At 43.4% G+C, this 103,649-nt stretch overlaps 8 protein-coding genes and 1 non-coding gene across 16 annotated transcripts; 3 read left to right on the top strand and 6 right to left on the bottom strand.

The window, feature by feature from the left end:
- Positions 1-12,056: 12,056 nt before the first annotated feature.
- qtrt2 (queuine tRNA-ribosyltransferase accessory subunit 2) lies at positions 12,057-23,811 on the bottom strand. Of its 3 annotated transcripts, none has more exons than XM_028970623.1 (9): positions 23,762-23,811; positions 23,172-23,414; positions 22,099-22,154; positions 21,173-21,294; positions 20,581-20,790; positions 20,082-20,281; positions 16,193-16,344; positions 13,873-13,981; positions 12,057-13,746 (listed from the first exon to the last, which is right to left on the bottom strand). In XM_028970623.1, the coding sequence occupies exons 2-9, from the start codon at positions 23,369-23,371 to the stop codon at positions 13,509-13,511; spliced, it is 1,287 nt and encodes a 428-aa protein (XP_028826456.1). In that variant the 5' UTR covers positions 23,372-23,414; positions 23,762-23,811; the 3' UTR covers positions 12,057-13,508. The 3 variants fall into 3 exon arrangements, with proteins under 3 accessions (XP_028826456.1, XP_028826458.1, XP_028826457.1); XM_028970625.1 differs by having other exon boundaries at positions 21,218-21,294; XM_028970624.1 differs by having other exon boundaries at positions 23,711-23,779.
- A 1,242-nt stretch (positions 23,812-25,053) lies between these two features.
- On the top strand, positions 25,054-35,075 carry ccdc191 (coiled-coil domain containing 191). Its single transcript, XM_028970155.1, has 16 exons — positions 25,054-25,281; positions 26,100-26,138; positions 26,298-26,433; positions 26,878-27,033; positions 27,388-27,790; positions 28,010-28,151; positions 28,233-28,423; positions 29,992-30,220; positions 31,011-31,429; positions 31,547-31,635; positions 32,417-32,499; positions 33,111-33,212; positions 33,338-33,481; positions 34,011-34,163; positions 34,468-34,622; positions 34,709-35,075. The coding sequence occupies exons 1-16, from the start codon at positions 25,207-25,209 to the stop codon at positions 34,884-34,886; spliced, it is 2,694 nt and encodes an 897-aa protein (XP_028825988.1). The 5' UTR covers positions 25,054-25,206; the 3' UTR covers positions 34,887-35,075.
- A 361-nt stretch (positions 35,076-35,436) lies between these two features.
- zdhhc23b (zDHHC palmitoyltransferase 23b) lies at positions 35,437-41,158 on the bottom strand. The gene is made up of 5 exons (XM_028970154.1): positions 40,980-41,158; positions 39,670-39,836; positions 37,504-38,211; positions 37,115-37,282; positions 35,437-36,604 (listed from the first exon to the last, which is right to left on the bottom strand). Exons 2-5 carry the CDS (start codon positions 39,804-39,806, stop codon positions 36,340-36,342), a joined length of 1,278 nt encoding a protein of 425 aa, XP_028825987.1. The 5' UTR covers positions 39,807-39,836; positions 40,980-41,158; the 3' UTR covers positions 35,437-36,339.
- Positions 41,159-42,578: 1,420 nt separating this feature from the next.
- Positions 42,579-52,445, bottom strand: gramd1c (GRAM domain containing 1c). 3 transcript variants are annotated; one of them, XM_028968611.1, is made up of 18 exons: positions 52,324-52,445; positions 51,871-52,005; positions 51,260-51,371; positions 50,897-50,997; positions 50,684-50,779; positions 50,458-50,538; positions 48,731-48,849; positions 48,009-48,165; positions 47,752-47,923; positions 47,474-47,617; positions 46,715-46,833; positions 46,132-46,274; positions 45,927-46,030; positions 44,006-44,170; positions 43,662-43,728; positions 43,403-43,522; positions 43,185-43,290; positions 42,579-43,106 (listed from the first exon to the last, which is right to left on the bottom strand). In XM_028968611.1, the coding sequence occupies exons 2-18, from the start codon at positions 51,955-51,957 to the stop codon at positions 43,044-43,046; spliced, it is 1,956 nt and encodes a 651-aa protein (XP_028824444.1). In that variant the 5' UTR covers positions 51,958-52,005; positions 52,324-52,445; the 3' UTR covers positions 42,579-43,043. The 3 variants fall into 3 exon arrangements, with proteins under 3 accessions (XP_028824444.1, XP_028824449.1, XP_028824450.1); XM_028968616.1 differs by having other exon boundaries at positions 47,764-47,923; XM_028968617.1 differs by lacking the exons at positions 51,260-51,371; positions 51,871-52,005; positions 52,324-52,445 and having other exon boundaries at positions 50,684-50,775; positions 50,897-50,915.
- An 883-nt stretch (positions 52,446-53,328) lies between these two features.
- Positions 53,329-59,810, bottom strand: atp6v1ab (ATPase H+ transporting V1 subunit Ab). 2 transcript variants are annotated; one of them, XM_028965521.1, is made up of 15 exons: positions 59,669-59,810; positions 57,072-57,168; positions 56,832-56,960; positions 56,422-56,636; positions 56,195-56,332; positions 55,955-56,106; positions 55,713-55,875; positions 55,515-55,623; positions 55,271-55,393; positions 55,058-55,172; positions 54,914-54,977; positions 54,580-54,783; positions 54,343-54,437; positions 54,085-54,256; positions 53,329-54,004 (listed from the first exon to the last, which is right to left on the bottom strand). In XM_028965521.1, the coding sequence occupies exons 2-15, from the start codon at positions 57,151-57,153 to the stop codon at positions 53,912-53,914; spliced, it is 1,854 nt and encodes a 617-aa protein (XP_028821354.1). In that variant the 5' UTR covers positions 57,154-57,168; positions 59,669-59,810; the 3' UTR covers positions 53,329-53,911. The 2 variants fall into 2 exon arrangements, with proteins under 2 accessions (XP_028821354.1, XP_028821355.1); XM_028965522.1 differs by having other exon boundaries at positions 57,072-57,181; positions 59,669-59,804.
- Positions 59,811-60,691: 881 nt separating this feature from the next.
- trnaa-ugc (transfer RNA alanine (anticodon UGC)) lies at positions 60,692-60,763 on the bottom strand. The gene has a single exon. It is a non-coding gene; the product is annotated as a tRNA-Ala (tRNA).
- Positions 60,764-61,198: 435 nt separating this feature from the next.
- On the top strand, positions 61,199-65,547 carry naa50 (N-alpha-acetyltransferase 50, NatE catalytic subunit). 2 transcript variants are annotated; one of them, XM_028969597.1, is made up of 5 exons: positions 61,199-61,385; positions 62,947-63,080; positions 63,309-63,428; positions 63,853-63,919; positions 64,058-65,547. In XM_028969597.1, the coding sequence occupies exons 1-5, from the start codon at positions 61,378-61,380 to the stop codon at positions 64,233-64,235; spliced, it is 507 nt and encodes a 168-aa protein (XP_028825430.1). In that variant the 5' UTR covers positions 61,199-61,377; the 3' UTR covers positions 64,236-65,547. The 2 variants fall into 2 exon arrangements, with proteins under 2 accessions (XP_028825430.1, XP_028825429.1); XM_028969596.1 differs by having other exon boundaries at positions 61,201-61,385; positions 62,944-63,080.
- Positions 65,548-65,756: 209 nt separating this feature from the next.
- Positions 65,757-75,089, top strand: usf3 (upstream transcription factor family member 3). Its single transcript, XM_028970247.1, has 7 exons — positions 65,757-65,848; positions 66,477-66,568; positions 66,665-66,729; positions 67,008-67,039; positions 67,127-67,209; positions 67,561-67,657; positions 67,740-75,089. The coding sequence occupies exons 3-7, from the start codon at positions 66,683-66,685 to the stop codon at positions 74,606-74,608; spliced, it is 7,128 nt and encodes a 2,375-aa protein (XP_028826080.1). The 5' UTR covers positions 65,757-65,848; positions 66,477-66,568; positions 66,665-66,682; the 3' UTR covers positions 74,609-75,089.
- Positions 75,090-76,111: 1,022 nt separating this feature from the next.
- Positions 76,112-96,912, bottom strand: boc (BOC cell adhesion associated, oncogene regulated). Of its 2 annotated transcripts, none has more exons than XM_028967082.1 (19): positions 96,494-96,912; positions 87,878-88,006; positions 87,499-87,780; positions 83,983-84,129; positions 82,818-82,961; positions 82,437-82,730; positions 81,350-81,622; positions 80,690-80,958; positions 80,423-80,588; positions 80,292-80,339; positions 79,838-80,059; positions 79,038-79,219; positions 78,851-78,950; positions 78,638-78,760; positions 78,335-78,514; positions 77,926-78,128; positions 77,742-77,824; positions 77,485-77,633; positions 76,112-77,343 (listed from the first exon to the last, which is right to left on the bottom strand). In XM_028967082.1, the coding sequence occupies exons 2-19, from the start codon at positions 87,987-87,989 to the stop codon at positions 77,198-77,200; spliced, it is 3,123 nt and encodes a 1,040-aa protein (XP_028822915.1). In that variant the 5' UTR covers positions 87,990-88,006; positions 96,494-96,912; the 3' UTR covers positions 76,112-77,197. The 2 variants fall into 2 exon arrangements, with proteins under 2 accessions (XP_028822915.1, XP_028822916.1); XM_028967083.1 differs by having other exon boundaries at positions 79,838-80,047; positions 96,494-96,908.
- Between the last annotated feature and the right edge of the window lie 6,737 nt (positions 96,913-103,649).

The raw sequence follows: 103,649 nt of genomic DNA, 5'->3' as shown, positions 1-103,649 counted from the left end.
CACTAAGAAGGAAAGGAAATGAGCGGGTTGGATGTAAATAGTTGAATGTTGCATGTTGAGATGTGTGTTACATGGGGGTTAAACACAGTTTAGTGTAGGTGGGCGGTTAGGCACCGTCTGCATTGCGTGGTGCCAGATAGTAAGAGCAGCTGCGTTCTCACTAGTCAGTAAGTAAAAGATTTGGTGTACTGTTGACTTCGGCTACCAGCTTGTACAAATAAAAAGCTCTTGTTCCAGCCAGAATTACTTCAAATGTGCGCATGCACACAGCTCTTTTACTTTCTCAAGAATATGTAATTTATACATTTATTAACATCATGGTCAAAGTTGTCCCACATCCCAAACGTTGCTTTTGTTGCCAATGCATTCTTTCTCACTAGTCAAAACGCATCGCCAGACCACTCATTTACTGGGCAAGTCAGTGTAAAAACCACCACCTGGAACGCCATGCATTACAGGACGAATTCAATTGAGACCTGTCATAATAATGACTTTATTTCGTAGTAGTTTGGCCACCCCTGGTATAGATGTACCTAAAGGAAATCCTTATAACCCATGAAGACTATCTCTCTGGAGGTGAGCAAATGTGTGTGTGAGAGAGAGAGAGAGAGAGAGAGAGAGAGAGAGATATAAAATCACGTCATATGAACCAGTCTGAATGTGGAAAGACAGATTGTCTGGCTGCCTGGCTATCTTGCCAAAATGGGTCTGTTGACATGGATCTCTGCTGTGGTCCTTGCTGGTACATTTCCAGTTCAGCACATGCAGTAAACAATTCAAATATGAGAACAAAGCTATTTGTTTTTTTACAATGTAAGTTTTTGCTTGCTTTATACTTCTTTTTACTACCTCATGCATTTGGAAAAGAGAAAAGGTAGTGTTATGCACTGTCTGGTCAATAAAATGTAAAAATAAATAAACAATAAATCCCGCGTTGGATTCTATGATGTAATAATCAATGACGGCATAGTCACGCACCAGAAAATCAGGACTGGAAAGCGCACAACATGTGGTAATTGCTGTGCACCTGGATTCCTCCCCCCGCGGTGGCTACAGATCAGGCGGCCTCCATCCACAGGTGTGTGAGAGAGTCAAGAGGTGAGTAAGAGGCCTGTCACAGCAGGTCACATGTCAAAATGACGGGCATAATTATAGCTTGTGGATGAAGTGCAATTGGAATATTTAGAAGGTATGTCATTCTCAGTGTCGGCTAATGTCGAGCGCTTTGAGAGCGCAGTCCGAAGGACAGGCGTTATTGAAAGACGTTAAGGAGAGGTTTGCACTTTGGTGGCTCTAAATAAATGCACATTAGTGGGCTTTAATAATTAGTAATAGATGGTTCCAGCTGTTGGATCTGAGTCCCATTTCTGCGGTCAGTTAGAAGTGTTAGTGAAATGAGAGACCTGGCTCGTGTGCATCTAAAAGCTTGGTGACGCTCATCATGTTGCATAGTTTCTTGTGAAACACACTTATAAATATGCAAATTTGTGCAGGGGAGTGCATGGCAGCTCGCCTCAGAACAATAGGGCTATGTGGCGGAGTGTGTTTTGTAGAAGCGGGCATTCGGTGCGTTTTAGAACAGCCGACTCTCAGCACCCACAGAGCCACTCCACAGGCCTGTGAAGGCGCGGCAGAAAAGCTCATTAATCAGCTCTCTGCACACGTCCATTTGGAGGGCCTGGCCTCTAGAATGAGAATCAGCACAAGGTAGGCCCTGCTCTGCCCGAGTTTGTGGATATTCGGCAGAAACTAATGAGCAGCCACCAAGGTAAAGAAAGGGAGAGTTATTGGGTGAATGAAAGAGAGGTTAAAAAAAAACAACAGAGGAGATTTAAGGCATTATCACTATAGTCTCAGTCTCAATATTATCTGTGAAAGCAGAGAAAATCTGTTTCTCTTGCACTGTCAAGGCGGGGGACTTAGTTTTCAGAATAAATTCAGTGCTGAGTTATTTCCCCATCAGCATCTCATTACAAATCCTTAATCATATTTAATTAATTGCAATAAAGTGCACTCTACAGAAATGCTTGCTAGCAGAATTCGTAATTACGTTTAAATAAAGTTTTCTTTTGTTAATAATCTGCCTGAAATTGGCCAAGCTTATTCAATATTGAATATCACCCATTTAAAACAAGAATCATTATCTGTTCAATTCCTCCGGGATGAATGTGATAAGCAAAGAATTTAAAAAGAGTACAAAAGTCACTTTTCAACTATATGAAATTATATTTCATTGGTTGAGCCACATTCGCAGCTATGGAAAATATACTGATAACACACTTACTGGAGGTCTGTCAGACAGACAAACACTGGGCACAAAAGACAGAAGGAAGTCCACGACCTTGTCAAATGACAAGAAAACAGAATCGCTGATTCTACATAAATGGACCAGAAGATGTATTTATGTATTACTTCAGCTGTTAGGTCATGGAAATTTCAATGAAATGTTTTTGCTTATTCATTCTCCACTATAAGTCAAGGTAGTTGTTGTTTTTGCATAGTTGGTCTTAAATCAGAGTTCTTTACCTTGACTTTCTTCAACTTTGAAAAATTCCATCAACAGTAATCCATGAATTTATTCTAATCCACAATATCCCACCCCTCCTGTGAAGCTGAACGTAAATATATGTCTCACCTTGAGACTCCAACATAAATGTTCTCCTCATTCCATCTACATGTCTGCATAATATTCAGGTAATTTCATTCATGATATATGCATGTAATTGAAAAAGAATGTAAGTACTGCAGTACACATTCATCTATGAATGAATGTGTGCTTTCTTATATTAAGGGTGTGGCTCATCAAAACCCTTTGTGTGTGTGATGAATTCCTTAGGGATACAGACCAAGCGTAATTATAGAACAAATTTAAATTAATTGTACCTCAAGCCTCTACAACACCTTATTAATTACAAAAATGTGTCCATTTGTCACCTAAATGCAAAAGCTTGTTGCCAGCACCAGAGGAACAGGATATAGGTTTTGATTGATCTGAGGCTGTCAGCATCCAATCCCAAATGCTGTGAACAGAGCACTAAACAAACAAGAGGAGAGATTTGGTAATAAATCAGAATTGTTGTTCACTCAATCATAAAGAGACAACTGCACTGACTAAATGCTGACAAAAATGTCCTCGATTCAAAGCAATTGGGCACATTTGCTGAAAATATCTAAAAAAGCACGATTTGCAGGCTGCCTGCCTGACAGCGTACTGTATTTCTATGCTAATGGTCTGAATCTATTAAGCTACATTTTATGTTCAGCATCCTGCATAGCCATTTGTTGGATGTTTTTGGCATCATAATAAACAGGATACAATTCTCATGAAACTATATGGAAATTGCTGATACTTCTTGATCATTGCTAGACTTTCACACCACCATGAGACGGTGACTGCCCCCTCTCCGTATTAACCAGGTTTCAAGACACATGGTGCAGAAATTTCCCCCAACTGAGGATTATTGATTCTCACTTTAAGCAGGTCTGACACTGAAAAATCACAACAGGCAAAGTCTCTGCAGATGTCAGCATGTGCCTTCCAGCTTCAGAAGTAGTAACTGTAGACATTGTAGTCCGAGGTTAGGATGAAGTCCAGCCTTGGGTATCATTTTTCATTTATGATACATGCAAGGTAGTCCTGGACTGGACTTAGAAAGTGTGAATAAATGAAAGGCACATTCTCCTCCATCCCTGTTGAGATCTCGCAGTGTTTCCCACTCTGCCCTTCATCCTCATCTTTGTCCTCTCCCAACCCCAGCTGGAGAATTCCAGCCATGTCATTAATTAAGGCGCTAGATTTCCAGGCTCATGAGGCGCGCCATAAAAATGATGGAAACAAATAAAACGATTACATTCGAGGGGACGTTCTGCATGCTCATCCTGATTGGCCCTCTAAATCTAAAAAGACCTCACACATATACACATACACACGCGTTTTGTACACACATTGATTCACAGCATCCCTTTTCACTGAAAAAGCTTTTCCAGCAGTTACTCCATCTTATGTGGGCACATCTCCCCCTTTTTCACCGTGGACAGGAAAAGGGTAATGGCTTTTGTGGATGAATGGCTCCTTCGGCTGCAGATGTAATGTGGATCCAAAGCGCTAGGAAATTTGCATGAATCTCTATGTAATCTTGGACTGTCATCTGAACACTGCCAGAATCCGCCGCCGCATGTGTATTAACAGGAGCAGGGCTTGGGATGGAGAGGAAAATTCAATAGCGGTGAAAGATGTTAAAAGACTTACAGGGCGCTGCTGCTTTGGTTTAACTGCATTCGGTCTGAAATATCTTTGACAGGCAGAAAAACATTTGTTGGACTTAAAGATTAGAAGATTAGAATTAAAGATTCTTGTTCCCTGTGATTGATTACAAATTGAGACAGCACTTGTTTACTTGCAGTCAAGTAGAACACAATAGACTGCCTTGTCACACTCCCAGAATGCATTATATCTGACCATAGTTCCAAGAATAATAAAGAAACAACATAGATCTGCCCTTCACACACACACACACACATAGACAGGGCTTGTGTGATCTGGTCTGAGCTTATTGGTTGGTTTAATGGTTGAAGTGGTCATGAGTCAGTGGGCTGCAGCGTGGCCTTAACTGAGGTTGCAGTGAAACCCTTCCAACCCGTCCCTTTCATTCTGCTTCGGCCCATGCATTAGTCACACTAGATTGGTGTAATTATTGGACAATCATTCCTGTGTAGCACCAGTCCTCCAGCCAGCAGAGGGCACTCTACCCAGGCAGTAGCCATGCTCCACCAATGTGTGCAAAAAGTAGGTTTTTTCAGCTTTTCACAGCTTTCCAACCAAGCTGTGAAATTGAAATGCATAAAATATTCTGAGAATATTCTAAAGTCAGACCAGTCCTGGCTTTGCTCCAGGCTAAAAGCTTTCTGCTTTTGATCCCTTCAAAAATCCCTGTATTGATGAGTACTTAGCCTTCCCTGACACCTCCATAAAAGATCAAATGAGCCCGAGGAACCATTCCTTACTCACCAGATGCAGCTGAGAGCTAAGTAATGGAAAGTACGGCAGGAACCTGAGCAAATATGGATTGATAGTTAATCTGATACTAATATAGTACTGTTTCACATACACTGAGTTCCCCCATCTAAAAAATATTGATTCTAGCTTCAGGCAAGAAAAATCTTTCTAGGTCTTTTTTTCCTCAGGTAAGGCTAGATCTGAGTGTAAAACCGATGAATATTAGACTCAGTGCAGTAAAAGCAACACGAAGAGCAGAAAAAATATTAACCTTCTCCTTTATGTGTTTCTGTTGTGGCTTTTCCTACCCTTTCATCCTCCTCTTACTTATTAGTTGTACACAGTAGGCCACATGTGAAAGTGATTGTTGTTTTTGTCATTGTGATACAATGCACAGTACATGGAACACACAACTAAATGTGTCCACTGCATTTAACACATCACCATTTTGTGAGCCATGAAATGTACCCAGGGAGCAGCGTGTGGGGACAGTTAAATGATCATTGGCACCCTGGCGTCTCAGGATTTGAACCTGCAACTATTCAGATACAAGATCCTGACTTACCTGATAAGGCGCCACTGCCCTATGTGTCTTTGTAACATTTCGGCTGGCCATTAAGTAATCTGGAACTCCACTCTTGCCACTACCATTGTGTCACCAAGCAACACATGAAGTCCATTTCTGTCCACAAAGGTTTTATATGTGAGCTGGTTTCTGAAACCACCAGGTCACCTGTTCAGACTCAGGTATGATGACTCTTCAACACAGTTCACAGTTAATGCATTGGTAATCTATCTAATTACAGAGTTTTACTGCAATGAGGCCGTGAATGTTCACTTAACTGTATTACTTACAGCTTTTTTGTTGTCCAACCTTCACTTTCATCCATTGTCTCAGGATGTATGACATCTAAGGGTTTGTTTAAACATGTACCGTCTGCCATCCTTTTATTCTTATTGTTCAGAATTTTTATCTTATTTCACGGTCATATGAGATTCCCACAACATAAAAATTTCACTTTGTGACAATATTTAACATTAATACGAGTTCCCCTAGCCTGTCTATGGCCCTCATTGGCTAGAAATGGCGATAAAGAGTGTAAAGAGTGCTTTGGTCAATCTTCTTTGCCATTGAGAGAGCAGCAGCTCAGACGTTTTTTGTAAATATAGTATAATTTTATGTTTAAAATGTAATCTCATATATGTATTTTTTAAAATAAAATTAACCCACTGGTTCTTCAGAGGCTCGTGTGACCAAACAAAAAAAAATAATTGTGCTCATTTTTACATCCAATCACTGAGCAACTGCAATGCCTCACATGTTTGCAAGCCTTGACAGTCGGTGGAATTACTTTTTTTAGGGGAGGGGTCAGAAATGCTCTTGGCAGAAAAAGCCTGAGAAAGGGGAGGTAACCTGCCCCTTTATGATGACATCAGGGGCTAAATTGTAGATCAGACCGTCTGAGCTGTCTCTGTCTGAATGGTGAAACAGAATGACTAAAGCACTCTTTATACATATAACAATTTCTAGCCACTGCAGGACCATAGACAAGCTAGGGGAACTCGTATTGATGTTAAATAATCTCAAAAAATTTTCATGTCAGGGAACCTTTAAAAGGAACACTACCCTGTCCCAAGATGGCGGCTCTATTGGCTCCTTCAACGGGACATATAGTGTTTATATTGGTGAATTGTATTGATGACGTCATTTCCGCGAATGCCCCGCAACTCTCTCTCCTCTCCTATAATTTACCAAAAATACCAAAATGACACGTCCTGGGGAAATGTCATTGTCGGACTGGCTAATTCTGCACCAAGGCTGAATTTCGGAATAAGAACGATCTAAAAGCAAAAATAATTTAATGTCATGGGACCTTATTCCTGAATGGAATCCTATTCCTGAATAACAGGAACTGTAGGAAAGAGGCCCAGACTTGGGGGTGACACTGAGAAAGTTTGGTCTTTCCACCCTTTGTACACCTGAGAAAAAAATTGCGTCATCTGAATAGACCTTAAAACTTCTTCACTGTCCGTTTCCATCTTTGTGTAGGGATTTGTCTCTGGCCAAATATGGACCAATTTCACATCTGTGTCATAGGTCACCCCACACAGGAAGGAAAAAACAGCTGCCTTAATTTTAAGCATAAAATATTTCAAAATTAATTGCAGTGTTTAATAGCCCTGTTGAGTTCGATTTCAATTCATTCAAGTTCGTTATTTTTCCTTTCTCCAACTCCTTTCCATCACAAACAATATCATGTGGAGCAGAAGAACCTTCTGTCTGCCAGTGCCACGGGGTGGCGTATAATTTCAGACTGCAGCCCCCTCACCCGCAATGCGAGAAGACACATCTAAGAGTTCATCTAAAGATTTATTTATACATTATCACTAACTTAACAGACTGCATGCAGAAAATGATTCAGACCTCATCAAGCTCAATGTGAAAGCTCATCAGGCCGCCAGCTACCCCTTCCTCCGCTGCTGCCAGCCAAGCTTAAATATGTTACACGAGGATGGACACATTTGTGTCTGTGATTGCATTGACAAAATGCATGCACAAATCCCATTAGCATCACATTTTTCTTTTAGCATTGTGCCTGTCTCTATTAAAAATGTTGTCCATTTGCCACTCTTGGCTCCATATTTCAATGACCATGAGTGGCAAAATGGATTTAAAATAATCACAGACATGGATTTAAATGAATTGATATGTTGACTCCAATAACAATGATTCTGCGATACATGATATGCGCATTAAAAAAAGAAAATATCTCTCAACAGATTTGTACTGATTCAAAGGCATTAAATCTTCTTCCTTAGCCTTCTCCTGTCGCCACACCACATCAAACAGTTTGGTTGTCTACACAATTCACCAGACGCATCCCTCACCATTTACCCTGGTTGGGACCGTCACCTAGAAATACATTATCACAAGCATCCGCAGCGGCTGGGCTAAATTCGAAGGCATTAATTTAAAAAAAAAAAAAATTTCGGCCTGCCTGTCAGACATATCGGCATGGATGTCTGAGCGACACCTCCAACTCAACCTATCCAAAACCGAGATTCTGATCTTTCCGGGCAACAATTCTCCTCAGCAAAACCTTTCAATTCAAATTGGATCGCTATTGTTAACACCCACGGCATCTGCAAAAAGCCTTGGAGTTTGGATAGATAACAAACTGAGTTTGAACCATCATGTTGCTGCGATCTCCAGATCCTGCAGGTTCACTCTCTACAACATTCGCAAGATTCGGCCTTTTCTCTCACAACAGGCTACGCAGCTCCTCGTCCAGGCAATGGTCATCTCCAAACTCGACTACTGTAACTCTCTCCTGGCTGGAGCCTCTGCAGTCACCATAAAACCACTCCAGATGATCCAAAATATGGCAGCCCGTCTCATTTTCAATCAGCCAAAATACACCCATGTTACACCTCTTCTTACCTCCCTCCACTGGCTCCCCTGTAGCTGCTCACATTGAGTTCAAATCCTTGATGCTGCCTACAGGGCTGTAAATGGAACTGCACCCTCCTACATCAACACACTACTACCTAGCTACACTCCTGCACGCTCTCTCAGATCGGCAAACGAAAGGAGACTAAAAATTCCTTCTTCCGATTCCAATCATGTCTGTTCTCCGTTGTTGTCCCTGGCTGGTGGAACAACCTGCCCTCCTCCACACGACTAGCCGAGACTATCACCACTTTTAAGAAGAAGGTGAAAACCCTCTTATTCCAAAAATATTACAGACAAATCTAACACATACACACGCACATGCGTACACATTGAACAAACAAATACAAAATGTATAAATACATTATAATTTTTCTTAGTCTAGCACCCAACAATCTCCGAGCATGCTCTTCACTGACAAGTCTAAGCCTTATCAGGGCTCTTAGTTTGTAAACTCGATATTCTATAGAAATCGAACGAGAATTGCTGGTGTCTTCCTATTGTAAGTCGCTTTGGATTAAAGCGTCTGCTAAATAATATAAAGTAAAGTAAAAGCAGTAATCCCTGCATCTTTTTTTAAACAATAGAGAAGAAATGTACTGTGTACATGGTTAAAATCTCCTTCCTTTCTTTTCTGGCTATAACACATTGATTCTGGATACCAGCATAATGATAATGTATCACCAAAGGAAGACTCACAGTATGTTGCAGTATTGATTTTCACCCCTAGCTGTAATTACTGCACAAAAGTTGCACTTATTGCTTTTGGTTTGCACCTTTTACAACAGGGGTCTCAAACTCAAATTAGCTGGGGGCCACAGCTAATTACTCACTTAAAAAGCAACAAGAAGTCCATCCTAAAAGTAATCACCATTTATACAGAAATGATACATGACACATTTATGTTACGTTGTGTACTTTGGCCATCATACCACAATTTCATGACCTTTACCAGGGCAGTACACGTTCAATTCTCATAACGCACAAATTTCATATTCTATTCTGAAACCACAGCAGATTTGTTCGAATATTATTCTGAGTTTGGGTATATTGTATCTGGTTGATCCCTAAATGTGGGACAGTTTGGCAATTCCACAGGATTATTTGCAGGTAAAATTAATCTAAACTTGGGTTCCACTTTATTTGAAAGATACAAATCCGCACTGTTAACCCAGTCAAGTGTGAAACGAGAAGCAGGATTATTTTCCAAATAATGTGGACAGTCAAACTTCCCACAAATATTTCTCAGCAGCCGTTGTGAAGCGCATCAGTTGCAATGTTAAGGTTTGCAGTCTCCTCCAACACGTCATACAGAAGGTTTTTAATCACCATATAATGGGTAGACACGAATTCAACTGGAAAACAGATAAGAGAATTGCCCAAGAAGAGAAGGTCAATGTGCACATTTGACCTATTCAGCAGCCCCCCACCCCTCTTGGTACAGCAGACATGGCTGACCTTTAATCCAACTTCCTGTGACCTCAACAGCTCCAGAAAACCTGAGCTTGAGGCGAGGGTCATGAAGAATGCCAGCCTCTCTCCCCCCACCAACCACAAGCCCCACTTCACATTCCCAAGCCAAGGACCTGTGAAGTGGATGCTCTGATTACTTCAGTCTTGACTCAGCGCCTTAAACGAGTTGCAACCTTTCTTAAACACTTAGATCGAGTGTTTAAACATGCATAATAAATGCTTCCCTGTGAAAAAAAAAAAAGCTCGATTAAATATTTACTGAAAAAGATTGGCTTTGACATCACAGGCCAAAAACAAAGGCAGGAGGAGTAATTCCCCGCAGGGCCATGTCACATAATGATATAGGGCTGCTAAATGAGTTCTGAAATGTCAGTCTGGTAATTATAATCTCCCATGTTCACCTTCATACATCATCCTGAAAATAATCTATTCTGAGAAGTAAAGAAACATGCTCAAATTTGGGCCAAGTGTATTCAATAGTTCAGGCATTACCAGGGGAACTGTTCCCAGGTCAGCCACATACGTTCTATCCATTGCTCGCAGCGGCGCATCAGTGGGGCACTTTCATTATTGAAACTGACAAAGTAATATATTTATTTTCCTCCCATTACAGAGTGGGATTTCACAGTGCATACATTCTCATTTGATACCCACAACACTGTGTCAGAATCTTTTGACGCTTGAGAATCAAGTGGAACCGCTGGGAAATCTGATCAGGGCCATCAGTGTCTGTTTCCGTCATCTCCTACTTGAAATGAGACTCACACTCAGGAGGCTCACTGTGACCTAACGATCTGAGTTGTTTCTAAGTCAAATTTACAATTAGAAAAAATGTCTGCTCTGTTGAAAAGGCCAGGATCAAAGTGATGACACAAGCAACCAAATTGTGGGGGCTATGATGTGAGGATTTCATTTGTGGCTTGCAGAGAGAACCTTGTGGGACTTGGCTTTAATCCATTCCTCCAAAACCAAAATTAATTAACAATTAAAAACAAAAGGTTCTTTCCCTTCATATATACAACAGACAAAATGATTATATGACTTGTGCTTGTGAAGTAATGTCACATTAACATTCAAAAGGGGACATACAGTAGGAACAGTGGGTAATTATTAGGCCCAGTCATTTAACTCATGGGTACCCCAGAGTTAAATTGTAGGGAACATTATTATTAATCTATGCAAAGCAAACATATGCAGTAAACATGTTAAATTCGATTATGATTTTAAGGTAGGAGGTGATACTGAGTTGTCAACAGGATCTCAACTCCATGTGACAAATGGTCTCTTCTCATTTGAAAGTTTTTGGATACACACAATAAATTGTCATTTTTATAAAAAAAAAAAAAAAAAGACTTAAAGTAAAAGTAAGCAATGACTTGTTTGCAATAGGTGAAATAATAATTTGTTTAAAATGACAGTGATTAATGGGCAAATGTGCCACTATGGTAGCACGGCAATAATTATTTTCTACCAGGCAGCTTAGTAAGTCCAGTATTTACAATTCTTAATGCTGGTGATGACGTGTTGTGGGATGAGGGGCGAAGGCTTGCGGTGGGAATCTGTTCGGCGCAGCAGAGAGCAGGAAAACTTTTAATGATCTCCTCCACACTTTCCCTCTCACTAATTGGCTCAAACAAAGAGTGACAATGACCCGCTGGGCGGGCTTTTAAATCGAAATTCCACACGCTGTTACTCACTGGCCTTTCTCTTCAGCCTCGGCACAACTGTGCACATACACAACTGCCCGTGACAGCTTACTAGCCCCTATATCTCAATCATTGCAGTGCCTATTATCTGTCCATTCATACTCAAAAACTGGCAACACAATCCTCCAGTTCGCTGCCCCAGACCCTTAGAGAAACACCAATTTATGGTAGTGTGTGCAGCGGAGTGTTATGGTGATCATTGCTTGATATCTCAGTCGCTGAGACCTTATTAAATCTTCATCTGCAGGAGGTGTGACAGTGAACCTGGCAGCTCTGTTGCCGATGTCATCACTAAACTGTTTGCAAAAGGGGCAAGTATATTAAAAGAAAAGCATAGTGATTTGATATGAACCTAAGATTTTTTTTATATATTTATTAACAGAATTTATTGTTAGTACAAAAAAAAAATACAAAAATACACTTTGTGGAGTTGTTTTAGTTCCATAGTCGCATTAAATAGAATATGATAGAATTTTGCACCATCATTCAAGACAGTTCAAATTTGGGATTTTCAGTCATTCCAGCACAAAATAAAGGTTGATGGCCAGCACACTGAGTCTGAATTAGCAATTAAGTATCTACTGACACTGCATTTTGACACTGAGTGGTGTCGCCAAAGGTCACGTGCAGGGACAGTATTTGTTATTTTTTCACCCTCATATCTAGAAAAGATGCATCTTCAGGTATGTTCAGTACAGTATCTATTTTATGTCACTGTGAGTATGAAACCAATCCCTGTAATGGAAAATGATAATGTTTCATATGCTTGCAGGATTTTATAACGGCAAATTCTTTTTCAGTGCTTTTTCTATGCACGTACAAAGGTGTATTTTGATTTAATTTTTGCAGGAATCAGTTTGTGCTTTTGGAAGGTCAGCTTAATCTTCTGCTTTGGTAAAAAAAATGGAAAAACCTGATTATCAGGGTTTCGTCCCAGCACTGCGAGCTGGCAACAGAAAGAGTGTAGGGGTGAGATATAAATACATGTGTGTACCTTAGTCAGACAGAGTCTTCCTGCTGCATAGCAGAGGCTCTCAATAAACTTTTTCCCTTTCCTCTGCACCATTTGGCTGGGACTTTCCTTCTGTTAAATTTTTTTTTTTATTTCCACGACATCTCCAAAACTGAGAGCATGTTTACCATATGTGAAAATGAGGTGTCAACATTTTGGAAGAAATTACATTTTAAAAAGCACATGAAATGAATTTATATTACACTGTGAAGCATTTACTTAAAGGCTAAGAGCAAGGATTATTTCCATGTGGTATTAACAGTGTTTGACTTGTAAATACCAGAGCTAACCTTTCAGACCATAATCGTTGGCAAACTCAAAGGAATTCAGCTAATTAAGTGGATAATACTAAAAAGTGGAGTGCCTTCCTTACCACTGCAAATGAGGAACATTAATTATACTGCTTGGAGGCAAGAGCAACCTTCCAGCATTGTGATCCGAGACTTAATATTCTGATCAGCAACTTTGTACATGTTGAACTGGAGCCAGAAGCTCTGTATCTACTCTCAAGTTGAGGGAATAAACCCATACAGCAATACTCTGAGCAACGTTTGGTGATGCTAACCAGTAACATAACCAGTAAGCTGAAACATTATATGCAGGAAAAAACAGTAGTTGTATTAAATTTGTACACATCTTTTTAAAAATGCAGTGACATACAGTTATAAAGATACTATGAACCTATAATGGAGAATCCCACATGTCATTGAATCTGTCATTGAATACATGGGTGACATACTGTAACATGTTGTAGGCCCTTCTCCAGCCTCATATTCTAATGAATATTAGCAGTCAGGTTGGTAGTGGCAAAGGCATTTTTTTTTTTTTTTTACACATGGTCCAATAAATTCACATTTTGCTGTTCCTTGGTCACTCGTTTATTTGGACCTGAAGTATCTTTCTTTTAAAGTCGACTAGTCGGTCCTGGGATAGAGCTTGTCGCAGTGTGCTGAAGAAGACCAAATAGTGTGCCAAATTGTGTAACATTAGCAATACGCCTGCCAGGAGCTCATTGGTAACCAGCAGGTGATGGACGTACGCCCTCTGGTGGTTTCGACAGCAGTAGCAATCACAGCCAGCTACCAGTGGACGGAAGTCGTCCCGATACCTGCAGAAGATTATCTTCATATTTATAAGTCTGAAACGCGGTTTCATTTAATCCATTTTAAGGGATGAATGATGGCTAGTTAGAAGAACAGTCTCCTCAGAGGGACCTTCCTTCCCACTCTTTTACCTTGCATCTCTTAGATCCATCTCAAAGCGAGTCATCTTGCCCACAATTTCAGGGCTGTCAGCTCCATTCTCCCGTTCTCTCATGGGTCGGTCCTCATTGGATTCAAGCACTGATGAGCAAATTAGATTAAATATTACATTTCACAGTAAACATACAGCCCTTGAGTTCATGACAATTGCATTCTTTGACACCTAATAAGATAGAACATTACATCTTTGGTCCTTCTTTGTGTTCCTTGATCTTTCTGCTAATCATATGGATCACTGGATTCCAGCCCAGGCCTGGAGGGGGGAAGTCCCTCAGCATTTAAATTTTTCCCCACCTGTTTTGGCTGCTAACATTTCAACCATGTAATCAAAACCAGGTACACTGGTCTCCTCTGAACCGGTACAGATATAAAAAGTGGACCAGCTACAGGACCCTGGAGGACTTTGTTGCATAAATTTCGCACATGAAAAAATATGACTTGCATGTGCACATTTGTGGGCTTCACTAGATTCCACAGCAAATGGTCTGAAATCGGGAATTACTTCACATATGTTCACAAGCATAGAAAATTTGAGCATAGTAGTTTCTTTATTCCAATAAAAATAAGTGAATAAAACCGACTGCATCAGACTGTGGGAGGTTACAGAAGCATTCGCATAGCTGGAAGCACTTCTCAATAGACCTTCATTTGTTTCACTACCAATTTATGAAGACATACCATGAAAGCATTTTATGTGTGGCTAATCCATGTGCTCAGGGGGTCCTTTATTAGGAAAAACAGATATTTTGCGTGCAGGGTATTCTTCAGATAAAAAAATTCTCCTATCCTATGCAACCCAAAAATTAGGTGATGATATTCAAATATACAGAACAGAATAGAACAGCACTAAGCTGAGAAGATAAAATAAAACTTGCTCTAGCAAGATATGTTATTTTTCATCAGTTATTTTTGGAAAGAATTTCTGTTTTTTGTGGCTTGAAGACATTTATCCAAAATTCACACATACATCTCACTTTTTTTCTCTGAGGAAAATGTGAGGGCAGATGATCTGATGTCTCTACAAGAACTTTTCCAACTTCTATGACAAAAAAGAAAGTTTATGACAAATGAGGTCCCTCAACCAGTCTCAGTAAACCAAAGGCACAGAAAGGGCAGCGTCTGAGAGCACAAATGGAAGCCAGGGAACAAAAAGAAAGAGGATGGGTGGCATGGGAGAATGAGACAGACAGGAGGGGGTAAGTGGATTAAAAAGTGGTCCGGAGTTGGCGAGGGTGGCAGATTGGGGTGAAGCTCTCGTCCTCTCTCTGCGGGGCACATTAATTGGCTGAGAGTGGGAATTTTGTCTGTTTCAAAATTTCACAAGGTACTTCGTAAATATCAGAGCATGCCAGCTCCTTCCAACCCCATTAAACACCTCCTGCAGAATCAATTTGTTCCTGATTGATATCAGGGATCCCTATACATCACGATCGCAATCAATGACTTTTGTCTGTCAGACCCCTTCAAAAGATGTGTTGTCTCATCATCAGACACTGAATTTTCCACATATTCCTTTGGAGTGTTAGAATGCAATGATGGAGATAAATTTCTTTCACTGCACAGCAGACTCGATTTCACACACTGATTTGTCGGTTTGTATTTCTAAGAACCCAATTATTGCTTTTAACCCAAGGTTAAACATGCACAAAGCCACAAGACTCTCTCCTTCCACGTATCCTTCCCAGACACACACTACCCTCTGTTGTTTAAGAAGCCCAGCAAACTGCATCAGCAGATATGAACCTGAGTGCCTCCTAAATGCATTGTGGCAAATGTGTGTCCCTGGAGTAGCATTAGCAATGCAAACGTGTATGGATGCAGAAAAAGAAACAAAATAAGCAAAATAATGATAATAAAAAAAAACTTAAGACACACAATTTGGAATAAATTAGCACTAAATTAGCAATTTTCATAATTAAACAGCTTTGTCTGATCAGTTTTATCTGCCTCACAACTTATATGCATCAAACCACACTGAAAGTCACAGGGGTCGCATCCATCAAAAAGCTACTCCTGAACTGATGTTTCAATGGCGAGCATTAATCTTGATATCTGCAACTCCAGGGTGTTTTCAGTACATTCTTATTTACGCAAAACCTTTTTTTTTTTATGTTGAGTGCATCCACATAATTAATTGTTTAAATTCACGATGCCTGTTTTACATAATTGGCATATATAAAATAATAATATGCATCTATATCTATAAAATAATTGCACACTTGAGCAACTAGGAGGTTTACGTTAATTAATAAGTTTTAATATGTTGACACACATTTACTTTGGCTGATATACCTGCACTCTCAGGGTCAGACTCCAGGCTGAAGTCGAAGCAAAGGGCACAGCCACGCTCAGTTACTTGGTAGGGGAAGAAGCTCTCAAACAGGTCCACCCCTGCCTCCACACAAGCCACAACCTCATCAGGGCACCCAACCCCCTGCAAAACCCTGGGGGTAAAAAAAAAATAATAATAATAAAGACACAACACATCAAAACATTCATGTTGGAACATTTATAAAATTAATACAAAACGGGTTTTAAATCAAAGCATTACAAGGACGGAAAATTGAAAACGTGTTGTTCAGTCAGTATTTGCCCATAGCACAGAAGATTAACAGAGATCTGGGAACATGGAGACACTCGCTTGAGTGGAGGAAAAAAAAAAAAAGCCGATTTGAGAAATACAGCTGCGGCCGTGGCTCGAGTCCCAGATGTGCCTCTCAATATGGCATTTTGTAATGGACCAGGACTTGTTGTCTAATTGTGAACAGAATCATCTTGTTCATAAAATTATTTTATTTAGACAAGCTGGGGAAATTCATTTGTCAGTTCAGCTCCATAATTTCCTACAGAATTGTACCAAATGGTGCACACTCACTACTCACTCCCTATATATAAGTGATTAAGCCTAATACTGTATTGAAATGAAAAATATGTTAGAATGTTCAAATGCAAATGGTTTGAGAATATTTCTAAAACCTTCATCAATATTTTACAACCAAGCCTAGTGTCTGTGCCTCACCGCCCATTACACTGAGACAAGCAAAAATAGGATTCGTGTCAGGGTGGCAAGGAGGAGACAAAAATGGAAGTTTTCAGCCGGAGGCAGCAGTTATTTTTGAGCGAGAACAAATTACACACAAGATAGAGCGACACGTCTAATGTTAAGGTTGCAGATAAAAACTCATTTCCAACAATAAAAATGCATGTTGTCTGCAGTGCATTCTCACCAGTGCCAGAAATCCAAAACGTTATCTTGTGATCAACACACTGAAATACAGCATGTCATATGTGAGGCGTCCGTTATGTAAACTGCAAGCAAACATATTTCACTCGTTCAACCTCCTCTTGCCATACGCGGAATTTGTGTGCGAGAACCTGAAATGGATGGCCTGACAAAACCTCTCAGAACATTTTGCATTAGAGCAGACACGAAGTTAGTCAAGTTAGATGAGTGACGAATGCCTGCCACTTGTGTTACTGGGGTTTTAAACCATCGAATTTAAATGATAAATCAAAGTGGATCCAAAATCCACTGTAAGCCACTGGCGTTTTTCTTCTGTTGGTTCACTGTTGTAGTGAACATGAAAGTCGCTAGAGCCAAAGATTAATTAAATGTACAGCCTGTAAACAACCAACTTCTGGACGTAGGTTGTAGAAGAAGAGTAAAAATCCTGCCCCTCACAGTTGGTTACATGTTGAGTAATTGTAGAATAGAATTAAAGTGTGTACTAGAAGGGGAATAAAGAGGAATTTGTTCAACCAGCATGAAGCACGACAATTAAGCACGATACTGTTAACAAGGTAATTACATCACAATAAGGACACCCAACTGGGATGAGATTGGGCTCAGCGCCACTCTGAAAGGTCTGTGGCACATACCTACATTGATTGCTATGTTTAGATCTATCCTCTTGTCCCACACCGGGCCACAGAGCCACCTCTGTGACGACTTGTTCACTAATGAGTTTTTTTGTCCTTCCACATAGCAGCCGACACAAGACTCAAAAATAAAGAGCTTGAAAAATGGGACGAGGATCACGAGTGCCGAGCTCCAACTGCTTGATGCTCTGATGTCACTTCCCAGGGGAACCAGAGTCCTGCTTGGCCGTACTATACAATTTAAAACGTAGAGGATGCCTCCCATAGTGGGCGAACATCTACATCCGTGTTAGCTGTAGAATCGGATCACAGACCACGTCCCATCCCTACTCATTAAGCCGCAATGGAAGGACGTCCCAAAGCTCTTGTTTTCCAAGCTGAACTGACACAGGAGTTCATGCATGACAGTTAGAACACAAATCTACTCCTGCACAACCCAGACAGATGGACAACACGGCAAGGGACTTCATAATAACAACCTAACAATCTGCTTATTTGACTTGCTGCAATTAAGGAGAAAAATATAAAACACCAAGAATTATGCTGATGCACTATGTAAAACAACCTCACAAAAAAGGACCAGGCTCCCAGCCTGGTTGCTGCCTGTGTGGAATTGGCAGTCTCTTTATTCAAGGGAAAATTACACACCCTGGCTGGCTGGTTGAATGAATTTGGGAAAAATAAACTTATATACCAGGAACTGCATTTCATGTTTGAATAAAGACTGAAGGGTAATGGGGATTCAGTAAAGATTAAACATCAAAAATCTATCCTTTTTTTTATTATTTAAAATATTGCATATCCCCCAGAGCCAGGTCTTGCTTGTCTTCCAGGAGAGCAGTCGCACAGTAAATAGCAAAAGATGATCTAAATCCATTTGCTGACAAAGTATAATGGAAAGTCTCTGAGCCATTGCCCTCAGGACATGGATTTCGGATCCTGCTTCAGCAAAGCAATGACTGTAATATTCTGCTATTCTGCACTCTAGTATTTTGCTTTCTCAGTGAAATCAAGCATTATTTACCAAAGCATATTCATATAATTATGCTACAGAATCAACCCCATTACCCTAATTCCCCAGCAGAAGATTATTTCAGCTTCAGTATTTCAAAACCGCTGAGATCTGGTTTTATTTATATTTTTCCTAGTACTAGAAATCAGAAGATATAAAGCAGTAAGGGATGATAAGAAAGGTAAATAATGGTAGAAAAAAGAAAGTTAAAATGAAATACCGAATGATTAATAACCCAACAATATATGTTTTTTTAATTACACCAACAAGAATGTCAATCTCTGCATTCATTAAATTACTAACATGACAATCACTTTCAATTTCATAATTTAGGGTGGGACAGCCCAGAGTTGCACATTTTGACTCACTGACATCTAAAGGTCAAATTTTCTTAGGCAATTAAGTAATTATTTGCATGACTGTTTTGTCTTCTATTCTCTACCCTGCACAAAACAGCTGGGTAATGAACACTGAATTTAAAATCACAATATCATCTAAACGTCAGGAAAATAAACCATAAAAAGGCCATGGTCTGGTGGGGAATAGGCTCTCTTGCGATAACAATACTATAACTAATAAAAGCAAAAAAATGGAGATAAGATGGAACACCATCAATGGCTCAACCTCATTAGCTCTTATTTCTGCTTTACATTTGCCAGTTAATTAAAGAACATGTATACCCACCTTACGCTGAGTGACTCTTACACACGCCACTTCGCTCTCAGTCAACTGGCTGCTTACTCTTATGCCGTGTCCAGAAGTGTCACATTCTGCTCCAATTTGTGCCAAACCAATTTGGTCCAAGGGGGGTGATTCAGTAATGAACAAATCCCACTAGGTCAAGAAGGGAAGCAGTACTCCTAACGAGTCCGGACCCAGCCCAGGGGATTCCAGGTCCAAGAGGTTCTTGGAAAAATATGCTCCCCTTTCCTCCCATTTTACTAGCACTGCCAACCCTGTCAAATGAGTGGAAATACTGTAATCATGGTATAATGGACTGTGGGGAGAGGGAGCACTGTAAACCAGTACTCCCAGTGTAGTTCATGAGAGAGGATTGAGTTGCCATGGCTCCTGGGAGGGGGGGTTAAAAGAAAAAAAGAAAGGGGGTTGCCATGGTTCCTTCAAGTCCTACATAGTGTGCGGCTAATCAGTTGAGAGAGTGGTGGGGAGACCAGAAGGAGGCTCAAGTGCAGCTTCTCGGTCTCCTACAGAGAGGTGGAAACGCATGTGTGAGCCCCGCTGAACGAGGGCGTAATTAGTGTTGACACGAGGAATATAGCAGGGATTTACCGCGGTTTGTCCGGCGGCAGCTCAGCCACTACAGCAGCAATCAGCTGACTCCGCATCCCCTGCTCCATGGCGCCGGACTGGAAGCCGTCTAGAACGAAGCCGCCCACAGGACGCTTGGCTGTCTCCCGTGCTGACCTCAGCCTCTCTTCCTGTATGTCGCCACCTTCCACCACGCCAAAAATCTCCGCCTGCTTTAAAGCCTGCATCAGGGAGAGTGAGTATTCAAGAGATCACGGCAGGATACGGGCACACAAGCCTGAGAAAAGCACAGCCAGTCAGCACCTTCAATATATTTAGCACACAGGAAAGCAACATTCTATGGAATTAACTAATTAATTCAAGCTAATAAGCTCAAGGTCATTAGCTAACGCATGCAGAAAATTAGAAAAACATAGGTTTGTTTCTCTTCCAGCATATTATTTTGGCGAATGTCATGTGCCTGAATACATTAGTGTGAACACTAATTTTAGAAAGACAACAAACAGAGCTTGTTCAGTGCCTGTGATTTCTGGTGCAGCAGCAGACACTCATCCAGGTGGTTCAGGGTGCGGTCCACTGCTTTTCGGACCCGCTTGCGGGAGGTGTTCTGCTGCCAAGTCTCTCCGTCCGACATGCTTTGGTACCAGTCTGGCTGAATGGCCGCCTGGAGCGCCATATACCGGTCAACTGTCAGCTCGATTCGGCCTCCACTTCCCCACACAGACACTGTCTGCAAGAACAGAACCGCATGTTGCATCAGAGAGGAAAAAAAGATATTTTGCAGCATGTTCAAAGCTGAAACGTATTTCTAACAAGGACTGTGGAGCCACCTGGAGCAACTGCTGAAAACCAGTGTGTTGTTTAACCCCAGTCCTCACCTGGAGATACTTAACATATCTGGATTGAGTTTTTAATCCTGCCTATCTTGCACTCTGCCCAGATGGTGAGGCTCATGTATCAAGCACCTTTGGGTCCAATTAGTACCAAAGCTGAACAGATACATAGATTAACCAACTTTTGGACCTTTGCCACTGAACCAAAAAGAAAAAAAAAAAACATCCAAAGCATCATTACTCAGTGGAAAAATACAACGATGAAGACAAGTAACACACAATCCACCATTCCGGACTGATGACATGATGAGTTTGACCTCTGACCTTGTTGGTGACATGACCTGTGGGATAAGAGGCAGCAGGATCATGGAGTGAGGAGAACAGCACTGTATCATGCAGCCCTGTTAGGGTGAGGAACACAATCAGTTTAGAAGCATATACACTCAGTAAAACAGAAATTAACATTTTGCACCCTAGAATTATTTATTTTTTACAAAATACTTATCAACACTAAATGCACAAAGTAAAATGCCAACACCACCATCCATTGAGGGGACAAACGGAATACTTTCTGCAAACTCCATTAACCAATCAGGTCACAACTAGCCGCCTCCAGCAATTCTCGACTATGTTTCCACAAAAAAAAAAACAGATTGTTGTGAGTGTAATTATATTTCTAATTTTCAGCTTGCTCGCTGAAGGCTGCTAATGGCTCAGTGCATCTCTCTGCAGTGTTCTCTCACCGCGAGAGCTTTTTCTGCTTGCATGTGCACATACAGTGCGTGAATTAAAAAGCACATGGCACTTATCAGCATCATACATGCTCTTCCAGCAGCTCTCAGGCTGATTCTTCTTTTCAATAAATGATGAATATTCATGATTTGTTTAACTTTTAGGATTTCAGATCCTGGCGCTTTGAACATTTGCAACAAATCAATGTATGAGTGGATATAATTAGTTCCAATTTGGTCCTAGAGTTTAATCTAATGATCAATGTCGACAGAAAGTGTATTTCATGTTGACTTTTGTTGAAAAAAACTAAACTTTTCAGTGTGATGTGGTCAGCAGGATGTTCAAATCATAATGTATAATTAAAAAATTAATCGGTGTGACTATTTCATTAGTTATACAATACTGACTGTTCCTTCGGATGAATATTAATGAGGAAGGAAGAGAACTGTGGCAGACTTCTGTGTATCGCCTACCTGCAAATCTCCTTGCTCCCTCCTTAAACTCCTCAAGCACCTCCTGGTGCTCGGCTCTGCCAAGCAGATAAAAAAAAAATTACACTCACTGAGCAATTATGAAAGCTGTATATGAGGTTTATTGAAATCCCTCTAAACGCTCAGGGACACAATGGTAGTAATGATAGTAGTGTAGTAATGGCGAGTGTGTTACCCACTAGGCTACTACCCCACTATAGTCAGAAATCAATATAATTTCTTCACCGCAGCACTGGGCCTGGAGTCCGTAGCACAGGACCAAAACTGACTGTACCGTCAATGCTGCCATATAATGGCATTTGACTCTCAGACAATAAAAGTCCTAATAACTGGTATTCACATAAGAAAATGATGCTGTATGAGAATCTCTCTTTTTACATTGTACACAATATTACTAGCCTGTCATTGCTGCCCACTGCTCACCAAGGATGATGGATAAATGCAGAGGACACATTTTGTTGTGCTTTGCTGTGTTTCACACTCCCTTCACTTTTGAATGTTATATAAAAATGTACACTAATCAGCACACAACATTATTACCACAGAGAGTTGATGAGCAGAAAGTGGCTTAGCCTGTTGCCAGTGCAGTGTATAGTGTATATTAGGTGAACAAATAGAAGAATGTATCTGGCTTTGACAAGGACCAAATTAAGGTGGATAAACCATTATGGATGCTTTTGACCATGTTTTGCTGGGAAACCCTGGGTCCTTCGTTCATGTGGATGGTCCTTTTAAATATACCATGAACCTAAAAAAAATGTTGCAGAGAATTTATAACCCTTCACGTCAATGGTTTTCACTGATGGCAGTGCCTACTCCTCCCTTTTACATTTACAGCATTTATCAGACGCCGTTATCCAGAGTGCCTTACAATCAGTAGTTACAGGGACAGTCCCCCCCTAGAGCAAGTGTCTTGCTCAGGGACACAATGGTAGTAAGTGGGATTTGAACCTGGGTCTTGGCTACTACCACCCCCTTTTGACCGACTCGTTCAAGATTGGCAAGAAAAGTTGTGGCTGAAAGCGTTGCGCGTGAAAGAGGGGATCGGCGCTCACAGCGTGGCCGTGGTCAGCTGCGTGACAGCCGGCAGGCCGCCCAGGGTGCGGAGCGTGTCCTGTGTCAGGTGAGGGACGGAGGCGCAGCGCGTGTACAGGACGCATGCGGGAAATTCCAGCGAGTGCGTCCCGGTTTTCCCAAGTCCAGTCAACACTCCCAGCCGACATCCCTGCACGATTCGGGACAGCTCCAGTTTCATGGCATATGCGGCACCCCTGTTATACAGCTACTTTACACTCGTCCTGTAAAAAAACAAGGTTGTGAGCTGCAGCTATGTCTCGATTGCTAAAGACGTTGAAATTAAATTCAAACAGACACGCCACTTTGCTAATATTAGCCACAGTTCCAACATTTTCGTTCATTTATTTAAAAATCATTTGACGGTCTTCTCACAACCAGTACGATGCTGAAGCCATGCGGCTGACTAGCTCTTACTCCCAGCAGACACAAGTCAAAGTTAAAAAGCTAAAGCGCATGTCGCATTAACCTCCGAGGAGTACAGAAATGTCTTCAGCAAATGCAGAACAGTTACACGTACCGCTAAATATACTCGGCTCTGGCAACAAACTCTTAAACGCTGTTTGCTTACCGACTGAGATGTGAAAACTACACGTCGCACAGTGTTGACGTGTATTCAACCGTCGCGTTTAGTGACGTCATTGCGGAAATGGGAGGAGCTAGAAACAGTCCCTTTGCAGGTTAAAGTAGAACTTCTTGTCACTGTAGGTATTCTACATATAAAAAAATCTAATCACATAATGTTTAGTCCAGTGCAATAATGCATTTTCAGGTTAATATGACAGCAATATAGAAGCATAGCATTTATTGCACTATATACACAACAGCGAGCTTAAGCTTAAGGTCCTCTCGCAGCAGGGCATCATTCATAATGAAAGTGAATAAATAAATGCTGACATTTCCCCCCACAGTATCTGCACGACTATACACAATGACATGGATAAAATAATATTTTATGGATGCAATTAAATAATTAAAACCTACATTAAACATGCCAATACATCTGCATTTAAACAACACATTAGAGGAATATTGTAAAAGGAAATTAATAATTTAGCAACAAAGTGTTTTAATAATTTAGGCTACATAGCAAAAAAATGCAGTCATAAAAAAAGTTTCATGCTGAAAAGGGCAAACATCTTATTCACAGTCCTAAAATATTTTGCTTAGAATAGCTAGCCAACATTCCTACAAATTTGAGTACACTTACATAAACCTGACATAAACAGCATTCCTTATCATTTCCACTGTCGGAGATATAAGATGAGTTTGTCATAGTCACAAGAAAGTGCATTCATTCTTTGAGAGTTTAACTGACACCTCAATCGGTAAGGAATGGAAATGTGCTTGTGCGTTAATTGTAATGGTACTCTGAAGTGTGCACAATCAGACATTAGAGACTCAGCTCTTATCTCTGATTCCATTTGTTGCCAAAGTAATCGGCAATCAAGCTCAACAGGCCAATGAAATATAGTGCAAACCACAAAATGTTTGCAGTAAAATGTCACGTTTGTGTGAGAGGAGGCAGCCATGTCTGTCTCAAGAGTACCTCAATAGCACCTTAATGGTTGGTGGATTCGAACCTGCGACTTTGTAGTCACATGTTTGCTTTTTTTAGCATCTAGGCCAACTGATTAAAGGGAAATATTTTTTATAAGAATAAGTTAATCACACACAAAAAAACAGAATTAATGGAGGGAATTTTTTTTGGCCACGCACATCAATGATTGCTCTACTGGTGTCTATAGTAACCGCGTAGTCAACTGTGGGATTTGTAGTTTTTCATAAAGAACAATGAGCAAAGAGGAAGCACACTGAAACTACAATTCCCAGAAACGCTTTTGCTTTTGCCTTCTTCCTCTGATCGTGTTTCAGCGTTGTTCAGAACTGTTCAGTATGTTTACAAAATATCGCTGATATACTTACGGTATAGAACAAATATAGCTTTACGTTGATATGCAGTTGAACTTTATTTAGTGATTTCTAATATAGTTTACATAAAACCGAACTTCTCCAATGATGACACACTCTCGACCTGACATTTTTCGTTGGAAGAGATTCACGCAAAACAAAACGCCGTCATCTGCAAAGGTAATTTCTAAGCGTGTGGTCAGTTTTATTTGAGACTTTTCCACAGTGATAGAATTAGTTGTATAGAGTTGTTTATGGTAAATAAAAGGTAAATAAAAGCCTACATGGTTGCGGTGCAGTTTTCCTGGTGAAATGAAAATGTTGATTTCATGAATTTATAAGAAATACCGAATCAATGATTGGACTCTGTGGAGTGACGTGACTGGAAGGGTCTGGCAATACTTCAATAATTAATTCAAAATAGACATGAGGGGGATGGATATATTTTCTATAATTTCATATTTTCTCCATAATTTACAGAAACCATAAGCATACAATTCAGTATCTACAGTGCATTAAGTGACCTGAGTGAAACGTCCTTACAAGTATTTCCCATATATTCATATATATTTCCCAATGTGCATATTCATAACTTAAGTGTTTAGAGTTCTGTACATGCATCCTGGATGAAAATGCATTTTTTTCCTTACAACATACCTTTCTAACAGAATATGCAGGTAAATTAATTACCTGAAAATTTGGTGATGTAATTTAATCTTGCTTGGCAAAAGTTCTTGGGAAAAGGATTTTATCTATGCCCCAAGATCCCTTTTTTAGTGGCAGCCTGGCAAAAGCCTCTTGGAGATGGGGGAAAATACCAAAATAACAGAATCCAGCAAAACAACCACATCAGAATAAAACATACTTATTGTATAAACATACTTATTTATTCTTTTGTGTAATAATTGATCAGAAATATGCACAAGACAACAGCCAAGCAAAAGAGGTCAGCAGAATGTCACTCTGAAAACTTTTCTTTGCTTATAATTTTAATTCAGGTGCAGTTAAATAATAATGATATAGAACACTGGATGAAGGTATGTGATTCTTTTTCTCTTTGTATGGTATAGAATATTTTTTACATATAATACCTCTGTTTTTGTTTTTATTCCTTTTGAGCATGGTTATTTTGAACAGGTTGTTATATCATCTTGCTGTTTGTGTGATGTAAATGGTATTCTTTTGTGCATGGCTAGAGAGTGGAGAAAGCCTCTGAGTTTGCAGTAGCCAAAGTTTTCTCCCAGAAGAAATCCCACAATGGGATTCGCAGCCAGGCTGTGGCACTGCAGAGCACCGAGCAATTACTGGACCATGATGAGGCATACGGCGAGGGTGGGTCCAGACAAAATACATTTCCACACTGTCACTCAGACAGCGCATGTCCCTGAACCGAGAGGCCAGCCTGCAAAGTGCAGTATGGAAAAGTCCACTGTATACATACATACATACAGACAACTCCTAATAACTTTTTAAAACATCTAATAACTTTTAAAACTATTATTGACAGGTCTTCGGTTATAGTCAGCCTTATACCTTAGCAGTGCATCCTATTAAATTCCGGTCTCTAATAAATGCTGGTAATGATTACTGCTGAGAACTTATACGGCCCTTTAGTAAATATGTGCCTCTACCATTTTACGTTACAATGTATAATTGAGACACTTATTACCTTTCCATTGATACACAATCAAAGAAACACGTGAAACATTTTTGTTCTTTGACCTTATTTATTCAAGGAGAACTCATTGTCATTAATGATGCAATTTTGCTTTGTAGCCCATTCTCTTTTGAATGACTGGATGAATAAAAAGCTGCGTCTGGATCTGGAGATGGATGAAGAGGAAGACAGCCTGATTGGCTTTGTCAGAGCAGACAATGTGGAATCAGGCATGATGGATAAGGCAGACGCTGTTCACTTCGACAAGTTTGATGGTGCGAGACCCGTCTGAGTGTTCACATCTCACATCTCCTTCTTTCTGATGTCATACTGCAAATTAGTTTTTTTTTAACATTTTCAACAACTTTATTTCTAAAGATTTTTTAACATTATCCAAATAACAATAAAACATCTCCCACCCCAATCCTGGCCTACATACACAGACACACCTAAATACACATATATATACACATGCACACAAATATAATGATGTATTATATGGTCATTCAAATATGGATAGAAAAATTCCAGTTGATTCAGATAGTTCTGCTGGTTTTGACCCATTACTTGAATGTAGGCAGTTTAAAAAAATTGAACTTTTTTTTTTCCTTTATGTCTTCTTGTCTCAGATATGTGCACCCACCTGGAGCAGGAAGAGGAGAGTTCTATGGTTCACAGCTTCCTGCAGGATCTGATGGAAAGCGATGTGATCAGCTCCAGCACCGCACAGGAGCTCAGACTGGATTCTGATAGGGAGCAAGGGAAACGGAGGGACCCGGCCCTCAGCATGGAGGTGCGTCACAGGCAGGTAAAGGAGAATCGGCTGAAGAGGGAGGCCCAGCTTGAGAAGCAGCGCCGGGCCAGGTTGGTGAAGAGGGAGGCATACGAGGAGGCACGGCGTTGGGAGGAGGAGCAGCAGAGGATGAGGAGGCAGGAGGCGCGGAGGCAGGAGGAGCTGCTGCAGCAGGAGGTGGTTCGCATCCGCCGGGAAATGGAGGACAAGAGAAGTTTGGAGCAAACAGCCCAGATAATGTAAGGTTTCCATGGTAACGGCAGGCCTGAAATTTCGAATAAATCCCAATAATTCATGGTGACGTGCCTTGTAGTCATAACAAACATTTTGGGTTGAAGTCAAACAAAAGTCAACAAGCGGTCATGAGCTAGAAATGTAGGTCAACAAAGGTTTTTGTTACTTTGCCATAGCAGGGTGCTGGCTGTGTGATAATTTAACATGTTTGCTCATTGTTTTAGCGAGAAAGAGACACAAGAGAGAAAGAAAGAAGTGCAAAAGGTCAGGACACCTACGGCTGTCGAACACCAGTGGCAAAAAGACTCAAAACATCAGCTCAAACTTCAGGTGGTGGAGGCCAGGGTCTATATGTTGAACCTACAGGCAAGAGAACCTCTGTTTTTGTGTGCACATATGCTTGCCATTAGTGTGGATTATTAAAAAGTGCTTGTTTCTCTGTTTTAGTGCATACAAAAGCACTTCTCTGCCTGGTATTCGGTTCTGTTGGAGCGGAGGCTACGAATGGGCAAGGCGGCCGCCCTCTGTGATTGGAGGAGACAGCTGAGGGCGTGGCGATCATGGAGGGCCCTGGTCTGGGCACAGAGAGAAAAGAAAGAGGCTGAGAGAACTGAGCAGGAATTAAGACGGGAGAACAGGCAAGTCCACCTTTACCCAATTCCATACTCCTACCAATAATCTTTGTCAAGGACAACTATAAGTCACTTTATCCACTGAAAATCTCAAGCTATTCTCTCCCAGGGGAAAGGATTATGTCTGGATTGATCTGGAGAGTCCCGTTTTTATAACCTATTTAGAGAAAGGTCTACTATATCCTCTATATTAATTATGTATGTGAAGTCAGCTGTCTGCCTCTACTCACATAAAATTCCTGAGCATTGCTTAGGGAAACATAGGGTGTGAATCTACTGTCTGTGGTTATATATTCAAATCACGTTCACCGCGTTCAAAGTTTCAGATCAATATGATTACAATGACTTCTGCTAGAAGATACATGCACATATGAAATGCAGTGATTTTGCCTTAGAATGTCATTGAGGTGTTCATAAGTAAAAGGGCTTAATCCCTCAAAATTTCCCTCAAGGGCTTAATCCCTCAAATTTTCCCTCAAAGGGAAAATAAAGGTAACATGACCCTAAATACGAAAATTTCTCAGATAAGGTTGAATCATGAAACTGTGTGGATAATGCATAATCAAACAGTACACACATCCAAGGACAGGATGATGCAAACACAAAGAGACACAAACACACAAGATCATCAACAAGATCATCATTAGGCATCATTTAGACCATCTCAATCAACATAGAGGACCCTTAGCAGACCCCAGTGACTGAGTCCTGCAATGGCCAAGTCATAAGTATGACAAATTCACTTATTCATTTCGGATTAATTCTAATCAGGGTGTGGCAACAGCACACTGTAGATGCATCAAATGTGGGCAGCCATGAAAGGCGTCCAGTGAGCAGTGTGTGGGGACTTTTGCTCAAGGGAACCTAAGTGGCATGTTGACGGTTTGGGACACAAACCTGCAACCCTTCAGTTAAGAGTTACTTGCTAGGCCCCCACTGCCAGCACTAGAACTATTTAATAAATTTAATAAATAGTGTCCACTATTTTCATTTACAAGAGAGAATCTACATTGAGAGTCTACATGTATTACCCACTACAGTTACCCACTAGGCTACTACCACCCACCTCTGCTTTTAACCAGAAAACCCTTGGTGAGCAGTGGGCAGCCATGACAGGTGCCCAGGGAGCAGTGTGTGGGGACAGTGCTTTGCTCAGTGGCGGCTCGGGATTCAAACCTTCTGATTAAGGGGTCGCTTCCTTAACCACTAGGCCACCACTGCCCATCTCCTGCTGCAATGGGGATCTGCCTCTTTCATCAATGGTCAGATTGATTCAGAAGTTGTGCTGGTTTGAGGCAAATTGAAAGAATGTATATGTTGAATTTGCAATTTCTTTACCAAATAAAGATAAATAAGGTTAAACACTTACAGTAAACAAGGTATACAAACTGGAAATAAATCTCCCAGGTACCCAATGGTGCATATAACTAAACAAAAAATAATTATAATTAAGAATTAAAGTTTCCGGAGACCTCAAGATAACAACAACGTTAACAACAATCACCTCTGACATACATGATATAGTGTCTGTGTCTAATGCTGGCTGTATACATGAATGGTTATTTTTCTCTCAGGTTAAGCCAAGTAGCCACAGAGAGCGACCGCAAAAGGCTGCTCAGGCGATGCTTTAGTGATTGGCGGCTGTGGCGTCGAATGGAGTATGAACGTCGCACAATCCTTGCTCAGCAGGAGCAAACAAAACTCAAGATGGCTGCCCTGATTATTGCTGCAGCCTCTGGAAATTTAGGGGCCATGCCGCCTGCAGACCCACCTAAAAGTGAACCTGGGACTCCATGTAAACAGGTAAGAAAAGCATCACTGTTCATTTTTAATAGTTGTACAGTTACAGAATGTAGTCCATCTCCTGCTGCACAGGGGATCTGGTCAGATTGATTCAGTGATTCTGAAGTTTTTGGTGTTGTGCTGGTTTGAGGCAAATTGCTAGAATACCATGGTTTTCTAACTGAAAGGGATGAGATGTGCTGGCGAAGCAACAGCTTTAACTGGCTATAATTTCAAAAATGAGGTTTAAAGAGCAGGCATCTCTAATAAAGAGACAGCGATAATCTCTGGGCAAGGCTAGGACTAAATACTTCACAACTTAGAGTCACAGCAGGAGGGAATGATCACCACACATGAATGAAACATGAGGCAGTATTCAGTGAAATGACTCTGCTAGGTATTAACATTGCAATTGAAATTACCTGCTAGGGTGCATTAATGTCCTGAATAAACATACGCCGACACCGGCACCACCCTCCTTAGATCAGTCATATTTTTGGTCAGTTCACAGACAAGTCAAGGAGACTTTCTTCATGAAATATTGAGAGCCCAGAAGCTTCGTCCCTTCTGACAGACAGTTTTAGAGGAGGGGGAAATGAAGTGATGAGGGGCAGCCGAAGTAGACAGATATCGAATTTTAAATGCAAGAGATAAGATGGGAAGAGATGGAAGGGACAACTGGGAGAGAGGAATCACATTTTCATTTCAGGCAGGTCGTTCGGTGCCACGTGATATTTGTCTGATGATGACGGTGGTGGTGGTGGATGTGGGGTTTACACACACTCACACCTACGCACATTTTATCCCCCAGGTGGTCTCTGAAACAGCAACACGCTGCAGATCCTCACCCTATGCTGGGTCCACACTGAGCAGAAGCAGTAGCCAAGTCATCCAAGCCTGGCAAGTGACCCGCAAGCACGCTGCGTTGACCGCCAGCGAGCTGCGCCGGGCAAAGGCTGGGTCCCAGGCTGAGGACCACGGCTCGCCCCTCCCCTGCAGTGCGAACGCGCGGGGCGGCAGGTTCGAGCACCGCCACGCGGCTCAGCAGCAGACCATTATCCACCAGCAGAAGCTCCTGCGGGAGCAGCAGGAACAGATTGCACAGCTGCGAGAGGAGCAGAGGCTTCTGGCACTGAGGCAGCAGGCAGTGAGAGGCTCACAGCTGGGCCACACTCAGCACTCACGGCCTGGGCTTTCGGCTCCACATGGGAGGTCACCAGAGAAAGACAGGTATCCACTGGCTGATCTACAATAGTGTGTGTGTGGGTGGAGGTAAATGGTCCTCTCTTTAACCAGCTGATAAATTCTCTTGCTTGGTTTTTTCATGTGTGTGTCTGCTTTTATTAGTGAGGGTAAGTGTGTTCCAATGACATCAAGGCCTCAGGGTACCATGGGAGAAACTAGGAAGAACCGCTCAGCATCAAGGAACCTGCAGAGTAAATCTACAGCCACACACCCTGCTGTACAAATGTTATAGATGAACACACACAGAGCTCATCACAGAGCTGCAGACTGACACTCCGGCTGTTGCGAGCATGGAAAAAATAAATTCCCTGGCCTTGGCTTTCAGGCCATGCTACACAAAATAAAACACAGATAGGTTGTTTTTTTCCTCAGTTTGGGTGAATGTAGCTCCTGCGTGGGAGGAATTCAAATAGGATCACAATGTATTGTTATGAGAAGCTTGGCATTCGCACACATGCACGCACACATGCACGCACACACATACACACACACAAGCATGCTTAAAAAGCATTACTTTTATAACCTACACAGGACCCACTGGAGCAATACCCTGAATGGGAACCGGGCATTAACACAGAAAATCCAGATCACTTTTGCTCACACTGTCTTATTCACTATGCACTGAAAAACAAAACAAATATTAAACTATTAAACACAAAAGGTCTAATCATTTAACATTACATGGATTAATTAAAAGCAGTGTAGCAATCCTAAATGATCCATTCAGCATTATGTATGCTGTGCGCACTCGATAAACATTTGAAGTGGCGTTGTAATTTATAAGCGTGAGCTTCATAATCGTCATGATATTTAGTGAGGATGCTAATGGATTTCTTTGATGAGCTGGAATTAACATGCAGTAGCGGTTACCTTGTCATGTAGTGTGTCATTAATATTGCATCAAAACTCCTAAAACATCCAGTTTGTTCACATTAACACCCAAAAAACATGTGACCCCCCTCTGTGTTTCAGCTATGGAGGAGCGTGCTGCACAGCGTGCAGAACGGCGGAGGGAGGTGGAGGAGAGGAAAAGGCTGAAGGAGGAAGAGAGGCTGGTAAGGCGTGGGATGTGTGGGAGTCTTTGGGAGTTTATATGAATGCATGTGGTGTATATATAGTGATACATACAGAGCATCATAAAGTGTAGCAATGTAGAAATAAAAAATGTAAACAGTTTGTAATTTGGTGCTAATTTCTCTTGACAATGAGGATGAACTACATAGTGATTTAAAAAATAAAAAATACAAACTGCTCTTAAAAAGACAGGTTTTTGTGATGTTAAAAAAAAAAGCTCAAAATAAATTATTTAAAATCCCAACTTCAGTGTGACCTACAACCACAATTCAGCTGAAAGGCAAATGAATATAGACCATACAATAAGCTGATTGCGTAAGTGAAAATGAACACTTACACTAATGATGCATTTTTATTAGAGGATTCAGTCTTCCTGGGTACACACCTGCCATCAATTAAAGAGATTAGCCCCAAATAAAGTTCTAGTACATGGGGCGTTGACCACTGTTGTTAATACCTGCAACACAATACTGCCTTGAGCATAATAACATGTACCAGCTATTGGACCTTCAACAGGAAGCATTGTTGTTTTTTTTTGTGGAATTGTCATGAAGTGAAAAGTAAATTTGGCATTTTGTACATCCCTATGCAGGCCCAGAAGAGAGCAGAAGTAGAAGCGAGGCTGAGAGAGGAGGAGGAGAATAGATGCATCGCAGCAGAGAGGAGGAAAGAGGAGCGAAGGAGGCAGAGGGAGGTGTGTGAAGTTTGTGGATCATGTGAAAATCACCTCCAACAGGATTTGTTTTTCAGCACCTTTGATGCCGTTCACCAGTAAAAGTCATGGTTCTGCATGAGTGTCTGCGTGCAATGTGTTCACAGAGGGAGCTGGAAAAGCAGATGAGGTTGGAGAAAGAAAAGAAGCTCCTTCACCATGCTGGACAACACTACCACAGGACCCTGTTACTACGCCGAGGCTTGGCACCATGGAAAAGTTTTGTTGCACAGAGCCAGGCCAATATGCAGGTGAGAAGGCCCACATTTCAGCATCTGCTCCTCGCTCCTGATATAGCGATTGTGATACACAGCACAACACAGCACACGGTGCAAACAATGAAATGTATCCTCTGCATTTACCATCACCCTTAGTGAGCAGTGTGGCAGTTTGGGATTTGAGCCCGCAACCCTTTGGTTACGAGTCTGCTTCCTTACCCACTACGCCACTCCTGCCCTTAAATATAGCGCCTGTCCCTCACTAATTCGTCAGGGCATTAGTAAAGCTAGGTCATGTGACACACATCATGCACTCATTCTGGAAGGCCAGATGCTGTCTGTCACACAGAAATGGCTCACATCGATGTTGTTTATGGTATACTGTTGCTTTAGCACCTGCTTGACCACCTGTTACCAAAGGGATTTGGCAGGGAGGCAATATCTGATAATCGCAAGAAAGTGAGTGAGGCAAGGCGAGCAGGGGAGGGCTGAGCGTGGATGACATGAGGCGCACTTGTGTCATGTGTTATCAAGCCCCACACCTGCTGTCTACTCCACCCAGCTGGCCATGGATCACCACCAACAGTCGGCCCTGAAACAATGCTTCCTGTCCTGGCAAAGCAGCGCCCGTGAGTCGGCAGCTGAGAAGGAAGCCAGGGCCGACATGCTTTACGAGAGGATCTTACTGCGCAGGGGTTTATACGGCTGGCTACGGGTGAGTTCTGTCTGTCACGATTATTTCACTATCATTGTTCAAGAAGTGCTTTTATGTTTGTATTTGATAAATTTTTGACCTTATTTTTATTTTATAAGCATACATAGGCATTCACTAATACTTTGTGACAACCATTTTCATAATGAATAGTTAACGGCCTTTTGATAAGAGTAACTACTGGAAGGAGTAAGTTTAGGATGCACAGACATATAAAAATTCTGTTTCATAATATAATTTAACGGAGATATATATAAATGTCATTTAAATTTGGAAGCTTCAAGACTGCAATGTGTCTTTCACTCAGATGAAGGATTATCGCTCCATCCTAGAGGAGCAAGCAGAGGAGTTCAACCGCATGCGGACACTGCGAAAGGTCTTTTTGGCATTCCTGCATCAAGTGACCATAGAGCGAATGATTGGGTGGGACCTTGAGCAGAAAGCAGAACAACACAATATGAGGTGAAGCACTGCAGTTCTCCCCCTCTTTCATTCCTGCTTCACTGCCGAGCTCACAGACTCATCTCCGTCACTCTTGTGTGGAACAGAAGGGTGTCGCGGAGCTGCTTTCAGGCCTGGAGGCATTTGCCAGCTCTGCTTAAGGAAGAGAGAGTGAGGGAGGCCCGGCGGGAGAAACTCCGACGCAAAGTGGCTGAGATCCTGCCTGACTTCTGCTCCTCTCCCAGGGAGGCTTTCTGGGGGACCACTACAGCAGACTGTCTCTGAAGCTGACATATGCACTTTGACATGAAACACATACAAAGTGACTAAGTGCTACCTGCAGATCCCGGTAAAATTATACTCTTTGGATACTTTATTTTTTCCATCACAATAAAATATATTATGCTAATCGGATTAGAACAAAACAGACTTAGTAATCACACTATATTAAATATACCTTGATTAGGAAAGACACTTTGTTCTGTCTGGAGTCATTTTGATTGCTTGTGTGCTTTCATGTGGGATTCTAATTAACTGAAACACCTTGCATACGCAGATGATCTTAATGTTTCTAATGATGCATTTTTTCTTGAAGACACATTCCCTTTAATAAATGTATGACAGCCTCGTCAAAAGGAACATAAAAGGAAATACAAGCTAAACCACTTTTTGCAATGCACTCAGTGCGGTGGGATCAGAAGAAGCAACAGGAAAAGGTTGTATATATTTTTATAGCTCAAATGTCCCCTGCATTTTTGCCCCCTTCAAAAGGTCCTACCTTTTCTAGCTAGTTTTTTTTAAATAACATTTTAACAATTGAAAACACAACACAGAATTTCCATACAGAAATAACTTATTTTAATATTTCTAACAGAACTATTAAAACACACAGGTTCTTGTTTATTAATTTGAACCACAAAACAGAAATTTACACAATGTTACTACCTTCGACAACTGCAAAGTAGGCTATGGTGCATGGTCTATTGCTCGGTTCAACAGGGACAAGATCTCTTCCCCAAAGATATTCCAGTAGAATTGTCAGTGGAATTGCGACAGAAAGCAGGTCATGCAGCGTTGGAGTTTCCCCTTCAGAATGCAGTTTGTTGAACTTCAGTGGAAAAATAAGGCACAGGGGTTTAACTTTTTGACAGCTCTCAAACCCAAAAAGTGTAAATGTAGTTATGGTGACACAGTGCCAACACAACCTCAGTTTCAGTGGTCCATCAGCACTGGTTAGTTGTGGTAATGGGTTTAATACGAACATTAGACGGCATAATATGAACAGCTGTTTCCTGTGCTTTATACACCATGGATCACAAAGAATTTTGTTAAAAGCTGGATTTCTCATTGGTGTCCAAACCAGTGCTACTTTCCTCATCTGTTGCTTGGTGGTTTAAATCTCAGCCCAACAGAATTACTTAGTAAAACATGCCTGTAGCTCTGTACATTAGCTGATCAATTGAATCTGCCGTGTGAGAGCAGAGTAAACACTAAATCCATTGCCCTGATTTAACACTGCATTTCCCAGTTGGGTGCCCACAAGCAAAGGTTAGGAGATTCAGAAATGAGGGGAAACTGGATCAATAGTGCCACCTCCTGGACAGAAAACACAACACATACATCCTCCAGACAACAAGCAGGTGCAAAAGTACTCAATTTTGGTCTTGTATTAGCAGTTATTTAACATGTACAGGTTCTTTGCCTTCTCGAAGTCAGCATGGGTGGTGAGCTGATGGGGTCAAACCAGGTCTGTGAGGGTAGGCTCACTGTCGCTACCCATGGTAAGAAACTCCAACCAGTTGCTACAGAAACCTCTTGAGTACAGCCCAGTGTCAATGATGAGCCCCCACAGAAGACTGCGTCCCGTTTTCTCCCGTACGGCTAGTCTGGCCTCACGCTCAGTCACGTTATAGCTGATGTTGATGAGTTGGAGGACCAGCAGGTGAAGCATGCCACCTGTAACAATGCTGCTGTACCAGGCACAGGTGAAGGACAGTGCCGAGCTGAACAGAACACAGGCATAGTTACATGATCTGATCATATGCAGCCACACACTCAAATTCAGATACTATAACTATAAAAAATAAATCTTCTTAGCATTAAAAGTCAGGCTAATGAAGACCTTGAGCGGATGGGCTGTTAACCACCCTCTGTTCCCCCTCATGTATAAACATTCAAGTCACAAATACATGCAGACAAGGGTATTGAGCTCATTAGGTGGAATCTATCTGGGACAGTACATAACAGGTCCTAAAGGAACAATTTACTACACCTCCGAGGGGCTCAATTTAACATTGGATTGCAAAACATTCACCTGTGTAGATTTATTACTGCACAGTGTCCTACATAAGCCGATGAGTAATGTAATGCAGTTAATAGTCTATCTTATCTCTAATAAGAATAACTTGTTCTTCCCAGGGTCACGGGTATTAAAAGGATTACAAGTGTTATTATTAAAAGGACGTGACAGTGATCAGTCCTCTGATATTTTGTGGAGGAGTGTGTGTGTGTACCTGTACTGATCGTAGACCCCAGGGCAGTAGAGCAGGGCGGTGAGGAGGTTCTCATGGGGACACACACTCCGCAGAACCAAGCTGATCCCGTATAAAGAGGTTAACAGGAAGAGGAGGAGCGTCATCAGGAAGCTGCAGTGGTTTGCCTGGCCCACACAGCTGTTAATCCTGCCACAGCAGTGACCGACACAACACACAGACAACACACTGCACTGAGCACCGGAAGATGTTTGCTTACTGTCTAAAATAAAGACGAAATTATAGAAACATTCACTTCAATATGAACAATGCTGCAAAAGCTGTTATGTTGTGTAGCGCTTAGAAAAGAGAAAAGAATGAACAAGAGAGGCCATGCTGGTTAAGCACTTGTGTTTAATGCCCCAACCCACCAGACACAGTGATGGTCCAGACGCTGGATGCAGGTATTGCAGATACGGCAGTGTCCTGCCCTGGGGGGCCGGACCATCCTGCAAATGTGGCACCAGTTCTTTCTTACAATGTCATTTTGCTCTTTGTCAGCCTCCACCACCACTTTGCTAGCTTTCTGCTGCAGTGGGCTCCCCCTGCTGGCAATCACCACCTGGTGCCTAGATCCATCGAGTTGGGCAGAGTCTCTGTCAGGCAAAGGGGTGTGGTACGTGATAGTGCTGTGGGTGTCGGCTGAACAGGGCCTCGCGAAGCCGGGCCCTCTCTTGGTAAGAGTGAGGGAGACGAGGGTGAGGACCACGCCGAATGTCACGACACCCATCTGCAGGATGCTGACATTGCCTTGAGGCACAACCTCAGTAATGAAGAGGTAGTACATGTATGCCAGGGAGAAGAGTGCAAGGCTGAGGAAGAAGAGGGTCCGGCCCTTCTTGCGATGTGTGAAATAATAATACCACAGCACCATGCCGGGTAGCAACGTCAGGACTACGATTCCCAGAAGGAGGTGCAGGGCAGCAATGTGGAGCAGAACAGGAAGCAGAATGAGAGGTGGGAGCAGCGACAAGTCAATGCGCTTTGCACCCGTCAACCAGGGCACTCTCAGTCGATCAGTCACCGTGGCAACCACCTGAGACAGAGAGTCTGGCTTTTGGGGTTCCCTCTTCATCCACCTGCAGTTTAGAGGATTACAGCAATGAGGCACTTCATATGCACTCTATAAATCATCTACTATTTGCACTCATTCATTTTTTGGAGTGTTTAAAAAGTGTGACGTCAGCCCTCTGCTTTTAACCCATCATCCTTGAGCAGTGGGCAGCCATGACAGTGGACGGTACCTTGCTCAGTGGCACCTTGGCGGTTCGGAATTTGATCCCGCAACCTTTTGATTAGAGGTCTGCTTCCTTATCTGCCTGAATAAGTATTCAGGTCCTTTCTGACACACACGACCAGTCAAACATTTGGACACACCGATGATGCTCATTAACATGGTGAATGATAAGAAAGTGTTCAGCATAAACCTTCAGAACTGTTGGAAACAGTCACGTTGTCTAACTTAAGGTGGTGGGGAGAAGACAAGTGTGTGAAATGCTGCCATCACAGCAAAAACTTTGGAGACTCAAATGTTCAACTTTTTGCCTTGTTTGATTTTTTTATTTTTTTTTATAACAAGTTTTGTTCTATAATGTAGAAAATACAAGACCCATAAATGAGTAGGTGCGTCTAAAGATTTGACTGGTGGTGTGATTTTTTTCTTGTCTTTCCGTGTTTAGCATTAGAGTAACTTGTAATTTCCTATAATTATTTCTAGTTATTTTCTGATGATAATTGAATCAAATGTGATTCGTTGTTTATTGAAAAATATAAAGGACATGCGGCAATTTACACATACAGAAGACAGTCAGCGAGAAAGAAAATTATTCTGTGGCCTCTTCTCTCCAGATACTCATTGTTAATGCAATCTTAAGGCATACGTACGTACAGCCGTGGTCCGTATCCAAATGTTAACATCGCAACTGTGTACGGATACGCATACATAGCTCACAGCAAGTATATTCAAACCCCTGCTTTCAAGACACAATTATAAGGTGCAGAGTTTAGACAGACCGCACAATTTGTTGGTAGCCCACTATTCCCTCAATCAACAATCAGTTTCTGGACAGAGGACCATGGCTGACCAGATATCAACACACCACCAGCAATGAGCTCTTGTGGTGATTTGACAGAAGTAAAGGCGTGGTCCACCATCCAAAAATATCCAGCAGCGGCTCTAATGAAGGGCTTCAAGACGCCCAATGCCAAGTACGTACGCTCCAGGGTGGTCGTAGCCTAGTGGGTAACACACTCGCCTATGACCCAGGTTCAAATCCCACTTACTACCATTGTGTCCCTGAGCAAGACACTTAACTCTGTGTGTCTCCAGGGGGGGACTGTCCCTGTAACTACTGATTGTAAGTCGCTCTGGATAAGGGCGTCTGATAAATGCCGTAAATGTAAATGTCCACACATTTAGATCTGCCAAACATTTAGCCACTTAATTATTCAGAAAAATGTCATTCTAAACATGTATCACAGCTACACAGATAAATAAAGTCCTTTCAACAGCAGCAGAAGTGTCACAGTGACCTCACCTGTCGCAGGCTTCGTCCAGGTCCTCACAGTCGCAGCAGCATGCTGCAATATGGCTCCGTCCCCCACGCCGGTCCAAATACTCACAGCAGCATAAGGGCTCATCTGGGTCCGGCTCCTTACTGCTCTTCTTCTTCATGATGAGCCCTGTGCGCTGAGCTGTCAAAGCCTGAAAACATGGTAAACACACTTATAACACAAAAACCACCAACACAGCCAACAAAAAGTCCACGCTGGTTGGAGAGCAAAAATTATGGCTGGTATGGAGATCCCCGGGCCAGCAGCAGGGCTAGTTCTCCAACCAATGTCCTCTTGTCGCAGGGTGAAAGGTCGCTACATTTATACATTTACATTTAAGGCATTTGGCAGACGCCCTTATCCAGAGCGACTTACAACGTGCCATCATGAAGTGATCAATTCTGGTTCACTAGGACCCCCAACAATTAATACAATCTTTTAATTCACACTGTTATAGTTTCTATACATAAGTCAGACAATAAGAAGTTAATCTAAATATTCTCTAAAGAGGAAGGTCTTGAGTTGCTGTTTGAAAATACTCAGTGACTGAGCTGTTCTGACCTCGAGGGGAAGTTCATTCCACCACCGAGGGGCCAAGACGGAGAAGAGTCTAGATCTTCCTTCCTTTTACCTTCAGAGATGGAGGGACCAGGCGAGCAGTACTGGAGGCTCGGAGTATATGAGGTGCAGTGTGAGGTGTAATAAGGGCTGTGAGGTAGGATGGGGCTACACCATGTTTGGCTTTGTAGGCCAGCATCAGTATTTTGAACCTGATGCGTGCAGCTACTGGGAGCCAGTGGAGGGAGCGTAGCAGAGGGGTGGTGTGTTCTGGCTGGTGACACCCACTGTTGCAAGAACGACGATGATGAGGAGGAGGAGGAGGAAGGCAGAAACACGGGCTGCAAGCGCATCGCTTATTCACGTGTCATTTAAGCCCGGATCGTATTCGTGCAACAGAGACCGCCTGCGGGTTTCGCTCAGTATCGAGTGACACCTGCGACACCAGTCTGCGGTCACACTGCCTCCTAACATCGACGAAAATAATGGTGTTAATATTTTAATCACAATATTACACTACGGTGTCAAGGAACGACGATCCGGAATCGATTTATAATTGCGATTCGGGCGTCATTTAAAAATAATAATGGTTTGATTAGCGTTCCCAATCTCACAACAAAAAAAAGCTTGGCCACACCTTGGGTCTGTTCGTTCCTTCTGTTCTGCGGATTCAGCGTGTAGACAAATGGCTAAAGTTGAAAGCGAAGCAGCACAACATAAAACGCGAATTTCCTACCTGGCCGCCACGGCGCTGCAGTCTTCCCCGCTCAGGTACGGGACCGGCATGTCGGCGAGACGGAAGACAGGTTGTTAGGCGGACAGTTGATTCCGCAAAAATAGTAGTGATTGGGGGGGAAAAGAAAGTTTCAGCGCCGGGCGCGTCGTCGCCTTCGTCTCGGCGCCGAGCCCCGCCTGGCGCCACGCCCACTTGCGTCCTGACGTCAGCGTCCGCCGACCCTTCACTCTCCCCGCCCATGCGGGCTTGTCGCTCATTCAAGTCTTCTGGCGACCGGAATATTGCTAGATACAGTACAGGCCAAAAGTTTAGATACACCTTCTCATTCAATGTGTTTTCTCTATTTTCATGACCATTTACGTTGGTAGATTCTCACTGAAGGCATCAAAACTATGAATGAACACATGTGGAGTCACCGGACCTGAACCCAATCGAGATGGTTTGGGGTGAGCTGGACCGCAGAGTGAAGGCAAAGGGGCCAACAAGTGCTAAACACCTCTGGGAACTCCTTCAAGACTGTTGGAAAACCATTTCAGGTGACGACCTCTTGAAGCTCATCGAGAGAATGCCAAGAGTGTGCAAAGCAGTAATCAGAGCAAGAAACTAGAATATAAAACATGTTTTCAGTTATTTCACCTTTTTTTGTTAAGTACATAACTCCACATGTGTTCATTCATAGTTTTCTACCAACGTAAATGGTCATGAAAATAAAGAAAACACATTGAATGAGAAGGTGTGTCCAAACTTTAGGCCTGTACTATGTATTGGTCTCTTTTTGAATAAAAGAAGTTCAAGACCCTCATATCCAATTAAGGATTTTGCATGATTCCTGATCCTTGCCAGATTACTAGATGTTTCTAGATGAACATTTACAACTTCTCCCATAAGGTATTTAAGATTTCCCACCCAGCGGTTGGCCCAGAACATTATAAATAACATTTTAAAGAAAGAAAAGTATTTATTTGGGGCAAAACAATATAACAATACAGTGTAATAAATATTAAATAAAACATCATTTTGTATTTGCCAGAACAGCAAAGGTGAAAAATAAACCACCACCACCACACTTCTCGCATACCATCACTGAAAATGTAGTCCACGTAAACATCTGAACTAACTGTTCTAGGAACAGCAGTGCTACATGACCATAAAACATTAAATCTTTCTGATTTGCTCCAGATTCAGCAGAGGGCCATTAACTGTGCAAGTCCACCAGAACAATTCCTTAATTTAAGAACAAGTCCACTGAGTTTCAGAAAACATCAGTCTGATTGGTGGAACTATATGGATTTAAAAAAAAAAAAACAAAAAAAAAAAACACCACACACTATATACAGAAAGGTATATATATACAAGGTCATATTACTTGTATTGCATAAAGTCAATAAATTGTTCTTTTAAATTTAATGGAATTACATTTAAATGTAGTGGAACAAAAACGACAATACATATTATATTAAATTTATTCCTCTGGGTTCCAGTAAATAACCCCACATGTAAACTTTTCTTAATGATAAAACAAACTAGGTAACTGCAATGGAATATTGTGTGAAAGCAGAAACAAAATCAGAATTACAAAAAAATGACTGGCATGCATTGTTATTTGCTGCCTGAAATTAAAGTTCATTTATTTGATTTTGACTCATTAACATTTTACTTTTGCAATGCACTGAACTGGCCAATTAAAGAGAGGAATATAGACTGTGAAATACAGGAAGTATTGCATACGGTCACAAGCATGAGAAATTGTAGGCACAAGTTACAGGATAGCAAGTGAAATTGTGTAAATTCTGCAAATAATGGATGACTGGCTGACCTCTAGGCAGCTTCAAATCGTTGTAGGTGAACCAGCTCTTTCTTACATGACCTGTAGGTCTACAGCATACAGAATCAGTCTTTAAAAACATGACACCAACACAGAGACTCAAGAAAATGCCATTCCCTTTGGATTGATGTCTCTGTAGCAACATGCCTGAGTGGGTGGGGCTTAAAAGAACCCTTGTGAAGGGTCATTCCACGGTGCAACTCCACTTCCACTGGACCAAAGGTCATAGTGCACAAAGGTCAAAGCTGAGTCCTGTTGTGGGCTTGAAAGCTCTTTTGCAGCATCACTAGTGAATTACGCAACTGCAGTTGGAGAGATTACCAGTCAAAAACATTTCAGACGTATGCCAGACACAACATCAGAAGGAAATTCTGTTTCACCTGCTCCAGTAAGTTGATTGAGTCTTGCAGGACTGCTTTCAGCAAACGGGTCTCATCGTGACTTCGGTGTGGGGGGCTCAGCCTGGGGCCAAGGTCAGGTGGTAAACTACAGAGAACCAACAAAGAGAAAAAGCATTTGTATGTTACAAAAGACAATATTTTGTATAGCAGAGAGAGAAAAACCCTGTGATTTCTACTATATATAAGAAAGCCAGTACCTGGACTCTGTTCTCTCCCTCAGGCGATGCTTTGTGCTTAAATACATGCGATGTGCCACATCTTCCATAGCCCACAGTTTAAAGAATAATCCCAAATTCAGTAAAGTCAGGATCAGAAGACTAAGACAAAGGGAAGAGCATATAAACATAGATGCTGTGGTCAGACCACATGTGACCTAGACCCTGTTGTGGCAGACTACCATTTACATATTCAAAACGCATTTAAAATGATTGTGTGTAAATTTTTCACTATCCTCACATGAAACTCATTCCAACGACAATGGTGCCTATGTTCCACCTCTGAGTTGCCTTTGTGTCCATGGTACCTAAAAAGAATGAGTCCAGAGTGAGACAAATAAATATGAACAATCAAAGAGAAAACCTCTTACAAATATTTTCATATAGTTTTTAGAAAAGCAGAGAGATTTCTACCATATTAAAGAAAACGTTGTCGACTGAGCTGCAAAAAAAGCATTACATGCTAGACAAAAGTTTTAAAAACATTTTCTCTTTCACACCAAGTTATTGGCAATTTTTAGGCACCCATTGGAATCCATATTGATTTCACCAATATATCTCTTTAATGATAGAATGCATATTTACCCATGGTGTTATCCCTGAGCTGCTCAGATTCATACTGCTTCCCTGGATTCATGTGGTCCTGCAAGGTGCGACTGAATGCCCTCCTCCTCCTTCGCAATCCACCCACTTTGCCTGCATCCCCAGCACCCTGGGTCAATGCCGCCTCCTCCTCCAGAAGCTCTGATTCTGTTTATATACATTTATTAAACAAAAAAAAATTGAGATTTTCTCTATTAATTAAAGGAAAAAGAGCATATTTGGTCATTGTGAAACTCTGCAGCACAGCACAAGGAGCACACAAAAAAAATGGAAGGGGAGCAGTGTGTTGGCAGTGGCACCTCAGTGGTTTGAGATTCGAACCAGCAACATTTCGAGTACTGGTCCTTTTCCTTAGCCTCTAGGCCACCACTACACGCAATTAAATTTGGCAAATAAGTATAAACCTGAGGACAATTTTTTCATATAGCTTTAAGATCCAGGAAAAGGACATTTTTCACCGGTGGTCAGTTGGCAGAGCTAGGTTTACATGAGGTTTTGGCAAATTTATTACATTTTTAAAACTGAGAAAGTCTAGGTAAGTATTCCCAGCCTTTGCCATGAAGCTCAAAATTCAGGTGCTTCCTGTTTATCCTTGAGATGTTTCTGCAGCTTAATTGGAGTCCAGCTGTGGGAAAAAAACAGTTGATTGGAAAGGCACACGCCTGTCTATATAAAGTCCCACAGTTGACCGTGACAGAGCACAAACCAAGCATGAAGTCAAAGGACATGGCTGTAGACCTCCAAAACAGGATTATCTTGTGGCACAAAGCTGAGGAAGGTTATAGAATTTTTTTGGTTGCTTTGAATGTCTCAATGAGTAGAGTGGCCTCAATCATCCGTGGAAGAAGTTCAAAACCACCAGGATTCTTCCTAGAGCTGGTCGGCCACCTAAACTAAGCAATCAGGGGAGAATGGCCTTAATTAAGCAGGGGACCAAGAACCCGATGGTCACTCTTTCAGAGCTCCAGAGGTTCTCTGTGGACAGGGGAGACCAGATGGAAGCCACTCCTTAGTTAAAGGCACCTAAAGAACTTTCAGAGAAGTACAATTCTCTGGTCTTTGGTGTGAATGCCAGGAGTCACATTTGGAGGAAACCAGGCACCGCTCATCACCAGTCCTAGAGTGCAGCATGGTGGTAGCAGCATCATGCTGTGGGGATGTTTTTCAGCTGCAGAAACTAGGAGACTTGTCAGGATTGAGGTATAGAAGACTGCAGGAATGTACAGGGACATCCTGGATGAAAACCTGCTCCAAAATGCGCATGAACTGGGGCAACAGTTCATCTTTCAGCAGGACAATAACCCTAAGCACACAGCAAAGGAGTGGCTTCAGGACCAGACTGTGAATGTTCTTGAGTGATCCAGCCAGAGCCCAGACTTGAGTCTGATTGAACGTCTCAAAATGTCAAGGAAACATTTTTTTATGTTGTCATTATGGGGTGTTGTGTGTAGAATTCTGAGGGAAAAAATATTTAAATCCATTTTGGAGAATGTGTATCTTTTGATGCACTTCACAAATGAAGTGGAGTGATTGCCATTGTGAAAGCACAGCGCACGGTTCACACGATAAAATGTGTCCTCTGCATTTAACCAATCACCTTCCTGAGCAGTGGGCAGGCATGACCGGCACACAGTGAGCAGTGTGTGGGCACAGTGCCTTGCTCAGTGGCAACTTGGTTGCTTGATTCGAACCAGCAACCTTCAGATTATGGGTCCTTTTCCTTTCCACTGCCCCAAATCAACCCAGAGGGTAATGACACAGCACACTAACAAAAATGAGTGTGCAGTGTTTTGCAGAGAGAAGCACTTCATCTTATTGCCCCTCATACTGTACATGATGGAACATGATGCCAGAAAAAGAGCAAGGAAATGGAGAGAAAAAAAACGTAATGGCGTCTACTCACCCAAGTGTCTAAAATAGTCTTCAAGACCACTCCAAGAGTTTTTGGTGATGAAGGACTTCACCAAACCCCATGGCTGCTTCTTATATTTTACATCAGTGTACACCCTGGCAAACCAAAGAACATTTGGAGAAACAACATTTTTTAAAAATTCACAGAACACTACAAGCAAAAAAAAAAAAAAAAACCTCAGTTTTATCATGCTTACCTGAGGCGACATTTTCTCTTTGAGCTGCGAATTATGCAGTAGCGGTTTTTGGTGTAGAAGTAGTCATGGTATGGGACATCATGAGTGTAAACCTCTGCATCTACCATGTAGTACCGTCCCTCCCTGGACTCCTTATACAGAGTCTGAAAAACAGTTATGAGAACAAGTACTAATTAACAGTAAATCGACACATTTATAAACTATACAAAATGTTTATTTATTTAAACTTGAACTGAAGAAGAATTAAACTGCATTTTGTCACACAATCTGAAACGTCTGGTAGTGCATGCAGCCCTGAGATGACTAAAAGAGGTCATGTTTAGATAGACGGATGATGAAGTGGACTTAAAGAAGACCAAAGCAATGAAAACACGACAGGATAGAGGACCTGACATATGACATTGTGGCTAAAACAGTCCAGAAGTAGATAGTACGGTGTTTGAGACCTGAAAATCATCCCTATGGTTCCTCCCATTTTATTAATTGGGCACTAGGAGTCAGAAAGTAAAAAAAATAACTAAATAAATAAATAAATAATAAATTAAAAAAAAAAAAAAAAAAAAAAAACACACCCAGACCTCACCTGGTACTCTGTGGCAGTGGAGAATTTGCCCACAAGTGGATTGGTGATGGTTATTGTGTAATTCAGACTCCTCGTCATGGAACCAGATGTTTCTCTCTGCCAGGGAGTAGAGCTTAACCCTGAGGGCCACAAACATATGTTAGACAAACAGAATCTGCAATATGTTGCGCACACACACACAACTAACAAGGTCAGCAGCAATTAGTAGTGACACAATGCTAATAAAGATTTAATGCAGAATGAAGAAAGCAAGGCCTTCTTTCCTCCAATCCCAACGGCGGATGCACAAAACATTGGAACATAATGTCTGGAACAGCTGGGTCCTTAGATTAGATTAAAACAGATAAACACTGACTAAGCCCTTCAGGTCTATGAGATACATGGAGAACGTTATGCTACTAGTTGTCTCCACATCTATCTGATTAAAATGTTCTCAGTAAACAAAGTGCAATGACATTCAAAACATAGATGGCATGATCTGCATTTTATAGTCCGGTGTTTGTTCCACATAACTCAATGTCCCGGTTTTGGAACAGCTCAACTGCTTCATGCAAAGAACAGTGGGTTCACTCTAAAATGAAGTCAGGACTGAATGTAGAACATAAGTTGCAATTGACCCCCAATGTCAGTTACTCGAGCAAATTCAAATCCAGCACATTCATGCCAGTACAATATCCTTTTCCATGACTTATTCCCATTTTTATTCCAGAGAAATAGGGGAGGGGTTAAAAATCAATACAGAAAATCTGGTTAAACAACCTTTGATTTTCCTGACATCCATGAATCTCCGGTGAAAGTGGGAGTCGGTGAAGAGCAGCTCAAACATCTTCTCAGCACCGATGTGGAAAACTCTGTTCACGAACAGCCTGCCCTGAACCTGGGACAAACATTCCCGGTCCTCTACTATAAAAGAGAACATAAAAACAAATCACTATCTCTGTACAGACCCTTCCAGCTATCATACCAGAACACCCCCCCCCCCCCACACACACACACACACACACCCACCCACACACACACACAAACAATTTACTGACTGGCTGCCACACCCTCTTCTGTTGTGTCCGAGTGACTCTGATCTGATAAGTGGCCTTCGTTGGCATTGAGGTCCAGTGAGAGGGGAGATGGTTTGAATGACTTCTCAGACCCAAAGCGGTCCAGAGACGGTACAGGGCTGTGCTGACGGGACGACATACTGCGTGTGTCCTCCTGTAGCACACAGAAACCACTCATTACCCCCACAGACAGTAACTAAACGTCCCTGATGTCCATCACAACACGCAGAGGGTCATACCGCATTAGAAGACCGAGGGCTTGGCAGACCAAGAGACATGGGCGCGTCGTCCCCCTGAGGGGTGCTGGTCTCGTAGGGCAGCTGCTCCCCCTGTTGGAGGCGTAACGTGCTGGGCTTCTCTGGTCTCCCGCTCTGGTCCTCAGCTTTCATGGTTATGCTGTCAGAGAGAACATGTTCACTAATATTCCCAAAACAAACACAGTAGGGTTCTTAATTAACTGGAGGTCAATTTAAGGTCATTAGGAGCTTGAAGTTAAATGATCTCAGTATTGCATTACACAAATGTAATAAAAGTTCTTTATTTTATAGCAAAGGAAAAGGCACTAAACTGATGCAACAATTTTTTTAAATCATTGTTTAATCATGTGTTTCGCAGTTGTATTCCTCTCAGTCAGCACTAAACCATAACAGCACTGTAACACTCAAACCATGAACCAAAAATGACACTGCAACACACATTATTGAATATATATATATATATATATATATATATATATATATATATATATATATATATAAATATATATAATATTATTTCCTAAAACCACTCAAACCATTATGACATGCTTGTATTCTAAAACATATACGCCTGAATGACAAATGCATTTTTTGTCATGGATTAACCATAAATTGATCATTGATGAGGGATACCGGCCATGGCTAGTGAGAGAGTGAGCAGATAGTAATAACCAAATCCTTTAAACTCAAAACCAGATCAGTACCTTTGTGGGGTTAATGTAGTTGCTTCCGTTTGTAAGCTTTCCATATCTTCATGGCTCAATCCCAAGTCATTCCCATAGTGCTGTTTGACCATCTGCCACAGGTCTTGCTTTGTCAATGGCTGAAAGGGCAGAAGGCGACCAAAAAGTTCATTGCTGGACTTGTAGAGGCACATGGGTCTAGACAGAAGTTCTGCTTCCTGGTAGTCTAATGAAAGCTTTACTTTGCGTTACTTTACTTTACTTTATTTAGCAGGCGCTTTTATCCAAAGCGACTTAGAAGAGGAAGACACCAGCAATTCTCGTTCGATTTCTATAGAATATTGAGTTTACAAACTAAGAGCCCTGATAAGGCTCAAACTTGTCAGTGAAGAGCATGCTCAGAGATTGTTAGGTGCTAGACGAAGAAAAATTATTTATCAGAAAGCTCACATGGGATAAAAAAAAAATTTAATAAAAAATGCGCCTGTAAGCAAACACTCATCAAATATGATTGCTCCATTACCGCGTAAAAATTATACACATTATATATTTTAACAGAAAGGAATTTCTGTACCACAACAATGATGTCATAAACGTAAGCAGATGAATGAATACGGTATTGATATTGGAGGAGGACACGAGGGAAATAAAATCCGCCGGGAAGGTTCCGCACGTCAGACACCCGAGAGGCGACACCGCGTTAACGCAAACGCTGACTTTACAAAAAAAAAAAAAAAAAAATACAACTAAACTCAAAAACGAGGCTGGAGCTTTGAAGAAGACAGCCGCCGACGCTGCCACAGCGCGCGTTAGGAGACGGCCAGCTAACTTACGTCGTGCTGGCTGGTCCGCTGCCCGCCGGTTCGCACCTGTCGCCCCGCCGCCGCCGCCGCCGCGATGCCGGCCCTCTGTCAGCGAGGAGCGGCGCGAATCAGGAAGTTCTGACGGGCAGACTGCTGCCGCGCCGCCCATTACACACACACACACACACACACACACACACACACACACACACACACACACACACACACACACACACACACACACACAGTCCCGTCACCCGGGAACACGCCGCTTTAAGGAGAATTTATGGGGCCTGGTCGCGGTGCTTGGCTCGTTCTTTTGTTATTTGTGTGTGTGTGTGTGTGTGTGTGTGTGTGTGTGTATTGGGAAATAAACCACACCTCGCGAGGTCAACGAACTCTCGCTTCGCAATGCCGGCGTGCGGGGACCAACTGGGACTTGGACTTTCTAGGGATCGTGGCGGCGTGGCGACATTTTTTACCGCTACTGTGAAGGTGAAAAAAAAAACAAAAAAGCCTAAGAAACCCAGAAACAAATTCCTGCATACCAAATAAGTATGAAGGTGCGAGGTTGGCACGAAAAGGTGTGTGAACCGGCAAGCCAAGACAAACGGAGAAGTTTAACCCAGGAAGTTACGTTAATATATCAAGCGTAAAATGTATAAAACATCGGAAGAGGGTATTAGGGTGGGTACAAGCCTGTGTGCACCGTGTGCTGTGCTGCTGTGTATCACATGTGACAATCACTTTCACTTAGTGGGTAACACACTCGCCTATGAACCAGGAGACCCAGGTTCAAACCCCACTTACTACCATTGTGTCCCTGAGCAAGACACTTAACCCTGAGTGTCTCCAGGGGGGGACTGTCCCTGTAACTACAGATTGTAAGTCGCTCTGGATAAGGGCGTCTGATAAATGTAAATGGAAGAGGGTTCATCGTATTACCTTGTCCAGCAAATAATTTTGCCACATCCGAAAGACGCCCTGGAACGCTTTCTCCCTTGCGGAGAAGGACGTCAAGAACAACTGTTGAGAAAACCACACGTGCAAGAATGCAATATGAAGAAGTACACAATCAAATAAAAAAAACCTGTGCGCTGAAATGCCAACAATATCCATCGGGTGTAAACTGTAGGCTACATTTGTTGTGTAGCTTGTGGTGCTGCCGTACCTTTTCTGTCCGTGTTGAAATCTGGATCGCGTTAGGAATCAGTCTGGCCGTCTTCTCCCTTGTCACAGCTGTGATCTGGCTCAGGTTCAACACTATCTGGAATATCGGGCGATTTAGCACATCTTAGAAGGAGTGACCGGTACCAGCAGCTAAAACTCTTACCTTTGCACACAGGAGGGCCTGACTGGTTGCACTACCGAAGCACCAACTCACCTTCATTCCCCATAAGACATGGCTGTAAAAAGACAGCCAGTTTTCTGACAGGTACAGGCGTCCCTGCAGCAGGATGTCTCTCTGGAGGGCGCATGGGTAGTCTGTAAACCAGAATCAGCCAGATTCAGATAGTGGACGGGCAGATTTTCTAGGGCGGCAGTGGTACCTAGTGGGTAACACGCTCGCCTGTGAACCAGAAGGTTCAAATCCCACTTACTACCATTGTGTCCCTGAGGAAGGCACTTAACCCTGAGTTGCTCCAGGGGGACTGTCCCTGTAACTACTGATTGTAAATCGCCCTGGACTAGGGCGTCTGATAAATGCTGTAAATGTAAATTGCTGCTGGTCTTGCCATCGCCTCACCCATTATCAGCCTCTCGGTCTCCGGCAGCTCCTTGAACAGCTTTCTGAATTCTTCGTTCCTGTGCTTATAACTGGTGGGTGCGTACTGCGGCACGAACAACCAGTCCAAACCCTGCTTGAGACAAGAGCATTATGTCCACCCACTTAAACCTTAATAAAAAGGTGACACCGGGCCACCTCAGTGCACGCCCACTAGGGGGCAGTGAAACCCACTAAACAGCAGTGGCGATCGAAGCCACACAAATGCATTTCATCGGTGACATTTCCTGTATCTGAGACGGCAACGCCACAAATGGCACATGCATCGACCCATGTATCGTACGCAAGTGCAATAACGGGTTAAAAAGGCTCACAGGTGCGACGTGCCAGATTTGAGACAAAGGACAGGGGGAGTTGTAACTTGTGCTGTGGGCTGTCCGGCAAAAGGACACAATTTCACCATATTCAGCTTAGGTGATGGTTAAATAGTGGAGGAGAGCGGCTTTGTCCACAGCGCGTCTCCTGACTACCCTGTTTATTGTCGCGTATCTACGGGCAATAAGAGTTGCAGCACCGCTTGGGGGGCTCATTAGCAGCGGACGGGGATCTCGGGGTCTCCTCGGGATACTCACTTCGTGCTCCTCCGCGGAGGCGTCCCCTACGAGGACGGTTTCTTCCGCGACCTCGCTCCCCGCTGACTGCTTTGGCAACTGGGCCATGGCCGAACCTTGCCGGTGGCCTCGGCCAGAGATCGCGCCCTCGGTGCCCTGCGCAAGAGAAGATCAGGCCGGACTTTTACAAACTCGCCCGAGAGCCGCCGGCAGTGCGCGCTCGTCCGGCCCCGAGACGCCGGTACGTGGGGCAGAAACGCGGAGAGGAAATAAAGGAGCGCGCCTGCCGGAGGGGGCTAAACTGGCCGATCCTGCCCGGTGACCCGAGAAACGGGTTCCTTTAGGCGTGTTAATATTAACCCGTCTGTCCGTCACGTGAGCGTATTGTGGACACCGACGAAAAGCGACCGTGAACTTTGGCACGAGTGATTGCGCGAGATAACGCCGGCGAGATGCTATCGCCCACCCCCATACCTGAGCGTCGCTGCCAGGCGTGGTCGGGAAGCGGGCGCCGCGGATCCCCTGCAGCAGAGCCCGGCGCCGGCGGACTGCGACCGGCTCACCTGGCGACAGGTGTACCTGACTCGACCGGCTCACTGGGGATTCTCACTGTGGATTTGCATACTTTACTGATGATGATGATGACTTGACTGGGCTGCTGTACAAACTTTTGCTCGCCTGTCACACGCACAGCAGCCAATGTGCCATTAATCCAGATATGGGTGCAGCTCTGGAAAAGGTTTGATGCTTCCTTCCCTTCGCTGGAAGGAAGATGGGAATATACAGTACAGGCCAAAAGTTTGGACACACCTTCTCATTCAATGTGTTTTCTTTATTTTCATGTCCAATTACATTGGTAGATTCTCACTGAAGGCATCAAAACTATGAATGAACACATGTGGAGTTACGTAGTTAACAAAAAAAGGTGAAATAACTGAAAACATGTTTCTTCAAAACAGCCACACTTTTTACTGCTTTGCACACTCTTGGCATTCTCTCAATGAGCTTCAAGAGGTCGTCACCTGAAATGGTTTTCCAACAGTCTTGAAGGAGTTCCCAGAGGTGTTTAGCACTTGTTGGCCTCTTTGCCTTCACTCTGCCTTCAGTCCAGCTCACCCCAAACCATCTGGATTGGGCCAGGTCTCAACTTTTTGTTAAGTACATAACTCCCTGTGTTCATTCATAGGTTTGATGCCTTCAGTGTGAATCTACCAACGTAAATGGTCATGAAAATAAAGAAAACACATTGAGTGAGAAGGTGTGTCAAAACTGTACTGTACATCACAAGATGAAGTCAGAGGGCTTTAGGTGCCACGATTCTTAAATGTATTAAGTTAATGTCCTGACTGACAGGATGCTTGGCTGGAAAACAGGAGGCACAGCATTCCTTGAGGCAATTGTGGTGAAACCAGTTTAACAAAAACTACATACAACGTTACCCATTAACAAACAAAGGAAAGTTTAAAATAAAGACACCAGCTTGTTTCATCCACGATTTATTTTTTGGGGGATGGAAATATCTGGTCACATGAGCACTGAGGAGGGAACATTGTCCACTCGCACAGCAAATACACCCGACAGCACAATTACAACCAACCATAAAATAACCAAACAAATAACAACACAAACACCGCAGGCCTGCATGATCAGTCTGCAATAAATAGTCACTCTGACTAAGTAGCCATGATCTGTACAGAGGGAGAATCAAAAATAATTACATCCACTGAATTGTGAAGGCTACCAGTAATGTGGAGATGAAATGTAGAAAACAAACATGGGACAGGCAGTGCAGAGGTCAAGGGGGAGCAGACTTCAAACCAACACACACACACACACACACACACACACACTCACGCACACATATGTTCACGTATTGGCCCATGCAGCGGGAAAAGAGCGATTCAAGGGGTCAGTTTAGACGCAATTGAAAACACTGAACGGTGGAATGTGATGCTGCAGCAGACGGGATACTGCAGAGAGAGAGAGAGAGAGCGAGCGAGCGAGCGAGCTGGAAAAATATTGCACTGCCATAGGTCAGAGGTAAAAGGTGCCATGAAATGACTCAGTCCTCCAGAGTACGGAAGGCATTCTGCATGTCCTCGTGCAGCTGGGCATAGTCGGCCTTGATCTTAGCCTCGCCCTCCTTAACAGGGTCCTGGAGGAGACAAAGACCATTAAACAACACAGAGACTCGGGTGGACACGGAGACTGAGGGTCAGACAGACGATACTCTACCTTGAACTTCATGGAGCTGATTCTGTAGAGGATTTCTCCCATATGTTCACGGATAATAGCCCAGGTAATCTTGTTATCGCTCTGGGCAGTGGTCTCCACAGCATGCCGTGCCATATCATAGAAAGCAATCATGTTGGACAGAATTCCCACCGTCTTATAAAACGGGCAAAACCTGAAAGAAGAACAGCGGCGTGCGTTTTGTATTAGTTTAAATTAAAGTTTGGGGACGTGAGGCTGTTGCAGTGCGGTTTGAAATACCGGTCATAAGGGGTGTATCCGTTTTGTTGTAGGAAGTCATCCTTGATCAGCTTGGCCACCTCCAGGGTGATTTTATCAGTTTCAGCCAATGATGCCTTTCAAAATATATAAAAAAAAATCATCAAGATGCATCGGAAGGTCACAATTATGTAAGAATTACATAAGAACTGAATTCCTACAGTGAGCCACATGTTCTAAAAACCAACGTTTATCTGTTACAATCATTCCACATCATACCTTGCCAACAAGCTGCACAATCTCAGCAAGATCCTCTTCCTCCTGCAGGATCTCTTTGGATTTTGTGCGGAGCGGCACAAACTCAGGGAAGTGCTTGTCATAGTATTCGTCCAGTGCACGTGTGTATTTACTGTAGCTGATCAGCCAGTTGACTGACGGGAAGTGCTTCCTCTGAGCCAGTTTCTTGTCTAAACCCCAAAATACCTGTTAAATGAAAATTGACAGATGAATGGCAGACAAGACGATGCATCAGGTCCAGTATTTGGTGGTAAGCGAGCAGACATCATTCCCCGGCATTAATGCCATTTGACCAGGTGTTTGTGTTAAAGGTCACCTGGACAATACCCAGCGTGGCAGAAGTCACAGGGTCTGAGAAATCACCACCAGGGGGCGACACACTGCAAAACAGAAAACAAACGAGTCACTTCAGCAAAAAGAGCGTACGGGGCGCCCTCTAGGGTAAGAAGGATATACTCACGCTCCCACAATGCTGACGCTGCCCTCTCTTTCTGGGTTGCCCAGGCACTTGACTCGGCCAGCACGCTCGTAGAAGGAAGCAAGACGGGCACCCAGGTAAGCGGGATAACCACTGTCTGTGTTCGGACAAATCCAGCAAGATTTCATTACGCTCTGTGACACAAGAGGCCTCAGTAGGCCGACGCAGTGCATTCCTATTCAGAGGGAGACTCACCAGCAGGCATTTCAGCCAAACGCCCAGAGATCTCCCTAAGAGCCTCAGCCCAACGGGAAGTGGAGTCTGCCATCATACTGACGTTGTAGCCCATATCCCTGAAGTACTCGGAGAGGGTGATTCCTTTGACAAACAAGTGGTGTAAGATTAGCCGCAAAAAAGGAAATATGAGTGTTTATATCTGTCCATAATATGTAATAAAATCATTTACTTGCAGAAGAATATAAATGGTTTAAAATGGTACCTGTGTAAATGGAGGCCTCTCTAGCCGCCACAGGCATGTTTGAGGTGTTGGCAACGAGAGCTGTTCTCTTCATAATGCTTTCCACCTTTCCATCAACTTCCATGGTCAGCTGTTGGATACATTCAACGCAAATCATCCTTTTTAACAAACTAGTTCAACCGGTCACACTTAACTCAGTGATGGCCTTGTGTCACTCACCTCTGGGAAATCTCGCAGTACTTCTGACATCTCATTACCACGCTCTCCACAACCTACGTATATGATGACATCACTGTTGGAGTATTTGGACAAGGACTGGGAGATGACAGTTTTACCACAGCCAAAGGCTCCTGGAATAGCTGTGGTTCCTCCCTGGACACACCTGGACATGAATGGAAACACAAGACAATATCAAAAGTTCTGTTAGCATCACCTATATTCAAAGGAAACTTGCAACTTACGGAAAGAGCGCATCCAGCACCCTCTGTCCAGTCAGGAGTGGATGATTAGCAGGCAACTTCTCAGTAACAGGCCGGACCTGACGCACTGGCCACACCTGGACCATGGTGAACTTCTCTTTCACCCCCTCAAACTCCAGCTCCAGCACCACATCCTGCACACATTCAGTGTAGTTATGCCTTGTCTGCCAAGCTGCCTTGTGGTCAAACCAAAAGATTACTAGTATGCAATAATTAGCTCACCGAAACGTCATAATTTCCAGGTGGAGCCACATAGGTGACAGTGCCTCGGTTGCGGGGTGGGAGCATTATCTTGTGCCTAATGAGCGAATTTTCTAAAACCATTCCATAGATATCTCCCCCTGTGATGTGACTGCCAACCTGGGGAAAAGAAGAAAACAATGACATAAAACAAACTACTTCCACAATCTAAAAATGACCAACATTCTAGACATGAAACATTTAAATACCCTTATGCTTTTAGAGGGGGAAAATTCCCATTTGATGTCTCGGTTCAGGGCACCAATATTGACCCCTCTCGGGATGTAGATGCTCTTGGTGAGGTCATTGATGTCCTTCAGGGGTCGCTGAATACCATCAAAAATGGATCCCATGATTCCGGGCCCTAGCTCTACGGAGAGGGGCTTACCCGTGCGGAGGACAGGGTCACCTACAGACACACCGGCTGCAAAGAATTCAGGAAACTAAACGACAAGCACAATTCTGCCAACTGCTTGCACGATACTGGAATGGCTCTAATGAAAACTTTTTATATATATTGAAGGAATACAGGGTCCATTGAAGCTTAAATAGGACTGTTGTAACTGCACAATGCCACAATTTAAATGTGGTGAACTATTCTATGAAAGCAGAAGGATACATGTCTCCTCATACACCTGGATGGTGGCCATGTCACCCTCCAGTCGGATGATCTCCCCTACCAACTCGCTGTGACCGACACGTACCAGCTCGTACATGGCTGCTCCTGCCATGCTGGAGGCAGTTACCACTGTAAGGAAACAAGTAAAATGGGCCTCAGCACAAGAATCAAAAACACGCAGAGGCACATCAACTGCAAATATATTGAAAAGTATCAGTTTTAAAAGTCTCTCTCACTGACCAGGCCCGGACACTCCATGAACATAACCAAACTGTCCCTCGCGGTCCTCATCTCGAATTTTAGGCAGCTTGGAGAGGTCCATCCTGAGAGAGTTTGTCTGAAAAACAGACCTCATGAATAATGAATGCTGTGATGAGTATTGTTTTGTTGTAACACAATATTAATATTAATAATATTAATATTGATATTGGAGCCACAAGGCTCCAAAACAAAACATCTTCTGTTAATTACTTAGTCCTATTTAGGCCTACATAACTGAAAAATATTTTATGAATAACCAGACAAAGGTAACATGCTGGCATGGCGGTTAGCAATTGTGCACTCACACCTCCAAGGTCATGAGTTCGATTACGAGCTCTGCCATAGAGTGTGTTGAGGTTGCATGTTCTCCAAACATGGGGCAGTCGTGGCCTAGCAGTTAAGGAAGTGGCCCCGTAATCAGGAGGTTGCCAGTTCCAATCCTGTGCAGTCAAAGTGCCACTGAGCAAAGCACCGTCCCCACACACTGCTCCCTGAGTGCATGTCATGGCTGCCCACTGCTCACTAAGGGTGATTGTTAAAAGCAGAGGACACATTTCATTGTGTCACCGTGTGCTGTGCTTCACAATCACCACTTCACTTTCACTTTTTCTTTCTGTGTTGCCATATGTTTCCTCTGGATTTTCTGGTCTCCACCTGTCACCCAAAGGTGAGTAATGACAATCTTATTTTGATTTGATGCAATAATATCGACATTAATACTTTAATCAATAACCCAGTTGTTAGGAATGTAACATTATTCAAATAAAACATTTAAACCATGATTTGAAAACAAAAACTTTCAAATTAAAATATAAAAACAAGTGAAAAGGAGTAGTGAGTGGATGCTTTAAGACCTATTGTTCAAGTAGTTTATTAGGATAGTGCTCTTCCACAGATGCATACAAATTGTATCTTATTCAGACAGCATACAGCTTTTTGCAAGCATTATTTATGCCCATCATCATTCGTACACATCACACATCTATGTCCTCTTGACCTTCTCTCACACAATACCTGCAGATACCTAATGCTACCCTAAAGATGAGATGAAACAGCTCCCCTATTTGCCTGGCCTGGAATTGCAACACCTATTACCACAATATAAAAGCCCTTATTTTAAATAACTGCATTATAAAAAAATGGTTATTTGTGTTGTCTCTTGTAGTTTCAGAAAAAGGGGTCCCACATCAAGTTCTTGTACAACCTTTGGCTCATCCTCATCAACAAGGTAATCACATGGTTCTGCAGTCTAAGAAGAATGAAACATTCCTCTCACAGCATGTACAAACATGGCTTGAACAAGAGTCATATGATTAAGTCACATGACTATAAAAGGGGGATTTTAAGGAAGTGCAACTAAATCTGCCCTGCGGAGTAACACTGGAAACTCTTATGTGGACAGTGCTTCTACATTAGTACATTTCAAAAAGTCATGATGGATGGATATAGTGTTCTTCGTGTGCAGGAAAGCATGTTAAGAGTAACATTTAAAAAAAAAAAGATTAAAAATCTAGCCTAGCCTAAATAGTAAGGTGTGAATCATGATAGGCTGACTAAACTTCCACTTTTTATCTCATCCAACTTGTCACGTGGTCTTTGTCACCTGACACCTGAACTGTGTTATCCTGCTGCTGTTCAAGATTTCCCTGCATGTTTTTGGGGCCTTTGTGTTCATCACTGAATAAGCCTCATCGTGTTTAAGCAAGATGAGCCCTCCTCATACAAAGGGCTGCACATATCCTTGTCGACCTGCTTTGTATGCCAAGTAAATGCGTTCAGACGACTGAAAGTGGAAATACCGCATTGGTGCGCGAATCTCACCAGTTCGTGACAGGTGTTTAACTGCATGCCGTCCACAGTGCACAGTGGCGTGCAAAAAGCCAGGTCCAGGATCGTGACTGTGCGATCATGAATGTTCTAATAATAATAATAATAAATTCTACCCCTCGTGCCCATTTAGTTCAATTCTGAATGGCGATTCGATGCCTACAACCCACGTCGGGCGTCACGTGATTGTCGCATAAACATCTGTTTTTTCCTTCGTGCCTTCGCCTTCGTATCCAAAAGTCACGCTAAAAAATGGCAGCGCATGATACACATCTTCATTTGCGCCGTTTTCGATGATACATCACCCCGACCTAGGATGTCGTTTTGAAACAGAATCAATCCTTATATCTGAAATTAATATGCATGTCTTAGGGTAATACGACACATTAAGACTATTTTCCGGTTCGGATCTTCAAAATAACCAAACAGGAATGGTTAGCAGCATCACTACGGCTGCTATTCCTAGAGTATAGTGCTGCAGATTCATCGAACAGGACGTTGGATTACATCAAACACGTAACAAAACATGTACACAAATAGGTATTGCTGGTATTACTGGATAGCCGAGGTCATCTGTCAGCGTTGGCAATGAATGGAAGAAGCCGAAACTGAGCGAGGCTGTCGATTTTACCAAGAACTCTCGTTCCCCCGTCATCGCCAAATCAATCGAAAAAAAAAACACATCACAAACGCAAGCCAATCGCCGCAAACACGCAATTCCAGCACAAATCATTCCAGTTTCGCAGTACCTTTTCAGTGTGATAAATCCAGTGCCCTGTTCCTCTCTCTCGGGAAAATGAACAGCTTGCAGAGGAAACCCTGTCAGCTGACCTGCTGCGTGAGCGTCATAGGATGAAAACTGTCGCCATTTTGGCTCTGGGAGGCGCAGTGATCACGTGACACCGAAGGACGCGAGTTTCATGCACTTAACGCACGTCACGTCACAAAAGATTTGTTGGCTGGTCGTCCTCAACCAATTGTACCGTCACAGAAGAATTGTTATATTTACAAATGAAGGGGTCTTCCTTGTAACATTAATATTAATCACGTTTAATATTAATGTTTCCGTGTGAATGTGTTGCTAAACACAATGCCCACAAATATGACACATACCACGTAACAATGAGGCATAACGGGATCATTTTTGCCCATATCCAGTGTTAAATTTGACATCAGCGATTCATTGTGCGGGTCCGATTCATTTAGGACTATATTACCTAATGTCAGGTCGCTACTAGAATTTGGTAAATGATTCTGGTCCACATTTGTGTCTGGAGTGTCTGGGCTGTGCGGATCGATCCTAAATATCGATAATATCAGTATTGAATCGATACTAGCACAACCAAAGTCAAAGTCAACTTTATTGTAATCCCATCCTATACAAGTGCACAGAGAGAAGAGATTACAAAGCTTCGGGGACTCACAGTGTGCAAAAAGACAAAAAAGACCAAACCAGGCGGACAAGTATCAGTAACATGACAATATATCAGTTTATAGATGTATTTAGTACACAGTGTATATGGTATATGATATACTATGATAATAATGAAAAGTGAAGTGATTGTCATTGTGAAACACAGCACATGATGCACGCACATCGAAATTTAACCCAGCAGCCTTGGTGAGCAGTGGGCAGCCATGAAAGGCGCCCGGGGAGCAGTGTGTGGGGACGGTGCTTTGCTCAGTGTCGATTATGGGTCCGTTTCCTCACCCGCTAGGCCTACCACTGCCCAAAAATAGTAAGAGCCTACTACACTAAAGAGTAGTGACCATGGAGATGCCGGGGATTGAACCCGGGACCTCATACATGCATAGCATGCACTCTACCACTGAGCTACATCCCCATTTAATGAGAGTGCAGGTATGACATGGTATGATAATAATAATAATAACAACCACAACAGCACACTATGCTGGTTTTGATATTTTCGCTTTTCTATTTCTGTACCACGTTCCAACTAAAAGTAAACGTGCCGGTAGAAATACTGCTCCTTACACGTCAACGTGACGCGGTGACGTCAACAAAAGGGGCGGCCCCAGTCGGTTACCGCCCCCCAGCAGCCTGCCCCCGGAAAATCTCATGGCGCCGCAGGACAAGCACTTTTTAGTTCGACTTTCCAATCACGTTCAGTGTTTGGTTAAAGCATCAATATCGGCGCAGTATCGCCGGTACCAACCTGAATTTTACTTGCTATCGGTCCAAAAAGCAAATCGGCGGTATCGCACACCCCTGTCGCGCATTGTGCGCCTCTCCTGCACGGAGTCTCGCGAGATGCGGCAACACCGCCCGTGGGGTCAGAGTTGACAGCCAGCCCTTTCGGTTGTGGAGGGAGTGCGTACATGTGGAGGACACCTCTGGTGGCGAGATCACACCAACCCTCTCTAAAATTTCCCTCTCACACTTTGAAACACACCCTACCGCCATCGTATCTGCAGCGGCGGATAACTTCTCTTCGCTATGAAGGGGTGAGTAGTGACACCCAAGCCGTTCTGTTAACGGGGAGGAAAGTTTTCCCCCCTTTCTGCATTTTTTTTCCTCAGAAAAGGGGAGGGAGGTGCACGAAATGCTAAAGCTGCTAAAGTTGGCAGCTAAAGAATCCGCCAGCGACAGTGTCCTAGCCAGCTAACACCGCTGCCTACTTTACTTGTTTTCCCGTTTCCGCGGATTAATCCTAATGTTGAGGGTCGAAACGGACGCGATACGGCGAGGCAACGTTATGTAAACGTTACGCTGAAAGTCCCCGTAAGTTCGTTGCTAACGTGGTGTGTCGCTAGCTAGTCGGCGTCGAGTGGCGAATCCTGAGTGGAGATTTGGTGGCGTGGGACCGAGTGGCTGTCGCCGACCCGACCCGTGCGCGTCGAGAGGCTTGACAAGTTCAGAAACCCTCGCCCGCCGCTCGCCGGAGCCCCAACAACCGGCGGCCCGTCGGTTGTCTGGCTAGGTTAGCTGACTTGGCCACTTTTCGGAGTTTTCGAGTTCAGACTACGCTGCTAGCTAGCGTTAACGTTAGCAAGTTCAGCATCCTCGCAGGCTAGCGGTGCAGCACCTATGTCGAAACGACTTTAATGTAGAGTTTAATTTAGACCTTCATGCATTATGTCACGTTATAATTTTCAAAATCGCATCATGTTCAGCCTTGAAAAAAATACAGAAATAAAAAAATGTTTTGGGAAAAGTATGGATGTTTCGTCGTCAAAGGATTATTGCAGATAATAAGGCGTTATTATCGGATCGCTTAAACCAGATCACATTATCCGTCTAATAGTTTGTGAGAATCGGTTTGCTTGCATCACCGTCCTTTCAATTCAGCAGATTATGGACACCGTTTTAGCGCTTCACAAATTCAGCGGAGCAACGTTTAATAAAACCCACTAGAAATTAATTAACATGAGTTAACGTTTCAAACTAATTGCTGAATTTCAAAGGCCAAGAATTTAAGGGGCTGCATTGGTTTGCTCCTGGGTCACTAGGTTCTTTTATGATAGTAGTTACCGCTAAAAATGGCACTGTATTAATATATTTATGGTACATATTAAATCACGTCTATTCTGGGTGAGGAGGAAAAATAAAGCACCATTGGTTGGCTTTCAGGTTATATTCCTTACACACTGGGGTGTCCTCTTATACAGATATACAGTGTTAATGGGAAGATGGGGATTTAATGTAAGGAAAATTTCTAACCTTGCTAAGTTTTCTGTCACCATATCTGCTTGTCTGAGACACGTGACACGCAGCTGTGCTGTTGGACTGGCGGTTTAGTTTGTAGACACCCTATAAATACCTGCTGAGGTCCAGATCATGCACATGCAAGCGTATGATTGTGTGAAGAATTAATTTGAACAAGTTCTCTTTCACTTCAACAATTGTCACTTGTATTTTGTTGATTTATTATTGAATTATAATTCCAGCAGGGTGCATCGGAGTCTAGTCGGTTTGATCATACGTACCATAAAAACCTGAATTTAATATTGATACTCTTGTGAAAATTGTGCATGCTGGTTGACCGTTTTGATTTTGTTCCAGTAGCCGGATCGAATTGGGGGATGTTACGCCCCACAACATTAAACAGTTGAAGCGCCTGAACCAGGTGATTTTTCCAGTCAGCTACAATGACAAATTCTACAAGGATGTCCTGGAGGTGGGAGAGCTCGCCAAGTTAGGTGAGTATCTAATATAAAGTACTCAACTAATTCATAGTAATTATCTAATTCATGGTCTAGTTCATAGTTAGTTGTACCATATCCTGGAGGTACTAAAACCTAACCTAACCTGACTTCTAGGTTGATTTTGTATAAAGTAAATACAAAACCTTTACATAACTTGAGTATGATAGTTATTAGTGTTGTGAAGAAAAAAAATTCAGACTTTTTGTTTTGTTTTGTCCACAGCATACTTCAATGACATTGCAGTTGGTGCAGTCTGCTGTAGAGTAGACCACTCCCAGAACCAGAAGAGACTGTACATCATGACACTGGGCTGTCTAGCACCATACCGCAGACTGGGAATAGGTATCATTTAATTGTCGTTTGGCTCATTTATAGTAAAATATGTGAAAAAAGGGTTCTGTGTCTTGTACGTTACAGGTTTTTAAATAGAATATAATTTTTTATGATTAATGGTGATCCATAAACCGAGATTGCCAGGAACATAGGAGCCTCATGTTCAGGACCCTGTGCCTGCATTGGTTACTGATGTTAATTTGAAATGTCATTAATTATGATTCTTTCAGTATATGGTATTAGTAACATTTAAACCAGGTGATTTCTAAGTCCCAGGATTGTTTCCACTTGTTACCATCATGTCCCTGATCTAAACTCCTTTGCCGAACTTGCTCCATATAGACTGTTCCTGTAACTACTGATTGTAAGTCACTTTGGATAAGTGTCAGCTAAATAATTGTAATGTAATGTAATTGTGTATTTTCTCTTAAAGGAACAAAGATGCTGAACCATGTGTTGAACATCTGCGAGAAAGATGGCACTTTTGACAACATTTACCTGTATGTGTCTGGTACATGTTTCATTACCTGTACACATAGTATACGTTTAGGCATCTTTAATAGTTTATTTTCTTATTTTTGGCAGACGCATGGAGTTTGTTTATTATTCCACTAAAATGTTTTTATTTTTCCTGACAGTCATGTGCAGATCAGTAATGAGTCAGCAATCGACTTCTACCAGAAGTTTGGCTTTGAGATCATTGAGACGAAAAAGAACTACTATAAGAGGATAGAGCCAGCAGATGCCCATGTCCTTCAAAAGAGCCTGCGCAGCCCATGTGCGCCCCCCGCAGGAGAGCTGCAGAAATCTGACTAGAGGCAGAGCCAGCACAGAGAGCATGGTCTTGCCCCACCTCCCTCATACGGAACTGTGATAAATGGCCCAGGGTTGAGACATTCACCACATCTTCAAAGGACATTGAACAACATTTTTTAAAAAAAATGATAGCTGCATTTTTATTTTGCAGGGAAAGTCTGTGTAATTTATTCCAATCCCTACTCAATTCAGTTGAATGATAAATGCTAAAACAAAAACAAAAAAACAGAATTGCTCCATGAAGCTGCCGACTTGTGATAGTACAGACACAGCGAAGGTTTCTTTGTTTGCAAAGTATCTTTTATTGTTTGAAATCTTGTAACAATGGTAAGGGGACTTAGTTTGCTGTTTAGACAAAACAAGAGCTAAAGAGGGAAAAACTGTTAAAGGTGTAAATCCTGTTGAGAGATGTCTCCACACAGCAACCTTGGAGTGATTCTTTGAGTCATGGTGATGCGTGGAATACCCAAAACTCCATCACCTCACCACCTGATCCTACGGACTATTGGGAATGGAATCTTGCTGGTGGTCGAGACTTTCTTTTTCTGGCTGTATGCAGTGTGTGAGCTTTGCATGTAATGCAATGTCTCCTTTTGATGTCTGCCTCTCGGGTGAGCTGTGAAGTCAGTCCAAGGAGAGCCAAAGGGGGACAGCGCCTTTTGGATAGAACGGTTTCATGGTGGGGGAGATTGGGGATGGAGACGCCACTCTCTTTTTGAATGTTTTTGGTTCTCTACCCATTATTTAATTTTCCCAAATTTTTTTACATTGATGCTGAATGGTTCAGGGTTTTTTCTGGGGTTTGCAGCTATAGACCTGAATGCTTCCTGGGTGTAGGCAGACAAAAATAAGTTAAAGACAAAAATGTGTGCCTAAGCCGAGTATTAATACAAGCCGCTTTTTGTAATAGCTTGCGGTAAGATTGCTGTAGCTGATTGACAGGAACAGTCTGAAGTTGGCTGTTTTGAGTCTTCTGCGTGAGAATGAATGGATTTGAATTTCTAAAGTTCTGTTTTTCAGTACACTGGTAACTTTCCTTGCGGTGTACTGGTAAGGTTTGATTGATGTTCACTGATGACCATGTCCATTTGGTTGATTTCAGTAATTTCTTTGTGATGGGACATGTGCACCCCAAACCCCAGGAGAAGCCGTGATCCCATGCATGCCAAGAGAGGCCTGTCCTTTCCAGTCTAGTAAAAGCATGTTTTTTTTTTTTTGTTTTGTTTTGTTTTTTTTTCTTTCAAGAATTTTATCTTTTCTGGAGCTCTATATTGTAAGACTTTTAAACCTCTAAATAAAAAGACTATTTGCATTTTCTTCTGTTATTATTTCTGTATTGTTTGAATATTATGTCTTATTGCTATTCCCTGCATGCGCATTTATAAGTATAGAAGAGACTGTAATTACCAAATGTTAAAAAAAAAAAAAGCAAAGAAACGGCTGTCACTGAGTTGTAATCGACTCTGATTTGCTCTGGCCCTCGTTTTCCATAATAATGATTGGAGGAGGTTCCTTCGTCCCGCCCATTTCGTCCTACGGACTAGGTTGAGAGCTGATTGTCAAGAAACTAAAGTTTTGGAAGGCACGAGAACCCCGAAATGGAGACCTTGCAGGTAAATCTAAGCATGTAAAAGTTTGCGGAGAGTATGCACATCTAGCCACAACAATATAATGACTTTACACCTCTTTATAATGCATTTTCTTCTGGTTTGTTTTGCTAACGCTAGCCTAGTGGCTAGCTGAAAAGGGTAGAAAGCCAAATGGACTGCTACATTGCTACATATCGTCTGAAGTAGAGGTCGATTTACAAATAGCGCTTTCGTCCTGAATTTAATTTTTTACCCCTCAGGGTCTGTTATAGTGTACATTTCATTATGCGGCATTATTCCGTTCCTCCTCGATATAAGTCTGTTGTTATTAGCTAGCTGGCTATGTTAGCTCCTCAAGCTTTGACAATTGTTCTGCTATTAAAACCCAGCTATCTAGCATTTGGACATCTAACATATGCTGCCGTATAAATGCTGCTGTTATCGAGGCTAACAAAATTACAGACAGTTCATGTGCGTCCATGCAAAATCTATTCATGCCGCACAACCGTGTTATTCAAAGGCAGCTATGTAACAGGGTGCTGACTGCCTCACAGCAAGCACATTGATTTGAAGGTTACCACATCTACCCTGCTATTTTTTGTTGTTTCATTGTAATATTGCTTCATTTATTTATTTTTTCTCCAACCATAAGTCTGTTACAGTAATGGATTGGCCAGAGGAGGGTCCAGAAGTGTGATTACCTGGAAGGTTTATTCAGGCAAATCAGGTGGAACTCAGTCATAGGTCAGTGCATTATATTAACTCCTGCAGCTAAATGAAATATGTTGTTTTAAATTGATGCTACATGGACCTGAACGTTGACCAGTGTGACCTTTTCAGGCTGCGGTTTGTGCCACAATGCCAGAGATAACACAAAATCAGACACCCGTGCGCAAACTTCCACGGTATGGAATCATGAACAAGAAATGTTACAATTCAATTATTGCAAATGTTCTGTTCACATTTAATGCCAGTGTACTCAAGTACTTCAATATATTTTTATAATAGAGTTGTAAAGTGACTAGTCACTGTAGTTTTTTTGTTTGGATGATGTATTGTATAATCTCACTCACCCCTCTTTTTTCTTTTCTTCCTATTACTACTGTAAATATTACTGTTTGTCTGTTCATTACATTTTTCAAACTACTTAATGATTTTATAAGTAATTATTTTTTCCCTGTAGTCGGAAGAAAAACAAGGAGACTCACAACGCAGGTGAAAAGGGTTTTTAAATAGCATTATTTTAATTCAAGTGAGACACCAAATACATTTAGCTCATTTTGTCATCCTTTTGGTTTGCAGTTGAAAGACACCGGAAAGAGAAAATCAATTCTGGAATTAACCGCATTGGTGACCTCCTTCCTTGCTCCCAAGCCCTTAAGCAGGTATAGATTTCATGATGTTTATTTACTTACAAGTAGAGCAGGGGTTTGTAACTTTGCAACCTTCAGATTATAGGTCTGTTCCTTACTTGCTAGGCCACCACTGCCCCAAAATACTGGTGTTTACACTATGCAAATATATATTTTAACAATTCAATTTATGTAATTTAGTTACTGAAAGAAGTCTTCTGAACCTGGATCTGTGCATGTATTTTGTAAAAGATAGCTTAATAAAATAAAATAATTGGAAATAGTTTTTTAAATGCAATGTTGATGTGATGTACTAATTAATCATGTAGTGATGCCTAATTCAGGCCATGAAGATACATATGCTTTTGTATTTCACACATTTAGAGCAAGAACATGATCTTGGGTGAAGCATATCGTTATATAACTGCGCTAAAACTACAGAATGATGAAATGCTGCTCAATGGTGGTGACAAAGTTCAAGGTAAGAGACATTTTACTTTTTTTTTTTTTTTACTTCATTTTGCTTCAGAGATTATTTCTATGGTATTTTAACATCATTGCAGCTGAAGAAATTAGACACCTCCGGAAACAAATGGAAGATCTGCGGAAGGAATGTGCTCATTATATTGAATTGCTAAAGGCCAATGGCATCAACTTCCTTGATGACCCAACTGTCCACTGGAAAGGCAAACAGCGTTGTGCAAAGGTGGCTAAAGTGACGCCCACACACTTGCTTTCCAAAGGAATTATTGTGTACTCGAATGGAAATACAGGCTGCTCAGGTAAACAGCCCAGCCAACCAAATCTTCCACAACAGGAGAAAACGGCAACAGCCATTATCGTTGAACAGCCCTGCAACATAAGGCCTGTTATTCCTAATGGAGCACAAATGAATAATGTCACGGTTTCTTCTGCTGCACCACAAATTCCTGTAGCAACTCTTATACCTGCTGTACCCAAGATTGGCCTGACAGTAGTTGACCAGCAGACTGCTTTGGCACCAATTGCTCCTAAACCTCCTTCTGTTAATTACATCACGCTTCAAGGTCTAGAACCCCAAACTGCTGTCACCACTTGCATTCATCAGCAGACCCAACTGACCGCCACTGCACCAATGGTCGCATGTAATGCCAGCGCTTCCCTGCATACCCAAGAGGAGTCTGCAACAGGTCTTACTTCCACACCCCAATGTGTGGAAAATAGATCACTTGTTCTTGATTCTGCTCCAGTATTCTGTCAGAGTGGTGAAGTTAGATCCATAAGCACCTTACCTGCCACTTCAGCCCTTCTTAAGGCCAGTGCTGGAAATACTCAGACAACGTGGACAACTTTGCATCTTACTGGGAACACTGTGCAACCTGTCTGTCAAACCCTACCCAACAGTGTCAGTGGCCCATGTCCACAGCCATTATCATCGGTATGTTCAGTTCAGCCTGTTCCTGTTCAGTTGCAGACGAAAATCATTCCACAGTCGCAAGTGCCTGTACCGGTCAATGTTCCACTTTACTCTTCAATGCAGAGACCAACACAACTTCAGCCGAGTATTTTACCGCCTCTTGAGTCAACAGTATTGCCTCAGTCCAATTTGTTGTCTCACCCTGCCATTGTGTCCCAAGCTAACCCTGTAGTCTTGACCCAGGCGTCTAATATTACACAGTCTGCAGTGGTACCCCAGCAACCCATTGCTGTGTTATCACAACCAACAATGCAACCTCAGACAGCTGTAGTACCACTCATGCATCCCACGACAGCTAGACTTCAGCAACCCACTCCTCAGCCAGCATTTTTATCTCAACCTCAGACAGCTATATTGCCTCAGTCTGGTGTACTTTCCCAGTCAGTTATTCCACCTCAGCCCCAACCAGCTATACTACCCAGGGCACCCAATATGCCACAGCCTTCACATCCCATTGTCCCCCAGCCTCCACATCCAATTGTTCCTCAGCTTCAGCCTGCCATTGTACCCCAGGCTCAGTCTGCTGGATCAAGTCAGCCTCAAACTGCTGTACTGCCACTGCTCCAGACCATGCAGGTTTTGCAGGTGAATTCTGCTGGGACATCAGTTGCTGCAGCACCAGATTCTCAAAGCAGTAACAATCCAAATGTTGTAATTTTACAACAAGCTAATCCCTGTCCATCTCAGCAAGTAATCAGAGAGGATATAGGCAGCCAGCCACCATGCCAACACATTGTTATTATTCAGACATCAAATCAGACTCCTTTGCAGCAGACTGCTCAAACAGGTGTGATGGCAACTCCGGTCCCTATTCTACCCAATCAAATGGCCACGTCTGTTGCGCCTCCTGCCACCAGCAACCAGGCAGTTGCAAGTAAACAGTTGGTACATATTCTGCCCCGGCCTTCAGCGCAGACCCCTCAGACCATCTCCATGAATGGACAAGTGTTTGTCTTGCAACCAGTCAATTCACCTGATAAAGGAAGCACCAAGAATGGGCAAGTTAAAACACAGCTTGCTCATGGTGCTTCAAATGAAGAATCAAATGCCAGCTTCACCCTTCATGGTGTGAGTGCATTTGGCAACATTGGCCAGAATAACTTGCAGGTCTCAAGTCAAAGTAACACACAAGCCCAGGCTGTTACTCCATCATCATACACCTTGGTGCAGAACATTGTGCCTCCTACTGGTTCTGCAGTTATTACGTCTCCTGCAAGACAGGCGTCCTCTCCATGTGCCACTCCAGTTCTACCTAAATCAGTTAGCAGTGCAGCTGTATCTTTAAAAAAGGCAGCCTCAAAACAAGTAAGAAAATGTAGATCAGCCAGAAGAAAAGACCCTAAACAGAATCACCGTATTGTGACAATTGCTGCTAAGCCAGCATCTGTTCCATTGCAGAACAAGCAATCACAATTGGATGATCAGTCTAATGTTACATCTAATCATAAGGAAACTACGTCAGATTCTGCAAGTGCAATCGCAGTCACTAATGTCAACTGTGTACTGAGTACACACACAGTGGCTACAGACAATTGTGAATCAAATATAACTGCAGTCTCCAGTGTCAGTTTACCATTAAATGGATCTACCGGTGTGAACTCTGCTGTGAATTCAACAAATCCTAGCATCATTGCCACTGACTGTGTATCATCAGTCCCTGCTGTCAATGGTGCTAGCTCTGTAATAGCAGCAACTGCTACAAGTGTCAGCACCAGCCTAGCTGAAGTGACAGCACTGCACATTAGCTCATCATTAAATAGTACAGACATCAGCAGTATCAGTTTGAAGCAGAAATCACAATCAGATTCTAAAGAAATTGAAAGACAGAATGTCACAGTTAATTCCACTATTAACAAGGGTGTGATGTTACCATCTAGTACAGCTGTCTCAAGGGTTGATTCAAATGTAAGGCCTTCAGCTGCAAATGCAGACAGAGTGCCTCCGTGTGATACTGATCTTTTCTCACAAAATAAATCATTTAACAATGACCGTTCAATCAACATCAAAAAAGCTGAAATGTGCTATAGTTCCATGCAGAGCATTGATTCCACACAAAATAAATTATTAGTTGCGGTTTCCTGCTCATTACAGGCTCAGCCTACAGTCAGTAATGTGAGTGCAACAGAAAATGGCCCTAAATCTTCCTCTCAAATAAGGCAGTCCACGTCTCATTACCAGAACAAACCGCCAAACATGCAAGATTCCTCAACAAATTGCCCCAAATCTATATTTGCATCCAGTCCTTTGTGTTCTAGTTCATCTTTGTCTACTCCTTCAGTAACAACTAGTGTAGGCTTAACATCTGAGACAGACAAGCTGGACATTTTATGCAGGTCCCAGAGTCATCTACAGGATATAGGTATGTCCAGTGCCCAGATAAGTTCTGCTGATTTAAAATTAGCAAAAGAAAAAGCAGTGGAATCAGTAGGAAAGGAAAATGTAGCAGCACATGCTTTTCCTCGGAAGGATTCAACCTTGTCACAGCATGTGTATAGCTTAGAACATGAGGCAATGGAACAGAGCCACGCCTCTAATATACAGACAGATTCACCATTGTCAGCAGGTGGTCGTGGGTTTTCTGTTGCATCCTTGCTTCCCACAGGCCACAATATTAATGCCTCAACAAACAGCTTTGGTACATTTACCTCAGAGCAGGCAGAATTATTGGCTTTGGTTAGTGCTTGGGATCACCCAGCCAAGTCTCAGCCAAATTCCAGTAACAAAGAAAGGCAACAGTTGAAGCTTCCCAAACAGTTGGACTTAACAGTGGCACACACATTGGGACCAATAAGAGGCCCACCTACTGAAGCAGCAGCAAGTGTTCCTACTGGCACTAGACCACCTCAGAGTGCTTCATACTCTCAGTCTCAGTCTACGGCAGTTGGTAGTCTTAATGTTAACAACTTAATTCGACCCAGTTCCAACCAGCCTTATCCAGGCTCTCCTAGTCTTAGTCAGCAGTGTTCAGTTTCATCGCCAGGGGCTGGAGCAGTTCTTGTTTCCCAACCATCTACTCCTGGGCTTCCAAATTGTCCAGGCTCTGGACAACTGAATGAATATGCACCACTTAAGAATGCTCTTATGCGGCCACATGGTAGTATAGGAATAGGTGAAAGGCACATGAAAGATATGCCGAAACGTCCTGCTCAGGAAGATGTTCTGCTACCTGGCAGTAAGCGTCCTAAAGCATGCCCACCATCTAGTCGGATGGATGTCAAGGGCCCAGATTCTTCCCAAATGATGAGTCAGATAACCCCTAGCTCTTCAGCTGTCATGACTCAGATCAATCCCGATGGTGTAGGTGCCTTTTCTAGCAATGCCTTCATCAATACTGTTCTTAGACCTACTGAAGGTCATTGCACCCCTCAGGTAATTCCTCAAGAACAAGCTAGTGTGGGACTACTTCAGCAAGGGCATTCGCAGCATGGGACTGCCCAGTCACAACATTTAGCAGGAAACCCATACCAAAAACATCAACATCAGGACCAACAAAGGCATCACTTATATCAGCTCCATCATCACTTAACCCAGTCAGACCAAACACAACTCCACAATATCCATCAAAGAACAATGCAGCAGGATCAGCATGGCCACAAAAAAAGGAGTCTGGTTCGTGGCAGTCAGGGAGGACCCCCAGTGGGCTTGCAACAAAAACATCATTTGGAAAAAGGTGGAGTACAGCAACCACCACCACAACAGCAGCAGCATCCACAGCTTCAACAGCAGCCACCACCACATCAGCAGCAGCAGCACCCACAGCATCAACAGCAGCCAACACAACAACATCCACAGCACCAACAGCAGCAAGCACACCAACAGCAGACTCAACATCAGCAGCAACAGCAAACACATCAACAACAGCAGCAAACACATCAACAAACACCACATCAGCAGCAGCATCAACAGGCATCCCATCAGCAGCAGCAAACACACCAGCAACAATCTCATCAACTGCAGCAGCCACCTCATCAACATCAGCATCACCATCAACAGCACCATCACACACAGCAACAGTCACAACAACTTCAGCAACAGCAGCAGCAGATTCAGCAACAGAACTCTCACTCCTGTCACCAACATCTTCAGCAACAGGTTCAACAGCAACATTTTGGTGGTCGCCATCAGGAGAAGAATTGCGAGGTCCAGTCAGTTGGTCCAAGAGCTCACCAAAACAATCATTTGGGACAGCAAGAATGCCAGACTGGGCAAGACCACAGCGCTATGCAAAGACTAATGGGGGCTCGAAATTTAGAGCAGCAGTTGACCTCCCAGGCTAGTAATGTACCACGGTCATCTGATCTTAACTGTGCACCATCCCGCCAGGAGCGGCATCGTCTCTCTAGTTACTCTGCCGAAGCACTAATTGGAAAGACAACCTCTAGTGGTGAGCAACGTATGGGTCTTCACTTGCAGGGACCACGTGGCACTACCCAAGACCAACCGGATCTACGTGGATATTTAGAAGCTTCGCGTAGTAAAGGAAATATTGGCCACAACCCCCCAGGCAGGTTGCCTCCCGACCACCCTGGTTCAACTGATGTCCAGAGAATTTCAGACTGCCCACCATTTAAAGCTCTGAATAGTAATCATCAGCTTGCCAATTTTGAAGTGCAAGTGTCCCGTGCCGGTGATAACAACAAATCTGTAACACCTATCCAAAGGGGCCCTCAAGTGCAAGGTGGCTTTAGGATGGGCACAGGACCTGTGGGGGATGGACGATCTCGTGTATCTTATTCAGGGACACATCCAGGTACTCAAGGGATGCAGATTGGAACAAGCTTGCAACGTGACCAAGAGGGATGTCAGAGCTTCATGCAGAGCCTTTTGGCTCCCCATGTGTCTGAACAAAACGGACACCAGAGGTCCACCCAGTGTTGTCCTCCAGTCAGTATAGAGTACAACTGTGTACCTGGAACATCTGCTGGAGATCTGCAAGCCAAGGCATCTAGTCCTAGCCTTCCTTCAACACAAAAGGCTCCTGCAATGCGTCTTGGGGAAGGCAACAAAGGACACCTTTCACAGGTTAGTGGGAATTTGCATGGCCAAGTTGTGAGAGCAGGACATCCCCATCCAGCAACATCCCATAGTAGTTCAGAACCAGGTCGTAATCCAGCACCCACCAGGCCTCTGTCAGCTGTAAGCCAGCGAAACCGCCATATTGGACAAGATGCACAGAGCTCCAAAATTCGACCAGGTGACCGGCCACGCTCAGGAGCCGTAAGACCAGGAAATCCGTTTGACTCTGAAGGACCACTTCCACTTTCAAGTGGTGGTGTTATTCTTGGGCGCCCACAAACAGGTGAAACACGACGTAGTAGCATTGTGCGCTTCATGCCAGAAAGTACACAAGTCGGCGGCGAAAACAATCTAGTGTCAGATCAGCACCTCTCCCAAAATTTTAGTTTCCCTTTCATTGCGGACGGTAGCATGAATCCACCCCCAATTAATGCAAATTCAACCTTTATTCCCCCAGTTACTCAACCTAGTGCCTCCCGAACCCCAGCTCTTCTTCCTGTAGAGCCCCAGAATACTTTACCTTCTTTTTACCCATCGTACTCACCTGCAGCTCATCCTAGTCTTTCTAGTGACATTCCATTGCAGTACTTCTCTAGCCAGATTTTTACAAGTCCAAGCACAGATAAGAGCACCACGGCTCCTCTGAACAACCGGTTCAGCTCCATTTTGTCTCCACCTCGTCCAGTTGGTTTTGCTCAAGCCAGTTTTCCTTTGCTACCAGATATGCCACCTATGCCCATAGGAAACTCCTCTGGCATCACCCCACACCTGTCCAACTTCAATTTGACATCACTCTTTCCTGAAATTGCAACAGCAATGCCTCCTGATGGTTCTTCCATGCCAATGTCCCCTTTGTTGTCATTAGCTAATACTTCTTCCTCAGACTCAAGCAAGCAAACAAACCGTCCAGCTCACAATATCAGTCATATATTGGGTCATGATGGTAGTTCTGCAGTTTGAGTTGATATAAATTGTTCAGTGGGTTGTGACTGCCATTTGAAGTATTTTACAGGAACTAACATATTTTTCTAGTGGTAACATTTCATCAATTTCATTCATAAATAAATAATGCCTGACAGAGCCTTTAATACTGCAATAGGGCTTCTAATTCTGGAATGGCCAAGGTATTTAATGCCATGGTAATCAGGGTTATCTTGGCATATGATGCCGCAAAATGTTTAAAATGTGACATGGATGTCTGGTAAAACAGTTGCTTTTACTACTATCTTGTAATTCTATATATTTGATTGTTTTATTTATTGCACATATTACTATCTGCCATAAGAGTGGCGGGTAAACTTTCCTTCATAATTGCCATCCTTTTGCCAGCACAGATGAATAATATTAGAAATATGACAGCACCGACGAGCTAAAGGTTAACAGAAAACAGATTTAAATGTCACTTGTAAGACTACTTGTTCATATATTCACTTTATTTATGGTGGGTTTTTTTTTTTTGTTTTTTTCCTTCGTCTGCTCAATTCTTAAAGAAAGTATGTTTTTGTAATACATTGGTACATTGTAAATCAGAGTATGAGTACTTATTTATTGAAATTCCTATGTACATATTTGTAAACATAAAGAGTTGAATAAAGTCTTCTTTTTTTATTCTTTTAGTTTGTTTCATTGCAGCACATTGTGCCCAAGGAGCATCTCTAACACAGCAATGTGGGTGTTTTTTTTGCACACGTCGAATGCAGTTGACAAATTAACAATAAATAAAATTCAAATTAGGAATAAGACTGCCTCCTGATTAAACTAGTTGTCTAAGTAGATGATTAGTTTTGTAATAATTTTTTACAAGCTGAGACAAAGTCTTAATACACAATGGCATTTATTAACACACAGTAACCGTTATTTGACTGCTGTTTCTTGCTTGCAGAACGTGTTTATTTCTGTAGATCCGCTAGATGGCGCTATCTTGTTGACTGTGAGGTGCATACATTGTGAAAAACATCTGAATAACAGCTCATCCTTCCTCAGATAATATAGCATAATCTAACTGCACACTGATCAGCCACATGGCAGTTGGTGGGATATATTAAGTTAACATTTTATTATATTTAATAATTATAAGCATTGTTAATGTCTTTATATATATATATATATATATATATATGGCCAGTTGACTCTCCAGTTAGCTCTTGTAGGATTTTCCAGGTCTGGAGTCCTCAGAACTTACGTGAATGGCTGGGTGCATGTGTGTATATAGCACCAGAATGCACCATGGTACAGTGAGAGTGTGATACTTTGGAAATTTGTTCTACTGAGAAACCTTAGGTGTTGCATTCATATGAATTGCATTTATACCACCTACCCAAAAATTATCCTTGACCAAGTAAACTGTTTCATAAAAATGGTATTCCCTGATGATGCTCTTTTAGCAGGATAATGCCCCCTGCCACACTGCAAAAAATGGTATGTAGGTATGTAATGGCGCTTAATTAGCACTCATAGACAAGAGAAATTTAAAAATTCTTCTGCTTTATTTACATGCGATAGTGCTCAAGCCTGTGTAATAAACAGTACGGTTTCAAAATACATTATAGGTTCAGGTTTTCCTTCATATTATGCCCAAGTGTTTGTCTTGAGGAAAAGCTAATACTGATGAGCTTGTTAAACACAACAGTGTAGTCTGTCAGTGTCAAGCAGAACTGTAAAACAATGCTTATTCAACGGTAGGTAAATTCATTTCCAGACTGTTTCCCATTCAGTTAAAATGTAGGCATTGAAGAATATAAACAATTACTACATAATGTATTTCCTTTATATTTTACACAACTAGAGGCAGGGTGCTGTTACATTGCATACAATTGTTAATACTCTGTTAATGGTGAAGATCCATACATCTTAGTAATAGCTAATGACAATGACATAAGACAGATAACCACCCAACCACCCATGATGAGTTATCTAAAGGGGAAGATTACTAAGGCAAATGCGAGAAGCTGGGTCCTGAGCTGATATTGATTCCACAAAAATCCCTGCACCCACCCCTTTAATGGAATCAGTGTTGGCCTCAGTAAAAAAAATCTTGAAAGAAAAAGAACAAAAGTTTTTAGTTCATTTAATGGGGCTTATTATGTTAAGGATGCTGACTTTAAGAATGGGTACCATTGATGGGTGATGTCATTAGTTTGCTGTCCAGCTGGGTCTCAAAATCATGGAGACACTCAAAATAACTATGGTGAGGTGTAGTTTACATGATTTTAGATTTAAAAGCCTTCAAAATTCACAGCCTTCACTGTTGCAATGGGTTGTAAAATTGTTAAATCATCTGCTCGGACCCATGGTCTGTATTTGTAAGTCCCTGTTGGTCCATGAAATGACTTGTCCTTCCATGTAAGCTTTGAGTACAGCTGTCTATCATCTAAAATAGAAAGGATTATAGACACTTGTGCAGGTGTTACAATATCATCTGATATAGACCACGTATCAACATATACACTATAATAGCATAATATCACAGTTCTATTTACAAACATAAATATATAAATATAACTCTTATATAAAAATAAATACTCTTTTGTTTCTTTTTTTAAACTATGTTTAGCCATCAACAGCATCTCTTGTCCCTTTTACTATGAACTGTTTAACATTTGAGCTGATGTTTTCATCTTGTAGTAATGATTCTTCAGATGACATGGTTGTTATTACATCTTCCATCGGTGATGAAAGAGTGCAGACGGGCATGTCTACAGAGAGAAGAGACAAATGTTAGGTTAAACACTGCATTGCTTTTACAATAAATGTATATAGTTAACACTCTGCTGTCACAAACAGGTTTTGTTTTGCTGTTTACTTTTGTGATGGTTAGTATAAAATGTATTTCATACCTGTTGAGCTAATGTCCTCTAAAGTGACATCGTCATGAAAATGCTGTGTGTCCTCCACCGGCAGCCGGCAGTGCTCAGAGCTACTGAGTAGCTCTAGTGTAGAGTCATCTGGTGAGCAACAGTCTACATCTTCATGATGTACAGGACCACTGTAGTAAAAAGATGCACAAATTACAAATGATGGACATCACTAAAGATTTGTTTTCCAGCAGTTCTTATCACTACATGTTTTTAAACGATGATCTGTTTTTTTTTACCCATTCAAGTAGATGGATGGGTGTCCGTTGGGGATAGCCTGTGGAAGCAGTGTATCAAACTCCATTTCACAATCCACCTCCTCCTGCACATAAATCCATCATATTCCTTTAGTTCCTTAGTTGTAAGGCAACAAAAACAGACCTGGTCCCATAATACTAGCCTAATGCTCAAACTCTGGCTTACCTGGCAGAGTCCAGGTAAGTGTTGAGCCGGAAGTTTGCCATTTGGGACATATTCTCCGTTGGGGTAGATGGTGTGAGTTGGGCCCATATGTGGGTCCAATGGACAGCGGCCCACCAGCGCCATCCCTTGCAATGGAACCATAGTGTACTGACAAGACGAGACTGGGGTAACCACTGCTGGGAAACACAGGTCTGTGGCTTGCTCTGCAAAAGGTGAAGAAACCATGTTACAGGAATGACTGGACAAAATCAACTCAGCTGTCAAACAGGTTAAACTCTTTCCTCCAAAATAAATACAATCACGGTGAAAAATATCCACTTTACGGTATAGTCAGTATAGTAAGAGCTATACACCACCCAGTGAGCTGGGTGTTTATGAAATAATGCAGAAGTAAATATAGCACACTCACTCTGCTTGGCCCAAGCCCTCCACAGGCAGAATGGAATGAAGGCGACAATGATGAAGACAAGGGCTCCAAGCACAACACCTACAATCAGGTAGGGCAGGTCGCTGGGCCTTGGAACAGGTCCATTGGAAGGTCCTGGCTCCTGGGAGGCTGTCTCAGGTGGAGGGCGTGGGTGTGGTCGAGCTGGAGGAGCACCACCAGGTTAAAAATCAGAGCTTCCTAACTTTATATCTGAGTTTTCAGGCTCAGAAGAAAAATTCATGTTAGATGGATCTTCAAACGGAGAAAAATCTAAAGGAACCTCACCTTTAGTTTCTTGTATGACAACATTGCCAAATTCACTCTCTCCACCCTCATTGAAACACTGCATCTTGATGTCATACGCAGTCTCAGGCTGCAGGTCGGTGATGACGTGCCAATAACGGTCACCTGCATATGAAACGATGAAACAATTTTAAAACAGTGCAAAGAGACCAATCTGAAAGCTTGTCCTTTTGAGAATTAAACCTGCTGACTCACCCTCCATCACATCTCTCTTGTAGTCGCTGTCATTGTCGCTGTCAGAGGGCCGATAGAAAATGTAGAACCCGTAGATGGAGGTGTTGCTGACTGGTGTGTACTAAAATGACAAAACAGGAAATAACATTTACTATTTGTTCAGTACTTCAAATGGGAACTGCAGCCACACATGTTCTGTGCTTCTCACCGTCCACTTCAGGATTATGGAGGTTTCATTTATAGCATCGTTATAGGTGATATAGGGTCCATCCACAGGCCGTGGGTTGGATGGCTGCCCTCCTCCCATCACAGTGTAAGGCTTTGAGGGGGCACTGGGGGGGCTTTCACCCAGGACATTCACTGCTAGCACTCTGAACTTATATGTGGTTCCTGTGGTGAAGAAGCGAGTGTTAATGAACCTCCTGGTAATTATCATGCATTCAAAAAATACTACACAAATTATATACAAAATACTGAAAAGACCTGTATCACTATTCACAGGAACAGGCATTTTAATTATACAGACTCAAAAACTATTTTTTTCCAAAAGCCCAAACCACTTTAAACCCTTACATGCACTGACTACACAGTCGAATCCCCCAAACCCCTGGACTTCCTTCCTTCAAACATTAGCATTGAATACTGTGCAATATCTGTATACTATTCAATAACATTATTCTCACCTTCCAACACTCACTACTCAGCTCATGTTCATCATTACTGTGAATACTTAGAAGCAATGAGAAATAACATGTAACCCACAGACTATATATAATATACACTGTATATGAAACCATACTCAGTTATGAATTCTTTCCCATATGTATATAATGCTGACACTTCACTTTAATTTCATTGTACATGCGTATAGTGAAAATAAAAGGCATTCAGTTCTATTATATTGTGTACAGTGTTCATACATTGCAGTGTCTTAACAGCAAGGTTCCAGCAGTAAACAGTATATTTATATTCATGATGGATCATTGTGATGCTGATGGAGGCACCCACCTTTCTCCAGGCTGGTGATCTCCACTGACAAGCGCGATGGGGGGATGTTTTCCACTGCCACCTCCCACTCTTCTCCTGCCTTACGCAGCTTCTTGTATTCCACCCTGAATGACTGGATGGGGAAGCCTCGATTTCCACGAGGGATCCATGTCACGTATGCTGATGTTTCTGAAGCGGTGGAGACAGTTGGCCGGTCTGGGGCTTCTGGAGCTGAGGGGAGAACTGAACATTTAGTCCAAATCAGAATTAAACAAAATTAAATTAAATCTGTAGAAAAGTTCATTCCTTTCACAGCACCAAACTTACTGTGATTTCATCCTTTACAGCAAAGAAGAGATTAAGAAACAAATGTGTTAGTCAAGAGTAGGTGTTAAAGAAAAATTATTTACATGATCTTCTATCATTTTAGTGGGTTAGTCATTAAATGGGTTAACTATCGATATGCAGGACTTACGGGAAAGGCGTGGGAAAGGGGGACGTGGTGTTCTTGGTACTTTGCCTCCTAAAAAGACACAGAAAGAATTTATAACTTTCTGTCTAAAAAAGCGATTAAAAATTTTTCAAACAATTAAAAACTCTTCTTACCTTTCCCTGTTCTGAAGGTCATCATCGCAGGCTGTCCGAGTCCAGCACAGTTCTTAGCTGCCATCTCAACCTCATACAGGGTGGAGGGCTGCAGCCTGCTCAGGCCAAGCTTGTGCACCGCGCCAGAGATACTGCTAACTGTCCAGTCACCTGGGGGATCTCCAGCCTGTCAATCAAAAGACGTCTGGGGGTCAGGACCACAGTCAGTTCCCGGGAACTGTACAGAGCCTTACCGTCTAAACGACAGACAAGGAACATAATGCGCACCTTCCTGTACTTGATGATGTACTCCAGCACCGGGGTGCCGCCGTCGTGACGGGGTTTCCAGGTGAGCTCATAAAAATCCGACTTGCGGGTCTGCGGCAGGCTGAGGATGATGGGAGCCTCTGCTGGTGAGAAGTGGCCGTGCAACTCAGAACAATCTACAGCCAGCACAGGGCTGGTGGCCACAGGTTTCTGAGGTGCCTGCTCACGCAGCACCTTGTCTGGGCTTAAGGGGCGCAGCAGGGGCAGCTTTGCAGCTCTCGGTGAAGACCCTGTGCAGAACAAAACACACACATTTTCAGCATGAATCAGGAGATTAATCTCAATTTCAGCATTTTGCTGCACTGCACATGCATAGTGGGCATGCATGGGGCAGTGGTGGCCTAGTGGTTAAGGAAGCGTCCCCGTAATCAGAAGGTTGCTGGTTCGAATCCCGATCTGCCAAGGTACCACTGAGGTGCCACTGAGCAAAGCACCGTCCCCACACACTGCTCCCCGGGCGCCTGTCATGGCTGCCCACTGCTCACTCAGGGTGATGGGTTAAATGCAGAGGACAAATTTCACTGTGTGCACTGTGTGCTGTGTATCATGTGTGACAATCACTTCACTTAAAATTTAAATTTCACTTAAATAAAAAAAAAACATGCTGAGAAGATCCCGTACCTGTTGGAATGGTGAGGAGTCTGGCAGATGCCTGCGAGCTGCCTACACCGTTCTCTGCCATGCACTGGTACATGCCGTTGTCCTGTGGCCCCACGTTGGACACGCGCAGTGTGCGGCCTTGCAGACGATGCCGTGGAGACCCCCTCAGGGGTTGGGCGTTGTGGTACCACATCAAGCTGGGGGTGGGTTTGCCCCTGACCTGGCAGGTGAAGCGCACAGTGTCACCCCACACCACCTCCTGCTGCTGCATCTCCAGACGTACCTGAGGAGGCTCTGAAGATAGGAGAGGGAAGACGTATCAAAAGTCACGTACAAAAAGTCACACCACAATCTGAAATACATCTGAAAAAAAAGATTTATATTTGGCTATATTGGTGATAAAAAGACGACTAGTGTCTGACTTACGCCTGAAATAATAACTTTTTCTAAAGTAAGCACAATCACTGTCACTGTAACCGCTGTATTTTTGTTGAGGGATTAATATGTGTGCGACTCTCTGAACGCGGTGGAAAAAAGTGAAGGCATCTCTACGTGCTGCATAAGCAGGCTAGTTATCCTTTTGTTGTCAGAGCAGTTGATGGTTGGATGCTAGTGAATTAGTAAGTGCGAGGCAAGCTCATTAGTTCACAAGCACCCTGGGCCTAATTAGAGCCTGCTGCTGAGAGACGCGCCCACAAAACCAACATCATCCCAATCAAAGCCCAGTGTTTCAGGCGGCTCCCTATTCACTCATTCTTCCCTTCCCCGCTCACTAATCCCCCTGCCGAACTGTCTGTGTAGAGCCTCACACATATATGATGATGAGCTGCCTAGCAGCCTGGCTCTGTTTCCATGCCCCCTTTTTACATGAATGCATTTTGTTGGGACTGTGCAGCCCAAGGCTATGTAGATCTGTCTTTCAGTTCTGGCTCTCTGTTGGCCAGGGAACCATTTCAATAATTAGTGTAACGTGCCTGTGTATGCGGGTTGTTCCCAGGAGTGAATAAACTTCACAGTTTTTCCTGTGTTGGTAGCCTTAGTTCTTAAATTTAAGAGAAGGCACAGAAAAGCAGTACGTGGAAAGCTTATGTGGAAAGTTTGTACTCACCGAACACCTGCACGTCATACTGGACCATGGCGGAGCTTGGTGACCCGATGCCGTTGTCAGCCTGGCACACGTATATGCCAGAGTCTCCCTCGCTCGCCGTGTCAATCAGCAGGTTGCTGAGCAAAAAGCGCGTGTTGTTATGGAAACGCAGGTCCAGGCCGTCCTTGGCCCAGATGACCTGCGGCGTGGGGATGCCACTGGCCACGCACTCAAGCACCAGCCGCTGGCCTTTAGTCACCATGATGGAACGTGAATCCGGAGGGTAGATGATGCGTGCCGCTTCAGCTGTAGAACCTGTTTACAGGTGAAGTGGCGTTTGTTCAAGATCCAAGATCTGTGGTTTGTTGTGGTGATAGTAGCCTGTGGACATGAAGGACTTACGGCGGATTCGTAGGCGGTCAGCAGAAGTGGAGTTCTTCGTTTCTTGAGTAACAGGGTTGTAGGCTGCACACTTGTATGGACCCTCATCCTCCTGAGTGGCATTGGCTATCTGCAGGTTACCTGATGGCATTATAAGGTAATTCCCTGAGAGAGAAAGAGAGAGAGAGTCAGACCAACTTTAACCAGTGTGGAAACTGTGGTTCCAGATTCATTTTTTTACACAAATCTAAAAGTGATATGCAGTTCACTGCACTGTCACATGGGGGAGAAACATAGCCTAGACAAAGCCAGGAACTGCTTTTCACAATCACTTTATCACTCCAGTAGAGGCAACAGCTGCCAAGAACTTGCATAATGTGCACCAGAGCATTTTTAGAGATGACTGAACCAAATTAACAAGAAAATAAACAAAACCATTCTGATGTTTAAACATTCCCCAGATAACTTGCTTATCTCCAGTGTTATGATGTCACAGATACAAGACAGGCTGGGCAATTTGGACATAAGTAGGAATGTGTGGAATAAGGGGAAAGATCCAGAAGGCTGAAATGAACGAATTATGTCAAAAAAGAAACTGAGAAAATGTTGACTATTCTGTCACATATACAGTACAGGCCAAAAGTTTGGACACCTTCTCATTCAGTGTGTTTTCTTTATTATCATGGCCATTTACGTTTCTCACTGAAGGCATCAAAACTATGAATTAACTCATGTGGAGTTATGTACTTAACAAAAACTGGAGACCTGGCCTCCACAGTCAAAGGGGCCAACAAGTGCAAAACACCTCTGGGAACTCCTTCAAGACTGTTGGAAAACCATTTCAGGTGACGACCTCTTGAAGCTCATCAAGAGAATGCCAAGAGTGTGCAAAGCAGCAATCAGAGCAAAGGGTGGCTATTTTGAAGAAACTAGAATATAAAACACATTTTCAGGTATTTCACTATTTTTTTGTTAAGTACATAACTCCACATGTGTTCATTCATAGTTTTGATGCCTTCAGTGAGAATCTACCAATGTAAATGGTCATGAAAATAAAGAAAACACATTGAATGAGAAGGTGTGTCCAAACTTTTGGCCTGTACTGTACATAATCAATAACAGGGAAAATCAGAATAGAGAGAAACAGAGATGTTGAATGATAAAGAGATTACATTATCAGTGTTACCTTTGGACGTCTCTAGCCACTCCTGTTTGACGCTGTAGCGTACTTCAGCTTTGGGCTGGCTCTCGGGGAGATGGCACTCGATGACTGCGGTGTTCCCCTCATCCACCTCTATCTCCTGCTGGTCATCAGGCTCAAAGTCTCTCAGTTCTACTCACACACAAACAGATGCACAAACCTTTGGTCAGAATCCAAGACAAAATAGGTTTTTCTTCATATCCCACTCAGATTCTTCAAGAGCACACAGATCCATACACACTAAATCTAAATGATTTGGCTAAACCAGCATCAGTAGGAAAGAATGGGTTGTGGTATTTATGTTTGCTTGCTAGGAAACGGGCTCTGCAAAATTTTAACTGGGCAGTGGAGTGGGCTCACAGCCGAGAGCCAAGAGACACAGAGTCTGTCTGCCTGACCCGGAAGGCCTGAGGCCTGGAAAGAAATCAGGGGTCAAAGGGGGACCTTCTATTTGGGTTTCAGGAAATGAAAATGAGTTTGGATTGCAACACAATAGGGCAACTCCATCTAAGTGTGTGGTGTTTCAGAATGAGAAGAGAAGGCAAAGAGAGAGAGAGAGAGAACAAAACAACAAAACAGAACAAAGACATGGAAAACAATAGATTTTCAAACATCCCAATGCAGTCCAGATTTTTCAAATGTTCCTTAATTATTTCAAGTACTACATTTACATTTACGGCATTTATCAGACGCCCTTTTCCAGAGCGACTTACAATCAGTAGTTACAGGGACAGTCCCCCTGGAGCAACTTAGGGTTAAGTGTCTTACTCAGGGGCACAATGGTAGTAAGCGGGATTTGAACCTGGGTCTTCAGGTTCATAGGCGAGTGTGTTATCCACTAGGCTACTACCACCCTCAAGTACTCAGTTTCATTCAGTGGCAATTAAAAAATGTCTCTCCACAATTTTTGTAGGGCTGCCTCAGGCTTAGCTTGAAATATGATTGGTAATATGAATGTAAAACAAGGCATATGACACAATATAAGAATGAATTATTTATTACACATCAGAAAAACTATGAGAAAAAAAACTGGACTGCAATTGTGTTGAACTGTATTGACAGCATTTCATTGAATCGAGAAAGTTACTTTAGTGTGTGTTTAAGAAAAATGAGAATCTGGTGCTATATGAAAAGGAATAGTTTATAAGTTGAGTGTGATGCTCCATTTGCTAAATCAATCAGGGGCCTTTTTACAGCCACCCCATGCCTGTCCCCTCCTGCCTTGGCCACATTCTTAACTGCACACCTTTAACCCCCCCCCCACCACCACACACACTCACACTTCCCTTCCCCCATACATTCCTACTGCGTGGGCTCCCACACTAAGCCTCAGGTGTGTGTTTGTGTGGGTGGTGGAGGAGTGGTTTCAGTGGTGGGCCAGTGATGGAAGCGTATGTACTCTGTGTAAAGTACGACGATTGTGCGTTTGGATGTTTGTGTGCATGAGCCATAAAGAGAAGATAGTAAAACCAGACAGTGTCTCTGAATAAGTGTGTGTCTATTAGAAAAATGTTGTGAGTGTATAGTAGCGGTGTGTATATGAACGTCTGTTTCTGTAAGCTGTCACACTCTCAGTCTGTGTGTCTCTCCTGGGGGCCCGGATGCTGGGAGTCGGGCAGGATTAATGATATTTATAAAATGGATGTGCCTCCTTTCCAGCTCTGCTTGGCAGCGTCTCATAAATGCTGCTGGCTCACTTATCATTCGTCATTTTTATGGATCGGCCTGTGGAGCCAATGGGAATGCGAGTCTGCGTATGTGTGTGTGGTTTGGTCTGTGTCGGTTGCGAAGTTAGGGAGTCTGTACAGTGTCATTTGGATGGTGGGTGGATACACACTGACACTGTGTGTGTGTGTGTGTGTGAAAGCTTGTGGTCAGCTAGTTTTATTGTGTGTAATCTTGTGGCTTGTGAGTAATGTGCGTAGTTGCAAAAACAGTCCAATAAGTGTTTGTAAAGTAAAGTAAAGTCTCATTTTTGCTCACTGTATGTGCAAAACAGAGGACGTAGGTTACAAGTGACCGATAAATCGTGTAGATTGGGATTCTAACAACAAACACGGTGTCAGCGGAAAAAATGTGTTAATAACTGAATGAATAAAACTGATGCAAAAGCAGTGGTCTGTGAGACCCGTCTTTGTAACCATTGACTCCAGGAGTCTGTCCGCATTCATGAGCTTTCTGAAAACGTGCACAAGTACAGGCGAAAAGAACGCAGGGTATTTATTGAAGCCTCCCTTCGAATCTTTAACGTTGAGCCTTCACGGCCCTTTAGTGAAATCCTGGAGTCTGGGTCTAGGTGTGCTTTCATACAGTGTGAGATTGTGTTCCCTATGAAAGAGAGATTGGTTGTCTACAAAGGAATTCAGTCAGGGAGTTTTAAATAATGCAAAAACAGCAACCTCCCTCTGGGAGAGAGTTCAGACAAATTCCTCCAAAGCCGGAGAGCTGGGAGGGCCTGGCTGGGCTCTCCGAGCACAAAAACAAATGTGCAGAGAAGCAGTGAGAGCTGAAATATGGAGACAGGGAGACGACGTTTTAACCCCCCCCCGCACACACACACGCCCTACTCCACCTCTCCACTCACTCACACACACACGTACACACCCTCCCTCAGGGGCTGTTTCAGCCTGGACTGGGGCAGTTGGCCTCTTTATTAAATTAGACGGGGGCCGAGGGGGTGTAGAGTCTGGAGCCCTGGCTAAGAGGCCACATCTGCAGCACCGCTGGAGACATTTGTCAGCTTTATCGGTTACACGTGAGCCCAGGGGGTGGGGGGGGATGATGTGGGCCAGTAATGTACTGTCTGGCACCGACAAAATGATGGGAAAGAAAGAAGGGAGCTAAATCCATATGTGTCAAACGCGGGCTGTGAATAAAAGAAATGCATTATGGGAAAGGAGCGAATGTTTGTGAGGGTTGTTGATGGGACCAGACCAGGTGTGAAACATCATGTCCTGTCTTGTGAGAGGGCTGTGTCTTGACTAGCCCTAACAAACTTTCTCACCTTATTTCTCACATCTTCTCAGACATTTTAATTTAACACACACAAATGTTTATCTCTCACTGAAAAATTCTACTATTGGCCCAATTACAGGCAGAATATTTCCTCTGCACTTATCCTAAGTGTGTATGTGTGTGTCCCCACTCTCTAGAGAAATGTGGTGGAGAAGATGGAGGAGGCTCGACTCTAATGGGGCCCAGTGCTCCCCATACACACTGGAGAGTCACATTACACCCTCCCTTCATGGGCCCCACTCATGACTGACCTACAGCACACTCATGCACACACACTCATATTGTGGGCATCACCCTCCATCACTCAACCACACCAGTACCCGCAGCATACTCTAATGCACATTCATTGTGTGTTTATCATGAATGCAACACACCAGCCATGCAATGGCAAAAAGTTGTTTAACATGCACGAGTGTTACTGTGGAATTATATATAAGCAAAAACTTTTGTGTGTGGTGTGTGTTATTTTCTTATGTGGGTACTCACTAGCTGCAGTGACATTGGAAGGCACGCTGGCACAGGCGCCGGCGCTGGTGCTTGCCACGCACTGGTAGCGCCCTACTGTGACGTTGCTGAGGGCGTGGATGAAGAGTGAGCCCAAGCGCACCGACAGCCCCAGGTCCTCACTGTCTCCGGCAACCAGCTCCTGGCCATTCAGGCGCCAGCTGATGTTGGCAGTGGAGGGAAGGGCACTGCAGCGCAGGGTTACACTGCCCCCCAACTTCTGCACTACTGACAGAGGTTCCTCAATGAACACAGGAACATCATCTGACAGCGAGAAAGAAAGCAAGGAAAAATAACGTGACCTCATGCAATAATAATGGAGTTAATAATCTGTTTTTCGATTTGTGCAAATCATGTTTACCATCAGTGGTGGCGCCGCCCTGCAGGCAGCACAGCATCACCGCACCTACGGTGCAGAGCACTCGAATCCGCAGCTTCCTTTCCCAGGGCATCCAGTCTAACAGTCCAGACATCTTCCATACACTACCCCCTAGTGGAGAGAGAGAGAGAGCGAGAGAGAGAGAGGGAAATTTAATCTTACATCAGGCAGAAATATACACAATGATCTGATGGCAGAGCTTAGAAGGAATCTGACAATGAATCAGTGATTACAGTCCCACACTCACAAACTAAACACTCATTAAAATCTCAGTTCAGCGGTGTGGCGGCTGTTCACCAAAGCCCCTGCGGCTACACAAACACACGGGTCGAGGGGCTGTCCCTAAACACTGTCCCAAAAAACACCAAGTCGGGAAAATATGACCGAGCAGCCGGGGATAAGCAGGGCAAAGCCAGTTCAGATTCACAGATAATGGTCGCCTTTCAAAACCCACCTTGCTCCTCGCCCCTCCTCCGTCCACATCCACTCCCCAGCTCCTGACGCGGGCGCCCGGATTCTGCCGGCAGTAACCTGAGCCGCCCTCCAGTCAGGTGTAACTGATACAGGTAGAGGGGGCGGAGGAGGGGTGGAGGTCGCCACACAGAGGCAGCATTCAAAAGGCTCCACACAAAGAACAACAGGCCGCAGAGGGATGAGGGGGGGTGGTCATTACTCTGCTAAAGGACGTTAAGGGCATATAATGCCCCTGCGTGTGTGTGTGTTGGAGATGGGCCAGAGTAAATGCCATCATAGCTGTCCGTAGTTTGTTTGCGCGCGTGATTGCGAGGTCGGGGTGGCACGTATCAAAAACATCAATAATCACATGTGATTAAGGGCGCGCTGCACTGAAATGTTCCTCTGTGCGCACAACCGGGAGAACAGTAAGGGTCAGTCTATTAACAGTTAATGCAGGAAGGGGAGCCTTTCTCCTCTCTCCCTCTCCCCTCTGCCAAGTTTCCCAAATTCTTTCCTGTCAGGTTAAACTAACAACTTCCCGTCAGGATAAGGAGGGTGGTCTAGAGCTCCGAGACGGCAATTCTCTCTCTCCCTCTCTCTCACACACACACACACACACACACAGAGAGAGCACTGATGGGATCATTATTTGAACGAAATGATTAATGAAGCCTTGAAGACAGATTCGGCTCTCCAAACAGGGGTGGGGGGGCCAAAAGAAGACAGAGCCGGAGAGGAGGGGGAGAAAATGACAACCGCCCCGAAAAATAAATCAAGACTTCGCACGGGGATCCTGAAGGGTTTTTCTTGAGTCGGTAGTTACGTAGCCGCTAGCTGCTAGCGGGCGGCTGCGTCGCGTTTCCATCTCATGGGGTCGGCCCTGAACAAATGTTTTCAGTTCTCGCTGCCAAAAAACAAACACGACGTTATGTACTGTGGGAGAAGCACTCGGGGCTCGCTGGCATCGCCTCACTCGCCTTTCACCAGAGCCCTGTCCTGTAAGGTCCAACCCTGCGTGCTCGGATCCCAAAGCGCGCCAGACAACCTGCTTCAATTTGTCAAGGCAAAACTCTCTTTCCCTTCGTCTTTAAAGACAGAAACAGGCGAACGCGGCCGTCGGATGGTCACACAAAGTCCAACAACTAGTCAGAAAGCCCAAAAGCGTGCTTGGGGTGGGACGAAATGGCTAATTGAAAATGCAGATGTCAGTGAAAGAAGGCTCACTGCCACAGCTCAGGCCAGCAATGAACCACTAGCATCATTAAAGGAGGGCCCTTGCAGCAAAAGAAGACAGAAGCATCCTCGTAAAACATTTTAAAGTCACGTTCTTTGCCAGTATAATTGCATAAAGCATGTTTTATTTCAGTCAGCTCCTTATGTACCTTATTGATGATGTGCATCATCATCATTACGCACAGAACTTTCACAAAGTGTGTTTTTACTGCTAAGATTATTTAGTACTTTTGTAGCAAAGAAAAAGCATATGGATGGTACACTATTTATACGGTTCATTTTCTGCACAAAAACACACTTTGTCGGTGTTTTACAATGTGTTTTATTGATTATATTAATTATTATGACAAAAAAAAAAAAAGTTAAACTTTTCTTGGACGTTTAACCAACATAATAAGTGAAAATAAGATGAAAATTATTTTACCGATATATGTTGTCACGGTTGGACAGCTGCCCCATAAACCCAGAGCAAAGTAAATCCTTGCACTTCCGCTGTCAAACCACCTGTCCAAACTGTCACCTGCATGCGGCCATGCAGCCACAAAAGGCACCACTCACATCAGCATGCCTCTGAAACACATCACACACGCTTGTTTGGGTGGTTTCACGGAGAACAGCCACGCCAGGAATCGCTATCTGTCAGTCTGGCCCTGCGTGTGACTGTATCCTAGCAGGGCTCCTAAGTACACGTTAGTGATTTGGATTTTGATACGACTGTGTCCACAAGAATGTGCTTGTCTTAGGTTGAAAAGTGCTATGTATGCACACTGGTACGTTCGATGGTGTGATGGAATGTGAGTCTGGGGAAGTGCTGATGTGTGTGTGCTGATACAAGTGTTTTGATCAACATTGCGTTAGTGAGTACTGGCACGAGTGCGTACGAGTGTGTGACTATGCCGACTCTGTGGGTGTGAGATGGCACATAGAGTAGAAGTCACTTCATAAAGCCTCATTGTCACCATGTGGGCTCCTTTATTCTACAGCCGCCATGGACACCATTGTCCTGCCGCCTGTGTGGATAAATTCATTTTGACAACCCTGCTAATTGGATAAAACTGGACTCTCCCGCCTGCAGTCGTCTCACACACCACTCACATTCCATCTGCTTTCTGGCACGGAGGGAGGGGCAGGGGTGTGTGTGAGACAGAGAGAGAGAAAGAGAGAGAGAGGAGGTATCTCCCTCTGAGGAGCTGAGTTGCTGAATATTTATCACCCCCCACCTCTCTTTCCCTTCACCCATATTTATGTCCCTTGCACCCGCACCCCCCCCCCCCCCCCCCACCTTGCACACAAACACACACACACTCCAAACATCACAATGCCCCCCTCCTTTAGATAAACACATGCGGTGTCAAGTGTGAGGAGTGCTGGAGTTCAACTGCCTGCACAGGCCGGCGCCCACAATGCCCCACTGCATAGCTGCCATGCGGGAGGCCGGTTGCCCCGGGCGACACTAACAGGCAGAACGCACCTTAATAGAGTGGAGAGTCATTGTAAAGCAGTGGGCCACCGCACGGACAATAACCCCACGGACCCTCGGTGAAAGGAGAGACGCTTCTCTGAAGGGTCGGAGGAAGAGCTGATATGGGGGCAGCTCAATGGCCAAAAAAGAACAGGGGGGGCTCCTTAATGACTAAGAGTGGTTTGAGAGCTGAGGTAGTAATGATTTGAAGAGGTGGGGGACATGTCAGTGCTTCGGGGGGGGACTGGTGTGAGATTTGGAGGTTAAAAACTGATCCAAACAAATCAAAGCGATGGTGTAGGCCAGAGCTTAGAGCAGTTGGGCCGCTGGGAGAGTGTGAGGGGGCTACAGGTTTCACCCCCCTCAAACACACACACACACACGTCCCAAAGCAATTAAAGCTGTTTGTTGGCCTTTTGCTCCCATCGTCCCAATTGACAGGGTTGGTGAGACCAACTTGAGAGCAAGTCAATGATTGGTGTGAAAGAAGTCACTCCGAACCACTCACAAGAGATTCCAAGTTGCCCCGGTCACCTGGTATAAACAAGAGCCAAAGAAAAAACACTCGCCCATCTAACTCAATGTAAACTTAAGACACGTCTTCTTCAAACCAGTGGTAGCAGACTATGAACCATCTACCGTAACAAATATTTTTGGCCAATACCAGTGCATTACTGGCGATTGGTAACAGTGTGACGATGACCAATTTTTTTCTCTCTCTGGATTCAAGGTTTGAGTACTAGAGAACTTCTTCTAACATCTCATTCTCTCCATACTCTATGCTCACTAGTGCAATTTTTGTACATTGTGTTTGCTTCTCTGCCATCTCTAAATAAGGTTTTTAAATAAGATATATTGAGAAACACCAGCAGCTGGAGCAATATTCCTTAAAACCATATTCTGATTGCTTTACTGTATGTATTGTAAATATTCTAAAAATCTGATCAGATCACACTGATATATTCACTCCAATATAGTGCATCATTAGCACCATTTTAGTTTCTGTTATGTAAGAGAAATTCTTGTTATGCTTCATTCTTATCTGACAGGCTGCTGTAAGGACATGAGTCCTAATCCCTTTTGCTGTCACAGACTAATTCTGCAGACTCTCCACAGCAGCTTAAACTGCTTTGTGTCAACCCGGTTGTAACCAAACTTCTGGAATGTTCCCATGATGGTGTGTTAAGTTCAGCTGGTGCACAGAAAGACTGGCCGCTTCCCATTCAGGCGCACTGGAATCCCACAGATATCAACCGCTCCCATGGCTGCAAAATTATACATCAAAAGAACCACTAACGAGGCTGATCCCCTTCCTCTATGTATTAATGAGCGATGAGAGTCCCCCGCCCCCCACTGCCCCCTTTCGATAATCAAGAGCAAAAGACACTCTCTGGGATTAACGAGGCACAGATCAAGCCAAGGCAGGGCTCGCTAATCAATTAGGCATTGTGGTATTTGCATAATTTATGTAACAACGTGGAATTAACCAGCTCAAGCTAATTACCGTGCTTCAGCTGTCTTGCAGTCGCATACCTCCATTTGGCCACGGCTGGGTGGCTGCTCCTTCTTTATGGGAGCTATTACCCAGGGCATGCTTTAATAGGGCCCAATGTAATATGCATAATAAACAAATCGGAATGAGAGGACACAATATGGCAAATAAAGGAGACCCGGTAAAGATATACATATGCTTGAATATAATAGGTTATTCATTAATAATTCAAATAATCAAGTATTTCTTTCACTATGTATGAATGTATGCTATGGGACGTCTCTGTTGGAAGAACTGGTCTATATCTCAGAAGCATCCATTGGAAGACAAGAGTGGCAGCACAAACCTAAAAGGAATAATTACTCCCAGAACTGGGAGGTTGGAAAAAAAGGAAAGAGTGCAGAAATCAGAGAGCATGAAAGACCACATTGCAAAACAAATATTTCACTTTTTATACCTCCCTCCAAAACCATACACACAAATCTCCTGAACAACTTGAGTTCACACACTTAAGCACACACAAATTCCATGTTATAAAATACAGGAACAATCACACAGCCTCACACACACACACACACACTTTAAAATCCCCTAATATATAGCCCTGCCTTAACGTGCACACTGGGCTCCTTACACCGCAGAGCAGCTCTAAGCCAGTGCAGGAGGGGGGTTTATGGGGAGGCGAGCCTCAGCGTCCCTGGCAGTTCATACATCAGAGTGAATGGAACCAATTATAAATCAAGAGCAATTTCTCCACATTATTCAGCAGGAACCAGGAGAGCTTAAGGCCGCCCGCCCGCACGCCAGCAGCTCTCACTGGGCCAGGAGGGGCGGGGAGAGGACAGGAAGGGGATTGGGGGTGGCGGGCAACCCGGGACAAACATGTAATACAGCCGTAATAAAACATGCACAAACTGTTTACAAAGCCTGTTCTAGTGCTGCCGTGGACGCGAGGGCTGCAACAGCTTTGTTCGAATCTGGGGAAAGTGAACACTAAGGCAGCCGCGTCTCCGCGAACGGAGAGAAGCATGAACACCTGTAGCATCCGTGACTACACCGTCTGTGGACAGAGCCTGGCCAGTACCAACCACAAAACAAACAAAAACTTTGGCTGAGAGCACAATATATGCCTGAAGGTGCAGTTTACAACCCTTTTACACAAACACTGCTGGTGTGAAATTGGCTTTATTTCATAACTGGTTTAAACCACACATATTTGGGCAATTTAGTACTTCTGCTGCTTACGTTTTAAGGAAAAATGCTTGTATTAGCGGCCGATTCAGAGAAAGACAACTGGAAAACATCCCTCTAGTGAGAAGCACTTTTCAAATTTCAGATCACTTGCGAAATGTCTGGGAAGGAAATATTTCCATCCCAACCTGGTTTGAGGGTGGCTGCATTTCTCTTGGCTTGACTAACGGCCCCTAATCTTTTTACAAATATCCATTTCACACACCAGGGTGTTTGTCTGCACACACTCACTGCTTACTTACCAGTGTCTGGATTTTATCACTGATCTCACATCCCCGTGCCAGACTCTCACTGACAAACCAGAGCGTGTGTGTGTGTGTGTGTGTGAGCATGTATATCTTTATTCCTTGACATCTTTCGTTAAACATTCTCTTTGCTGCTCTTGAAACAACCACACTGCTAAAAAATGTTGCTTATACTTTCATAGAAATAAAATACTAGAGCCAGGTATAAACACGATTTTGTAACAGTAACAAAACATATCTGTAATATTAACAATAATGCAACAAGAAACACGCTTACTTTTCAAGCCTTTCAACAGCTATATTTAAAATGTGTTTTATTTTATGTTATTTTCATACAAATTTGTCCTTACTCTTAACATATGATATGGAAATTCATATTTGGAAATTATACTACCCAATGAAATTATGGCCATGTGCAGCTTCTGTGTGGTATTTAAGTACTGTATTGTTAAATGTCATATTTTGCTACACACAAGGCGTAAAACTTATTTTGGTTTTTAAGCAAAGATGTCCTTAACTACGCTTCCTGGACTCAATACTTGTCAAGACAGAAATCACTCTGAAGGATAATGGGGCCCTAGAGCCCGGGGTGTCAGGATAAGTCCTCTCACCAGGCACCTGGCCATGCAGGTGTCAAGATTTATTTTTTTTTTTGTGATATTTAAAACTTGGTACAGGGTCTATCTGTGTAGCTGTCAAGCCGTCCCAGGCTGTAGACGAGCCGGGCACAACACTCTGACAGGGTCACTTAAGTATGAAGACACAGCCGAGAAACAGCGGGTATGTTTAGAAATAGCAAAGTGACAAGCAGCACATTCCAGTATGAAGAGCTAATCCAGATTGGAGGGAGCATCACACACACACACACACATTTCTGTCTCTCTCACTCAATCACACACACCCACAGAGATTGTTGCCTGCAGGTTGTTATGACTGCTTGAACATACCCACTGTAGCAGACATGAAAGAGTGCCCTGAGGTAGGTTTTTTTACCCCTCTTTTGTGAATTAAGAGAAATGTTACACCCTCTAAGACAACAATAAACCTCTCCAAAAGCCCCAGTCGCCATGAAGAGGATCAGAGCCAGGCAGCGACCTGAAGGCCCTTTGACAGGCATTGGTCCCGTGCCTTACCCAGAGTGGTCCGTCACATCCAGTCATACGGACCCCAGTTGTTTTTAATGGGGGATTAACTGGTCGTATAAAGTCACCGTGACACGAATCCGCAGCAACTGTCGACCTGCTAACATCCACTGGCACCGAACCCAGACACGGGATACTCGCTAGCTAGCAGGAATCCAGAGATGTGAGGACATGTCAGATGAAATGTGGGCACCCATCTGCACACAGCTAATAGGGCCCTCATAACATTCAAGCCAAATGGGGTCGGAGCACTGCCAAAGCCAAAAAGATAATCAGGCTGGAATCAATTACGCAATAACTTTGATCCACCCGACCGCCAATCATCAACGACTTGGCTACCAGAAGGAATTTCCTGAAATCTAACTAGAGTTTACCCTTTTAATTATGCTAGATTACTGGGGGACAATCACTGCTTTAATAAATAACAGTGTATTTATTGGGTGTGTTTGAATTTGTAAAATTCTAAATATATTCATGTCAACTCCATGCTTTTACTCCTTCAAGATATCCAAGACAGTTTTATTCACCTTAGAAAAAGTGAAAAAGCATCAAGCAAAGTAACAACATGGCTTGAAGTTGGGATTTGTCATCAATGGGATATCTGTGCATCTGAACTAAAAGTCTAAATTACATATTAAAATAATTAAAATTCTAGATTCATATATTAGTGCCAATGATGCTAATGCTAGGTTTGCTAATGCTATTTTTCAATGAGAAAACTTAAGGCAAACCCCCATAATGATCTCAGAATAATGTACGGTACATCTTGTTTTCAACAGATGGCCTGAGGCCTACTGTCCCAAGCATTTCGGACTAAAGTGAAATAATAATTTCAAAAAGTCAAAACTTGATCCGAACAGCGTTTAAGAGGAGCAAAGCTGCGCCCGCGATTACTTTATTATTACATGAGCCCAAGCATTATAACTAGCCAAACTGCGTTACAGCACTTAGCTAGTTTCAGCACTTTTTTTCCCGTCGTTTCACCGATTTTAACTATAAAGTCTTTTTTTTTTCGTCTACAAAACCGCTGCTTTCTTTCGTCTGATTTGTTATCCACGCGGTTTGTCTTGTCACGTACGCACTTAAAGTAGGAACTTCACATATTTACGTCGGAACAAAAAGCGAAGCAAAGTGTAGCGCTCCGAAACCTTCTCGAAATGTAACAACGTTTCCACAACCATGTAACAACGTTACAACAAAGCGCGTCGCAGCGTAAGTGCAAGCATAAGTACAGCAGATGTAGCGCCGTACGTTGTAACTTTGTAGCTATGTAGCACCGAAGAAAACAAGCCAGAAGATTTTTTCGAAACCTCTTACCAGAACGTGCACTTCTTCAGGACGGTTCTTGGATTTGTGGGTTTTTTTTTCTTCTTCTTCTTCCTACAGGAACTTTTAGAAAAATCCTCGGTACCTTTTCTCCCTCTCCCTCTCTCCCTCTCTCTTTTCTTTCGGCTCGAAGGCGCTGCTGCCGCTGCTGCTGTTGTAATTTACTGTGGAGGCACCGACATTTTCTTCGGCTCCCCGAGTTCTCCCATTGAAAGGGCCGTTTTTGGATGACTGAACTCCCTAACAATTCTCCCTTTTGCGACTCCTTTTCGGGCCCTCCCACTTCCCAAGAAGGGGGAGGGATCTGAACAATAGGGTCCGTTCCCAAAAAAAAACCTCTCCGGAGCTGGTAATGCCTGCGTTTCCCCACTGCACTGCGGGTTTGGCCCCAAATTTTGAGAGGGCCGAAATATCTGCGGCCGCTGTATACCTGGAACTCGTCGAGCGCAAAGTGTGTGTTAGAGAGTGTGTGTTGGGGGGAAGAAAACTCCCTGAAGTTATGTGTGGGCTTTAGGAGCCGACTCCCCCTCCCCCATCTCTGTCTGTTCCCCTGATTTGGTATGCACCAGTCCCTGCAGGGTTTGTATGGACCCCCGTCTATTGAAGGGCGCAGGCCGGGCGCAGCTGTGGTGTCTTGTGGGGGAAAGGGCGCGGCCAGCGGCACCGAACCCCTTCAAACTAGAACGATCAGAGCCAGGACCCCCACAAGCGTCCCCTTCCCTTCTGGAATCTGCTTCATTAACTGAGCCACCGGTCTGACAAAGATCACACGGCTGGTGAGGCAGACCTCCCACCACTCACCTGGGGCCTTACCTCACCCCCAGCTCACCTTTACCCCTTCCCTAAAGGTGCAGGTCAGTGGGACACCTGTGGCCCCTGTCCAGGTGAAAGGTCATGTGATGGGCGGCCCAGGCCTGTGTCTTCGCGTGCTGTCTCTCCCAGCCACATGTTTTTCTTTAGCTCTGCTTGGCTGGGAGCTGATGCTGTAAGAGTGGATTAATTAAACGTTCATGCTCATTAGTCAGTTAGGCGCTCTGCCCGTGTGTGTGTACAGCTGCACTCGGCTCACGCTTGTGCACACACACGCACACACACACGTCCAGCGTAATTGCCTCTGTAATTACATCCCGCTCAAAGCTCCCCATTGTTTGTCCTAATTGAACGCTCCATCATGGCGCTGTTGGGCAGACAGGTACGCTGTCCACTCAGAGAGAAAACATGACACACACTGCAGGAGCCAAGAAGGCCTCACTAAAGGGGTCTTCTAAATTTGGAGGGGTTTCATTAAAACTACAAATGTTCCCGTCCACAGTTTGCTGCACAACCACTTTGCTGGTGGCTGCAAGCGTCTGCACTCTAAAAGCTTACACGTTTAATACAGTCTATTTGATGTTTCCAAAACTGATCTGACCTAAGCCAGAACATGAAAACTCCATATGGACTCCTCACAAGTCCCCTGGTGCATCATGGGGGCATTTTGCAAATCACAGTTTAGCAGGTCTTCAGCATTTACATTTACAGCTTTTATCAGACGACCTTATCCAGAGCGACTTACAATCAGTAGTTACAGGGACAGTCCCCCCCGGAGCAACTCAGGGTTAAGTGTCTTGCTCAGGTACACAATGGTAGTAAGTGGGATTTGAACCTGGGTCTTCTGCTTCATAGGCGAGTGTGTTACCCACTAGGCTACTACCACCCACTTCAGTTATGATTACAGTACGGTGCCCAATCAGAAAATAACTTGTTTTCAGTGTGTCAAACCATCATCGTTGCAATAATAGAGTGTAGAGTGAATAAGGACAGTGAGGATTCCCTCCTGTGACACTGTCCAGGCCTGATTGTGATTGTTGAAGGGATCTCTCTGGGCTCTCTAGGCACTTGTATAGCAGTAAGGGCCTGTGCCAGGGATCCAGAGAAAGGTTTGTTATGTGATTGTTGTCAATCACCCCCCCCCCCCCCCCTTTCCCCCAACAGGCAAAGGGAGAGAGAGAAAACGGGAGAAGGAGGGAGAGAGAGAAAAAGAAAGGAGCTCGAAAAACACCCTCCCCCATCCACCATGCACGGCAGGCTGAATTAGGCCCGAACAAAAGCCTTTGTGCCCAGGCCATGAAAGGGCCATTAACCATGCTGCCGCCACAGAGGGGATGCCTGCAGGGGATCACCTCCCAGAATGCCCCTCTCTCAGCATGCAGCACTCCCAGCATGCACCTCTCTGCAGTGCCCCCTTCACCTTCAGCACCTCATTATAGGACCTAACATATTGTTATGTAGATGATTGGAGTTCTGCTTATTAAAACAAGAAGCATGGGCCAAAAAAGGGGGATCTTTAACACTTGTTGCTTAAAGATCTGTGTAGATCTGTAGTTCTGTGTAGATCTGTGGGGCCGAGCTGTTAGTGTGTGTGGTTTGAGTATGCTCGGTGGTCAATGTGTCCGGTGTGGAAATATTTACCATGGTTGAGACGGACGGTGTGCGATGTGTGTGTGTGTATGTGTGTGTTTGGCCAGTGGCATATACATGATGGGTTGAGGGTGTGGTGGCTTTGGTGGTTCCAGCGCTAGAGAGCCCTGCGCCGCTGCCTGTCCTCTCTGGCTCGGAGCCCTTTATTCAACAGGCTGCCATGACAACGACCTGCTCGCTCAGTGTCTCCTGCTGACCTTAGCAGCTGTGTCACTTCCTCAGTGTGACAAAACAAAGTGGGTCATATAAGGCGCATGCAAACACAGACTCTTGGCACACATGTGCACTGCATTCCCCCCGTCATGACAGGCACAGGTAGCAGATCCTGTGAGTAAAGTTTATAGAATAATAATCTGTTTATAAAAAGTTTGGATGCACCTACTAATTTATGGGCCTTGCCTTTTCTACACTATAGAACAAACCTGAAGACACAGGACTATGAAATAACACATGTGACGTTAAGTAAAAAACAGAAAACTATCAAACAAGGTAAAAAAGGTTGAACCTTTGAGCTTTTCCAAGGCAGGAAGATTTTGCTGTGATGACAGCATTTCACACTTCTCTCTGCTTCTCTCGACCACCTTAAAGTTTGACAACGAGGACGGTTTCCAACAGTCTTGAAGGTTTTTTTTTTGAGTGGCTTTTGATGATGACAATAGTGAACAAAGCAGCCATGAAGGTAAAAAGAGGCAACTCTGAAAAAACTGATTTATCAAACATACTTCTCTTTCTCCTGATACAAAAAGAACAAAATACATTTCTTGCATTTTTCAAAAAGGCTCCATCTTAGTCTCCATAACCAGTCGGTTATCGGTGCATCCAATCTTTTGACTGGTAGTGTATATAACCAAGTGAAGTAAACGTTAATGTTAATGTTTGCATGCTCTGCCTGCTTTGGCGAGGGTTCCCTCCAAGTTTAAAGTCATGTATGCTCTTGTTAGCTCTAAATTAACCACACGCGTGAGTATGTGAGTGTGTGAGTAAATGGTGAATAAATGGTATCTTGGAAAGGGCACTAGGAAGCTGAGACCCAAATCTGAATTCAGGGGTTAAGAATACAGAGTGAGTAATCAATTACTATTATTATTATGGTTGTTGTTGGCTGGAATCACATGACATGTTGTTTCACTTAACCATCACCCTTAGTGAGCAGTGGGCAGCCATGACAGGCACCCCGGGAGCAGTGTGTGGGGTACAGTGGCACTTTGGTGGATCAAGATTCAAACCGGCAACCTTCTAATTACGGGGCTGTTTCCTTAACTGCTAGGCCACCACTGCCAAATAAATATCCAAAAACTAAATCATTAAAGACCTCAAAGGTGACATATGTTTATGTGAAATGTGATGAAATGAATTTAAACACAGTATTAGTGTTTGTACAAATTAGATTAAAAATCTAAACAAGTATCCATAATAAAACATGGAGAGGTTTTGCTAAATTACTTCAACCCATTAAGAGATTACAGTTGCTTAGCAACATATCAGATCAGCCATAGCTACACTCGAGATCCCCTTTTTACAATAACATATAATTCAAGTGACATGTGGTCTCTTGTGCAAGGTTACAGGGGACATTAACTTTGCTTTGAATGTGCTTAAACCGTCTTATAAATTGTTGTTTTGTATTTCTGCGGCAGCACAACAACAAGACAAGCATGCAGGCTGGGCCGGGGGCAAAAACACAAGTGCTGTAGAGAAGTGCTCTGATGTCTTTCAAAAATTAACGATCATAATTTACAGCCTATTCTTTCAGCCCATAATATACGGAGCCGTAAAACATAAACAAATAAAAGCCGGTACACAAATCAGTCAAATGCTTTATTTTGAATAAGCCACACTGGCATTCCAGCCTGGCAAATCCCAGTGATCCCTGTGCCTCCCTGCCGCGGGGACTCTTCATTTCCTGAAAGATTATTGTTATTATTTTCCCCGTGGGGACAATTGTGTGCAATGTGTTTATTATTATTTTTATTCTTCAATGACTTCGGTGTCTGCCCGAGGCCCGTGGCTGCGGCGGGGCTGGACGGGACCTGTGCTTTAACTCTGTCCAGATGCTGCAGACTCCCCCTAATTGGGGCTGGAGCCGCTGCAATCCCAGCTTTACTCAGCACGGAGCGTGTGGTGTTTCAGCCCGGGCCTGACCAAAACTGCCCCGTGTCTGGCCTGAGGAAAGCGTGTCGTATGAAAGACGTTTATGAGTAAACTGCTACTTTTTAGTTAAGAGTGGATCTGGTAAATGGAGCCGTAAATAATGTACATTTAACATAAAACCTATTTACAAAAAAAAAGAAAGTTATTAAACTGTAATAGCATTAAAGATCTGAACTAATATCTAAATTATATATACTACTATATATAGATTTATACTATAACATGTAATTAAATTGCTACATTTATTAATTTAATAATGAGACAATTTGCAACAAACTGTCATGCCACACCAGCAGGTAAGTGAAGCATACGTGCTGTGGCAGTGGAATTTAGGCTATTTAAATATTTTCAAACAGTTTTACTTAAATGTGAGAATCTTGATTTGATGTATAGTTGGTAGCACATCATTCCTTGAGCATTTTTTTACTGCTTGACAGAAAGGCATTTACTGCGCACTTTCTGGCCAAAGGTTCAGTTTGGGGGCTTGGGGTGTGTTTTTTGGAGGGTGAAGAGGTAGGAAATTCTGACTTCTTGACATGGCCTTACTCCCTTTTCATCTGTGCACCTGGTTTTGTCATCCGAAGAAACTCCCTTCTCCTCCTTCCAGCTTTATCTCACTCCCCGTCTCCCCAGTCCCCCCCTCCGTCCCGCTCTCCTTCCCCCTCTTCCACTTCCTGCGTTCTGGCCTGCCAGACGGTCATAATTAACGAGGAAACGATAGTCCCCGCGGTCCTCTGCCTCTCCTTTATACTCCCTGGCCAGTGCAAGAGAGACCTTTACCTGTGAGTGTGTGTGTACCCCTGACTTGGCTTAGGGTTGACCTCTCCTCAATGCTTCTTTATGTTCGGCATCAGCCATGGGCCATGAGCTCACACTGGACAAACAGTTACACAGATCGCTCATACACGCTCAGAGACACAGACTCCAGATACAAAGGTGATTCTCCATAAAGTCTAAATGTTCTTAAATGGGATTTAACAGGGAGTCTTTTTTTACCATGTCGTGACATCTTAATGGCATCTGCTCCTGACCCCGCGGCTCACCCAGAACACACAGGCCATTCCTGAGCTCCGCGGCCGATAAGCACTTTTCCTCTGATACTATCTGTCACCCAGGGCCGAGGGCTAGGGGCTGTGTGCCAGCACAGCACAACTGCTACACAGAGTCACCATCACAAATAAACAAACACAGACAGCAGCATTCAACAGTGGTCTTAACACACACACACAGACACACACGTGCCCACACACCGCCTTCATCCATTCTTTCACATACTCACAAACCAGCGGCTCTGTTAAAAGTTAGTACACCCATATAGAAAAATTCGAACCATATCATCTTACACCGAAAGGATGGTCCACACACACACACACACACACACACACACACAGTAAAATCATCAAGAGGGACAGAGAGCTAGAGAGATAAAGAGAAAGATACAGCAAGAGAGATACAGAAGCACTCTGGCAGATCTAGGAGAACCTGTAGAACACTCACATCTACCGGCAGCAGCAGCCAGATATGTGACTGGTTTTCAAGTGTAATGTAATGATATACACTGAAAGTGTTAAAAGGATAAATAATGTGTTGTTACTTTTCCGTCATGCAATTAAAGCTCATATTCATTTCAATTTCAGGAGAAAAGGGAGAGTGGGGCTTGCGAGACAGACTGGGGGTAAACGGAATAAAACTCGAGTGGAATAGACTGAATGAGACAGACACAAAGATAGGGTAAGAAAGGGAGGGAAAAGTAAGTATTGGAGTGTAAATATTGTGTCGTGCTCCAGTAACAGCTCTTCCCGAAGCCTCGGCAGCAGCACACTCCCCTGTTTATTTTCCTTCAAGACGGACCAGTTCGTATCAAATAAGCAGGCGGCCCTCGGCAATGGGTACTGGGCCACAAGTCCCACCCACCCTCTCCGAAATCCCTGCCACAGACCAGCGAGACCCCTGCACTTACCCACACACATACAGACACTGATCCACTCGGGGTAATCGACTGGGCATTGCACTCCCTACAGCCGCCGCCCGCGCCATGGCAACCATGTCCGCGGCCAATAAAACAACAGAGTGAGATAAGGGGCCGACTTTGCTGCTCTGAAGCAGATATTTATGTGCCTGGCAGGAGGACTGCGGTTTGATATATGAGGCCCGAGTCCTTAGAAGCCTGGAGTGTGACCCCCTGTACCCCTCGCCCCCGCTCCCCCCTCCCACTCTGCCTCTTTCTTTCTGATAGGGGCCCTAATCAGAAACACCTGGCTTTTCATGCACCCCCGCCTCCACCCAAAAACACGGCCCGCAACCCCCCCGAGATCCCCGTCCCACCCTGAGATCTGAGAACGCGAGTGAGCGAAAGAGAAGGAGGGGGGGGTGAGCGTGTCCAAGCACTAAAACGTGGGGGCGTCAGTCACATTGTGCAATGCAGGGATGTGTTTAAGTGTGACTATGAAATGTGAACATTGTGTGTAAGTACACACACAGAGAAACACACACGTCGAGCCTGTACACAGTAAGCTGTTAGAATAAATAAACGCAC

This window comes from Denticeps clupeoides, chromosome 2 (genome assembly GCF_900700375.1).
Source record: "Denticeps clupeoides chromosome 2, fDenClu1.1, whole genome shotgun sequence".
Taxonomy (NCBI): Eukaryota; Metazoa; Chordata; class Actinopteri; order Clupeiformes; family Denticipitidae; genus Denticeps; species Denticeps clupeoides.
Note: the sequence above shows the minus strand (reverse complement) of the source record. Positions and strands in the feature narration are given on the sequence as shown.

What these genes read in the sequence shown, in the direction of transcription:
- atp6v1ab (XM_028965521.1), bottom strand. Translation starts at nt 57,153, where the DNA reads ATGGACCTCTCCAAGCTGCCTAAAATTCGAGATGAGGACCGCGAGGGA. An exon ending in TACTGCGAGATTTCCCAGAG is followed by an intron (nt 55,624 to 55,712) that starts GTGAGTGACACA and finishes TGTATCCAACAG; the next exon opens with CTGACCATGGAAGTTGATGG. An exon ending in TTTGGCTGAAATGCCTGCTG is followed by an intron (nt 55,173 to 55,270) that starts GTGAGTCTCCCT and finishes GTCCGAACACAG; the next exon opens with ACAGTGGTTATCCCGCTTAC.
- ccdc191 (XM_028970155.1), top strand. Translation starts at nt 25,207, where the DNA reads ATGATGACACACTCTCGACCTGACATTTTTCGTTGGAAGAGATTCACG. An exon ending in AAACGCCGTCATCTGCAAAG is followed by an intron (nt 25,282 to 26,099) that starts GTAATTTCTAAG and finishes ATTTTAATTCAG; the next exon opens with GTGCAGTTAAATAATAATGA. An exon ending in AGAGCCAGGCCAATATGCAG is followed by an intron (nt 33,482 to 34,010) that starts GTGAGAAGGCCC and finishes TACTCCACCCAG; the next exon opens with CTGGCCATGGATCACCACCA.
- gramd1c (XM_028968611.1), bottom strand. Translation starts at nt 51,957, where the DNA reads ATGGCCCAGTTGCCAAAGCAGTCAGCGGGGAGCGAGGTCGCGGAAGAA. An exon ending in AGAAGAGGGTGTGGCAGCCA is followed by an intron (nt 47,618 to 47,751) that starts GTCAGTAAATTG and finishes TCTCTTTTATAG; the next exon opens with TAGAGGACCGGGAATGTTTG. An exon ending in CCACTGCCACAGAGTACCAG is followed by an intron (nt 46,275 to 46,714) that starts GTGAGGTCTGGG and finishes ACTGTTTTTCAG; the next exon opens with ACTCTGTATAAGGAGTCCAG.
- naa50 (XM_028969596.1), top strand. An exon ending in GGGAGAGCTCGCCAAGTTAG is followed by an intron (nt 63,081 to 63,308) that starts GTGAGTATCTAA and finishes TTTTGTCCACAG; the next exon opens with CATACTTCAATGACATTGCA. An exon ending in ACTTTTGACAACATTTACCT is followed by an intron (nt 63,920 to 64,057) that starts GTATGTGTCTGG and finishes TTTTCCTGACAG; the next exon opens with TCATGTGCAGATCAGTAATG.
- qtrt2 (XM_028970623.1), bottom strand. Translation starts at nt 23,371, where the DNA reads ATGAAACTGGAGCTGTCCCGAATCGTGCAGGGATGTCGGCTGGGAGTG. An exon ending in GGGAGCAAGGAGATTTGCAG is followed by an intron (nt 21,295 to 22,098) that starts GTAGGCGATACA and finishes TCACCCTAACAG; the next exon opens with GGCTGCATGATACAGTGCTG. An exon ending in ATGGATCTAAGAGATGCAAG is followed by an intron (nt 13,747 to 13,872) that starts GTAAAAGAGTGG and finishes AATCTTCTGCAG; the next exon opens with GTATCGGGACGACTTCCGTC.
- usf3 (XM_028970247.1), top strand. Translation starts at nt 66,683, where the DNA reads ATGCCAGAGATAACACAAAATCAGACACCCGTGCGCAAACTTCCACG. An exon ending in CCCGTGCGCAAACTTCCACG is followed by an intron (nt 66,730 to 67,007) that starts GTATGGAATCAT and finishes TTTTCCCTGTAG; the next exon opens with TCGGAAGAAAAACAAGGAGA. An exon ending in TGGTGGTGACAAAGTTCAAG is followed by an intron (nt 67,658 to 67,739) that starts GTAAGAGACATT and finishes ACATCATTGCAG; the next exon opens with CTGAAGAAATTAGACACCTC.
- boc (XM_028967082.1), bottom strand. Translation starts at nt 87,989, where the DNA reads ATGTCTGGACTGTTAGACTGGATGCCCTGGGAAAGGAAGCTGCGGATT. An exon ending in TGACCGCCTACGAATCCGCC is followed by an intron (nt 82,731 to 82,817) that starts GTAAGTCCTTCA and finishes ACCTGTAAACAG; the next exon opens with GTTCTACAGCTGAAGCGGCA. An exon ending in GATCACCAGCCTGGAGAAAG is followed by an intron (nt 79,220 to 79,837) that starts GTGGGTGCCTCC and finishes TCTTCACCACAG; the next exon opens with GAACCACATATAAGTTCAGA.
- zdhhc23b (XM_028970154.1), bottom strand. Translation starts at nt 39,806, where the DNA reads ATGAAGAAGAAGAGCAGTAAGGAGCCGGACCCAGATGAGCCCTTATGC. An exon ending in CTGGACCATCACTGTGTCTG is followed by an intron (nt 37,283 to 37,503) that starts GTGGGTTGGGGC and finishes CTGCTGTGGCAG; the next exon opens with GATTAACAGCTGTGTGGGCC. An exon ending in GGGGTCTACGATCAGTACAG is followed by an intron (nt 36,605 to 37,114) that starts GTACACACACAC and finishes TGTTCTGTTCAG; the next exon opens with CTCGGCACTGTCCTTCACCT.